The following is a 125,120-nucleotide window of genomic DNA, read 5'->3' on the forward strand; positions in this document are numbered from 1 at the left end:
ACTCTCTGGAAAATGTGAACTGTATTTATGTGGCTCTCATTGTTTCAACAGACCAAGAGGTATCCCACCTGCAGTGGGAGGGGCTGTGTTCTAGAATCACCCTGAGTGATGCCAACCCTTCCATGAATCCATGAAGTCCAGTTTCTTAAGTACAGAAGAAGACAGCTGGCCTTTGAAAGACAAGCCCACCAAACTACCAGAGTTGTGGTAGGTGAGGTCACTAAGGGGAGGCATACTTCAAGAATGCAGTTTAGTTTTTTTCTTTAGCAACTAGCAAATCCCTCTAGAGCATTCATTTTAAACTATGAGTTACAACCCATTAGTGGATCACAAAATCAATTCCATGGGTCTCAATCAACTTTTATTTCTTTAGTTAGAACACAATAGAATGGAAAACATCAGAATGCACTGCTCCCAACAAGGGTAAATACTGTTTGCTTAAACTTCTGTGTCAGTTAAGAGTGTGTGTGTGTGTGTGTAAGAGAGAGGTAAACCTATTTCTTACCTTGATCACCCTAGAGAACTAGAGCTTAGGGCTAGGGACACAACCATGCAGAAAGAGCAGGAGACAGACACTCTGAGTAGAGATGACGAGTTTTAATGACACACCCAACACTCACAATCACAGCTGGCTCTTCAGACAACTTGATCTTTGGGACAAGACTTTGTGCAGAGTCAAGTGATACACAGAAGCACATGAGCAACAGAGGCAACATTCTGGCTTCTAGTGAGGGGGCAAGGTATCTACGTGTCATGATCAAAGTACCTTTTTATTCTTCGTAAATTAAAACTTTAATATGCTCTGGCCTCCTAAGGGGCTCTAATCCCTGGCCCCCATTTCTTTACAAGGGACATTCTCTTCATGTGGGGCTGCCTCACCAGAGCAGCCTTCCAGCCCTCCGTAGTCTCTATCCATGACACGTATAGCTAGGCTTGCACAGGCAGGGAACACACGTGACAGGACTGCTTTGGTGGTGCTGGTTGGGGAGGTGTTTCTTCACTGGATTTTGGTGACTGCTTCATGAATGGAGGTGGCCACATAATCTAGATTTTTAGTAGTTAAGCCACACATGTTGATCCGACCACTTGGCAGCAGATAGATGTGCTTTTCGTTAACCAGATATTCAACCTGCTTGGCTGTTGAAAACCAAAAGAGATATAATGAGAGTAGTAGGAACCCTCTCAGCCATTGAGGGTCAAAGATTCCACAACAGTTTCAGGTTTCCTTCTTTCCCCCAACACAGAGAAGCAAAATAAAAGGAGCTATTTTGTCCAATTAAAACATAGGGAAGTATGCTGAATTGATTCTAGAAACCATTTATTAGCTAACTTTCTAACCCCCAGGAAGTTTAATACAGCTCCTCCTGATAGGAATTTTCACCTGGGACTACCTCCCGACCGAAGCTTGCGTGTTACATTCACCAGAACAACCTATTAAAACAACCCTCAGACTTAAGAACATCCCATTGATATGAAACGCTGGTATGAAGTGCTTCTTCTTCCTTAACCTGTATCCCAGCACACAGCAGCAAACTTCCTTTAACATTTCCTTTTCACAGCACATTGTACAGACCCCGTGCTAGAGGGACTGGGCAAATGCTGTGTGCATGAACCAACAGGCTGAAAAACTGGTAAGACGCTTGTGATCTGGCACTTCTCAGGTCCCCTGTACAAACACACAGGAGGGCTTTCCCGTATTTGTAGAAATGCTTGCGTAGGAAATAGGAAGGAACGGCCTATTCTTCCCTTGTGCCACAATCTCTAGAGATTTCTGGTTTATTGCAAAGCCAAGAGACAATTTTATTTGATTTTTCCCTAAATAAATAGCACCCTTAATTAGCACCATTAATTTGAGGGAATGGGATAATTGTTATGGACTGAATATTCATGTCCCTCCAAAACTCATATGTTGAAACCCTAACCCCTAATGTGATAGAATTAGGAGCTGGGGCCTCTGTCAGATAATGAGGTTTGGATGACGCCATGAGGGTAGAGTCCCTGTGTTGGCAGGAATGCCCTTAGAAGAGACAAGCTGGTGCAAACATGCATGCACACTCTCTCTCTTCCCTTCAGCCCCACACAGCAAGAAGGCGGCCATCTGCAAACTAGGAAGAGAGCCCCCACCATAACTGACCATGCTGGTGTCCCGATCTCAAGCTGCCTGGCCTCCAGCACTGTGAGAAATAAATAAATAGCCTATGCTATTCTGTTATAGCAGCCCCAATGAAGATAGTGATAAAATCATAATAATCACAGGAGTAAACACTATGTGCCAGGCAGTATTCTAAGCACCTTATATTAACTCAGTCAATCTTGATAACCTTACCATTCCCATTGTATAGATGGTACACAGGGAAGTTAAAAGACTTTCCCAAGGTCATATAGCTAGTCAGTGGTAGATCTGGGATGTTAAGGCAGGCCATGTAACTCCCGAGTCTGAGCTCTTAGCCAGGATGCTGAGTTGCCTCTATATGGAAATGGAAAATCTGGACCCTGTAGTCAGTGCTACTCTGGACCCCTGCAAACAAAGTGACCTTCAGAAGTAGCCTTGACCAGGGGCGCCTGGTCAGTTAAGTGTCTGATTTCAGCTCGGGTCATGATCTCACGGTTTGTGGGTTCAAGCCCTGCGTTGGGCTCTGTGCTGACAGCTCAGAGCCTGGAGCCTGGTTCAGATTCAGTGTCTCCCGTTCTCTGCCCCTTCCCCACTCGCACTCTGTCTCTCTCAAGAATAAACATTAAAAAAAAAAAAGAAGAAGTAGCCTTGACCAGCTTTAACTGTGTGAATTACAGTCACCCAAGGAGATAAAGACTAACCTCAACCACCCACAGAGCCACAGGCATACCACCACCTGTAAAGATGTAGTTATAGGGCTCCAACCTTGGGTTTTTTGTCTATTTATAAGATTTTATTTTTGAGTAATCTCTACATTCAATGTTGTGCTTAAACTCACAACCCCAAGATCAAGAGTTGCACTCTCTTGGGGCACCTGAGTGGCTCAGTCAATTGGGCATCTGACTTCAGTTCAAGTCATGATCTCACGGTTCATGAGTTCGAGCCCCACATCAGGCTCTCTGCTGACAGCTCAGAGCCTGGAGCCTGCTTCAGATTCTGTGTCTCCCTCTCTCTCTCTGCCCCTCCCCTACTCACACTCTGTCTCTCTCTCTCCTTCAAAAATAAATAAACATTAAAAAAAAAAACTTAAAAGAGGTGCACACTCGACCAACTGAGCCAGCCAGACACCCCAACCCTGTTTTCTTTTTTTTAAATAAAGATGAAACCTCTCCACTTTTGTCAGGAAAGGAAGCATCATAACTGAGAAACTAAAGTTATGAACTCTTTCCCTAGAAAAAAGCCAATACACACATACAAAATGTTTAAAATATCATTTCAGGGGCTTCAGGGATCTCTTAGAGTACACCACAAATGACAGGCTGCAATCCCGTTCTGATGGACAGAATATCATAAAGGAGGCACTGTGGCATGAGCCCTGTAGAACCCAGGTGGTGGTATATGTGGTTCACTGTCACAATTCCTCCAACTGTTCTGTTTTAAAAGTTTTCCTTAATGAAATGTTGGGAGGGGAAAAAAATGTTTTTAAACACAGTAAGTAGTGCCAAGTGCTAAAAATATGACTTACGTGTTATGAGCACCCGTCTATTCTCACTGTTTTCTAATTCATAATAAAACATATTTCCTACTCTGGAGAGTGGGGTAATATATACATCTTATGGGGAGACACAACCACCTTCTGAGCCTTTAGAATACTGCTACTAAATACCACTTCCATTATACCTAATATTTTTTAAAATTGCAAAGGATGATTTTACTAAGTGAACTAATGCCCCATTCCAGAATCAGGAGGACACCTATGGCTAACTAAGACATCCCTTTACTTTTTGGGTAGTCTCATTCTCCCCCAAAGTATTTCCGGGGGTCTACCATATACAGTACCATCTTTCTTGTTTATATTTCCTTTGGCTTTTTCTGAGCCCATTTCACACAGGCACTCTGAAGGCCCTGGTTTACAGTGCTTCCTAGCACCTCTGATGTTCCACTCACTACCCAAGTCAGGCATACAACTGTCCCCAGAGCCACTCAGACACAAGCTCCACACACAGTGGGCAGCCACATCTGTACCATATGACCCGTGGCTTGGCTGGCAGGGGTTCCGTAATCACATATTAAATGAATGAATCCTCTATCATCAGAAGGGACAGCCAATGGCTGATATGCCCTACTGACCGCTGACCAAGATCACACATGGCTGCCCGCTAGACTTCCAATCGGCTCTCAACTCCAGCTACCAACCTAAGTTCTTATTTGTGAAATGGAGAGAGAACTTTGTAACCTCTTTTTTGAGGGCAATGCTTGGAGACTAGGAAAGACTTGTTAAGAAATCAGGTCCCTGGGGCGCCTGGGTGGCTCAGTCGGTTAAGCGTCTGACTTCAGCTCAGGTCACGATCTCACGCTCCGTGAGTTCGAGCCCCGCGTCGGGCTCTGGGCTGATGGCTCAGAGCCTGGAGCCTGCTTCCGATTCTGTGTCTCCCTCTCTCTCTGCCCCTCCCCCATTCGTGCTCTGTCTCTCTCAGTCTCAAAAATAAATAAACATTAAAAAATAATAATAAAAAAAAAAAAAAAGAAATCAGGTCCCTGAATAATCATGTATGATATTTATACTTAGGATTAAAGAAAAACCAAAAGGTACCCAAGCATTTATGAGAGACCTTTCATAAAACAAGTCTCCAAGCTATAAATCCTGTTACTTCCCAACTTAGTTATGGCTCTGCAGATGAGTGGGACACACTGAGAAAACCTAACTTGTTCTGGCCCACAGTTTTATGGCTGACCAAATAGGTAAAGGGGCCAAACCCAACAATGAGAGGAGGGAGCATTCCAGGTAGCTGGGGGGACACTTACGGTTCAAGCCGGTGAAGCTGAACATTCCAATTTGCTCAGTGATGTGGTTCCAAGTTCCTGGAGTCTTGAGGGCTTCTAAGCGTGCCCTGAGTTCAGATCTCATGGTCAGAATCCGGTCAGCCATTGTCTTCACATTACCTGTCCTGAGTGGACAGCAGTATAAATATCAGTCCAGACAAGACAGATGGCACACAGAAACACATAAGTTTAAAAAATATAATTTAATCTATAAACTGCAGATGAGATCACGACCTGGCTATGACAGTACGTGGAGGCCTAGATGGGTAGATAAACCCACAGATAAAGACCACAGAGAGACTTACCAGGCAGAAGGAAATAACTGAGCTTCTGATGGGAATTTAGCACTAGTCATGGGTATAGTGGCTGTGATACCGCTCATGTTTTAACCCAGAACTCACCTAGGGACTGACCTAGACAGGCTAATGTATTTTATCAGGCCTAATTAAGTAGACTGTAGATAGCTACCACATAAAAATTGTTTCAAAATAAGGCAAAATATATGCAAACTAGATACAAATGAAGAGTCCCCAAGTTGTCCCACTAACTTGCAGTTGGATATTCTAGACTATCAGGAATTCCTTCCTGTGTTTCCCAACTTTTAGGGGGGAAGCCTGGGTGGTGGGAGAATGGAGAAAACGCCCCATTCACTGAGTGCTTCCTCCTATGTTCCTGGTTCTGTGTCATTCACATGTGTTGTATTACGCTCGTGTGAGCAGGTGCCAGCCTTATTCTACAGAAATATCTGCGACTCAAAGAGTTCAAAGTAATTTTGTCCTGCCTCTGCCAAAATAAAAGGAAGAGACGGTTAAATGTGATGGGACAATTACTGTCCTATGTTCCCACAACTCACCCATCAGGCTTTGCGCCCCTTACCATTCTTTAAAGAGCTCAGGGTTAGAGAGGGTACAGGCCACAATTCGCGCTCCCTGAGCAGGGGGATTGGACCAAGTAATTCGCACTATCTTCTCCATCTGGGAAAGGACCCGCAGGATGCTGTCAGGTTCTTTTGCAACCACGGTCAGATTGCCCACTCGCTCATCTAAAGGGAGGGATGAGAGTCAGCTTGGGAGCTGTGATGGGGGTGGGGTGGGGCGGGACAGGGCTGTAACTCAGGAGAGCACTCACTGTAGAGCCCGAAGTTCTTGGAAAAGGACTGAGCACAGAAGAGCTCAAATCCTTCAGACACAAAATAGCGAACAGCCCAGGCGTCTTTCTCAAGGTCTCCAGATGCAAAGCCCTGATAGGCTGAGTCAAAGAAGGGGAACAGAAACCGGCGCTGTGAGGAAGGAAAGTGAGTCAGGCCAGGAGATCCTTCTGGAACCAACCTCAGACACCAGCCTTCCTTCCCCAGCTGGTGCCTGCACAAAATTTCTAACACTACCCATTTCTCCTATCTCTCCCCTTTCTGCATTCAACCGCCACTTACATCTGTTCCTCTGTTCAGCTAAATACCAGTACGCAGTTGGATATTCTAGACTATCAAGCTAACAATAAGTCTAACAATTTCAGTAAACCTTATTCTTTTAAAGTACACTCTCCTAGAGTATCATGATGCTGCTTTGCCAAACAGGGCTTATTTGTGAGGCGTGGACGTAGTGTCCCATGTTGGTGGAGGATTCTTTCCTCAGAATTCCCGGTGTGATAAGCTTAGTCAGCTTGATCTCCCCGGGGGTCCCTGACAACCCCAGCCCTCGTCTACTGGGCACTGAAGACAAAGCAGACCGTGTAGTCCCTACTCTCACCCCTCCAACCTCCTCAAAGAACTCCCCACAACTGAACTTGCCCCTCCTACTATGCTTATTGTCTGAGAGGACACCACTTCTATGCTCCCAACTGTCCACGCCAGAGGCCAGGGTGCATCCTCCACTCCTACCCCAGCAGCTCATCCCTCACATCCAATCACATCCCGATTCCCATCACCCCCATCTCCTGGGGGCTTGAGAATCCTTTCAGGTCTGCCCCTGCCACTGACTTCATTCAGATCCCCAACAGCTCCCATCTGGATCATGACAACAGCCTCCTAACTGCTCTCTCAGCCTGACTAACCTTGCCTCCCTTGGATCCACTCCCTGCTATGTAGCCTGAAGACAACGCAAATCTGCTCACAACACAGCATGACATAAATGTTCTCCAGTGGCTCCCCACTGCCCTCCAAATAAAGTCCAATGGCTCAGCACAGGATCTTGCCCCCATTTACCTTTAACTCACTTGCAACCCCTTAGAACTCTTGCTGTACTGAGACTTATTCTCAGTTCCTTAAATGGGCCATGACTTCTACCTTGGGCTTTGACCACACTCCTCCCTCTGTAGGGAACATTCCTTCCCTGCCAGCCCCCACCTGTCCTCATCCTTCAAGTCTCAACATGGCTTCTTCTGCCACTACTGCCTTCCACACACACACACACACACACACACACACACACCCCAAAGTCTGGGCTACGTGCCTCTACATAACCCCATCAACACTGCTGTCCCACAGTATTTGGCTGTCTGCCCAAACAGGCTGTATGCTCTTTGAGAGCAGAGATGGTCTCTGCTGTGCTCACTATTATATCCTCCAGATGCCTGCTGCATAGCAGTTTCTCAATGAGTATTCTTTAAACACATTAATGAAGAATATATACCCTTTGAGATAGAAATTCCAATCTAGAAAGTCATCCCAAAGAAATAATAACAAGGAGTCTTATACACAACTGTTCAGAAGAACAAGAAACCTGAGATCTAAATGTCCATGAATTGATTTAATCAATCCCTAATGGCACGTAGCCATGCATGGAAAATGGCGCTATAAAACATTCCATGGCACATAAAGGAATCCAAATGAAAGACAAAGTATGTTACAAAACAGCATAAAGCAAATGACCCCATCTTTGTGAAATAAATATATTTACATGTGTAACATATTAACAATGGCTTTCTTTAGGTAATAGGATTTACAGTTAATATTTATCTTCTTCTTTGGGCTTTTCTCCATTTTCCAAACTCTTCTGTGAACAGATATTGCTTTTGAATACATAAAATAATAATACATACTATGTTTCAAGAGATGCTCTGGAAAGGCAGTTACCTTCATAACAGCGGCGATCTGCTTCCACTGCTCCGGAGTTGGGTCAGTCCCAGTTGGGTTGTGTGCACAGGCATGGAGGACAAAGATGGAGAACTCGGGGGCATTCTGAGGGGAAGGAAGCTATGTCAGCTGCCACACTAGCAGGAATATGGTGGGGGTGCTGTCAGAGTCAGTGGCACACTGGGCAAGGGGCAGCATATTTCTTCCTTATGTGCTAACTCAGAAACCACCATCTGGTTTGGGTAGGATGTTTCAGACTCTCTCCCTTATCAACTGATCCAAAGACCTTTCCCTGCTCCTCCTGACACCATGGGGGTCTGTTTACTTTTCATCTAATCGCCCACCTCCAGATCATTCAGGAAACCCTGGAGATCGAGTCCTCTCTTCGCTGCGTCCCAATAGTGATAGGACCGAATGTCTTTAAATCCAGCGGCAGAAAATACACCATTATGATTCTCTGTAAGCAAAGGGGTAAAAAGTTAAATGCTTTACAAATACAGAAGCTTAATTGGAAAGGACACAAGTCAGCTTCCAGGGCCCTCACAGGTTCAACATTCCCTGGGCAACATCAAGGTAAGGAGTTAAGAACAATGAGGGGCGTCTGGGGGCTCAGTCAGTTTAAGCCTCCCACTTTAGCTCAGGTCATGATCTCACGGTTTGTGGGTTCGAGCCCCCCGCATCGGGCTCTGTGCTGACAGCTCAGAGCCTGGAGCCTGCTTTGGATTCTGTGTCTCCCTTTCTCTCTGCCCCTCACCTGCTTGCACTTTTTCTCTCTCTCTCAAAAATAAACAAACATTGGGGCGCCTGAGTGGCGCAGTCGGTTAAGCGTCCGACTTCAGCCAGGTCACGATCTCGCGGTCCGTGAGTTCGAGCCCCGCGTCGGGCTCTGGGCTGATGGCTCAGAGCCTGGAGCCTGTTTCTGATTCTGTGTCTCCCTCTCTCTCTGCCCCTCCCCTGTTCATGCTCTGTCTCTCTCTGTCCCAAAAAAATAAATAAACGTTAAAAAAAAAAAAAATTTAAAAATAAACAAACATTAAAAAAAAGACTTAGAAAAATGATTGTAACCAAGAACAAGTTCAACTGGTCAGTCATGCTAAATTTATATCCTACACCACAATGGGACTTCCTGTGTCTACATTTTATACCTCCTCTGGGAAATTTCAACATATGCTAAAACACAAGTCTACCAAGAAACTTGAGAATGAGTATTGCTATTCTGAACTGGAGCATCAGGTTACTCATGTACTGCCATAATCCACTGCTCGAGCCATCCACAAATGTCAGTTGATCCAGGCTGGGTTACATCTTCTGCATAAGCGGTGACATTCATGAGGGTAATCCCCCCTGGGCTCCTCTGTTTCTCCTCTCACTACAGCTAAAGGACTCACCCCAGGTTGGTGAGGACACGTAGACGGGCGTGTCCTTGTTGTTTGTTCCATTGTACCATCGTGCTAGGAACTCAGCTCCGATTCGAAGTGCACCTGTCCCCCCCAAAGACTGGACACCTCCCACCTGAAAGAGAAGCAAGGTCACTGGTTGATAATAGTGAAGTCAGATGGTTATTAGGAAACAACGAGCACTTGTTATTAGTACCAAGGAGCACTTACTTTGTGCCTGCTCTGTGCTAAGCCCTTTAAATGTATTATCTTATCAAAACCTCACAACTATATTTGCCCATGTTTACAAATGAGGAAACTGAGGCTACGGGAAGTGAAGCACTTTGCTCGGTTACCAGCCTCTCAAGACAACTTTCCTTAACTTCCTTGCATCTTAAAATGACCCCACATGGGCAATAATAGAGTCCTATGTTGTCCCATTTACAAAATACCTTCACACACATTCTTGTTCAATCCTTGCACAACTCTATGAAGTAAGCTATAGATCCCCAACTCATACATGAGGAAATCGATGCAGAGAAGGGGTCTCCCAAAGGGCTGTGCGGCTGTGAGAGGCAGAGCTGGGAATGATTCCAGGCCTTCTTGCTTCAGATCTAGTCACCTGCCCTGCTTCTGCTGTTCTGCCTACATGCCTTCCGTTCCGCCCTCTCACAATTCTTAGTAGGCTTTGGCATGACTCAGTAGAGAAATGTCATAAATTGCTCAATGTGTCTAAAGGATTAAGGAGAAAGAAAAAGATCACCTGAGAAAATCTAAATAATCTAAATAAAAGGAAGGGCACAGCAATCTAACAACACTGGCAACCTCTGGGGAGGGGCCTGGGACGGGGGAATAGTGATCAAGGGGACTTTGTTTGGCCTAATGTGTAAGTGATTTTCTAAAAAAAGGAGAACATATTCATGTATTATTTGCAAAATTTTAAAATAATTTTTAAAATATATTTAGATGTCTGGGATTTGCTGTACAATAACTTACCTTTGGCACGGGGGTGGGAGGGTATACAAAATTGACCAAATACAGATCACTGTTGAAGCTCGGTGATGGATACATGGGGTTTTTTCATCACACTGCATTATCTATTTATGTAAATATCTGGAATTTTCCACAATAGAAAGGTTAAAAAAAATCTCCCTAGACAAAGTAGAAAAGCTCCTGAAATCTTCTTTAAAACAGTAACAAAACTTTGATGCTAAAAGATAACAAAGGAAAAAAAAACAGAAAAAAGGGAGACCAAACTCATTCATGAACACTGATACTCACTTTCCAGATAAACATTAATGAACAGCATGAACCCAACAGTACACTAAAAAACAACCCCTTTCTCAAGTGACAGTCATCCCATGAATGCAAGATTGTTAAGAGATATAAAATGTGTCATGCCACTAAGATACAGAAAACCCAAATGATCTTCATGACAGATAAGAAAATCATAGACATCCCTGATTTTGATGCTCAGTAAAACAGGAAATAATGGATACTTCTCGAAAGTAACAGGAAAAATTCATTCAGCCATGATGAATAAGTCAGCTTTTTGATGAACAATGAGTCATTAGCAGAAATCCTCTTTGAGCCAGGAACGAGGCAGTGATACCAATTATCACCACTTGTTATTATTCCCCAGTGTTCTATTTGTATTCAGAGGTCTCAGCATCTGTGAAAGAATACGGTCTGAAATGTGAAACAGAAGCCAAGCGGACGTTCAAGCAAACGAGGAAGTGAGCATGGTTGTGCGCTGTAGGAAAGCAAGGGCAGTGGACTGGGTGAAAACGGTCAGTGCCGGTCAGATGGGGCACACCAACTTCTCTGTTCTCCACAGTGATCCCCACTGAGCACCAGGCCCCTCCCATTACTTTATAAAGGTTTTGCGGGCTGCCTGGGTGGCTAAGTCGGTTAGACGGTTAGTCAGTGATGTTAAGCCATATGTGCGTTTATTTTTCATGGACTTGGCATGAGCTAAGTTGAATGTCAACTTTATTCATTATCTCACATTTCAAACACCTAGGCAATTCTGGAATGTTGACACTTTCTATACAGATGAGCAAGGCTTCCCTTGAACCTGGTTTTAAGTTATCACGGGTATGTGACGGGTGTACGTGGACATCAGTGAAAATGTTCTCAGGTGTGATTTTTTATTTCCTTTCTCTCCCACTCCAAGATGCAAATTCATTAACTAAAAGAAGTCAAAAAGCCAGTAGATTAGATTGAAAACATGTTCGGAAGAGATACATCCACTTCACTAACGTGACCTAATCCTTTTATGTAACACTGACATCAAATTCTCAAGAAATTATCATTCCCTAAAAACATACTGAATACTGGACGGCTTCAGTGAAACACAAACTGTATCAGCAGTTAAAAGAAAGAAATTGGGGGCAAACCAATAATGTATCAATTTGGTCATTCTGTGAACTGAATTTTGGCAAACTGTTCTAAAGTCCAGGGAAACCCTACATTTGGGATGAAGGAAACAAGTGCGAAGTTCAAAACGAACCAGGCAACCAACCCTGGCGGCTAAACTGGGGTGTCCAGAACTAGAAAAATCCAGTAACATGTGGTGTGAATGATGCCAGTAGGTAATCTGTGATCTTGATTTAGCTACCTGGCCTGAAGAAATCCCTGCCAGACTCGACAACATTTGTCTGAGATCACAGTTTGCTGATGTAATGAGGAGCAGGAAAGCTGAGCAGAAGCTGCTTGCAACCAAGGCCATGATGCATGAACCTGGGCACTGCTAGCAGTTCACACAGGTCTCTGGCACAGGGTGCTAAGCATGGGCAAACTGGATGAAGAAGACAACGGTGACAAGATAAGCCACAGTGAAAGCCTAAGCCTCCTAGAGGTGACAGTCAAAGCGAGAAACTGGGATAGCATCACATGGCCTACGAGCCCTCCTACCGATGGTGGCTTGGGAATTCCCAAAGCTGAAACATTACAGTGCTGGAGATGAAAACTGGACATACGGTACAAGGTCTGAAAATAGAAAGCAGTAAGAGGCAGTGACCAGTGTGGAAAATAGGTCTCCTCAAAATGGTTGATGGACCTGGTAACATTGAATCTTGAGAAGAAAAATCTAGGGCAAGACATGATTATTATTTGTTTTCTGGTTTACTCATTCACGCCTCATTTCCTTCCAAGTTCTGGCTGAAATGCCATTTCTATTTCTATCATGACCACCCCAGTGAAAACCAATTCTACCCCTACTCCCACCCTCAGCTCTCCTAATGTGCCTCTCCTACTTTCTTTTTACAACATTTATTTTCTTTTAACATACTCTATCATGTTCTTATTTATTATGTTTACAGTTCCTTCTCCCCACATAACAGTAAGCCAGGGCAGAATATTTTGGGTCTTTTGGTCACCGCTGTGCTCCAGCTTCTAGAACAGTGCCTACCCTTAATGGTGACCACTCATTTGTTGACTGAATGAATGAGGGAATTCAAACATCTGAGAATCTCTGATGTGTCAGACTGGGAGCTAAATGCTGAAAATTTACAAGATAAATTAGTAAGCCATCATCCCTGCCCTGAGGGAAGTCATGGTCTTGTGGGAGACAGACTTATAAAATTATACATTATAGTAAGCATAATAAGTACAATTATTCCTGAGCTGTGAACAAAGTCCTGTGATAACTCAGCTCTGCCCGAGAAAGCTAAGAACTCAGCATGGAAGTGACCCTTGGCCGGGCCTTGCAGGACTTACAGGTCTGTGGAATGGCAGGGACCCCAAGGGGAATGGGCGGGGGGGTGGGGTGTGGGGGGGCTGTGAGTCACTGGAGAACAGGATGAAATATGCCACATGCCAAGTTCAAAGTCTGGATTTGCCCTGTAGATAATGGAAGGGTGTGTGTGTGTGTTTGTGTGTGTGTGTGTGTGTGTGTGTGTATGGCAGGGAGCAGGTGACATGATTATCAGCTTTTTTGCTAAGGAAGATTATCCTAGCTGCACTGTGCAGAATGTAATAGGATGGGGAAGGGACTAGAGACAAGAGGCTATTATAAGAATCCAAATGAGAGAACAGTGGGCTGAACTTGGGGATGGTGAAGACGTCCAGGGAGAAAGGACAGACTCAGAGCTCAGAACCAGCCAGTACCTATGGTGATGCAGATGCCAAGAGAGCATCCCAAACCATCCTCCACACCCCTCAAAAAAAAAAAAAAGCCTTCAAATATTTATGGACTGCCATCTAAATTTGTTCTCTGATCAAAAACACAACACAGGATGAACCAGACAAAGAGGGAGGGCCATGTTCCACACGTCTTACAGAATGAAATCAAAACGGGAGCACTGGGCAGAGAAACAAGTATCCACCCGACACAGGTATTAAGTGTACAAGAAATGTGCAGTCTCAGAGGAAGAAGGTCCCCAACACAGAAACTCGGTTTTCCTTTGTCAAAAACAGAATTCCATCCATCTATCAACAGCGTCTCACAAGATAACCCCCAGCTGCCAAAGTCCTCCACTCTCAAACTTCATCAGGACTCTCCTCAACGTTCCAGTGTCAGTCACCAAAATCCACTCATGACTTGCCTGATCACTGACCTGAGTTCCAGGACGTTCACTCAGAGCCTCCCTGCCACCTGATACACAAAAGACTGTGCCTGTGTCCAACCCTCAATTTTCACCCTGCCATTCTGCATATGGAGGCAACTGGGTAACTGCAGGTAGAGAATAAATCAGATGATTCCAAGAATTGGTCCATTCCGTGCACAAAGGCTGCACTACAACACCGGCCCAGGGGAGCAGTAGGGCAGCTGGTTTAAACTGCACAATACCTAACTGGACTATTGCAAAAACCTGAGCCCTTCCCCATGCAGCCAGGTTTATCTTCTTCAAACACTCTGATTGGGTAACTTCTCTGTTCAAAGCTTCACATGATTTCCCCTGCCCAGGGTGCCAAATCAGCCTGCCCGATCTATGTGACATGTTCCCAGCTCCAATCAGGTAGGTGTCTCTACAACCTAGACCCACTTACCTCCTATCTCTGTCCCTGCATTCCTTCTACTCCAAAAAAAGGACCCCTCCTTTTTCCTTCCTCTCTACTTTGAGGTTCCCAACCCTGGTTGTACTTTGGAATCAGCTGGGGAGCTTTTAAAACTATGCCCAAGCAGGGAAGGGAGTTAGGGGTGGGTGGGACAGGGAGTGAAAGGGCAGGGAAGGGTGGTACCCTCTAAGATTCTGACTTAACTGGTCTGGACTGGGGTCCGCCCACCTATATGTATGTAAAATTCCCTAGGTGATGCTAACGTATAGCCAGTGTCCTGGCCTCATTCCCCAAAGTTCAGCTCACATCCCAATTCCATCCATACCACCATCCCTGTCCTCTGAGTCCCTACAACACCGAGAATCTCTACCAAACCACTTCCAGGCACATACAGCCTATTTCGCTATATCTGCTTCCAAATATGTTCTTCCATATATCTCCAGCTATACACAGAATACCTACTAGGAAGCACTTAAATGGGAGAAGATGAAGTCAAGGCTAGAAGGATTAAAGAACATTAGAACTGGCAGGAACTTCAGAAAGCATCTAGACTAGTGGCTCTTGAACTTTTGGGGACACAGGCTCCTTTTGAAAGTCCAATAAAAGCAGGGCGCCTGGCTGGCTCAGCTGGTCCACCAGCTGGTCCACCATCATGCCACTCTTGATCTTGGGGGTTGTGAGTTCAAGCCCCACATTGGGCATAGCATAGATATTCCTTAAAAACCTTAAAAAAAAAATCCAATAAAAGCTAAAACCTTCTCCTCGGAAATACACGTACACACAGAATTCTGCATAAAATTTCAGGGGGTCAGAGACCTCTTAAATGATCCCCTCTATGTAAGTGCTCCTGATGGGATCATGAACCACAAACTAGTCTTTCGTAACATGTAGATGAGATGCTGGGGTCAGAGGGGTAAATGACTTGCCCATGGCCAAAGGGGCAGATTTGGGTCCAGACCCATCATTTCATTAAATTCCCTGACTGCTTCAAACCCAGCAGCTAAAATCTGATCATCTATTGCATAAAACAAAACAATCAAAGAAGCCATGCTTGATATACAGCCATACTGTTTGCACTACCAGTCAGGAGACAGTTCAACAGACATAACACCTGACACTTTTAACCAAACTGAGTTTTCAACCTCCTCTCCCCTGCGTAGCATCTAAAGAAAATACGGTCTACCCCTAATGATACAGGTTTGAAATGCATGGGTCCACATATACCTGGATTTTTTAAAATAAATACAGTACCGTGTTGTAAATGCATTTTCTCTTCCTTATGATTTTTTTAAGTTTACTTATTTATTTTGAGAGAGAAAGAGAGAGCACAAGTGCATGTGCAAGTCGGGGAGGGGCAGAGAGAGACAGAGAATCCCAAGCAGGCTCTGCACTGTCAGCACAGAGCCGGACTCCAGGCTCAAGCTCACAAACTGTGAGACTGTGACCTCAGCCGAAGTCAGAGGCTTAACTGACTGAGCCACCCAGGTGCCCCCTTATGATTTTCTTAATAACATTTTCTTTTCTCTAGCTTACTTTGTTGTAAGAATACAGTATAGAATACATACAACATACATGAGTTGACTTTATGTTATCCATAAGGCTTCTAGTAGACCATTAAGTTTTGGGGGAGTCAAAAGTTATACAAGGATTTTCGACTCAGTGTGGCATGGAGTCAGCACCCTTAACCCCAACACTGTTCAAGGGTCAACTGTACACCCTCACCCAAAACTCACCCGCTTCTCCTGGAGAGCTGGGCTGTTATCCCCAAGGGCAAGGCGGGACGCACACGTCCGGAACTCCGCCAGGCCCAGGATCGGCAGGTACTCGTGGTTTAGGCTATTGTCGTTAGCGATCTTCTGCTCCACCTTCCTCACGACTGGCAAAACCCAGGGCTGGCAGTCATCTGTGCGATAAGCTGGAAGACAGGGAAGAGTTAGTAACAGAGGAGGAGTCAGGCTTCGTCCAAGAAAGAGCTAGCCCTGCAAACAGGGAGCACTCCACCATCTTTCAACCAAACAGAACTGCGAGGGAAATTAAAGTTCATTCGCTGACTGCCTGCCTGCTTTGGGCCAGCCACTGGGCTATATGCTGGGCAGGCAGGACAGACATAGTTCCTACCCTTATGGAAGTTAGAGCCCTTAAACGCATGACCTCTAAAAGACAGAATGCTGAAACACAACTGGGGCGTCAGAGAGCCTGACTGAGAGAAAGAGTGCACGTGAAAGCACTCTGCACCCTAAGCTACATCTTACAGATGCTGTGTCGATACGACTGGCGCGCTGAGGTCTGTATAGCCATGGGTCCCGAATCTCCCTCCTTCTGCATCTCCCCAAGAGATTTCCAGAAAGTGCAAGGTGCTACTTCACACGAATGCTGCACCTTCTAACATAAAATGTGGAGAGGGGCATGGCAGAAGGCCCACCTCCTCCTCTTGTCCTGTAAGAACAGAAACGGGACAAGTGGCAAGCCAATGACCCGGGGCTGAAGATTCCAGCAAATGGTTACACAATCACTCAGCAACCTATTTGATATTTGCACATGTTTTTGTCCTCTCTCCGCCAGGGCTGGCCATTTTCACTGTTCCTCCTACTTCATGTTTCACACGTTTATTGATCTAAATGTATCTATTTCATAATATTTACAGTCTTGCCTACAGAAAATTTCTAAGCACCTCTACACTAAAAGTATTTTTACTCCAGTTATCCTATCGCTGACTTTTTCCCCACTACTAACGTATGATTATTTTAGGATTATAGCTTTAGAGGGCAGCTGCTGTGGCTTGCACCCAAGCCAACAATCTGCGCAGATTCCTGACAGGGGTCATTTGACTTTGCTGGAATGTTTATGTCTCCAACAGACCCACGCTTTGGAAGTGATTTTGGAACTGAAAATTTTATTTTATTTTTTTAAATGTTTATTTTATTTATTTTGAGGGGGGAGGGGCAGAGAGAAAGAGAGAGAGAGAGAGAGAGAGAGAGAGAGAGGGAGAGAGAGAGAGAGAGAGAGAGAGAATCTCAAGCAGGCTCCACGCTCAGCACAGACCCCTACATGGTGCTCGATCGCACAACCATGAGATCATGACCTGAGCCAAAATCAAGAGTTGGACACTAAACCAACTGGTTTAGCCTGGAGCCACCCAGGCGCCCTGAAACTGAAATATTAAGAGTAATTCTGATTGTTTTATCTTGCTCATTTCTGTCCAACATTAATCCCTGACTTTTTTTTTAAAATCACTTTTTAGAAAGGTTATTGATATTATTTACCGAACAATACATGTTGACTGTAGAAATTTTCTAAAAACCCAGAAAGCAAATGATAAACATTATGATTAATATATAATCCTGGCACTCAGAGATAGAGTATGGACATTTTGGTGTACAACCCTCTTAAGCTTTATTTTACATTAGTATATTCTTTTATAAAACATGCTTCACACTGTATATAAAATTTTCAACATGCTTTTTTCCACTTAACAAATATGAGTAGTTTCACTGTCATTAACTATTCTTATAATAGGTAATATATTCACATGTCTCCAACCCATCCTTATCCTCCATCTACCTAGTTCCAACTCCTCACCCCCCAATAAATAACAGCTGCATTCTTTTGTATCCTTCCAGAATTTCCCTATAAAACTGCAAGCAAGTACAGCTTATGTTCCCCCTTTTTATATAAAAGGTAACATACAACATACTATACACTGTTTTGTTCCTTGCTTTTTCTACTTAAAGATCTTTTCTTTTTCTGTTTGTACACAAAATGTCTTTGTTCTTTTTTACAGCTGCATAACTGATGCATGTCCCATAATTTGTTTTGCCAGTGTCTTGCTGATGGACATTTGAGTTGTTTCCAATCTTTGGCTATTACAAAACAATACTTCAATGAACAACCTCATACATATGTCATCAAACATGTATGCAAATATATCTGTAGGATGCAAGTTGAAAATGGAAGAAGTGGATAAGAAGTATGTGTATCTGTAGTTTTGACAGATATACCCAAACTAGCCTCCACAGGGATTTTTATCAGTTAACACAGCCTCCACCAGAGTAAATTTTTGCCAGTGTAAGGATGCAAATGGTACCTCAGAGTAGTTTTAATTTGCATTTCTCTTATTATAAATGCAATTGGGCATTTTTCATATTTATGATCCATTTACAACACAATTTGTAACACAATGGCTAGACAACATTCCTTTCCATGATTGATTTATTAAATATTTGTGTTGCTTTTGATTCTTTGATATTATAAATACTGTGATAAATGTTCTTGTATCTTCACACATATTCATGAGTGTTCCCTTAGAAAAATGTTTCTAGGGGCGCCTGGGTGGCGCAGTCGGTTAAGCGTCCGACTTCAGCCAGGTCACGATCTCGCGGTCCGGGAGTTCGAGCCCCGCGTCAGGCTCTGGGCTGATGGCTCAGAGCCTGGAGCCTGTTTCCGATTCTGTGTCTCCCTCTCTTTCTGCCCCTCCCCCGTTCATGCTCTGTCTCTCTCTGTCCCAAAAATAAATAAACGTTGAAAAAAAAATTAAAAAAAAAAGAAAAATGTTTCTAGATGTAAAATTACAGGTCAAAAGCTATACAACAAATAAGTCAAGACTTTATAAGATCATTTTGATTTGGGGTTTGTCTTCTATCAACTAACTCTACCCTCTAGGAATGTGTCATTTGCAGATCTGATAAGCACATCAAACTGGTAATAAGAATGTAGACAGAGCTCAGACTGACACAGCCACTAACCAACCAATAGTCTCTGGGTAGGAGGCTGTAACACTGTCACAATGCTCACATACTATCCCCTGACCCACTAAATTCCCTCCAAACAAGTTAAAAAGCCTATTTTTATCAGGTGGGATTTGGTCTGGTTTTTTTTAATTCCTTTTTTTAAATGTTTATTTATTTTGAGAGGGAGAGAGAGAAAGAGTTCGAGTGAGCACGAGCGGGGTATGGGCAGAGAGACAGAGAGGGAGAGAGAATCCCAAGCAAGCTCCATGCTGTCAGCACAAAGCCCAGCAATGGGCTCAATCTTACAAATGGTGAGATCATGACCTGAGCCGAAATCAAGAGTCTGATGCTTAACTGACTGAGGCACCCAGGTGGTCTGGTTTTTTAATTTTTTTTAATGTTTATTTATTTTTGGAAGAGAGAGAGAGAGACAGAGCATGAATGGGGGAGGGGCAGAGAGAGAGGGAGACACAGAATCCGAAGCAGGCTCCAGGCTCTGAGCTGTCAGCACAGAGCCCAATGTGGAGCTCAAAGTCATGAACAGTGAGATTATGGTCTGAACCAAAGTCAGACGCTTAACCACTGAGCCACCCAGGTGCCCCTGGTTTTTTAAAGAGATGTCAAAATAACCACTTTTAAGTTAAGAGTTGTCCCTGAAGGGAATCACGCTATCTATAATCACAATGCTACCATTGTCCATCTTATTCTTGGAATTCTTCTTTTGGAATTAGAGAAATCTCATTATTTTGAATATCCTCAATTGGTGCCAAATCTTTGTCCTTTGAAAGCAAATCTGATTGCTGGAAATGATACTTGTAGCAACAGCAAACACATCTTTCACTACACACACAGAAGGGATGCTATTTAGATGTACAAGAGTGTGGGTATTCATAGAAAAACTAGTTCTATTATGCTTCACATCTGTGTTGGGATGCTATATATCTATTACATAACGATGCCATATATATTACATTTATGATAACAATGTTATTTGTAAACCACATATTATAAATAAAATGGGGAGGGGGGTGCCTGGCTGGCTCAGTCAGTGGAGCATGTGATTCTTGATCTCAGAGTTGTGAGTTCAAGCCCCATGTTGAGTGTAGAGATTACTTAAAAATAAAATCCTTTAAAAAATAACAGTTAAATAAATAAATAAATAAAATAGGAAGATGAAAAGTTGCAGTACTGCTGTTCTTACCCATACTGCATATTCTGTACTACTCTAAAAAATCCTATACATGACTGGAGGCACGGAGGCATCTATATTGGGACAAAAGAGAAACTGGCCAACTGATACCTCCCCTTCCTTCTTCACCACCCAGTTTCTCCCAGGTTCAGTTCCAGATTTATTTCCAATGCCTTGCCTAACTGTCCTAATGAAGCAGAACAGCAGACTGCTCTTGTGATTAGAGCAATGAAGTCAAACATGATTAACAACTATGATTCCTGCTTTCCAGGGGATTTTTATTCCTATTTGGAGCCAGGAGTTTCTCACTCATTCTTTCATTCGCTCATTCATTACTCATTACTGAATCTACCAAGAACAAGGCACTGGCTACAAGTAGCTACACAGAAATAGGTAGGATACTGTTTGCCCTCAAGGAAACAGAACATGGAGCCCTTAATTCTCCTGTAAGGAGTCAGGAAAGATTTCACAGAGAATGAAGTCTGAAAGTTGAATACAAGTTTAAAAGGTAGACAAGGAAAGGGCATTCTAGTGTAGAGGCAGAGAAGTTTTCCCTTCCACCCTTTTCGGTTCTTTGGCTGGTCTAATAATTAAATTGACATAAGACAGGTTAACAGGAGAAAAAAGTTTAATAACCTGTACCTCCTGTATACATGGGAGTTACTTGGTTTTCCCTGTATATCCAGGAAAACTGAGTAACTCCCCAAAATGGCCAAAACCATCACATTAAATATCACCTTCAGCTAGAGACAAAAAGGGTGGGGAGTCAGTTATGGAAGATGATCATTAAAACACAGTGAACAAGAGTAAGATTGTTACGCAGACTTCAGCCCAGCCCTCTCCACTGGTAAGTTTCTAGATATTTAGAGTCATCTGAGAGGCACTCTTACAAATGGATATTTCCCCTATAAATGTCTCTTACTAAAGGGCAACTACTACATGGTTTTCAGAGCTTCTCCTCTATCTGCAGTTTCTTAAAAATAACCAGCTTAAGCCATACTTCAGTGTGGCAAATTTTGTTCCCCTTCACCAGACTGCGGGAACACCTGTGCAGGGTCCAAGAGGCCTGGAGACCTGAGGTTTCTGAGGACGTGCATTTTCATGGTTCGAATATAAGATCCAAGGAGGAATAGCAAGGAGGGGCTAAAAAAGTCTTTGGAGTCTCTTCTGAGTCTCTCCTAAGGAACGTCGTTTCAATGGGGAAACCACTGGAAGCATTTAAACAGGGTGATGTTGACAGCTGTACATCAAGGATCTTTTGAGTGACACTGTAGAAAATAAACTGGAAAGGAGAACACAGGCAGACAGTTAAATCAGGAGGCTACTGCAATAATCCAGAAAGGGAAAAATGACATCTTGAATGAAGGTAGTGATGGCAAGGATAAAGAAAAGAGGAGACAGTCATAAGATTTATGAGACAGATAGATAATACAGAACCCAGTGACCAAATAAACTAACATGGGTTCAAGGGAAGGATGGCAAATGACTCAAAAGTCTCTCTAGTCTGGATAAAGACTGGTGGTGATGGGGGGCAGGGAGGGTCAACCAAGATATAAAGCATAAGCAGAAATGAAAAAAAGAAAAGATTGGGGGCGCCTGGGTGGCACAGTCAGTTAAGCGTCCGACTTCAGCCAGGTCACGATCTCGCGGTCCGTGAGTTCAAGCCCCGCGTCAGGGTCTGGGCTGATGGCTCAGAGCCTGGAGCCTGTTTCCGATTCTGTGTCTCCCTCTCTCTGCCCCTCCCCCACTCATGCTCTGTCTCTCTCTGTCCCAAAAATAAATAAATGTTGAAAAAAAAAATTAAAAAAAAAAAAAAAAAAGAAAAGATTGAAGGGAAGGTAAAAATGACCAGTTGTGTTCCAAACATGCTGAATTTGGTGTGTCTAGCAAACTGTATTAAGTATGGGTCTGGCATTCAGGGAAGAGGTTCTGGATAGAAAGAAAGACTTCACAATTAATAGACATCGATGGTACCTGAGCCATAGTAATAACAAGGACTTACTGAATGCTTAGTACACACAAGGCACTGTCCTAAATGCTTCACCTTTTTTTTTTTTTTTTAACCCCTGTTTAATTCCTATAAACAACTCACAAAACAGATGTTATGATCTGGAAACTGACACCAGAAAAGTTGAATAATTTGTCCAAGATCAAAGAATTGTAAGAGCTAGGCTGTCATACTATATTACGCTCATGGATCCATGTACTTTTTTTAAGGACAAGAGATGTCTAGGGAAAGCCCGAAGCAAGCAGGCCCCAGAGCACTGTGTGAGGGGCCTCTGCCAGCAGGCTTCCCAGCCCCAGGCACCCCTCTTTTAGAGGAGGCACCCAAGTTTCAGGGCAGTGCAGCAGTGTTGCTTTCCAGAAGAAAGGAAGAACATGGAGAATGCAATGATCAGACCGCCCCCCTCCTCTCCTCTGAACATCCCCACTTCCCTCACCCACCGCTACCCAAGAGCCCGGGCACATATGCACACCTCTTAAAGCCCTTCTCCATCTAGGCTCCTGGGAAGAGGGCCAGTGAGTACTCAGAAACACCTAATACAGCACATCTATCCAATTGTTTTATGTGAAGATGCTAGAAATCCACATTAAAAACAGCAACAGACCTTAAAATAAGAGCAGTTTATCTGGAACAAAAGGAATCTAAGTTTATGCGATAAACAGACTGAAGCCTATGAAGAAATGTCTTGCTTCAGCTACATCGGGATGGACCTGTGTCTCTTGTGCCCTTAAAGCCACTTGTCTGAAACTTTGACAAGCACTAAAATGATCAACTCAGAGCATATCATACTTACATGTGATGCTCTGCTTTAACTAAAAGGAAATTATGGAAACAGCAAGAAGAATATCTCTGGAGAAACTATCAGCAAGTAGGAACTAGGTAGTAAAATTATAGTTGTAGTTTATTTTAAACACATCCAACATCACTAGAACTTGAGCTGCTTAATTCCCACTGAGCTTTATCTTAACATGGGGGTGGGCGCCGGGAGAAAGAAGCTTCCCCAAAGTCAGTGATTAATTACATTTCCTTCACAAAAGATATACTTGGTGATGTGTATAACTACAGACAGGACATTCAAAAGATGAAGGAGACCCTCACCTGAACCCCTGCCATCCACACACACAAAAAAACAAAACAACAACAACAAAAACTGGTCCAGGTGATCATAAAAAGAAAAATAATATTTATATCACGCTTTTCACTTATATATCACATTTCATACATAATTATTCATTTCATCCTCAGTCAACTGATGAGGCCAGTAACATCATTATCTTACATATAATATGTTAGTGAATCTTAGAGTACAATTTTAGAGAGAGGTCATTCCATCCCTGCTCCTCATTTAACAGACTGAGTCCTAGGATGTTTAACTAGCCCTCCCAAGGTCACGTCACTCAACTGCAGGGCTGACCTGTATGCAAAGCACCTGCCACTACAGTGCACTGGCAGCCTCTGGACCACCTGAAGGACCCAAAATAGAGGACAGTTCCCTTACCGATGGCCATATGACTTGGGGCAAACTGCTTCATCCATCTCAGCTTCAACTTCCTTATGTCTAAAACAACCCTCAGAGTCGTTGTAAGCATTAAATGCAGGGGCGCCTGGGTGGCTCAGTCGGTTAAGCTTCCGACTCTTGATCAAGAGTTTTAGCCCCGCATCAGGCTCTGCTCTGACAGTGCAGAGCCTGCTTGGGATTCTCTCTCTCTGTGTCTCTGCCCCTCCCCAACTTGAGCATGCTCTCTCGCTCTCTCTCAAAAATAAATAAATAAACTTTTAAAAAAGATTAAATGCATAAATCAGTTGTTCATGGTAAGGAGGTAAAGTTCCTGGGTTCCTGGAAACCATGAAAAAGGCACTGTCACAGGTGAAGTGACCACCTGAACTACAAACCATACTTCTGAGCCAATCATTTCTGGCCTGGGCTGGCAGGGCACTTTTTCTCTGCATGAGCAGTTTATTTCTTAAGGGATGTCAGAAATGATCTCATTTTGCAGTTCTTAAGCTGAAAAATTTATTCAACATCTTCTATGCAACCTAAGAGCTGCCAAAACAACAATAATAGTAACAAAAGTAACAGAAATGCCAAAACGACTAATACTTACATAACTCCTACTTATTTGCCAGCCACTATTCTAAGTACTTTAAATGTATTTAACGCTCACAAAAATTCTGTAAGATAGTTTAAAGGTAACTGAGTCAAGAAATTTTAAAAGATGTATTTAAATCAACATCAACGTATATATCTGGCCCTAAATAAGTACTTGGAGGTTTTAAATTGGATTTAAATTAAGAGCTTGAATACTGCCCGATTCCAATTCAATTCAAGGCATTCTTTCAATATTTCTCCCACTCAGCTGCCTGTTGAAAACATCACTTTCTCTCCATGAGTTAAACTACATACTATTTACTTTTTAAAAAATGCTTTATTACGGAAAATTTCAAACATATACAGAAGTTGGAAGAATAATATGATGGATGTTCCATTTACCCATTACCTAGCTTCAACAAATCATACTTTTTAATGGCTTTTTTCTCACTCCTCTCCCATGCTCCTTGGTAAAGACTTTTTTTTTAACAGGTCCTATGTACACTCACTGTGGGAAGCCTGATTCTGAACCTCCTTCTCGCCACCCTTGATTTTCTCTTTCCAAAATTTGTAGTCCTCTAAGTGTGTTCCTTAGCACAGAACATCATACTCATTTTCTTCAACGTGGCTGGCCTTTGTATGTGGTCGAGTGTCTGTGGGGCTTCAAACGTTCAAATGACAGTGACAGAAACAACAAATTCACCAAAGGTTGGAGTTATTCTAAGGCACTCCGGTCTAAACCCTTTTCTTGCAGAAGGGGAAACTGAGGCCCATGTTCTGAGCTGTCAAAGGTCCAAGAAATACAAACAAGAAATGAGGACAAGAATGTGGGAAAAGCGAGCTCCTACCTCCACACTCTTTCCACTCCTTCCCACCATCTCTACCCATTCCTACCACATCTGTGAAGGCCAGAATATTCTTCCCAGATCCTCCCAGGCAGCATTAACCTGTCTCAGAAGTATTCTAAATTTCTATTATATCACATCTTGACTTTAACATCCTTGAGGCCAAAACCAACCCTCAGTCTCCTCTCCTCGCCCCCACAAGGCTTGGTAAAGTACTGACAGTTACCTGGTAGTCACTCAAATATTTATTGACCCAGACCAGAGCTCCCTAAGGCTTAGAGTTCTCCCTCATCCATTCCCCAGCAGCCAGAACTTCGAGCCTATCAGGCTTCCTAGCTTCCTCCCTCTCCTTCCAATCTCTGGGCGCCCCATTTACTAACAGGCGAAAGGATGCGGTATAAAGAACATAGAATGAGGAATCGTAAAAACTGGGTTTGTGTCCTGGCTGCTAGACCTGTACTGTGGACCTTGGGCACATCTCCTTTTCCCAGAGACTCCATATGCTCATCTGTAAAACGGGCAGGTTGAAAAAGCTTCGTAGATCTTGCCTTCTCTCCGGGGCTCCCCCCTGAGGCCATGCTGGGCCTCAGCCTGTCCCACTCCCCGCGGCGCGGATTAGGTCCGCTCCACTCCCCAGGATGCTCCTACTCCCTAAGCACAGCATCTTTACCTCCCACTCCCAGGTTGACCTTGCGGGGGTCCGGATCCTCCCGGAAATCGGCAGTGAGCTTAAAGACAAGGACGGGCTGAGCCTGCGGAACCTCGGCGAACACAGAAGGAGGCGCCATTGCAGAAGAACTGGAGACAACAGAGAGCTTCCAGTCTACTTTCCAGAGCCACCGGTCCGGTCTAGCCCGGGCGACTGGAGGAGACTTTCACCTTCACCCAGCCGGCAGGGGCGGGCCCGCGGCCTCCAATGGCCTAGCTGCGTCCGGAACTTGGCAACGCGGTGAACCAATCGCGAGCTTCTGACGCAGCAGGGACGGGAGGGAGGGTATGCTATTAGCCAATCCGAGAAAAGAATCTTATCGGAGGCCAGTGATGATGCAACCAATGCACTGCACGCCAGCTAAGATGGGGGCGGGGGCTAGGGTTGATTGGCAGAGCGGACTCCTATGGTTGAGGACGATATTCCTTGGGTCTCCGGTGCTGAGGGGAGGAGCCGAGCGGCCTAGGTGCGCTGGAAGTGGCCTCCATGACCTTCGAGGGCCAAGAGAGGAGCTAGGAGGCCGGCGGGAGTCCCGGAGGACCGGCCTTCCAGTCTCCATGAAGCAAGCGTTCTCGCTGCCAGGCCCGACAGCGTTCGCGTACCTGACCGCGGCTGGCAGCCAAATCCCCGGCGTCTGCGCTCGGGAACGAGAGTCCTTGGCCAGGACGTGCAGCTCCGGAGCCCTCGCGGGCGACCTTGACCATCCAGGTCGGCTGTTCCCCCTGAGGGAAATGTGGGTGGGCCTCCTGCCTGAGTGTCAGGCAAGGGACAGCCTGCTAAAAGTGGAGGAGTGACCAGGAATTCCCTTCGCAGCTCTTTTTTGAGGTTTTGGCTCCCCTTTCCTTACAGAGGAGGCCTGGCCTTCAAGGTCCTTCAGGATCTGGGCACAGCGTCCCTCTCCAGCTTTCCTCCCACGCACGCGCTCAACCAGATCCCGCTGTCAGCAGCTGGCTGGTACCCCAGCTGCCTGTTCTTTTAGTCGGGCTGTACCTCCCCACCTCCCGTCTTCACCTGGTGATCTTCAAGACCCAAAGTAAATGCCTCCTTCATAAAGACTTTCCTTAATCCTCATTCTGGTCAAAATCCGTCTCTCATTTCCTGTGCTTCTGTACCTTGTTGACAATATTACCATTTCAGAAAATGCCCTAGTTAAGAACCTAGCTCTAGAGCCAGACCACATAGGTTTAGATTCTGACTCTGTCATTTACTGACTTGGGCAGGTTTAGGCAAGTTACTTAACCTCTCTGTTCCTGCTCTGTAAAGTGGAGATAATAGTATTGTCCTCAGGGTTGTTGTGGGAATTATATGAGTTAATACATATAAAGTGTTTGGCTGCATATAGGAAGTACTCCCTAAATGTTAGCTATTGTTGTCATTGCACATCTGCCCGTGTGTCATTGCCACACCCCGTGTAGATGGTAAGCTTCTTTGGGCTAGAGATCATACTCTATATAGTATCTTCCAGTTTTTTGCACTTAGTAAGTGTTCAATAAATGGTGGAAGGAAGAATCCATTCCCTTGGTATTACAGAAGAAAACAATACCTCAGCCTCTGTTCACTGGATAATACGACAAATCTCAAAATGAATTTTCCATTCAAAGTAATGAACACAAGCCAAGAAATCTCTGTGCAACACCAGCCAACCTTTGTATCGCCTGCTTTTTTCCAGAAGCTTTGCCTCTGCTTTTAAAGGTAAACTGCCCGTAGTGTTTCATTAACAATGCTTCCCTCTAAGATTCCAAGTTCAACACCAAAGGTGAAATGACAATGAACTTTTAGTGGTGCCAAAAGCAGAGGCAAAGGACAACTGCCAAGACCGGTGTCCTATAGCCGAACCTCCGCAGAGTTTGAAAAGCATGAGTTTCACAGCATTGGCCAACAATATCATGGCCATTTCTTACGTCATTCCCTGGAGAAAAAAAACAACCCATGGCCACCTAAACATCAACTTAGCTAAGTCCAAATAAATATTTATTGGTAATCTAAGCAGCTCCATAACCAAGTCAACGCTTATAGGGGCAAAGAAAGTGGCATATGCAGTTTTTCTTCATGTCTTCGTAATATCTGTTCCAAATTTTGGAAAGGAGCAAACAGTTAACTGGTGTAGCAAAGAGGGGAACTACATATTATGTGGGATCCAAGTCTCAAACTTTTTCCTTGGCCATCTTAGGTTCTTTTAGATTATGTTCAGTATCCTTCTGTCTTGAGTCCTGCAGGCTACCCCTCTACACAAAGTGCCAATCTTGAAATAAACAAAATGCTTTCCAGGCCATTGCTAATTTTAACACTTTGACTTGGAATTGAGCAACACTGCCTCCCTGCTGAATGGATAGATCAAGCAAAAGACTCTAGAGGCGAACATTGCCCAGACAAGCAGGCAGCCAGGTAAAGAGAGTGTCCAGGGAGAAGGCAATCGGGTCAAAAGAAAGAAGGACTAGTATTCTTCCTGCCTTATGAGTTTGCTATGACGTCTATTCAAGCATCCTCACTACCATCTTCCTCCTGGATGCTTTCCTTTTCCTTTTTTTCTTCAAAAGAATTGGGAGGGAGGAACTTGGAACCCACACATCTGGGTTCCAATTATTCATCTGGAATAAATTTCTTTAGAATATACCGTCTGAGAAATCTGAAGCCTTCAGGGCTGAGCAGCGTGCCCATAGCGTAATAGACAGGCCAGGCTGGGTCAGCCATGGCCACTCCATGAACCTCTAAGCAAATCCGCACTTGCTTGTTGTACTCAATCTTGCCCTGATCCCCAGGAGGTCTAAACTTAGGAACAAATCAGATAAGGGAGGAGTTTTTCACACTTTGGACTTCAAGTGCAAAGTGCTTTGGAATAGTTACATTTAGGTGTATGCTGTTACTAAGGGTAGGATATTATTTAGAAGCTGACTTGTGTGCTGAACAAGCATTTCTTTAAGAGCCAAAGCTGCAAGAGGAGATCTGTTCAAGTATCGTTGTGTGGCAGGGACACCTGGGTGGCTCTCCACTAAGCGTCCAACTTCGGCTCAGGTCATGATCTCATGGTTTGTGAGCTCGATCACAGCATCAGGCTCTGCACTGGCAGTGTGGAGTCTGCTTGGGATTCTCTTTCCCTTTCTCTCTTTGCCCCTCCCCATCTTGTGCGCTCGCGTTCTCTCTCTCTCTCTCTCTCTCTCTCTGTCTCTGTCTCTCTCTCTCTCAAAATAAATAAACTTGAAAAAAAGCCACTGTGTGGCTAAATAGTGAGCAATAAGATAAGCTTAGAGACCCTAAGGCTGTGCTGTTCTCTCACTGTATTGAGTTCACTGTTGTTAAGGAAAGTGATTGCTTATCAACCTCTTCCTTCAAATTAGCTGGCTTGTTTCCTGGGCATGACTTAGTGGAACTATCATCTACTTTTGCTTCTCATCCCTCATTTCTCTCCTCCCTCCCATATGTATGACTCGTCTCCCCACCAGCATACAAGGATTGGACCAAGTGAAGTTCTGTTGTTGCTTCCTAATTCATAGAAGGGTATGTCCAGTAAGGCCCGAGGGTCTAATATTAGCATCTGAACCAGGCACCTCCATGAGCAGAACTTTTTTTAAAGCTGCCGAGATTTGTATAACAGAGATATCAATAGGGTGACAACTATTGATGATTTTATCCACTTGGTGAACATAATTAAGTTCCAGGCCACAATGTAGAAATTGTTGTGCTATATAGTTTTTGTACTTAAGAAGCAGTATAGCATATGGTTAAAAACATGGCCTCTGGAACTAGATTTCCTCTGTATGCCTCAGTTTCCTCATTTGTAACTGGAGATAATAATAGTTCTACCTCACAAGGTGAAGATTAGATGATTTAATGTAATTAAATGGATTTAAAACACTGACATGTGCAAGACACTCAGTAAGTACTGAGTATGTTCGCTCTCACCATCATCATCGTCACAGATGTTGTTTACAAGCACTTGTCTTTGAGATTTGAATGAGGAGCTGCATAGTAGAACAATGCATAGGCTTTGCACCCACAATCAAAATCTAATTTTGCCTCTTAATAGTTTTGAAACTTGGGAGTAAATCTCTTAACATAGCTGAGTGTAAATTGGGACAAAAAGATTTTTGCTTAGTGTTGAAACACACACACTTTTAACACAGTTGTAGAAGTTGTTGTTGTTGTTGTTGTTGTTGTTGTTGTTGTTATATAGTTATACTTTGGTCCCTGTGTAGCTGTAGGGTAATGGTTAGGCTAACTCTGAAATCTCTCTGCCCTGGCCTCTTGCAGGCATACACTCTGAAATTTTTTAAAGATGGAAAAGAAAGCAGAGAACACAAGTTTTTAAATATTTAGAGTCCTCCAAAAAGTCTCTGTAGATATCTGTAAAATCTCAAAGCAACTTAAAGGTAACAAGACAGCATACTTAATATTTAATTAAAATATAACAATGTTAATAATAACTCTTTGTGTTTCCATATTATATCTTTCTGAAGAATACAAAGTGTCTTAGAAACACTATTCCACTATTCCCTCTACATTTCAAGGTGACTATTGTCTCCTGTCAAAAAAACACAAAGGAAATGGATAGACTTAGCAAAAAGCAAATGAAGACACTTCAAATAACAGAAGAGTGGGAAGACTGTAGACCTTAAGTCATAAGAAAATTTCCTCTTCTTGTCCTGTTTCTCCCTAAATGCATGACAAATACAGCCTCTTACTTCTAGAGAAGGTCTTAAGCTTCCCTCTCCCTAACCCCTCACCCAGGTTGGGATATCCTTTTTTTAAATTTTTTGTTTTTTAGCATTTATTCATTTTTGAAAGAGAGAGAGCATGAGCAGGGGAGGGGCAAAGAGAGAGCGGGAGACACAGGATACGAAGCAGGCTCCAGACTCTGAGCTGTCAGCACAGAGCCCGACGCAGGGCTTGAACCCACAAGACCAAGAGATCATGACCTGAGCTGAAGTTGGATGCCCAACCGACTGAGCCACCCAGGAGCCCCTCCTTTTCTTTTTTAAATTGGGTCGTGTTCAAACGTCCTATGCTTGATACAAGATGAAGGTAGATGAAGAGATAATGAAGGAAACATTAAATGGGATTTCCAAGAGCATATTTCTTTTTAAACAATTCCTAAAGAGATAGTCAAAAGCAGTGTAATGTACTGTCCTAATCTATTCCACACAGCTAGTGTGAGGTATATAGAAGCGTATTGCTGACATTGCAACATCCAGCAGTAGAGGGCAGCACTGCCCTTCTTTTGCAAAAGGCTGAGTGCTCATAAGAAGGAAAATAAAAGACACTCTTGACTACAGTGTCTGTGTGTTTACTTTTACCTAATACTTGAGAGGAAAAAAAAATTAGAGTCTTTTTCTTATTGTTTAGGTGCTTAGGTAGAAAGAACGTCAGAGCCTGTATTGCCTTGAAGTAACTGGTGAAAAACATAGAGTATGCTCAGGATATGGGTTCTGCCTAGGAAAGATAAACAGTAGCTTGACCCTGTGCAATCAGATAGGGTTATTGTATGAACAGACCTAATTCTCCTGCACTTTCTGGATAGAAATCAATCTACTGAACTAGCAGGATGTGGTTTTAAAAATTGTGTGTAACTCATATGGGCTTAGCCCTGATAACTGCTTTTGAATCCTAATTCACTGACTTTATTCTGCTGTCTGAGTTAGCTTTCCTCTCTGTCACACTTGGATCAGATCAGACCTACCTCAGTTATACCACTTGTATTATGACCTTAAAGAATGATGTCAGACATGATGGTAAGGAATGTCTTTCATGAGACTGTAGCTGTCTAAGGGACTATGTATATCTGGCGGGGAAACTGAAAGCTTGTATGCTGGTCCTCATTCTATTGGACTATGATTTGAGTTTCTCTATCCTGTAAGTAGCAAGAAAAAAAAAACTTATTTTGTACTAAAAGTTACTTCACGCTCCTTGGCAGGATGACAGAGGAGAGAATAATCTTTAATTTCAGCAAATATATAACGATAGTGTCCATAGCACATTTAGATTCTGCTCTAACCCTCAAAACGTTTTTGGCAGCAAATCTTCAGTGCCAATTTAAATAAATTCTGCCAGGAGTAAGAGCTGGAAGACGGGGTCTAGTTCCCAGCTCCCTGTGTGAACTTGGAAAAATTATAACCTCTGAGCCTTTGTTTCCTCATCTGTTAAACAGAGATAATGTCTTCTAGATCTAGCAGTAAAAGGGTCAATTTAGAAAGTACATATTAAAGCCCTTTGAAAGGCATTTAAGTACCTAACGAATATTTCTATAACTGTAGCCCAAAGAGATTCCTGCCTTTTCTAAAAATAAGACTGTGTGTCTTTTCTCCTCATGTGGTATCATTATATTACCTGAGATGGTTCATCTTCTTGGGTACTTAACTTTCTCCTCCAACTCAATTGCTTGTTAGTTCCTTGAGAACTGAAACTATCAACTATACTTCCTGGTATCCTCTATAAGAATATATTTAGTACATAATAGGTACTCAAATAAGTGTTGGTTGATGAAAAAAACTAAAAGGCAGAATTGACTTTTTATTTAATTGTGGTAAAAAGGGGGGCGCCTGGGTGGCGCAGTCGGTTAAGCGTCCGACTTCAGCCAGGTCACGATGTCGCGGTCCGTGAGTTCGAGCCCCGCATCAGGCTCTGGGCTGATGGCTCAGAGCCTGGAGCCTGTTTCTGATTCTGTGTCTCCCTCTCTCTCTGTCCCTCCCCCGTTCATGCTCTGTCTCTCTCTGTCCCAAAAATAAATAAAAAAAAAAAAAGAAAAAACATAACATTTACTCTCTCAACCATTTTTAAATGTATGTATAGTACAATGGTGTTAACTGTTTGCACATTGTTGAGCAACAGATTTCTCGAACTTTTTCATCCAGAATTCTTCAAAACTATCTTCCACATCTCATGGTGTCCAAAGTGCTTCTTTATTGATTGACTGGACAAAAACAGGAAACTGATATAGGACTATGGCCCTGTGGCTAGGGATGTATGGAACAAGGAAAGCAAAAGATGTCCACTCTTTTGAATCTTTCCTGCCCTCATAGAGATTCTGTCCTAGTGGCTCTCTAGCCCACAGATGAGTCATTTTCTATAAACTTGGGAACATATGCCAGAAAGGACAGTGCCTCTATAAAGTGCATTCATGAGTCATTTGCATCTAACATATAATTAAACATTTATATGAAGGAAACTATTACATTAAAATATAAACGCTTGCCAATTGATTTTCAGGATCTTCTATTAATTACTGAAAATAAAGTACTATTTTAAATCATTAATGGTATCACAGTAGCATTTTTATTTAGCTAGTATGGGTGAGGACTGGCATATTGAGGGAAACTGTCCTCCCCAAAGACCCTGCTTTGGCTATAAATATGTGTGCTTCTAGGACTCTTTCAGGGTAGCATGTGCTTTTAGAAACTGCATCTTTTCAAGCACAGAGCTTCATCATAAGTAACTGTTAATTATCTTGTCACATTCATTTAAGATAGAAAAAATTTGGCTTTTTCTTTTGCACCAAGTGAAAACAAAAATAAACTCTAGATGGATTTAAGATTTAAATATTTTAGGGATGCCTGGGTGGATCAGTCAGCTAAGCGTCCAACTTTGGCTCAGGTCATGATCTCACGGTTCATGGGTTCTGCATCATGCTCTGTGCTGACAGCTCAGAGCCTGGAGCCTGTTTCAGATTCAGAGCTCACACTCTGTCTCTGTCTCTGTCTCTGTCTCTGTCTCTCTCAAAAATAAACATTAAAATTTTTTTTAAAAAAGATTTAAATATTTTAAACTACTAGCAAAATATGGAAACTAAAGGAGATTTTTATTTTTTTAAGTTTATTTTTGCGAGAGAGACAGAGCGAGTGGGGTAGGGGCAGAGAGAGAGAGAATCCCAAGCAGGCTCTGTGCTGACAGCAAGGAGCCCAACGCAGGTCTCAAACCCACGACTGTGAGACCGTGACCTGAGATGAAACCAAGAGTTGGACGCTTAACTGATTGAGCCACCCAAGTGCCCCAGAAAATAAAGGAGATTTTTAAAAACAGAATTAGAGTAGAAGAGACTTTCCCAATCATGACACAATCTCAGAAGCCATAAAGAAAAACAAAACTGACTTTGTATGGTGATGGACACCATAAACAGAAATATGATGACTTGGAAAAAATATTTGGAGCGTGCTTATCAGTCATATCTATTATATGCTCAGAGCTTCATTGTACCAATAGAAAAATGAATTAAGGATATAAAAAAGGAATCAAGAAAGAATAAATACAAATGGCAAACAAACATAACCCAAATCATCCTTATTATTAAATTGAAACCATACCAATTTACCCATTTTTGTCCACCAGACTGACAAAAATTTTTACATATTGATAAATGACATTGTTGAGAGTACAGGAGAGAAGGCACTTTCATGCACTATTGGTAAGGATGTTGATTCATGAAAGTTTTTCTCAGAGTGCATTTTGGCAATATTGGTGAAAATTAAAATAGGCATACCATTTTACCAAGCAATTTCTTCTCTAGGGATCTATCCTAAAGACACTTATACAAGTTTGACAAGATAGGTAGGTACAGAGGTGTATACAGCTGTGCATTGCAGTGTTGCTTTAATAGGAAAATAGTGGACAGTGACACTTTCCAACAAATGTATCATTTTATAATGTAAAAAATCAAGTTTTTATTGAAAAAAATAACATATTTGAAAGAGATTTCACAAGAATACAGAGACGTTAATGGAGTCAGAATGTATTATGCTAAGCGAAATAAGTCAATCACAGAGACAAATATATGATTTCACGCATGTGGAATTTGAGAAACAAAACCTGAACATATGGGAAGAGGAAGGAAAAAGAGAAGAACGAGAAACAAATCACAAGAGACTCTTAACCAAAGAGAACAAACTGTGGGTTGACAGAGGGAGGTAAGTGGGAGATGGCTAATGGGTATTAAGGAGGGTACTTGTGACGAGCACTGGGTGTTGTATATAAGTCATGAGACACTGAATTCTACTTCTGAAACCATTTCACTCTATGTTATCTAGCTAAAGTATAAAAATAAATGAATTTTTTAATGTTTATTGAATGAATGTTTTTAATGTTTATTTATTCTTGAGAGAGAGAGACAGAGCATGAGCAGGGGAGGGGCAGAGTGAGAGAGGGACACAGAATCCAAAGCTCACGCTCTCTCTCTCCTTCAGAAATAAAGCTCACGAGCTGTGAGATCATGACCTGAGCTGAAGTCGGATGCTTAGCCAACTGAGCCACCCAGGTACCCCTAAATAAATTATTTTTTTAAAAAAGATAGTCTCTAACAATAAATAAGTAGAACCAGAAAAAAATAGTTCTCCAAAGCACGATAGATATAGTCAGTTAAAACTTCAGAAGTTATGAGAAACTACTTTTTTTTTTTTAATTTTTTTTTCAACGTTTATTTATTTTTGGGACAGAGAGAGACAGAGCATGAACGGGGGAGGGGCAGAGAGAGAGGGAGACACAGAATCGGAAACAGGCTCCAGGCTCTGAGCCATCAGCCCAGAGCCTGACGCGGGGCTCGAACTCACGGACCGCGAGATCGTGACCTGGCTGAAGTCGGACGCTTAACCGACTGCGCCACCCAGGCGCCCCGAGAAACTACTTTTAATAAAGAATAATGTGGTGGTTTAGAGCTAACCTGGAAATCAAGAGAACTATTAAAAATCACTTGTTGATAAAATAGTGATTTTTAAAAATGTAAATCCCAGACTCTATATCCCAGGATGTAAATAAAACAGTTCCCGACAATAAATATTGGCTGAATGAATGAATGAGAATAATACTTCCATGAGGGTTGTCATAAGACTTGATGCAAGATTGCCTAAGGATTAGTGCTTGATACATAACAAGTGTTTAGTAGGTACTAGTTCACTACTTTCCTGGAGGCCAGTTTGAGCTTCATACCTGCCTGCCACATTACAGGGGGTTGTTTATTTAAAACCGTGCATATAGTGCTTACTATATGCCAGGTACTGTCCTAAGTGCTTTACAAACACTAACACTAACAAACACTAACAAATTGCAGTAACAGCTGAAGTAGCTAGTCTTATTATCCCACTTAACAGGTGAGGCAATTGAAGCAAAAAGCAATTGAGCAATTTGCCCAAGCTAGCACAGCTAGACAATGGTGGGGATGTGAATACAGACAGTCTAGCTTCAGGGCCCCTGCTCCACTGTGCCATGTTGCCAGTCACGTGATAAAAATTTATCCAATGAAAGAATTAATGAGATGTTATGCTTATTAGAAATTACATTGTGCTTTTATTCTAGAGAATATGTTATGTTAAATCATACCTGAAAATTAATCCTGCAGTATCCCTTTGAGGTACAGCATATTTTTTAAATGTTTAAAATGTATTACTGGGGCACCTGGGTGACTCAGTTGGTTAGGCATCTGATTCTTGATTTTGACTCAGGTCATGATCTCATGGTTGGTGAGATTGAGCCCTGCATTGGGCTCTGCGCTGACAGCATGGAACCCACTTGGGATTCTCTCTCTCCCTCTCTATCTCTGCCCCTCCCCCACTAGCTCTCACATGTGCTCCCTCTCTCTCTCTCTCTCTCTCTTTCTCTCAAAACAAATAAAACTAAGATAAAATTTAATTTAATTTAATTTAAAAATGTATTACTAGTTCTTGAATTGTGTTTTAAAAGACCACAGGCAGTACTTGTTCCTTCGATGAAGTCACTATATTTGTTTTCTGACATCATAAACTTTCCATACAACAGTTCCAAGTTCTAAACAGAAAGACATCTGCTCTAGAAATGGAAGAGGCATAAGGGCTTACAGAGAAGAATTACATAACAAGATCAAAACTATTTAGAGGGGAAAGATTGTGGGAGTTTTAATCTTCCATGTGGCTAACGCAATGGACCTATAGACTTTGAGAGTTTTGGTTTTTTTTAGTTTTAACCTTAATTTAACTTCAAATCATAACATAATACTACCTTTTCTTTTTCCTGATTTATTCATTCATGCATTTAATTCATTCAATTAATAATTATTGACCATCTACTATCCGCCAGGCATTGCACTAGGTGTTAAGGATAACATGGTGAACAAAAAGGCTAAGTCCTTGTCCTCATGGCTTCTCTAATCTGATGGAGAAGACACATAATAACACTGCATAAATGAAATTATGAACATCACAGCCTTGGTAAGTGCTATGTAGCTTTGTGGAAAAGGGACATGAAAGTATATAATAGGGGGAATGAATGTAGTTGAGGCTGATTCTTCCCCTCTCAGAACATTCCCTCCAGCATGGATAGAATCCGTCTTCTAATTCCTGCCCCAGCAGCACCTCTTAGATCCTACAACTTGCACATATTAAGCTTACATTTCTGGAATCCATTTAGGCAGCCAATGTATTCAAGAAAAAATGGCCCATTAAAAATAATATCTTCATTATTTTCTCATTGTTTCTAGTTCTTTTTTTCCAAAAGACAAAAACACCAAAACATCAATTGAAAAATCTAATTTCCATTAGTAACATATATATATATGTGTATACACACACACACACACACACATACACACACGTTTTAATTTAAAGATCTAATTGGTTTTATTAAATGATTTACGAATGTGCCCCTGTTTAGGGCTTGGGATTCTAGGATGTAGGAGAAGGGATCCTTTGCCCTCCATCCTTGCCCATCCTGCATTCCTTCTCCTTACACTCTTTTCTTTGTTGTGTCATGTGTTCATTGTTTTGATGACACCCCATGTCTGCTATTGGATTGGGTTCCCCATTGTATTCAGCTCATTACCTTTTATCTAGGTGTTTACTAATCAGAGTGTGGTCCTGGACCAATGGCATCAGCATCACCTAGCTAGATGCTTTTAGAAATGCAAAATCTCAGCTCCCCACCCCCAGGCCTACTAAGTCAGTATTTGCACATTGAGAAGATCCTCAGATTTTTTTCTGAGCACATTAAAATTGAGGAGCATCATTTTACCCCCATCAGCTTCCAGGAATGTAAAATGGACAAGGTCATTCCTGCCCAGCCCACCTTGCTCACAGCTTTGAATTGAAGATGCTCTGAGATTTAAAACAATAATAACAAAAGGCATTTTCAGGAGATAAAAATGCAATACAACTATTAAACATCAGATTTAATATTATTTATTTTCACCTAGAAACTTGATTTACTAAAGCTGTTTTCAGAGGTAAACAAAGATTACTCCTATTTGACTGACTCTGTTTCTGTAATAATTGGTTGTTCTATCTTAAAATACCCTAGAGTGGGGGCGCCTGGGTGGTGCAGTCGGTTAAGCGTCCGACTTCAGCCAGGTCACGATCTCGCGGTCCGTGAGTTCCAGCCCCGCGTCGGGCTCTGGGCTGATGGCTCAGAGCCTGGAGCCTGTTTCCGATTCTCTGTCTCCCTCTCTCAGAGGAAGACAGGAAGAATTCTTTCATCCTTACCGCACGTGAGAATTTTCAGATTTTTTTCTGAAAATCTAAATCCCGAGTCCTACTCCCAAAGATTCTGATTCAGTGGGTCTAGAGTGCCGCTTGGGCTTATGTAATTTGTTTTAAATGTTTATTTATTTTTGAGGGGGGGAGGGGCAGAGAGAGAGGGAGGTGGAGGACCCAAAGCAGGCTCTGAGCTGACAGCAGAGAGCCCAATGTGGGGCTCAAACCCACGAACTGTGAGATCATGACCTGAGCCGAAGTCAGACACTTAGCCAGATGAGCCACCCAGGTGCCCTAACTTTTTAAAGTTCCCTAGGTAAATCTAATGTACTGGTAGGGTTAAGAATCATTGATGGAAATAAGAGATGAGGAGAGTTAGATATAGGGTATAATAAACACATGTAAAAATAGCTGTAGTTCTGTTTTCAGGAATCCATTCTACCAGAATATGTATACAAAGATGTATGTGCACAAAGGCTCATTGCGGCATTATTTGTAAGAGCAAACATGTTGGAAACAATTTTAGTGTCCGCCAATTAGTGAATGATCACATAAGCAGGGCACATCCATATAATGCAATACTGTGCCAACGAATAAAGCAAATGAGGAAGACTTATATCTACTGCCATGAGAATATCTCCAAGGTATGTATTGTTAAATTCTTTAAAGTTACCTAACAATATGTGATATATGATCTCATTTATCTGAAAAGATAAGTGTGCATATATACATCCGTGGGTATGTAAATGTTTAGAAAGATCACTGAGGGATACTTACCAAACTGTTGACAGTGGCTACCTCTGGGAAGAAGAATGGGCGGGTAAGGGGCTTTTCACTGTGTAAGCTTCCAAATATTTTACAAGAATGTATCCATGCGCTACTTGTGTAAGTATTCAAAATACATTCCAGGGCTGCTGGCTGTCATACCATTTGTAATCCTGGATAAGAGACTATTTAAACTAATTATTATTTTAATATTATAATCTTGAATGCATAATTTTATAATAAATATTATAGTGGCTGACAAAAATAAAACATATCTATAATACCTACACAAAACAAAAACTGCTAGGGCACCTGGCATTTTTGTTATTCAACCTGTCACTTCTCGACTCCGGGATTACTGGAATTATGTTGTTCTGACTTCTCTAGATACCATCCAATCCAATGATATACTTGGCATTGACACTAACAACCTCTCTAGTTCCTTGGATAACTCACCCATGTAAGTAGATCCTACTTCTAGAAGAGTCTCTATATTAGCACTATGTAAATTCTCCCTTGTCCAGCTCTAGAAGTCACTAAGCACAGAAGGGCCCTACAACTGAGCCTTGCTGAGAGCCAGTTCTCCTCCATTTTAGGTAATTGCAAAAAGCATGTCGATTAAGCCTTTGTAGGAGGGATGTGCATCCTGTCTAGGGAAAAGTTCTCAAGAATCGGCTGGGATAGCTCTTCCTCTTTGAAATGGTGAGTAAGCACTGGAAGTGTATAGTGAGAGAAATTACTTATGAATCTGTCCCTCTCAGCCCCAGGCCACTTTCTCTGAGAAAGACTCAAGGATCTTACCCTAATAGCATTGGAATAAAGTCAGTGCAGAGGCAGACTGACACAGAGCAAGGCTTCCAGCCCACAGGGGGGCCCTGCTGACAGCTCGTTAGAAACTGTCTCTCTCCTGAACCCCCTTTCATTTCTTCAAGTTACAAATCCTGACAGACTTTGATGGGAAAAGCAAGGTGGTAAGATCCCCTGTGGCAAGCAAGTCCGTGCTCATCTATCTGTGTTTGACAGATAAGGAGAGTAGATGTCATCTACAAAACGTTTTGCTCACCTGAGCCAAGTGAGCCAGGACGGCCGTGCCGCCCTTTGCAGGGCCCTCCCTCAAGAGAGATCCAGACAAGACCCACCGACCACAACTGAGATTTCTCTCAAAATAAAATCATTGTAACCAGACAGCTCCTGGAAACCGAATGCCCACTCTAGTCCTCAGAAAAGTGCATAACACTTAATAACTCCAAGGAAGTTATGCTTTGATTAGCAAAAACCTTTTCCGAGTTACACCCTCCTCTTGGTCTTTGAGGGCTGGTGACCAGTTAAGATCTGAAAAGTCTGTCTGAGATTCTGAGCAGAGTGTCTGGGCCTCCAACTTTGCCAAATTACTGGGAAAGGGAGTGTGATAAAAGGAAACGAAACGCCACTGTGCTCCAGACTTCAGAGATTGAACACGCTGGTATCTCAAGGTCTCTTCAACCGTCTGTCAGTGGCTCTCCCACTTTAACATGCCTTGGAAAAATCTGTGACGTTCATTTAAAATACAGATCTTGATTCAGTAGGTCTGGAGTGAGTGGGTCCAAGGAATCTGCATTTTAAGAAACTCTCTAGGTGATTCTGGAGGCAGGTGATCCTGGGGCCCCACTTTGAGAAGCACTGCTGCTCCCTGTTGCTACCTGCACCAGCACCTCCAGCAAGGGCTCCTAACGGTGTTCCCAGCACTTTTTGGGGGGAGTTCCTCTCCGCCTTGGCCAACAGGCCCAGAGCCGGTTCTCAGCAGCTGTTTCAATTGGAAGTGGAGCCAGCTGTCTCCAGGATTCTTCTTCAGGTAACAGTAGTCCTCAGAGGCCACTCCCTGCAGAGAGACATCTCCCAGAGACCAGCCATTCAGAGCCCCTAGAAGGCAACTCCCAACAAAGACTTGAAACAAAGAGCCCCCTGCTCTTATGCCACAAGGCATAAGGGTTGATTTTAACCAGTTGATTTTTATTAGATCACAGGTTCTTAAACTTCAGCGTGCATCAGAATTACCAGGGCAGCTTGGTTCAAGTCCATGGACCCAGGCTCCATCCCAGAACCACCCACAGGATAGAGCTGATTGATCAGTAGTTTAACGAGCTACCAGTAGATGCAGATACTCACCAGAGTTTGAGAACCATCATTTAGAACAAAGGCCTCGTAAAACTCCAACCATTGTACTGCAAAACTTGAGATCCGAAACATTATTACCACTGAACACAATTGGTTTTCCTTCCTCACTCTCTTAATGTCCCTAATAATTTTCTATCCAAGAAGTCAAATACTTTCCTAGAGGAAAAGAGCTGCTAGACATTCTGACTTGCTAAGTGCCAATATGCTGCGGTTTGAGAAAATCTATACTCAAAAATCTAAACTTTGAAAACTAATTAGAGACTATTTTTATCATTACAAAAAATATAGTAATAATAACTTTTATTAAGTCTAAACTTTTAAAACTAATTAGAGACTATTTTTATCATTACAAAAAATATAATAATAATAACTTTTATTAAGTTCTTATTATGTGCCACGTACTGCTCTAAGTATTTCTTTTTTTTTTTTTTCAACGTTTATTTATTTTTGGGACAGAGAGAGACAGAGCATGAACGGGGGAGGGGCAGAGAGAGAGGGAGACACAGAATCGGAAACAGGCTCCAGGCTCTGAGCCATCAGCCCAGAGCCTGACGCGGGGCTCGAACTCACGGAGTGCGAGATCGTGACCTGGCTGAAGTCGGACGCTTAACCGACTGCGCCACCCAGGTGCCCCTTTTTTTAAATTTTTTTAATGTTTGTTTATTTTTGAGAGGCAGAGACAGAGACAGAGCATCAGCAGGGGAGGAGCAGAGAGAGAGGGAGACACAGAATCCGAAGCAAGGTCCAGGCTCTGAGCTGTTAGCACAGAGCCCAATGTGGGGCTCGAACTCATGAACTGTGAGATAGTGACCTGAGCTAAAGTTGGATGCTCAACCAACAAAGCCACACAGGTGCCCCACACCTAAGCATTTTAGATGGAGTGACAGATGAGGAAACTGAGACACACACAAACTAATTTACTTGCCAAACATTGCAAAACTGTTAAGCGGTAGGGCTATGTTTGAATCCAGAGACCAATTCTCAACCATTATTTCACCTTGCTGATATTATCATAGCAATCATAACAGTGCTTTATTCAACAAGTATCTATCATAATGCTATTGAGTGCCAGGATTGAGGGTTATATATTCTAAGTATACAGTGACAAACAAGACAAACACAGCCCTTGCTTTCACTGTGTGCATGATCTGTTGAACAATCTGAATGTGTCAACAAGTTATTCAGTGCAGCATGAGGAGTGCGGTACCAGGAAATCACTGGGTTGGGTGATAAGACACAGCCTAGACCAGGAGGATTAAGGAGGGTTTCTCGCAAAAAGTGAGGCATGAGTGAAGATCTAAAGAATGATGAATTAGCCAAGAGAAGAAGAGAGAGGAGAGCTGGGGCTGAGGAGACAGTAGTTATAAAGGCCCAGGGTTAAGAGAACACATACTATGGTGAGTCTAGGAAATGAAAAGTGATTGGTACAATTGGAGCAGGGAGGGAAGAGGGCAATGTGTGAACAGTGAGACTGGAGAGAGAAACCAGAACTAGATTTTGAGGTGCCATGTAAAGCACGTTATAGGATGTTAGTGTGTGGGAAATGGAGATCCATTGAAAGGTGTCAGTCAGAGCACATAGCTGAAGGGTGAGGTGTGGCCTGATTTGTTGATGTGCATGTCACAGGGAGATACTATCACCCAGGGAAGGGGGAAGACCAGGGCCTTGGGACCACCAACATTCCAGGGCTGGAAAGAGGAGGAAGAGCCCCCAGAAGAGACTCAGGAGATGTAAGAGGAAGACAATGAGAGGTGACTCAATTTACCCAAGATCACAAAGCTAGTAAGTGGCAAACTCAGAATTCAAAATGTCTCTATCTTTCTAAAGCCATGTTCTTGACCCCTACATCTCTTAAATATTGTTTTCCCTTACTACCTAAAATTATGGTTGATATAAAAACTTTATTTAGGGGCACCTGGGTGGCTCAGTCAGTTGAGAGTACAACTCGATTTCAGCTGAGGTCATGATCTCACAGTAGTGGGATGGAGCCTCTCTGGGTGCAGAGCCTGCTTGCGATTCTCTCTCTCCCTCTCTCTCTGCCTCTCCCCCACTCGCACTCTCGTGCTCTCTCTCTCTCAAAAAAGAAATCCTAAAAAAATTTTATTTATACATATTTTTCCAGTAGCTCATTCATTTAAAAACAAAACAAAACAAAACAAAACAAAACAAAAACTTGTCAAGGAATCAGTTCGGTGGATCCTTGAATTGCATTCAGGAAGCAAACTCATGAAACAGGCTTCTAGCTGCCCCCTCATCTCTCTGCTGTGTGCCCCGCCGTATCTCTGGCTTGGATATGCTTTTGTTCTGCTTAAGAATGTCTTCTAGGGCATAGCCATGTACAGTCTGTGGGCAAATGCTTAGGTTTTCTCTTCAGAGGTCCTTCCATGTGCTATCAGGGCACCGGTACAAATCCAGGAACCACTCTGAGTATCTATAATTCTCCAGGGGGCAAACCAAACATAGTAATAATCTAGTTCTCTACAACATGTGTGTCTTCTCCAAAAGACAGATTAATGAAAACTCTGGCTGCTTTTGTTAACTGTTTATTATTTTACTAAAGCAATAGATGCTCATGCTAAGAAAACTATATATATATATATATATATATAATGTACAAGAGCTCAGAAGTTATAAAAATCCTTTTTTAAGGAAAGAATTTAAAAGATATTTTAATGGTGTCACTTAATTTAACAAACATTCTTCTGTGTCTATTACATGCAAAACATGGTACTAACCACTGGGATAGGCCAGGGGCACAAGGAAAGCTAAATAACACAATTCAATATGGCAGTGGAAGGAAGAGCTTCATCTGTGGGTCATGTATAATATCTTTTTTTTTTTTTTTTTTAGCTTAACAAAAAAATTTTATTGGCTCATGTAACTGGACAATTAATTGGAATGCTGGCTTTAGACATGCTTCAGCTCAAGGAGTATGGTCTCAGGGCTTAGGCTTTCTCTTCATCTTAACACTGCTTTTCTTTCTGTTGGCTTTGCTCTGGGGCAGGCTTTCCTCACATGGCATCCCTAGGTTTGTTTCATCTTCATAATTAACAATCCTAGAGAAGAGAGCTGGTACCTTCCCCCACCCACACACACTTCCACCTAGATCAGTCCTGGGGTCATGCTCAAGTCTTTGGTTCAGTCCTGTTCTGTTGCATTTTCAGGGGTTCTTATGAATTTTGGATATTAAACCCTTTACGGAAATATTTTCCCCCTTTCTCTTTATTTGTTTTTTCTTAATTTACATAAAAGTTATCATATAGTATTCAGGAGTAGATTCCTTAATGCCCCTTACCCATTTAGCCCATCCCCCCTCCCACAACCCCTCCAGTAACCCTTTGTTCTCCATATTTAAGAGTCTCTTATGTTTTGTCCCCCTCCCTGTTTTTATATGATTTTTGCTTCCTTTCCCTTATGTTCATCTGTTTTGTCTCAAAGTCCTCATATGAGTGGAGTCATATGATATTTGTCTTTCTCTGACTAATTTCACTTAGCATAATACCTGCCCTCTAGTTTCATCCACATAGTTGCAAATGGCAAGATTTCATTCTTTTTGATTGACAACTAATACTCTGTTGTATATATATATACCACATCTTCTTAATCCATTTATCCATCAATGGACATTTGGGCTCTTTCCATACTTTGGCTATTGTTGATAGTGCTGCTATACACACTGGGACACACGTGCCCCTTCAAAACAGCATACCTGTATCCCTTGGATAAATACCTAGTAGTGCAATTACTGGGTTATAGGGTTTTTCTATGTTTAGTTTTTGGAGGAACCTCCATACTGTTTTCCAGAGTGGCTGCACCAGTTTGCAGTCCCACCAGCAGTGCAAAAGAGATCCTCTTTCTCCACATCCTCACCAACATCTGTCGTTGCCTGAGTCGTTAACGTTAGCCATTCTGACAGGTGTAAGGTGGTATCTTATTGTGGTTTTGATTTGTGTTTCCCTGATGATGAGTGATGTTGAGCATTTTTTCATGGCCATCTGGATTCTTCGTTGGAGAAGTGTCTATTCATGTCTTTTGCCCATTTATTCATTGGATTCTTTGTGTTTTGGTTGTTGAGTTCAATAAGTTCTTTATAGATTTTGGATACTAACCCTTTATCTGATATGTCGTTTGCAAATATCTTCTCCTATTCCATTGGTTTCCTCTTAGTTTTGCTGATTGTTTCCTTCGCTGTGCAGAAGCTTTTTATTTTGATGAGGTCCCAATAGTTCATTTTTGCTTTTGTGTCGATTGCCTCTGGAGACGTGTTGAGTAAGAAGTTGCGGGGGCCGAGGTAAAAGAGGTTTTTGCCTGCTTTCTCCTCTAGGATTTTGATGGCTTCGTGTCTTACATTTAGGTCTTTCATCCATTTTGAGTTTCTTTTTGTGTATGGTGTAAGAAAGTGGTCCAGGTTCATTCTGCTGCATGTCACTGTCCAGTTCTCCCAGCATCACTTGCTGAAAAGACTGTCTTTATTCCATTGGATATTCTTTCCTGCTTTGTCAAAGATTAGTTGGTCATATGTTTGTGGGTCCATTTCTGGGTTCTCTATTCTGTTCCATTGATCTGAGTGTCTGGTTTTGTGCTAGTACCATACAGTCATGATGATTACAGTTTGTAATGCAGCTTAAAATCTGAGATTGTGATCCCTCCAGCTTTGGTTTTCTTTTTCAATATTGTTTTGGGTGTTTGGGGTCTTTTCTGGTTCTATACAAATTTTAGGAGTGTTTGTTCTCTGTGAAGAATGCTAGTGTTATTTTGATAGGTATTGCATTGAATATGTAGATTGCTTTGGGTAGTATTGACATTTTAGCAATATTTATTTTTCCTATCCAGGAGCATGGAATCTTTTTCCATTTTTTTTTTTTTGTGTGTGTGTGTGTGTCTTCTTCCATTTCTTTCATAAGCTTTCTATAGTTTTCAGTGTATAGATTTTTCACCTCTTTGGTTAGATTTATTCCTAGGTATTTTATGGTTTTTGGTGCAATTGTAAATGGGATCGATTCCTTGATTCCTCTTTCTGTTACTTCATTATTGGTGTATAGGAATGCAATCGATTTCTGTGCATTGATTTTATATCCTGCGACTTTGCTGAATTCATGGATCAGTTCTAGAAGTTTTTTGGTGGAATTTTTTGGGGTTTCCATATAGACTATCACGTCATCTGTGAAGAGTGAAAGTTTGACCTCCTCCTGGCTGATTTGGATGCCTTTTATTTCTTTGTGTTGTCTGATTGCTGAGGCTAAGATTTCCAACACGATGTTGAATAACAGTGGTGAGAGTGAATATCCCTGTCTTGTTTCCCCTTAGGGGGAAAGCTCTCAGTTTTTTCCCATTGAGGATGATATTAGCGTTGGGTCTTTCATATATGGCTTTTATGATCTTGAGGTATGATCCTTCTATCCCTACTTTCTTGAGGGTTTTTTATCAGGAAAGGGTGCTGTATTTTGTCAAATGCTTTCTCTGCATCTATTGAGAGGATCATGTGGTTCTTGTCCTTTTATTGATGTGATGAATCACATTTTGCAGATACTGAACCAGCCCTGCATCCCAGGTATAAATCCCAGTTGGTCCTGGTGAATAATTTTTTTAATGCATTATTGGATCCAGTTGGCTAATATCTTGTTGAGGATTTTTGCTTCTATGTTCATTAGGGAAATTGGTCTATAGTTCTCCTTTTTAGTGGGGTTTTGGAATCAAGGTAATGCTGGCTTCATAGAAAGAGTTTGGAACAGCTTCAAGAGAATTTCTATTTTTGAAACAGCTTCAAGAGAATAGGTGTTAACTCTTCTTTAAATGTTTGATAGAATTCCTCTGGAAAGCCATTTGGCCCTGGACTCTTGTTTTGGGGGAGATTTTTGATTACTACTATGTTGCCTGTAGAGTTAGAGTTTCTAGTGGTGTTCTCTGGTCCTTTCTTGTCTTTGTTGCTTTTTTTTTCTTCATCTTTTCTCCCCTCAGAGACTCCCCCTTAGAATTTCTTGCAGGGTTGGTTTAGTAGTCATGAACTCCTTTAATTTTTGTTTGTCTAGGAAACTTTTTATCTCTCCTTCTATTTTGAGTGACAGCCTTGCTGGATAAAGAATTCCTGGCTGCATATTTTTCTGATTCAGCACATGGAATATATCCTGCCACTCCTTTCTGGCCTGACAAGTTTCTGTGGATAGGTCTGCAGCAAACCTGACCTGTCTTCCCTTGTAGGTTAAGGACTTTTTTCCCTTGATGCTTTCATGATTCTTTCCTTGCCTGAGTGTTTTGTGAATTTGACTATGATATGCCTTGTTGATGGTCAGTTTTTGTTGAATCTAATGGGAGTCCTCTGTGCTTCCTGTATTTTTATGTCTGTGTCTTCCCCCAGGTTAGGAAAGTTTTCCCCTATGATTTGCTCACATAACACTTCTACCCCTTTTCCTCTGTCTTCATCTTCTGGGACCCCTATGATTCTGATATTGTTCCTTTTTAATGAGTCACTGATTTCTCTAATTCTTAAATCGTGATCTTTTGCCTTAGTCTCCCTCTTGTTTTCTGCTTCATTATTCTCCACAAGTTTCTCCCCTATATTGCTGAATCACTGCTCTGCCTCATCCATTCTTGCTGCCGTGGCATCATTTCAAAATTGCAGCTCAGTTATAGCATTTTTTATTTCATCCTGACTAGATTTTACTTCTTTTATCTCCATAGAAAGGGATTCTAATCTATTTTCAACCCCAACTAGTATTCCTATTATCATGACTCTAAATTCTGGTTCAGACATCTTGCTCGTATCTGTGTTGGTTAACTCCGTGGCTGTCATTTCTTCCTGCTCTTTCTTTTGGGGTGAATTCCTTCATTTCGCCATTTTGAAGGAAGAAAAGGAATGAATAAAGTAAAAAAAATTTTAAATTAAAAAATTAAAAACAACACACACACACACAAAATTCAAATAAATGACGTTAGATCCTAGGTGTGCTTTGGTCTGGTTGTTGAAAGGAGCTTGATAGATTAGAGAAAAAAGGAAAAAAGAAAAAGAAAAAAAAGGAAAACATTTGAAAATTTTAAAAAATGAATACAGTGAAATAGAATAATATGAAATGTTGGAAGTAAAATAGAGTGTGAAAGATTTACAAGAAAGTAAAAAATATAGTAGAAAAAAATTAAAGAAAAATATTTTTGGGAGAGAGCCAAAGCATAAGAGACTCTTAAAAACTGAGAACAAACCAAGGGTTGATGGGGGGTGGGAAGGAGGGGAGGGTGGGTGATGGGTATTGAAGAGGGCATCTTTTGGGATGAGCACTGGGTGTTGTATGGAAACCAATTTGACAATACATTTCATATATTAAAAAAAAGAAAAATATTTTTAATAAAAATTGAAAATAAAAATGATTTTTTTCTCTTTCTGTGCTTAAGAAAAAGAAAAGAAATGAAATGAAAAAAAAGAGAGAAAATTGAATAGATGGACCAGCGAACAGACTGAAATACGATTGAAATTACATTGTTTTCCCGGAGAAGTCAAACTGTGAAGCACTTTATAGTCCACAAACTAAGCAGGCAGAGAGAGTTGTGGTGTTCATGAAGAGCGAGGTTGACCCAGTTGGGCGCAGCTTAGTGTGATGATTCCATTCTCCACTAGATGGCGCTGCTTATCTTACTGGGGTGGTTTTGTTGTCGCGCTTGTAGGTGTCTATGCGCATGCGCCCGAGGGATGAAAATGGCGACACCCAGCTACCCAGTTTCTAGTATCTCTGTCCTCCCCGATCGGTGATCATACACCTGTCTTTTGTCTCCCGCTTCCAGTCACGCCCCACTTTTACACTCTCCGCGACCAAGCCATCAGGTTGCCAGGCAGCACCTCCCTCCTGAGTTTTATCTCAGATGCGGCTGTGTTTCCCGACCCCTTACTTCTGAGGGACCGTGGCTTTGAAACACTCAGACCTTCTGGGGGAGGGTCTCCGAGCAAAGGCCAGGTGCAGGCTGCACTCAGGAACATTTACGGGACCATGCTGCTGCCGACGCCCAGAGACTAAGGCTGGGTGCCAGCCCACCCCAGAAAAAGTTCATGCGATTGTGTAGCAGCAGCGTTTCAGGAATTATGGAAAATCACAACACACATCTGGCACCAGTCTTCACCCTTAACGACCTTCTTCCAGCACCAGCGAATGAGGCCATTCTCTGGGGTCTGCTGGGACCGGGTGGCCACACAGCTTCTACCAAATGTCCTTCCAGCAGGGGAACCTTGTCTCCCATGTGGCCCAAAGACCTCCGGACTTCACTCTGCTCCTGGGGATTCACCCTTCTCACCAGAGCACTGCCAGGTATTGAGCCGTGGTGTTTCAGACTCTGCACTCCCCCTGTTTATAGAGTCTTCATGGAATTTAAACCCTCTGCTTTCTCTTTTCTCCCTTTTTTGTTCAGTCCCTGCGGCTGTTTCCACTTTTCCACTTTCCCTCCAGCTGCTTTTGGGGGGTGATTTTCCCATACTCTCCCCTCCGTCTCCGTCCTCTGTCCGCAAGCAAAAACAGCTTCCTGCCCTCCGCCGCTTCTCTCTTCGTCAGTTCACCTCTCCTTGCCGCATACCTGCTGAGTTCTATGGTTCAGGTTGTGCAGATTGTTGTGTTAATCCTCAAATCAGTTTTCTAGGTGTGCAGGATGGTTTAGTGTTAATCTGGCTGTATTTCACGGACATGAGATGCAAAAAAGACTTCCATGCTGTTCTGCCATCTTTGCCCCTCCCCAGAAGTTATAAAAATTCTTAAATTCCCCTGCCTGTCTCTCTCCTCCACTCCATTGCCTATAACCCCATCCCCAGAAATACCATTGTTAACAGTTTGGTATATATTTCTATGTGCATTTTTCTACACATATATAAACATAGTTCTTAAATGAAAAGGATCATATTATCTGCATTGTTCTGAGATCTGCTTCTTAAAGCAAGTAGTAGTGGCCATCTCTTCATGTCAGTGTATGTAGCTTCACCTACTTTTACTCCTCCCACATGCCGGCCCACCATATGAAGATGCCACTGTTTCTTTGCAGTCCTCCATTGATGGCCATTTGTATTGTTTCAGTAGGGGGCAGTTTGGCGCTTTTATTCTATAGAACATGAGGGCCCCAAAGAATGTTGTTTGGCCTCAGCTTTGGATTGAGCATTTTTCTGAGTTTGCTATTGTTTGCCCTTATGTTTCCTCCCTTTTTGAGCTTGGTGGATGCTTCTCTCCTGCTGTTCCCTCTAATCCGACAACTACTCCATGTAAGGTATGTTTGTTGCTTTAAGGATCTCCTTACAGAGTCTAGGACTCTTTGGAGGAGGTAGGTTCAGCAAATAAACTATTGTTCTAATTTTACATTCTTATTCTAGAGGAATTTAGAGACACTGGAAGTTCTCTTGTTATCTGGGAATCAGCTTTAAAACCTCCTTGTGTTTTAACTGTGCTTTGCATTTCCCTTTAAAGAGCACTCTAGACAGAGATGAACTGAATATATTTAAATTGAAGGTATATCCTATAACTTCAAAGAGCTTATGTCTCCTACAGTCTGTTGGGAGGCAAAATTAGCTGGGAAACAATTAGAGACCAGTTGAGTGTTAATTATGTGTTACAAGCCCCTGGGCACCAGAAGTTCAGGGAAGACAGAGCTGGGGCAGTTTTCTGCTTTCAAGGGAAAAGCACTTGAGCTGGATTAGGAGGCAGGAGGTGACATTCAGAGAAGTCTAGGCAAGTGGAAGGCTTTTCAAGTACCTGGTAACTTTTCATACCTTTTTTTTTTAATCTTTTTTTTTAGTTTTTGTTTAGGATTTGCCTACCCACATGAGAACATTAGCTTGATGAGGGCAGGGACCGTGCCTTGTTCATTATTGAACACCCGGTTCCTGCAACAGTGCCTAGCACATAGTGGCTGGCCAAGGGGTACAGGAACAAATGAATGAAAGAGCAAATGGCCATAGCGTGTGTGCAGAACCATAAGAAAACTGGCCTATTTGGAAAGAAGGATGTCTCCTTGAGGACTGGGGGGCTCTCCAACAGATGAGCAGAGGAGCACCTACAAGGGCCTGCAGGAGATTCAAACCATGTGGTGAGTGAACCTAGCTGAACAACGTATGGAAGCCACTGACAACTGCAAAGTAGACCCTGTAGAGATTGCGATAGGGGACTTGAATTTGAAATTAAACTACAGCACAGACAAATAAAATTGTGCTCCACTGTGCTTGGTCAACCAACAGTTATACTTAAAAAAGAAAAAGGAGGGTCGCCTGGGTGGTTCAGTTGGTTAAGCATCCGACTCTTGATTTCAGCTCTGGCCATGATCTCACGTTTCATGGGATTGAGCACCATGTTGGATTCTGTGCTGACAGCACAGAGCATGCTTGGAATTCTCTCTCCTGTCTCTCTGCCCCTCTTCCCACTCACACATGCGTTCGCTCTCTCTCTCTCTCTCTCTCTCTCTCTCAAAATAAATAAATAAACATTTTTAAAAAAAGAAAAAAGTGGGCGCCTGGGTGGCGCAGTCGGTTAAGCGTCCGACTTCAGCCAGGTCACGATCTCGCGGTCCGTGAGTTCGAGCCCCGCGTCAGGCTCTGGGCTGATGGCTCGGAGCCTGGAGCCTGTTTCTGATTCTGTGTCTCCCTCTCTCTCTGCCCCTCCCCCGTTCATGCTCTGTCTCTCTCTGTCCCAAAAATAAATAAACGTTGAAAAAAAAAAAAAAAAAGATTTGTTCAGTCTTTGTTAAGAACCCAGTAAAATGTCAATGTGATCACAATACTTTTATTAATACTTACTTTTTAAGCAAATATGCTCATCTCATATTGAACCAGTTATTGGCCAAAACATGTTTTGCTTTGTTGTTGTTGTTGTTTTTACATAAACTATTGTTTTCTAGGTCTTTCCATCTCATACTTTTACAGTTGATTATTGGACCTAAATGCAGTGCGTCACATTCTTGGCACATCCTATCTTATTGATTTTAGACCATCTTTCACCTTATGGAATTCACTTTAAACCTTGATCCTATCATCAATCACAGTTATTCCTCTTAGCTGGGTGTAATCCATACAGTGATCTGCAATCCCCCAAGGATTTGGATGCCTCACCATAATTTGGAGAGCTCAAAGTGGCCAGGAAGCGTTTATGGGCTGACACACCATCAGCCAAGTGTAAGAAAGAAATGATGAGGGTGGAGTTGGGAAGGAGTAACTGCTGGAATTCCAGACTGAAGGCACATCAGCCCCTCCCGTTTAAGCAACCCAGAAAGGTTTCTTCTAGGAACCAGCATTTAGAAGTAAAAGGGGGGGAAATAGTTTGACATGTTTTGAAGCCGGCAGAATTTGAAGCCAAATTTTGGGGGTGAGAAAAGGATGAGCCCCTCACTCCCTGGTGGGCAGATGTCAACTTGACTTAGAATCGGGCTGTTTTGAATATTCTTCGCCTCTAGCTCTCAGGAATAGATCCTCAGGTGCCTGGGTGGCTCAGTGGGTTAAGGCTCAATTTCAGCTGGGGTCATGATCTCATGGTTCATGGGTTTGAACCCCAAGTCGGGCTCTGTGCTGACAGCTCAGAGCCTGGACCCTGCTTTGGATTCTGTGTCTCCCCCGCTCTCTCATGCGTGCTCTCTCTCCCTCTCTCTCTCTCAAAAATAAATAAACATTAAAAACATTTTTTAATAAAAAAAATAGACCCCACTTTGGTGTCGTAGGACGTTTCTCCCCACTTAGCCACCAGGTTTTTCACTAGAATTCTGAATCGCTGAGTCTCCTATGTACCTCTCCCTGCACTCTGCCTCTGCTGTAAAAATCAATTACAATTGGCTTATAGCTCCAGTTATGGGTACATGTTCCATCTGCTCCTAGCCTGCACACCCTCCCACTGCACCACTGCCCACTCCTCCGCCTCCCCCACTGAACCCCCTCCCCATTAACGCTATCTTCCCAAGCAGCTCAGGAACACAGATGTTTTCACCCCTCGCTCCAGCACAAGGGTATTTTCCCAGTGTCTCTGTGTGTATGCTCCAGGCACCGTCTCTCTGGGGAGGGAGAGAGTAAATGTTTTCATTCCAAACCCTCAGGGTCAGGTCTTGTTTGTCTAAACTGTGTTTGTTGCTGTAATTATCAGATTAGCTGATCTCTGGCAGCAAGTTGGGGGCCAGGGGAGGGGGAGTATTAACCCTTTGTAGGATGGTTGCTGTGCTCCATCCTGGGAATCCCTTCAGGGGCAGCTGTCATTTCTCTTCTAACCTGGAAGATTTGGCTAGAATTCTTTTTGCCAGCCTAATAAGCCTCAGTAATAGTCTCTGAGTTAGTCCAGTCATCCAATGGGCTCCACTGCTTGGATCCAAAAGGCATTTAGCAGAGACACGGGGTTGAAAGGACATCTCTCCCGGGATCTGCTGGGAAAAAAGAAAGGGAGCTTAAGGAGGATCTGGATAAGTAACTCAACAAAGGGTATGGGTATCTCTCAGTCCCAATAAGGAAGCCAGGAGTGTGCACTGTATGGCTTCAGCTTGTCCACCTACCACCACTCCCTTAGCATAAATGCAGTGAGACTATCCAGCCCCATTTAGGCTTGTTTGGGATTTTCTGTTGTTCAAAAAAATATCAAGATCATTTTTCACCACTGCTATTTAAACGACAACAACAAAAACAACAACAGCAACAACAACAACAACAACAACTCAGTTGTCTCACCTTGTTCAGCCATTCCCAAGCCTTTGTCATAAGACTCAAAAGGCTGGTCATGTCAAGGTTTTCTCATCTGCCCTCGCCTCCCACCCTCAGCACCACTGAACTTCTCTCTTGTCTCCAAAGATGCCATAAGCACAGAGATTGCTCTCTCCTCTCAACTCCAGGAGGAACAACTTCTTTGCATTTTCATTATCTATTTTACAAATGAATAAATCTTATCTCTTCAAACGGAGTGTATCCTTGAGTCCCACATGTTGGTCACCTGGTAAAGGACCTAAACATATAAATAGCTTAGTAAATACCTGTTGATAGCATTTTTCTAAATGTTTTTGCCATTTCTCACCCCTCAGTTCCTTTCTGTTTTGTGTTTGATTTTTTTTTTTGTTAGTTTGATTGTTTATTTCTGGAATGGTCCTCCAATTTTTACTCGTCAACTTAGTTTCCCCTCTTCACTCCAAACACACACACACAAACAGGGAAGCTAACATTTACGGAGTGTCTGTATACCTAGCACTATGCAAACTTATTCCATGTGCTTTCCAAATATCTTGTTTGACACTCAGGTTGGCTTGTGAGAGAAGTGCTATTACATAGAAGGAAGTCTAAGTTCAAAGGACTAAATCACACACACACACACACACTTCCACAACTGTAAGTGGTAGAATGAAGATTCAGTCCCAGGTATGTGTGACCCTAAAATGCACACAAACCCCATATTTCTAGCTAGGAAGTGGAGAAAAGTTCGTACAACTAAGGAAAACACACTTTTGTCCAAAACCTAACTAAAAACCAACCAATCTCTCAAGTACTTTTTCCCAACAAATATAACTATAATTATATCTATATTAAAAATAAAAGAAGGGGTGCCTAGATGACTCGGTTGAGTGTCCAACTCTTGACTTCAGCTCAGATCATGATCCCAGGGTCGTGGGATCAAACCCCAGCTCGGGCTCCACGCTGAATGTGTAGCCTGCTTAAGATTCTCTCTTTTCCTCTGCTCCTCTCCCCCAATTGCATTCTATCTCTAAAAGTAATAATAATAATAAAAAATAAAAGTAAATAATAAAAAACAAGAGAAACTTAAACCCAACAAACATTCTGAATAATATTCTGTACAATAAAATAGTTTAGGAATTACCTTAGCATTAGTTATACATTGAATTTGATTTATCTGTCCATGTCCATACTGTTTATAAAGTTGTCAACATTTGAAGGCAAGTATGATTTTAAAATATTCTATGTAGCCCACACACCGATGCACCAAACTCATATTGAGAAAAAGGCAACTGCTGACATAGAATATTCCTGTGTTCTGAGAGGACAAAATCTTTCCTCTCTCTGAATATTGCCAGACCTAGTTCCAAATGTGGATTGGAAACAGATAGAGCTTCTTGGGAAGAAATGTTCACAGTCAGAGTTGGGCAGGAGTTTCATACTGTGCTCCTGGGTTGTACCAGAAGCAAAATTTAGGTGGATTTCCATCAAAGCAAACAGGGAGGCAGCTTGCTTTTCTCCCTCCAGAGAGATGTTCTGTTCAACATGTAACCAGAAAAGATACTATCCATCTCCTTTTCTACCCAAAGGTCTCCTCTCCATGACACCTGCTGTCATTGCCATTTCTCACCCCTCAGTTCCTTTCTGTTTCTTATATCCTTTACTACAGGCCACCAAAGGAAAAAGATCCAACAGATCTTGAATTAGTCAACCAAACTATGTTTGGCAATTGTTCTGATAAGAGTCAATGGCAATGAAGTTGAAATGATTGTTTTGTTCCAAAACCAGAAATCTGACTTTAACCTGGAGAGAAACTCACTTGGCTACATTAGAAAAGTTTTTAAGTATACTGGGAAATGAAAGGACAGATGATACAAGTGCTGAAAGGAGATTCAAAGAAGAGCTTATTTTAAAAGATAAGAAGGTAGGAAAAATAGAAGGGTGATTTTGGCACCTTTATGGCTGAGTACTAGCCACAGGTAAAGCAGAATGAGGCAGAGTATTCCAGAAAAAGAATCTCAGGTTCCCTAAATACCTTCCTTGATCCTGGCTGTAAATAGTGAGCTTGTTATTAAAACGCTTGAGGTCCCATTCTACCACTATAGCTGGGTGACCTAAGGTAAGGCAGATAACCTCTCTGGAATTTATCAGCAAAGCTGGGGATTGGACCAGATGACATTTAGGTTCCTTCTCTTGTTGATGTGTCATTATATTCAAACCCCTTTAGGGAAGGAAATAGGAAAGTTATTTAGAGAAATCATATTTTCTTGATTTAATATACACAAATGGCTAGAATAATGCCTTGTGCCTAGTAAGTCTACAGAAGTGTTAGACATTATTATGCCTGATGATGAGGCTGACGAGGATGGATCCCTGCACGACAAACACATTTTTATCTCTACATCTGTAAATTTAAGGAAGACAAACAATCCAGTATTCTGATAATTTTAGAGCCCTTTCTCTTGCAAAGAACTTGATTGGAGGGGAATGACCTGTAGCTGCTGAGAATTGAGAATAACTGTCATTCATGGACGGATAGTTTGCTAAGCAAACCACCACCATGACCAAACATGAGAATGTTTTCTTTGAAAATTCAGCTTTCTTGGGGCGCCTGGGTGGCGCAGTCGGTTAAGCGTCCGACTTCAGCCAGGTCACGATCTCGCGGTCCGTGAGTTCGAGCCCCGCGTCAGGCTCTGGGCTGATGGCTCAGAGCCTGGAGCCTGTTTCCGATTCTGTGTCTCCCTCTCTCTCTGCCCCTCCCCCGTTCATGCTCTGTCTCTCTCTGTCCCAAAAATAAAATAAACGTTGAAAAAAAATTAAAAAAAAAAAAAAGAAAATTCAGCTTTCTTACTTGGCCATGAAATGGACTGGGCTGCCTTGGGAAATAGTGAGTGTCCCCTTCCCTGGATTCAGGGATGCAGACATCAGGGGACAGGGTAGACTACATTGACTTTGAAGGAACTTTCTGCCAAAGTCTCCATAATTCCAAAGCAAAGTCTACCAAATATTACAAAGTGTCCCAATGCCTGTAGGCTGCAGAGTAGCTGAGGCTGGGTTTCCACCAGAATATCTCATCCCATAAAAGCATAACATCAGTGGCATAACATTGGCTGGAACATCTTGCATCTTAAACAGTGAAGCTGTGTCTTCTAAGCCTTTAGTTGAAATGTAATTCATGGAGAGCAGTACTGAGCAATATCCTAGCTCATTCTCTCTTTTTAATGCTGAGACTGAGAATTAAAAACACCCAAGGAATAACAGAGCTGCACAATAAGAGAAGGGCCAGAACCCAGAGCTCTGGATTTTTCCTAGATCTTCCTCTCCATGAAGGGATGGAGTTACCTTGGGCTGAGGATGAATAAAAACTCATATGTGGCGTTAGAGCAAGATGGATGGCAAGTAAGACAGAAAAGGAAATAAGCAACCAGAACAGAGGGGCAAAAGGGCAGGAGATAGAGAGTTGGAGAGGCAGAGGGAGAGAAAATAAGGAAGTGAAGGGACTTTTCTAAAAAAAAAAAAGTTTATGCTCAGAATAAAAGAGATGTAGAGAGACATTTCAAAAGGAAAAAGATTGCAAAGAAAGATGGAAAGATGCATCAAGTACTAAGAAATTTAAGTGGGAGAGGATAGGGAGAAGAGACCTCCTGTCTACTCCCCGAGGATCTCGGCCTATCCAGCATGACACCAATCAGTTGTTAACATTGTAATTAGGAGCAAAGCTTCTGTCCAGCCACTTTATATCCTTTACCCCTGCTTCTCTCTGGAGGGCTCCCTCCCTCCTTCCACTTCTCTCCATTTCCTTCTTGACATCACTGTTATCACTCTTTGTTGACTGTGAGGTGGTTGGTCTGGAGAACCTTCAATGCCTTCCAACCCTCTGAGTCAAAAACTATTTTTGCTTTCATATTTCTTTCTTCTTTCTATCTATGCTATCTCCTTTATTGGGATCTGGGGTTCAGGGAATAAAGTGAAGACAAGCAATGGGAGTGGGGAAACCTCACATGACAGCTTAACTGTATGGCTATTCCTCAGCCATCTATTTTTTTTCTGGTTGAAAAAACCCTGGAAGAGTTGATTCCAGAGAGCTTGCTTGTTATCAGGTATTAGTCACCACTAGAGGCAGAAGCCCTGTTTCAGGAAAGCTAAATGTTATTTTATTAGCAACAATAACAATGATCAACTAAGTAATTTAATAGTACTTAAAGATAAAACCATAGAACCTGCCCTGGCGGGGCTCACAAACCAAAAGTGATAGCCCTAGGTCTCTCCAGTGCAATAATAATCATCACTGCCTGGTATGGAGCACCAAGGTGCTGGGGACAATGCTGAGCTTGTGACATTCATCAAGTTCTTTAATCCTCGTAACATCCCAGTGAGGCAGATACTGTTGTCATCCCCACTTTATGGATGAGGAAGTAGAAGCCTAAAGATTAAGTGATTCACCAAGATTCTTCAACCTGTGACAGATTGGGATTCAAATATGCTTGGAGGCACTTTACTAGACTTCCTCCGAGAGTCCCCTTTCTGCAACAACCAGAATCCATTTAGTGACTCAAGATTGGCTGCAAGAGTGAGGTCTCCAGATTCATCTCACTTCTATTTCAACACTTATTTCAAGGATTCATGCTTGAGAGCCACTCCCAAGCGCCCTTTCTTCCTGTGTCACCTGTGATCTAACCTGCTTCAACCTGTCTGTTCCCTCACCTGTCTGAACCTGCAGATGCCCACACTGAGGGATCTGTGGCCCAGGTTCCTCTCTCTCTTCCCCCGTCTCCACCAATCCACCCACAACCCTAACTACATCAAGCCTTTCTAGCTATGGTGGTGTTACCCCCAACTAACTGCACATGCCTCTGACCTTTGAGGTTCCTATTTGCTGCCTGTCCTCTTCATAAATCTAATGAATGATTGAATCAAGGAACATAAACCTCCTTCAAGACATGAGATTCTGGGGCACCTGGGTGGCTCAGTTGGTTAAGTGGCCAACTTCAGCTCAGGTCATTATCTCATGGTTTGTGAGTTCAAGCCCCATGTTGGGATCTGTGCTGACAGCTCAGAGCCTGCAGTCTGCTTCAGATTCTGTGCCTCCCTCTCTCTCTGCCCCTTCTCCATTCACACTCTGTCTCTCTCTTTCTGTCTCAAAAATAATAAACAGTTAAAAAAAATTAAAAATAAGTTAATGAAAAATATTTAAAAGACACAAAGTCCTGCTCTCTAGAATCTTGTCCTTCAATCCAAGGCATGGTGTCTTTTTTATAAGTACTTTCTGCCCATAGCAGCAATCCAATAAAAACCTTCACCTGGGGTCTGTGCTAATTTGGAATTTAAAATCACTAGCTTTGAGAGATTATACAAAGCATTCATGTAACCAGGATTTGGGGATAGAAGAGGACATAAATATTCTTATATAACAACTATTAATACAGTTATTATAAGTCACATTATCAGTTTTTACTTTCTCTAACACTTTTTTTTAGCTCAGTTTGAGGATTACAATTGCCTGAAGACTATAAAGTAATATTAATATTAAATATTATAATTCAGACTTTTATTTTTTTAGACCAACTTTCCCCATGCCTCCAATCCTCTGCCCCCTCCCCACCTGCCCCACTTCCTCCAGGCATCCCCAATGGTATAACCTATATGAATAGGGCCAGGTATCCTATGAATACTCTGTAAATATTAACCAACTGACTGTCTAAATGAATTAATCTATTTGCTTCTGATATAAATGCTTTTTCTGTCTCTCAAATTCAAATCATTTCCTCTCCTTTCACTAACATGGGCATTCATGCATTCAATTCAAACAGCTATTTACTTAGGGCTGTTAAGGACTCCACAACTGCGCAGCTTGGTAATGGTGCAAGACAGTATGAGAACAAGTCCTCATACTAGGGCCACCGCGATAGGGAAATGGAAAGAATGTGAGCCCTGACCACAGCAGACCTGCGTTCAAAGGCTGCCTCATCGGTGCAGTTGGAGTACTGACACCTAATGCATAGGGTCATTGATAAAAGTGAACACTTTGGGATGTTGTTGAGTGCTGTGTGCATTTACCTCTTCAATCCTCTCAGATACCCAACATAAGAGGGAAATGGGACACAGAGGGGTGGGATGATTTGCCCAGCCTGAGATCTCACCACTAGTGGTGGATGCTGCTGGAATCTGAACACACTCTTAACTCTTCCTTGCAACTCCTTGTTTGTGGGCATGCCTTCACATCCCATGCTCTTCTCACACTAATGCTCAATATGTTAGTTTCCTTTACCAGCTCCCCTCCAAGAGAGGACAGTAGGTTCCAGGTATCATGTCACTTTGATGTTGGAGAGATGTGAGGGTTCTGGCTCTAGGAGCAATGGTCCATTTGGCCCCCAGACCCACTGTTGGCCCAGGAAGGATGAAGGAGTCAAAATTTGGCTTCTTTCCCCTTGAGGAGATCTGGAGGGCAGATGGGGAATAGAGCTGCAGCCAGATCAATCCTCAGCCACTCTGGAAGGACTGCAGTTCAATTATGAAAAAGATCCCCCTTTTGTCTTTCCTGGTTGCAATTTGATTTGGTTTCATCTTACATTCACAGTAAATGTGCCTTTCCTTTGACATGTTCTCTCCTTGTTTCTGCTCAAAACAGGGAAGATGGGAATTTGTCTCCACCCAGGCTGGCTCAAGGAGAGGATCGAAGTGTCCATTGGGTTAGGTGTGGTGATGGCTGCTGGAGAATTGGGGTGAGAGCAAGACCTGGGCAGCTGGACAGGGGAGACAGAAGGGGTGAGTCCGAAAGCTCTGATGACCCATCTCTACAGCAGAGGACTCTACTGCCAGCTCTCACTAGCAGGCTTTTTCAATCCCCACAAAGGGATTCGGTGCTCCAAGGGGTCGGAAATAGAGATATCCTAATGCCTTGGAGTAGAAGGAAAAGACAGGGTGCAGGCAGTGTAGTACAGAAAGAAAGACATTACAAAGCTTTGGAGCCAAAGACACCACCTGAGAGATTTGAATAAGTTACCTAACCCCCTCTGAGTGTCCACGTGTATAATGGTGGTGATATACAGACCTCTTAGGGAAGCTGGGCAACCCAGTGAAATTATGTTCATAAAGGGCCTGGCAGAGGAAGTAACCCTTGAGAAAGCACCCGGGGAGGGGGGCATGGAACATTCAGGCTACAGCCCCAATAAGTGGTAGAATTTGGCTTTTGCTAAATCCTACCCAAAATGTGGTTAGGCTAAAATTAACTAAAGTTAGTTTATTTGGGAAAGAAAAAGGAAAAAAAGCTGCAAAAGAACTCCACTGTCACGGAGGGTAAAAATGGAAAGGCACATTTTAGGGAAAAAAAAGAAAAACATTGTAAATCTAGAAAGAAATATAGAGTACCTCAATAGAAAGTCTAAATTTAACCATTAAAAAAAAAAAAAAAAAAAAAAAAAGTCCAGATGCCTGAGGTGGGAAAAAATTTTGCTGGCCATTAAAGTAAGATGTTTATAATGGAAATAGAAAAGAGGCTATTAAAGAATGATGGTGGACGCCTGGGTGGCTCAGTCAGTTAAGCGCCCAACTTCACCTCAGGTCATGATCTCACGGTTCATGGGTTCAAGCCCTGTGTCGGGCTCTGTGTTGACAGCTCAGAGCCTGCAGCCTGCTTTGGATCCTGTGTCTCCCTCTCTCTGCCCCTCCCCCGCTCATACTCTGTGTGTGTCTCTCTCAAAAATAAACATTAAAAAAAAAAAAAAAGAATGATGGTGACAGTAAGGTAAAAGAAAGCGAAGCCCACATATGACTCCTGACTTTTTTTTTAACTGTGGCAAAATACATATAACATAAAACTTGCCACCTTAACCATTTTTAAGTATACAGTTCAGCAGTAGTTATTGTTGTGAAACTGTTACCACCACCCATCTCCAAACCTCTTCCATCTTGCAAAACTGAAACTCTGTCCCCACTAAGCAGTAGCTCCCCATCTGTCTTCCTCCAGCCTCTGACAACCACTGTTATACTTTCTGTCTCTATGAATGTGACCACTCCAGATACCTCATAGGTGGAATCGCACAGTATTTTTCCTTTTGTGACTGGCTTATTATTACACTTAGTATAATGAATTCCCAACATACATATATTTATTTTATTATATTATTATATTAATGATATATAAATATCTATATTCATATATATATTTTCATATATATATATATATATATATATTCTGAAATCATTTGCAAAGTGATTGAAATAAAAACTCAGATCCTAGAAAGCTGATATGATATGATGCCAATTTCTATGTGGAAGAAATATAAATGTGGCTCTTCCCAGACCTGGAGAAAGGAGTGGATGCAAATGAAGTGTGAACCCAGTGAAACCCCAAATGCAGTCTTCAGGACCAGAGATCTCCATCCCTTTCTTGAATTCTTTTGTGTTGCCACAAGATAAGAGTCCAGAGGGGTGTTGACCTTAATATTCATAGCCTTTCCCTTCATGTTTTCTGTAGGGTCCATCCCGTTATTACCCTTCCCAGGATCTTCACTCTAGCTCATAATAAACAGGCAGATAGTCAGTTAGACAGATCATACTTACTTAGAACTTGCCATGTACCAGCTACAGTCAACAGTTTAAGTGGAGAGTTGTTAAGAGGAACTTGTAGTGGACACCATAGTCACCTCCCAGATTGGCTCCTTTCTCTCCTAGATTTTGAAGCAGCTGTGGAATTCAGAATCTTCCTTCAGCTCTTGGAGTGAACTTTGGTTTAAGTGAATCAGTAAAGTCCATCACACTGGCCACAGTGACTGGTTTGGGAATCAGTCCATACCATAATTCTGGTTAATGAGACGTGTTCACAGAGGTGAACCAGGAAACCCAAAGTTTCAGACATCCCACATTGAGAGAATAAACAGTGTTAGTATGAAGGCAACGCTATGGACATCAAAGTCCTTGATGATATGGTTCACCTAATTCTGGATCTGTATCATCTAATCCTGGGGCTCACCCTAATTTCCCTCCAGTTATCTGGGCCAACAAATGCCTTTTATTGTTTAAGCCTCTTGAGTTGGGTCTTCTATTATTTACAATTGAAATCATCCTAACTGATTACTATAGACTGAATTGTGTTCCCTCCAAATTCATTTATTGAATCCCTAACCCCAATGTGATGGTATTTGAAGATGAGGTCTTTGGGAGGAAATTAGGTTCAGACAAGTCCGTGAGAGCAGAGCCTCCATGATGAAATTAGTGTGCTTATAAGAAGATACAGCAGAGAGCCTTTCTCTCTCTCTCCCCTGTAAGGACATAGCAGGAAGGCAGCTGTCTGTAATCCAGGGATAGAGCCTCACCAGAGCCTGACCATGGCAGCCCCAGGCCTCTGAGATGAATTACAAGCAAGCTACCTTTGGGGGTCTCTGAGAATGGCAACATCACTTACGTAAATAAAAATGACAAGAACAAGAAGGAGGAGGGAAGAAGAGGTGAGACGTAGTGTGGTGAAGGATAATCCATTTCCCTTGTTACCACCAGAAGGGAACAGTGAAAGCATCATCAGAAGTCTGGGAAAGGGCCACAATGGGTCACATAGAGCCAATAGCTTCAAAATCTTGTATTTTTATCATAAAAAGTTTGAAAATTCTGTGTTCTACTTCATAATGTGTTTTTACACTTTTTATATCAAGATGTGAGAAAATCTTGAGAAGTGCCATTTCATCCCAAATCTTTGAAATAATCGCCCGGCCCTACCCTGCCTATCCTGGCCCATTATACCCCAATGTGAGTAACACAAATGCATCAGAAAGAGCGTTGACCTCGAAATGTTCAAATCTGAGTTCTTTTTCCAATTCCATCCTTTCCTAACCATGTGACTTTGCAAAACCACTCACCTTCTTTAATCTTCTCTTGCCTCATGAATAAAAAGAGAACATGACATCTTTTCGGCATTTCTCACAGGGCTGGCAAGCTCCAAGGAATTAATGTGAGAGAAAGGACTTGGGAAACCAGGAAACTCTGATTGCCATGGCCCTGCAGGGTGATACCAGTATTATTCCAAGACCATTTTGGAAGTTTCCCCAGCCTAGACTAACCCATTCTTGAATTAACCTTTCCTGTTTATTTCCATACCTGTTTATCCAATGCTTGCACCTATGTTAGGAAGAGGAGTACAGACAGCAAAAAGAATGATAAAGCGCTATTTATAATCAGCTGCCAATGGGGATAAAAGTCATCTTATTCTCTGTGACTTGGCATGCCTTAGTTCCCCCCATTTCTACATCTTCCACCCTTATTATGGAATCTCAAGTATCCCTGTTCAGAGGAATTCTGAGCCTGTATCCCCTGCACTTGCCTTATGAACAAATCACCTAAGACATGGGGTAGAGCAGGAAAGACAAGCTGGTTTCATCTTCAGCACCAGCTCTGATTCACTGGTTGCTTGAAACACTGTATTAAGAAGTAACAACAACAACAACAACAACAACAACAACAACAACAACAACAAAGTCATTCAATGGGAAAGTTTGTAGAGATGGATTAGAGATGCCTGCGACAGGCACAGAAAGTGAGAACAGGAACACATGTGCTGTCACTGGCCACCCCTGGTTTAAAGGCCTAAGATGAGTCAACTCTTAAGTATGCACCAAATATTGAAAGCTGGAAGGTTTCCAGAAAAATCTCAAATGCAAGGATTTTCACCCTTGGGGTCTTAGATTGGTGGGGTATTTATAAAATCAGTAATAATGGCTTATGTCTTATTTTTAATAGTATGAAGGGCCAACTCCTTGCCTCTGATGGGGTTGACTAGGTTAACTAAATGTCAAGTTTCTTTTCTTTTGGATAGAATAGTATCAACTGTATTCACTGACCCTAGGTGTATCACACTAGTCACTGTAACTTACATTTTTGAAATTACAGAAATTTTTGGAGTATCATTGGCCAACCAGACAGTCCAGCATGGAACTCATGAATAACTGTGGAATTGGATAGAGCAAAGACCTAAGATAAATGACTGGCTTCAAAGAACAATCCTAAAAAAAAAAAAAAAAAAAAAAAAAAAAAAAAAAAAAAAAAAAAAAAGTCACAGTGATTAAGAGGTTGGGAATCACTGTTCTAATGAAATCTGATGTTAAATTTACTGAGAACTCTAGAGGCTTTCAATTTGGATGACTCTATGAGTTTATTTCAAAATGCCTACTTCTATCTTAGCATGTGTTACGTGAGATTTTTTTTTTAATAGCAAATAGCTTTCATTAAATAAGTAAATATCTTTTTGTTGGGGAATTCTAAAGGATTCAGCACTGTGTACATGCACTGCACTTAAGCTTTTAGGAATTTATTTTACCACTTTGGTACTTTCAGTTTGTTTGAAAGCAGGCTCTCTTGGGTGAAAGGCTCAGCTGGCATTTAAAAGCTGTCAGTTTCTTTAGGCAACTAGACTTCCTGGCTGAGTAGAGAATGTTTGTTTAGTTTTGGTCACATCCTATTGTGCTACAAGAAGCTACACGACATCAATAAGAGAAGTAGTAATTTTTGGATTTTCTTATTCTATGTATTCTTTTTTTTCCTAGGTTTTTTTAGGAGCCACTATTTATTTCTATATTCTGAGTTTCCCTTGCTAATGAATTCTTGCATTTTAAGTACCAACCATTGTGGGGCGCCTGGGTGCGCAGTCGGTTAGGCGTCCGACTTCAGCCAGGTCACGATCTTGCGGTCCGTGAGTTCGAGCCCCGCGTCGGGCTCTGGGCTGATGGCTCAGAGCCTGGAGCCTGTTTCCGATTCTCTGTCTCCCTCTCTCTCTGACCCTCCCCCGTTCATGCTCTGTCTCTCCCTGTCCCAAAAATAAATAAACGTTGAAAAAAAAATTAAAAAAAAAAAAGTACCAACCATTGAACAAGGGGCTGCAAGATGGGTAACAATGCCAGAGAGAACCCTCCATAGAGAGTGACACGCTGGGGGCTAAGGTGGCCTGAACAGGAGTTGAGCATGGAGGAGATTACAGGCCCCTGGGTCTCTCCTAAAAGCAGTGGGATGTGGTTCTAGTCCTAGGGGGCCTCTCTACTGGTACTTCCTGTTCCACTCTTTCTTTTCCTCATTCTCTCAAATTTTCCCCTTCTCTCTCTACATCCTGTTCTCCTTTCCTTTCCCCTTTGTGTTTCTGTTCTGTCCCTTTTTTCTCATTTTCCTTCCATTCTCCTGCTTCCTCGTTTTCTTCATTGTCTCTTCCCCCATCCCCTCTTTCTTGTCCCATCTCCCATTCTCTGCCCTTTGTGTGAAAACTATTTTCCACTTACAGCATCAGTCTGTGGTTCCTAAAGGATGTTCCACCAAGTGCTAGATTCATGAGATGTACTGTGGAAAATAAAAAAGATGCAAGGTGGGTCTGGATCTGTGCTTAAATAAGCTCAGGAACCAGGAACCATTGTATACAACCACCCCTCCACGCTTGGAGCTTCCGCATCCCTCATTAGCATTTTACAGGAGAAATCCTGCTATGAAAAAATAGGTCTAGCCTGATTTATACCAACGTTCCCCAAACCTCCTTGACCTCAGTGTCTTTTCCCTCCAAATAAATGAAATTCATTGAGAATACATTTTGGGAATCCTCTCATGGTAGAGCCTCTTGTCTTGACTCACCCTGGAACTTCAGAGAACTGACTTCATCCAGTATTGCTTGATGTTAAAGAGTCTTCTCACCTGTCTAAGCCTTCCTCAAGGCCATCACAGCCAGTCCTTTTCTGTCTGTCCCCTTCACTGCCCAACATTGCAGCCACCCACCAGGACTCACCTCCTAGACTTAAAAAGTTCCATACCGTTCACCTCTCATGTTAAATATTTAAGGTTGATCAGTTTTTGTATTTTGGTTTCTTTGCCTAACAAATTGTCAAAGATTGTTTTTAAAGAATAATATGCAGGGGTACCTTGGTGGCCCAGTCGGTTAAGCATCTGACTTCAGCTCAGGTCATGATCTCTTGGTTTGTGAGCTCAAGCCCCAGGTTGGGCTCTGTGCTGACAGCTCAGAGCATGGAACCTGCTTTGGATTCTGTGTCTCCCTTTCTTTCTGCCTCTCCCCTGCTCGCACTCTGTCTCTCTCTCTCCCTCTCTCAAAAATAAATAAACATTTAAAAAAAAGAAGAAGAATATGCAGCATGGCAACAAGCAGGGGAAGGTTTGGAGTTCCTGCTAGTGGCACTGTAAGTTGGTATAATCATTCCAGAGGGGAAATTTGACAGTATGTACCCAAAGTCTCAAAATGCTACTTTGAGGACTTTATCCTAAGAAAATAATTAAGGATGTAAGCAAAGATTTAGGCAAGGATTTGTTTACTGGAGTTTGTTTGTATTGCAAAAACTTGGAAACAAGCTTAATATACAACAGCGGGAGTCTGGTTGAGCATCCTGTGGCATATGCAAACGGTGGGGCGTTGTACAGTCCTTACAAGTAGAGTTTTAGGGGACTATGAAATAGAAGCCCCAAATTTATTGTGTGTAAAAATTACACACACACACACACACACACACACACACACACACACACACACACATAATGTGAGCCCATTTTTTGTGAAATCAACATTCATGAGTGGGATATATACATATAAAAATGTAAGAGTATTCACCAAAATTTAGCAGTAATTATCTCTTCGTGGATAGTGGGATTTCAGCAGCTTCTTATTGATCTGTGCCTTCTGATTTTTATATAAAGAACATGTGCTTTCTGTTTATTGGAAGGAAACAGTAAGTGAGAAAAATGAACAAAAATAGTTGGTGATCCTATGCAAGCTTTGCTATAATTTAAAGTCCCAGCTGACTCCAAATAGGGTCCTGTCAACACCAACTGGGTCTTTTCTGTCTCCTGGGGTGGGGGGAAAGGCTCCATGAAGAAGGTCAAAGACAATGTCAACCTTCTTTCTGCTCTCTGAGGAAATCTGGATACAAGAGCCGGTTTCTATGTTGTGTGATGCTGCAACTTACAGGGAAAAAAAAAAAGATCAACACATCCCACCATCTATTTATTTAATATTAAAAATAATATTTCACTGAGTTTGGCTGGCGTCAGCTTGAGCAGTTACTCATACAGGAATTCAAACAAAAGCAGCATTGGCCCTAAGCCAGTGGGCTGGTGCTGGGTGGTCCATGTCCGTTCTTAGCTCGGAGGAGCTCCTAGTAGCTTTCAGACCTGCTTCGGGTTGGGAAGATGATGTATTCATTTATTTATTAGAAATGTTTTAACAGGAAATGCTAATAGTTTGTGTTTAGGGAGAATCGCCCAGGACAGCTGGAGGCACCCAGCAGACATGGCAGGGAAGGAGACTGCTGCTTTTAGTCTTGGAGTCAGATCAGAGCTATTGTAAGAGTCTACACTGCAGCCCAGCACACCAAATTAGCCCAAAAGATCCTGGTTGCTTTGCTTTAGGACAGAAGAGGAAGGAGCAGAGCCATTCTTTCAGATGCCCTGTTTCCCTTCTCTATTGCCATTTGTTTCCTAGAAACCCAAAGATGTGTTTTTGATGTGGCTGTGAACACAGATGTTGGCTCTACTGGGAATGAACAGGCCTTGTGTACATAAGCCCCCAGGTGGGAGTGTGTGAGCTGAGGTGTAAGAAAGCACATGTGTAACTCAAGCCCACTTTTAGTGTGGCTGTGGACTGGTGGAGTCATGTGTGAGTTCAGGGGTTATATGTGCACATCCTTTCTGTGTATGAGGATGGGTGAAAGACAAGTGTTTGCAGGGTATCTCAGGCGTGTCCTCAAACTCCAGAGTGCATTCCAACGTTGGATCACATTCATGGGGACTTCTGAAGCGCCCAGAGAGAAAAGGAGAGGGGAGTATAAATCAAGCTCAAATATATGTGTAGGAGAGGAATATGAGCAGGTTTGAGTCTTTTTAAAAATCTCTTCCCGCTGTTTTGGAAGAGTGTAGAACTTTACTCATGGGGGAAGGGCGTGATTACAGAGCCGTGAGGAACAGGGTCCAATGTGTAACCCAGTCTAGCCCGACAAAAAGGCTGTTCCTGTGTTTCCAGATAACAAAGGAGGTGAAGCCTGACCCTGGAAACCAGTCAAGATTCCCAGAGATAAACCCTCGGGCGGCAAGAACACTGTCAATGAAAAGAAACTGACCTTTTGCCTTCTGGAGTCACAGAATTCCCACAAATGCTATGGCCTCATCAGCTCTGGCAGGCTCACCACCACAGCCCCAGACTTTGACGCCAATTCATAAACAGCACAGAGGGTGCTGCTGGGAGCTCTGAGGAGGGGGCTGTACTAGAAGTCAGGCAGCTCCACCTCCAGCACCTCAGAAAAGAGCATGTCCCCTACTTAGATTTTCTTCTGGAGGTTTATCTTCCCTCCAGGCTCACAAAACGATGAGAGAGCTCCTTAAAGGGTTTTCCTCTGCCCTGCGTGGTCTGGTCTGCAGAAGGTACCTCAGGTGAGTCTTTTACCTGACAGAACTATAGGTGTTCTCAGTCTGAACTGAGAGCCTTCCTAAGGAATGCACAGTTGTGGAACAAGGGACAGAAAGTCTCAGGACAGGGGCAGTAGAGGACTGGAGCTGAAAGTGACGAGGAGACAGGAGAGAACATGAGGGAGATGAGTTTGTGTCTATGACAATAAGAGGAAAGCACGAGGTTGGAAATTAAGTTTCTTGTTTAAGGTCACAAAATTAATCTCTTTTAGCCTCAGGTTCCTCAGAAAAATGGGAATATTAGAGTTTCTGGTTTTTAAATCCAATAAAACAGGATTTTATTCCTGTATAACTGCTTTCCTGCCCAACCTTAAAATGCATCAAGCATCACATAAGCCTCTAGAACAATGGTTTTCCATGTTGGCTGCCCAGGAACTGTTTGGGAAGCTGCCGACAATGTTAGTGCACGAATCTCACCTCCAGAGAGTCTGATGGAATTGGTCCGGGTGAGGCCCAGGGTTTCTCCGGGTTTCTCTCTCCTTTTCTGAATCCTCTTGCCAACTCCTACCCTGACTGACCTGTGTTTCCTAAAGTTCTGTTTTTTGTTCTCATCTTTCTCTTTATTTCCTCTATATATCCCTTCTCATTCACTTTTACTTCTTTAACTATCACATTTGGGGGGATGATGCCCAAATCTAAGTCCGTGATCTTTCTTTTCTTTCTTTTTCTATCTCCACCTGGAGCGATGTTGAAGCTCCAGTACGTGCCCAGTTCTAAACTCAAAATGTTGCCCCAGTGCTATTTCATCCCTTGGCTTCCCCATTTCTGTGATGATATGCCCTTCACTGTCCTACCACCAAGGCTGGAAACTTTAGTGTTCTCTTTGTGTGATGATTTTTTAAATGTATTGACACAAGAATGTTAATACATAACTTCTCTGCCCTGCCTCTCTACCATCTACCCATGAAGAGAATATTGTCTTTGATGGCTTTGCTAAGCCTTCCCTGTAAGGAGAGTTCTGCCTTTCTCAGGATGGCCCCTAGGCCTCATGACTCAAAATTGGGAGAGTGGATCAACAGAGACAAGACAGAAGGAAAGGACGAGGAGAATAGAAGACAGAGTCTCATGAGCTGACACTGTTGAGTGTTTCAGGACAGGAGAAATGGAAAGTGAAGGGTTAAGAGAATGAGACACTCCAGAGCTAATGAAATGTAAGAATTACTGAGAAGACAAAAGTGATGTTTAAGAATTGTTCTTAAAGCTTATGAATGGTATGCTTTTTAATGTTCTCGGAGAATGGCAAGCAAAATTCTTGGTTAGTTTTAAAACAATTTTGTTTGCTAGGCTTTTTTCAGATGATAGTTGCTTTGAGACTGGGTCATGTGGATGTCCAGCTTGTACCTGGGTTATACATGACACCCCCTTCCTCCCCACTTGTCATATCTAAACGGTTGCCAAACCTTGTAAATTTTTTCCCTTCTAGGCTTACCACTCTTCAACTGCCCAGCAACACCATACATGCCAGCTTGACTTCCTCATATCTCAAACATTTTTTCCTTTGGACTTTAGCTCATTCTGTTTCCTGCACCCAGAATCACTGCCCATTCCCATTGTTTTAAGTTCTTTCCATGCTTCAAAGCCCAGCTCAGATTCTACCTTCTCAAGGAGACCTTCCCTCTCAATGCTCCATAGTCTACATTCCTTCCTGCTCTTGCATACATCATTCTGAAACGAACAATAATAATGATGATGATACCAACAGCTAACATTATACTGAGCTTATTATATGCACACACCATTGTAAATGCTTTGCACATATGATTTCATTTAATTCTTACAAAAACCCTATGAGATAGTACAGTAGGAACTGAGACAGGATGGGTAAGTGACTTTTCCCACTTTAAAAAGCTATCATTGACTCAGATAGGATCTGAATCCCTGCAGTCTGCATCATTGCTATAGAGCACTGACACTTTAACACTTCAGTACATGCCTGAAATGTCCTTGTCATTCCTCTATGTCTACAGGCATAGACGTTTTCATTTGTTACTACTTTGCATTTTGCACCTCCCCCCATTCAACACTGTCAGATGAGTGTTTGTGCTTCACTATCGTCAGATTTACATAGTTACTTAGCAATTCCCACTGGCATCCAAATAGAAGACATCAGCATGTGCATGATCAAGACTTTGACTTACAGAGATCCACTTTAGGTTGAAGTCTTAAGGGACACTTAATCTAAGAGCAGGGAGCCTATGTTTATAAATCTTACCTTTGAGTTTCATCTTCTTCCTCATAATGTCTTTGACGTGTCAGCTGTAAAGCAAACCACAGAATGGCCATACTTGAGTGAGGCAAAGATTTAATGCTGCTGCTCTAGTTCAAGTGGCTGTACCTAGAACTACAGTTGTGTTTTGCCAGTCATTGTGAAGTACACACACAGTGATTTAGTGCAGCTTGGTTTATATTCAGAGGCAGCTCTATTCTAACATCTTGGAGTGAGCAATGGGATTGCTATGAGAGCGGAGGGCAATTCACTTGGTCAGGAATCGTTTTCAGGTGAAGAAAACGAAAGTTTTAGTTGAGAAATACAAAAATCAATTCTTTTTAATTATTTTAAACATATAAAGAACTTTCAGAATAAAAGCTTTCTTTGAAACTTAAATACAGACATCCCATTCCGGAAGTCCCAAGATAGAGGACTGGTTTCCCCCATCTGAAACAACCAAAAAAGTTGACAGAATAGCTGAAATGCAGTTTGAAAGGCACCATATATTAAATGAGAGGATAGTGATCCCTGAAAGATGCGAAACAAATGAAGTAAGCACCACAGTTGCCTCAGCTTACTGCCTTAAGGGAGTTTCCAGGTCCCAGTGCAAAGAGGGGGACCCAGGCAGAGCCAGGCAAACTCAGTGACTTGAGATTACAAAGCTAAGAGTCTGAGGAGATCAAGGCTGCTAGCAGAGTATAAGAAAGGAGAGAATGGCAGACAGAGAGAAAGTACTGGAGGTTTGCAGAGGGTTCCCACTTGAGGATTCAGATGAGGACTGACCAGCACATACATGTAAGGAAAATATCTGAGGCCAGAGAAAGAACCATCCAAAAAGATTACAGGTAACTGATTGGCACTCACACAGGGGTGGGAATAGGATCTGTCCTCACCAGATGGACTTGAAAACCTCAAGATTCATGTATGGCTGGGGGGCAGGGGTGGCTGGGGGGTAGGCATAGAGTATCTAGAAGGGTATTGCCTCAGTAGTAAGGATTAATTAGTCCTAGACTGAACACTGCTCCAGTCCTGATTAACAAATCTTTAAAACAAGACCCAAAGGATCAAACTATTTCCAAGTGATTTAACCAAACCTTAGAACAAAGATCCAGAATATTTATAGGAATACAGAAATATTCATCACTCAACAAAATAAAATTCAAATGCCTAGAATCCAATAAAAATTACTAGCCATGCAAAAAAAGCAGGAAAGTACAATCCACGGTGAGAAGATGAAACAATCAATTAAAACTGATACAAAACAGATATAGATGTTAGATTTAGCAGAGAAGGATATTAAAACAGTTATAACTGTGTTACCCATGTTTCAAAAATTAAATAAAGACATGAAAGATATATTTATTAAAAAAACCAAGTATCATTTGTTTTATTTTTAGTTATATGCTTATAAAGAACATGTTTTTAATTTTTTTCGATGTGTATTTATTTTTGAGAGACAGATACAGAGCGTGAGTGGGGGAAGGGCAGAGAGAGAGGGGAAACACACAATCCGAAGCAAGCTCCAGGCTCCCAGCTGTCAGCACAGAGCCTGACACGGAGCTCGAACCCACAAACTGTGAAATCATGACCTGAGCCAAAGTCAGATGCTTAACTGACTGAGCCACCCAGGCGCCCCAGAACATGTTTTTAAAATAGACTACAGGGATGAACAATATTTTACTTTTTCCAAAAATATTTTGGCATTATGTTAATAGACTCCTTGTTTATTATCTTTTTGCTTTATAATCTATTTTGTGTTTTGCTGTGGATTTTTTATTGTGGTAAAAAATGCATAACATAAAATTTACTATGTTAACAATTTCTAAGTGTACAGTTCAGCAGTGTTAAATATATTCACATTGTTTTAGAACCAAGATCCAGAACTTTTTCATCTTGCAAAACTAAAACTCTATACTGATTAAACAACAATTCCCCATTTCTCCCTCCCTCCTGTTCCTGGCAACCACTATTCTACTTTATGTTTCTTTAAATCTGACTACTCAAGATACCTCATATAAGTGAAACCAAATAGTATTTGTCTCTTTGTGATTTATTTTACTTAGCATAAGGTCTACAAGTTTCATCCATGTTGTAGCATGTGTCAAAATTTCCTTCCTTTTTAAGGTTGAATAATATTCCACTTATGTATTTACTACATTTTGTTTATCCATTCATCCATTGATAGACACGTGGGTTTCTTCCACCTCTTGGCTATTATGAATAGTGCTGCCATGAACATGGGTGTGCAAACATCTCTTTGAGGTCCTGCTCTCAATTCTTTTGGATATATACCCAAAAGTGCAATTGCTATATCACATGCTAAATCTATTTTTAAATTTTTGAAGAACTTTCTTACTATTTTCCCTAGTGGTTGCACCATTTTACGTTCCCACCAAGAGCACATAAGTGTTTCAGTTTCTCCAGATCTTTACCAACACTTATTTCCTAGTGTTGCATTTTTATAATATGTATCCCAATGGGTATGAGGTGATATTTCATTGTGGTTTTGATTCACAATGATTAATGGTGGTGGGCATTTTTCATATGCTTATTGGCTATTTGTATATCATCTCTGGAGAAATGTTCATTTAAATCCTTTGAACACTCTTTGATTGGGTTATTTAGTTCTTTGTTGTTGAGTTGTAGGAGGAACATATATTTTGAAAAGAAAAAGATCCAAATCACATTTGTAGACATGTAAACAGCAATGTGTGAGATGAAAAAATACACTATATGAGCTTAATGGCATGTTAGACATGAGAAAAAGATTAGGGACCTTGAAGATACAGCAATAGAACTATACAAAATACAACAGAAAGAAATATGGTAATTAAAAAAAATACAGAGGGGCACCTGGGTGGCTTAGTCGGTTAAGCGTCCAACTTTGGTTCAGGTCATGATTTTGCAGTTCGTGAGTTTGAGTCCTGGGTCAAGCTCTCTGCTGACAGCTCGGAGCCTGAAGCCTGCTTCAGATTCTGTGTCTCCCTCTCTCTCTGCCCCTCCCCTGCTCATACTCTCTCTCTCTTTGTCTCAAAAATAAACATTCAAAAAAAATTTTTTATATAAAAAAAACAGGGTGCCTGGGTGGCTCAGTCAAGCATCTGCCTTCGGGTCATGATCTCACAGTTCATGAGTTGGAGCCCTGCATCGGGCTCTGTGGTGACAGCCCAGAGCCTGGAGCCTGTTTCAGATTCTGTCTCTCTCTCTTTCTCTCTCTCTCCCTCTCTCTCTCTGCCCCTCCCCCACTTGCACTCTGTCTCTGCCTCTCTCAAAAACAAATAAACATTAAAAAACATTTTTTTAAAAAAGTAGCAGTGATCTCTGGAACAACTTCAAGGAGTCTAAAATACATGTCATTAGAATTGTCTAAGGAAAGGAGAGAGGGAGAGATGAAAATATATTTAATAAATAATGGCAAAAAAAAAATCCAAACATTAGGAAAACTTATGGATCCAAGAAGCTCAGTGAACTCTTAGCACAAGACACATGAAAAACTACACCAAGGCACATCATAAACAAATTGCTCAAAAGCAATGATGAAGAGAATATATTATAAGTAGCCAGAAAAAGAGAAAAAGGACACTGCTGTGCAGAGGAACAAAGACGGGTCAACAGTAGATTTCTCTTTGGAAATAATGTAAACAAAGAGACAATGGAGCAACATCATTAAAGTATTAAAAAATACTGTCAACCAAGAATTTCATCTCTGGTGAAAATATCCTTCTAAAATAAAAGCTGAAAGAATCGCCAGCAGATCCATACTAAGAGAATTATTAAAGAAAGTCCTTCAGATAGAGGAAAAATGATAACAGATGGAAGTACAGGTCTATACAATGTAATAAAGAAAGCTGAAAATGGTTAACTCGTGGCTAATTATATAAATTTTCTTTTTATTATTTAAGACTTTTTGAAAGCTAATTAATTGAATTTCTAAACAAAAATAATAATATAGTACAGGTTTATAACATACATAAAATTAAATATATGGCAACAATAGCACAAAGGTTAGGTGGGGAGAAATGAAAGTATACTATTGTAAGGATCTTATACCATTTGTGAAGTGGTACAATATCATTTTAAGGTACATTTTGATGTATTAGAGATGTATATTGTAAACCCTAAAGCAAATGCTAAACTAAAACATAATTATAGGTAATGAGTCAACAAAGACAAAATAGAGTCATTTAAAAATTTACTTAATCCCAAAGAAGGTGGAAAAAAAGGAAAGAGGTACAAAGAGCAGATGAAACAAATAGAAAACACATAGCAAGATGGTAGACTTAAACTTAACCATGTAAATAACAACAGTCTAAATAGCTCAATTAAGAATCAGAGATTGTTAGACTGGATATTTTTAAAGCAAGACCCAATTATATGTTCTATAAAAAATGCAGTTCAAAACTAAAGCTACAAATAGATTAAAAATAAAAAGATAGGAAAAGATACACCATACTAACACTTAGCAAAAGAAATCTGGACTGGTTATGTTAATTTAAGATAGGATAGATTTCAGAGCAAAGAACATTACTGGATAAAAGTGTCGAGTCATCAAAAGAATATAACAAGCCTAAATATTGATATACCTAATAACAGAGCTTCAAAACGTATGAAGCAAAAACGGATAGAACTGTAAGAAGAAATGGACAAACCTAAATTATAATTTGACATTTAAGTACTCCTTTCTCACCATTGATTTTATCAATTCTATCAAAAGTAGAAAGAAAATCAGGATAGAGAAGAGTTAAACAGTGTTATCAATCAACTTGACCTAATTGACATTTGTAGAACATTCCACCCAACAGCAGCAGAACCCACATTCTTGTCATGTGTAAATAGAGCATTCACCAAAATAAATCATATACTTAGTTACAAACCAGTCTAAATAAATTCAAAAGAACTCAAATTATACAAAGTATATTCTCTGACCACAATGAATTATGATATAAATAAAAACCAAAAGATCTCTGGAAAATCCCCAAGTATTTAGAAATTAAATGACAACTTGTAAATAACCCATGAATCAAAGGAGAAATCAAAACGGGTATTAAAAAATATTTTTAACTGGAAGAAAATGAAAACTTAGTTTGAAAAAGTTGCTTCTAAAATTCATTTGGAAATACAAAGAAATGAAGAAGAACAAAAGAAGTGGGAGGACTGACATTATTTTATTGTAAAGCTACAGTAATTAAGACAATGAGAGTAAAACAATTAGACCAATGAAACGGAATACAGTCCAGACATAGACCCACACATTTATAGACAACTGATTTTCAACAAAGGGAAGGCAATTCAGTAGATTGTCTTTTCAACATAGGATCATGAAAAAATAAAATATCTACATATAAAAAATGAATTATAGATTTAAATGTAAGGCCTAAAACCATAACATTTCTAGAAGAAAACCTAGGAGAAAATCTTTGTGACCCTGGGTTAGGTAAAGATGTCTTAGACACAACCCCAAAAACACATTCCATTAAAAAATACATTGATAAATTGGACATCATCAAAACTGAAAACTTCTACTCTTTGAAAGACATTGCTGAGAGAATGAAAAGACAATCCATGGATGATTGGAAGGAAATACTTATAAATTACATATATGATAAAGGACTTATATCCAGAATAAAGAACTCTCAAAACTTAATAAGAAAAGTACTCATTGATAAGCAATTAACCCACCCAATAAGGAAAAAGCAAAAGAGTACGTATGGATGGCAATAAGTATATGGAAATATGGTGAACTTTATTAATCATTAAGGAAATGCAAATTAAAATCACAACAAAATACCACCATGCACCTATCAGAATGGCTAAAGTTAAAATACAGACCATACCAAGGGCTGGTGAAGATGTGGAGGAACTAGAACTCTCATCCACTGTTGGTAGAAGTGTAAAATCGTCCAACAACTACCGAAAATAGTTTGGCAGTTTCTTAAAAATTGCACATATAATTCACATGATCTAGCAATTCCACTCCAAAGTATTTACCCAAAAGAAGAGAAAAAATATGTATCTGTACAAAGATTCATACATGAATGGTCATAACAACCTTATTTGTAAGCAGCCAAAAAGTTGTCTCTGAGCCAGCAGCATGAACATCACCAGGAACTTGTTAGAAATGAAAATTCTCCTACCCTACCCTAGACCTACCGAATGAAGTGGTTTATGGGTTTACCAGTTTCCCTTTGGACTGTGAGTTGTCCCTACAATCTGAGATTAGAAAGCAGTTGGGTAATTCTGAAGCAGACTAAAGTGTGAGAACCACAAGTCCCACCACAACTCCTTTCCCAGATGATGCTGGTATACCACACTTTGAGAACAACTACTTCCAAACAATGGTTCTCAAACTTGAATGAGCGTATGCTCACTGGGGGAACTTGCGTAACTACAGATTCTCATTCAGTAGGTTTGGGAGTGTTGGGGCTTGAGATTGTGCATTTCTAATAAGCTTCCGGGTGGTACTGATTCTGGGAATTATGGTGAAGACCATTCTTGGAAACATCCTTATGTTTTTTATTCATTTTTGAAAGAGAGAGCATGAGTGGGGGAGGGGCAGAGAGATGGGGAAAGAGGATCCAAAGCAGGCTCTACCCTGACAGCAGTGAGCCCAATGTGGGGCTCGAACTGACAAACTGTGAGATCATGCTAAGCCAAAGTCAGATGCTCAACGAACTGAGCCACTCAGGTGCCCCAGAAACATCCTAACTTCTTAAAAGCAGAGCAAATTAGCTACCTCAGTTCTCCCAGAGAAAATCCATCGAGTGATAAGATGGAATCTTCTGCTCTAATACTTAAACAGTTTTGCAAAGAAACTAAAGCTCTTCCCTCTCCAGCAGAAAGAGACTCTTTTCTGGAATGTTCCCTTATTCTCTTGTAGCCTAGATTCCTACACTCCTTTAGAGCCTAGCCCAGAGGTTTCCAACATTAGATTCTTCTATGGAGCTTTAAAAAAATACTGATGCTTGGGCCCCACTTGAAAGACTCTGTTTTAATTAGTCTGATGTGGGGTATAGGTATCAGTATTTTTAAAGCTCTCTGGTGATCTTTCTGTGAACCAGAGCTTAGAATCTCAGACTAGCCTCATGTGTACTCCCAGATGGCCCCTGCCCCCTCTAATATCCATTCAACAAATATTGATAAGCCATCTTCTATTTCCCATACTCTGTGATAATGTGCTGGGGATACAGAGATGAGTAAGCCAGGTCCCTGTTCTCATGAAGCTCATATTCTAGCAGAAGAGTCAGAGAAGCCTATATACATTTTCATTACATAGGATAACTGCTACAACAGAGATATTCCTTTAAGTAAATAGGTATTTATTGAGAATTTAGAAGTTTTAGGCACCAGGAATGTTACAATAAGCAAGACAGACACAATCCCAACTTCATGATATTCATGTTCAATGAAAACCCCAAATCACAAGGGACACAGAAAAGGGGTCCCTAATCCAAATTGAGAATGATCAGAAAAGTTCCCCCAAAGGTCCTGAAGCTTCCACTGCATTTTAAAACCTTATATCATTCAGGCCCAAGAAGAAGGGAGAGTACTCAAGGCAGAAAAAGCCACAGGGCAAAGGCATGGAGGTATGAAGGACCATGGCACATTCAGAGAACTGGCAATCCCAGGCCAAGGGGCTTCCCATAGCCCAACCCATGGCATTTGTCTAACAGCTTCTCCCTGGCCTCCACCTCCATGCTTAAGGCAGCCTTTCCCCCTTACACTTAATAACACTCTTCATTGTTCAGTAAGACATGCACAATTTTCTTCCAGTCCGTTCTGTCAACTCAGAACTCCACAATTCTGCCACTCCTTACCAGAGAGTTGGAAGAGCTCTTCAGGTGAAGAACCCTCCTCCTCTCTTCTTCAAGACCCAAGACCACTGTCCAGACACACCCGATTTCACTTTTCTGCTACCACCAGGTGGAGCCCTTACATTCCATTCTTCTGCTATTGTCAGACACACCCATTTTAGATTCCCAACTAATTTCCTCTTCACTGAATTTCCTCCCCACAACCCCAGGACTGGAAGTGTAATCATCTTTAATCTGAGGAAGAGGATCACAGGAAGCGTGCTCAATACACAAACCAAGTTGAGCTGTTCGGTTTGCGCCTTTCCCTTAATTCAGGCGACTCAGGGGTTCATTCTTAGCTCTCCCCTTGCTTCACCAGCTTCCGTTAAAGTCCATTGTGCTCCTACCTAAAAGACTTCCCCCTACGTGAGTTGGGTGTTCCCCATCCCCTGGTGAAGATTTCTTTCCACCCAGACAGTGCGTGCACAAAGAATTGTCCTCTGGGTAATTTGACATCCGGATATGAAAGAGGGTACGTTTTTTAGGAAAAAAGTCAAGATCCAACTTGCCAGCCCCCATTCCTACTCTCTGACTAAGGCGGATGCTGAGATGCAACCTGCTCACTCCTTCATGGAATAACCATGATAACCTGTTTAACCATCACAACAATTGTGGCAATTATACCCCCAACCATCTCCCCTCACCACCCAGGTCCTCTCCATTCTTCCAGTCATGCTTAACACCTAGGCTGGAAAGTAAGACCCCAATAGAAAGGTAGGGAGGACTTGTTATCAACATTCCTGAGATCAGGAGCCATGCCTAAGCCATATTGGTGTCCCACATAGCACCTAGTACAGTGCCTTAACTAATCCAGGCAGATTATAACAGACACAGATATAGCAAAAAATGTCTGATAAATTCCAGTCTATTTGGAGAATGGAAGCTATACCAGGACAAGGCCAATCACAGGACTTACCCAAAAGTCCACAGAGATATTCACTACTTCTCTCTTTATTTCTGCTTACTATATATGGGTTTAGAAGATGGTTCAATTGCTCTGTGAGACAACATTTATTGAGCATATACTGTCTACTGTTGCTGTGATACTATGGATGTAAATTCTCATACATAGGACTTATCCTTCCAATGACATAAATAACATTTCTAATGAGCTCTTCCTTAGCATGATTGTCCACTTGGAGATCACCACAACTGCCCTGTAGTTAAAGATTAAAGATTGTTTTTTTTTTTTTTTTTTTTTTTTTTGCTACTTCTGTTGTGATGTAGAGTCTGATTCCTATTTCCTCAAATCTGGCTGGCCTGAGTGACTTGCTTGACCAATAGAATGATATGGAAGTGATATTCTGGGACTTTCAAGATTAAATCTTAAGAACCCTTGCAACTCCCATGGGCACTTGGGTGGTTCAGTCGGTTAAGCATCTGACTCTTGATTTCAGCTCAGGCATGATCCCAGGGTGGTGAGGTTGAGCCCCGCATCGGACTCCACACAAAGCATCAAGCCTTCCTGATATTCTCTCTCCCTCTGCCCCTCTCCCCTACTCAAGATCTCTCTCTCTCTCTCAAATAAAAAAAAAAAATTTTTTTTTAAAAGAAGCCTTGCAACTTCCACCCAGACCTCTTGGAACAATTGCTCTGGAACTAGCCAGACATCATATAAAAATCTGATTACCCTGAGACTGCCTTGTGCTAAAAAGTTGGAGCTACCCACTTGGAGTGACCATGTGTAGAAAGAGATGCCTTACAAACCCAGCTTCACATAAGTGAAGAAACCTTCAGATGGCTCTAGCCTCAGCTGCCATTTGATGGCAACTAAAAGAATCCATATGAGAACTACCAACGGAACTCATTGATAATAATAAATTATTTGTTCTTAGATGCTACATCAAGGACAACTATGGTTAAGTGAGATATTATCATTGGGGGAAGCTGGGTGAAGGGTACACAGGAATTCTTTGCACAATTTTGCAATTTTGAGTCCTAAAGTATTATTTTTTAAGTTGTTAAAAACTAAAACGCTAGTCCACATGATCTGGAAAAGGTCAATTTCAAAAGAACTAAAGACAGCCGAAGGTTTTCTCTGAGCCATGTCCCAGATGCTGATAATACTAGCACTGGCTATAGCCAACAGGTGTGTGTAACTACATCCCTAAGTATATTTGCTGGCTTTAAAAGCTCAGGAGAAGGCTCTGACCACCACCCCCACCCTCCCAATGCCTCCCAGTGACTCAGCCTCACTCCTAGTGCCTCACTCATCACATTTGGCTCTCCTACCAGGGTAACACCCAGTTCTTCCTTTTGTCTAGTGAGGAAAGAGACTGCTTTAGCTCTTCATTTTTCAAAGACTGACATAACGATATGAACAGGCATGAAATGTCACTCAGCCAAAGGACAGAGATTTTCTCTGCTAGTGTTTTTTAAAGACCTCTTTTCTTTGGTTCAAAAAAAAAATCTTATACAAACAAGTGAAATCATGTCCTCATTCTGCCATGCTTTAGAGATATCCCCCCATCTCTAGCTCTTCAGGGAGAACACGCCCCTCACAGATGGCATCTCTGAAGAAGAAACCCCAGCCCCACTCCCCAGAGACAGATCCCATCACAGATGAAATATGGAAAGAGAACTTCCACTTCTGGTGCTTTGTAGACTCATGGCTCATGAAAAGTGGAAGCAGTCATTTTGGGTTGGGAGCAATTGGACTATAGGAAGAAAGATTTATATTTGACAAGATCAATAGAATAATCTACAAATAGTTACTAGAGTGCCTAACTTTTCTCAACTCTGAGCCAGGTACCTTTGGGGTATAGAAGTGTGAGAGAGAGGCAAAAGATTGTAGTGGAAAAGCTTTGGACTTCCAGAATCTGAGCAGACATTCCAGTTTTGCCACTTGCAGTATGGTCTTGGGATGGTTTTTCATTCTCTCTGAAGGGTCAAGAAAGTTCTCCTTACCAACCTCAGGGGCTGGTGAAAATCACAAGTTAGTGCAGTGCTTTGTCAACCACTGGGCCAGTGAGGGCTATTATTATCCCATGCCATTGTGTACTAGGAGGTCAGAGAAGGAAGAGGGAACTGGGCAGGAGCTGTCAGGGAGGACTTTGATGGAGGACATTGGTCTAAAGTGGACCTTGGAGGAAGGAAAGGATTGGGAAGCAGAAAAGGCATTCCTCCCTAGGGGAACTGAGGGAGGGATTTGTATCCTGTGGGGGAGGGATGAAAGTAAGGAAACTTGACTTAACCTGTGAGAGGGGTTTTAATTGAGGAACCATATGGAAAATAAGGTAAAGGAGATAAGGGAGCCTCTGATTATGAAGAATCTAGAAAAACAAAGAGATAAGAAACGGTAAAGAAATGAGGTGAAGGATGCTCACCAGCTTCTTACCTGCATGTACCACAGAATATATCCAATACTTCAGTATTCTGAAATATTTACTGCTCTGATCTATACTGCAAAACCTCCATAGTGAACTATGTCGGACAGTGATAATTATGGCAATAATGATAATATAATCAAACAGTGACATTGATGGATGCTATATGTAGGGAAGAGATACTTTAAAATTTATTTTTTAAGCTCTCAAAATCAAAATGACGTTGATCTAGTTGGACGTCTTCTAAAAGATGCAACAATACAGCTTCCTAATTAGAAAGTTCTAGGAAAGCAAAACCTGTACTTCTCTTTTCTTTCATACACTGACCTACTCCAGTATTAAATTGGCACACTGAGAAGAAAAGGCAGCACATGTCACTACACATCCTTCACCAAGATTCTATGGGGTTAGAATCCCACAATTCCAGTCTGTCATATTCCCTGACTGTGGGCATCTTGCAACTATTTGTAGATGGAGGTATCCTAAGGTAGTAAATAAATATCATGAATCATGAAGAGATCTCTCCCCCCACATCTCTCTCTCATTCTCTCTCTCTCTCTCTCTCTCTCTCTCTCTCTCTCTCGGTACAGTTGTTCCTAATGTTTCTTTGGCATCTTACTGCTTAGTACTTTTGGGGATCCCCTTTTATCCTAAGCTTTAACCTAAGCTTTTTCCTCATATAGAGGAAATAATTAGATAGAGGAGCCTGATTGAATGCTAGAGAAATACAGGGCATGCCGCTTGAAAGAGTAAATTCAGCCATATTATTTATTAGTGGATACCTTGGGACTTGAAGTCTAAGACCGTCTTGCTGTGTTTTGTTTTTTTATTCCTGTTACCTAGCAAATAAGTGTTTGTTGAATGAATAAATGAGGACATTTAATAAAATCTAATGGTAATAGTAACAATGTTTAATGAAAATAAAAAGAGTGATGAACTTTTGGAATCAATGCAAAAAGCAAATGAAAATGATCGGTGAGGAAATCTTGTGCACCCAGTGTAAGTATAATCACATCATCATCAGGAGCAAGCGTACATTAACTTCCCACCATGCAAAAATAACTATGCTATCTTCTTAGTCTAGAGAGCAAAGAATAGCCATAATTCCTGTCCTGAGGGAGCTTACAAATTAATGGAGAAAACAATACATGAGCTTACTCAATAGAAATATTTGAAAACAGTTATCTACAGACTGGCGTGAGAAAGATGGCATGTCAGAAATTATGCTGGCAGGTTGGAGACTAGGTAGGGCTACTCAGGAAAATGAAATTCCTTATCATCAACTACCAATCATTGGGACTGATTCTCCCTGATCTTGGGAAGAAGAAGTTAAGACTGAAAATTAGTTTGCAATTGAGAAGAAATGAAGTTGAAGATGAAGTGAAAATGAAGATCAATAATGAGGGTGGAGGCTAAGAAGGAAGTAGAAGCTGAGACTGAGGAATGACTAGGGCGTAGTCACCTCTACCTTCTGGGATCTTTTTATAAAAGGGATGGTGAATGGATTTCCTTCTAGTACTTGAGTGCATTGAGCATATCACTCATCCTGTGATAAAAAAACTTTGTCCCCTCCCCCCGACCTAATCTACAACCCCCCATATTCTATGACCTTGAATGTGGTAATACACATAAAACATCTCTCGCAATGCCTGGCACATAGTAGGTACTCAGAAAATTGTGGCTGCCTTCCTCATATATTTGTCTAATGAATGCTTTTATGATAGCTCTACAGGTTTTCTTTTTTTGTCTTTGTTAATTGTCCATGACTGTTGGTCCTTGTTCCAACTCTGCTGATGATTCACCATATGACCTTAGGCAAATCTCATGTTCTCTCTGAGCAATAAAATGGGGATAATGTCTGCCCAATATATCCCCAGGCTGGTTAGGAGGATAGTGCATGTGAAAGTACCATGAAATGCATCAAGTGCCCAGCAAATCTAAGGTATTAGGACTAAGCCCTATTTGTATCACTCCCTAAAATAGTATGTCCATCACCCAGAGGTTGAGGTAAGGCTGGAGAAGACTGAGTTACTTAGGTGAACTAATTATTGCACACACACTCTGGGATGATTTCATCAGCTCTGTGGTGCTTCCATGGGGGAGATTTGCACACCAAGGATGTTTTTAACAGATCCCTTTAAATAAAATTTAAGTAAAATTAACCTGCAGTTACAATTTGAAGTTACAAAAGCAGAGGGAATCAAATGGTTCACAAGTATTTATCAAGTAATCACAGACACCATTGTAAATACTCATATTATTGTAAAAATGAACATAACCTCTCACTTCCAGGAGTTTGGAGGTGATCCCAAGTTGGTATAAAAGACAAGGCCACCAGTTATTAGCGCACATGCACACAGACACCTATAGTCAGAGACAGAAAAGGTCATGCTTATTTTCAGTTTGAAAACTGATTCAAGACCTCAGGAAAATATTCTGTCAAATACCTCAAGGGGCTGGGGGAATAGACTGCGATAGACATAGAATTCAGTTTCTGTTCTTTACTCCCAAGCATGCTGAGAAAAAATTAATGGAGTTGATTTTTCCATGGGATAGTTACAGTCTGTTCATTTTGTTTTGTTTAACACCTTTATGCCACAAATTCATAGGGAATGGATACCAGCAACTCAGGTCCTTTCTGTTGGTTCTCATAAAAGTGAGCATCTCTCGGTGGGGCAGATTGGTACTTCACTGAACCCAGGTACCTTCCTCTTTGGCTTCCTTCTCTTTCTGAGCATTTTCCTTCACACGCTTCAGGAAGCTATCTCAGCACATGGAGTGCTTAATATGCTCAGCACATACATTAATTGTCTTGGCAAGAATCATGCCCTTAATTTGTTTGTTTATGATGATGCCAACAGCAAGCTGGGTAACACTGTAGGCTCTTCCAGTTTTGTCATGGTAACATTTGTGGGACAAGTGCCCATTCCCTAGATGTTGACAATATCACCTTTCTTGTAGATTCCCACGTATGTGACCCAAGAAACAACTCCATGCTTCCTTAAAAGCCTTAAGAACATATCATTGGTTCCTATCCTCTTTCCCTTTGTGTTGGTCATTGTGGCAAATTACTGGAAGATGGTGGTTCTGGCCAAAAAAAAAAAAAAAAAAAAAAAAAAAAGCAGATAAGGTTTCTACTTAGCTCATATGGTGAAAAAAATCACATATGATTAAAAAACTATGCTTGAAAAGTCCTTAAATCAGCCATCAGGTAGAACAGCTGTGCCCGTACTACACGCTTCTCTAAAGACATAGTTGGCCTCACCGGTTGAGGTATCTTTAAACCCCAGGATCACACTCACTGCACCACAGTGCTCACCTTATGACAGGCACCTGGCAAATGAGACCACAGGCTCCAAGAGCAGACTCACCGCCCTGGCCTCACTTCCTCCAGGGCAGAATCATCCACACCAGCTAGCTGTTGCATTTTCAGTCCCAGCCCTCTACTCGGGCAGATCCCATCTGCCTCTTTGCAGACAGGCAAGCCTGTTTCCAAAAAATCCCTTTGTAAAAAATTGACATTATGGACATAGAGTCTACAAACAATAAAATACATCCATCTTAAGTACACAGTTTGATGAACTTGACAAATGTATACACTTATGTGACCACTGCCATATTACAAGGATAGAACACTGCCATCACCCCAGAAAGCTCTGTCGTGCCCTTTGTAGTGAATCCCCACCGCTGACACTAGGCAACTATTGATACACTTCTCCTTTCTACAATTTTCTAGAATTTCCTATAAATGGAATCATACAATATGTACTCTTCTTGAAAATGACCCATTTAAACAAGAGTTTAAGTCTTTCATTGAAATATAATAATTGGGGCACTCCTGGGTGGCTCAGTTGGTTGAGCATCCAACTTTGGCTCAGGTCATGATCTCACACATCAAGTGAGCTTGAGCCCTGCATCAGGTGAGCTCAGGCCCTGCTCTAGGCTCCACACTCTCTCTCCCTCTCTCTCATCCTCTCATCCTCTTTCTCTCTCTCTGCACTTTGGGGGATTCTCTCTCTCTCTCTCTCTCTCTCTCTCTCTCTCTCTCTCTCTCCCCTGTTCACTCGCACTCTCTCATTCTCAAAAATAAACACATTAGATTAAAATTAAAAAATAAAAGAAATACAATAATTGCTATAGGTGGTGAAGCCTTTGAATGTAACTTAAAGGGAAAAGGAACAAAGTCTGGAAATAAATGAGGGAATCTGTTCTATAAATATGGGCTGAATCCTTTAAGATATGGAATCAACTAATAATTAAATTCAGGGGACCTCAATAAGACCAACTTCAGAAGAAGGATGGTTTGGGATGGACTTTGGGGAAGATGAAGACAGATGAAAAACATTTGGAAAGATGTGGAGGAAGAAAGGAGGTAAAGTAGAAAATGCCTGGAAATCAGTGTCAGACCTTATTTTCAGTCCTGATTTTGTCACTAAGAAGCCACACGACTTTAGGCAGTCCAAGTGCCCACTCCATTATCCTGATGTCCTTGTCTGTATAATAAAGGCATCAGACTACAGACATGATTTCTGAGTAGCTACATTATTCGATGTAAGTTTCATGAAGGCAGGGACTTTGTCTTTTACTGCGGTGACCCCAGCACCTAGCAAAATACTAGAACTTGATAAATATTTTTTGAATGAATGAATAATCTCAGGTCTTTTCTAGTCTGACATCCTACCACTTTGGGCAGAATCGCCTGATACAGTGTTTGTTCCTCAGCCCCTGCCAGCCCCTGATAGCAACTGGGTCCCAGTCTTGGCCCAAACTACCTCTTTGCCACACAACCCATGTACATGCAAAACCTAAAGATTAATCCTGCCCATCCATTAAAAGCCATGGGAAGACAAACACTTCCCATTTACTCAAAGGGGAAAATGGCCTCCAGCCTCTCAAGAGAGCCAATGGTAGAGGACAAAATGAGGAAAGATCTGACCCTACAATTTCTAGCAGTAAAATTCTTGACTTATGGGTCTTCTAATGGAGTACACTTAGTGGACAAATGAGGCTGAAAGGTCAGGTGTGAGACCTTCCAGAGTTAAGATGATTGTAAGCATAGTTTTCTTTGGCTTAACAGCTTTCATTCTAAGAGTTCAGTGGCCTCTGTCACAGGGCAAACTGCCTTATCCCAAAGGTTGTAAACTCAAGTGCCTTCAGCGACTGGATGATTACTCGCTGAAGGGGGCTGGGACTGTGCCAATACAGAATGTGAGAAGTAAGAGTGGTGACCTGTACAGGGCATGCTCAAACTTAAAAAAAAAAAAAAAAAAATTCCAATTCAATTTTTTATATGTTGTTTGGCAAAAATATTTCTTCCAGTAGGCACCTGGGTGGTTCAGTCAGTTAAGCACTGGATTCTTGACACTGTTCAGATCATGATCTCACAGTTTGTGAGTTCGAGCCCCATGTCGAGCTCCATGCTGATAGTGAGGAGCCTGCTTGGGATTCTCTCTCTCCTCTCTCTCTGCCTCTCCCCGGCTCGCTCTCTCTCTCTCTCTCTCTCTCTCTCTCTCAAAATAAATAAACTTTAAAAAGTATTTATTTATTTTGAAAGAGACAAAGACAGCGCCAGCACGGAGGGACAGAGAGAGAGGGAGAGAGAGAATCCCAAACAGGATCTGTGCTGCCAGCACAGAGCCAGATGTGGGGCTCGAACCCACGAAACTGTGAGATCATGACCTGAGCCGAAACCAAGAGTCAGATGCTCAACCAACTGAGCTACCCAGGTCCCCCTCAAAATAAATAAATAAACATTTAAAAAAAGACTTTAAAAAATATATTGCTTCCACAATTAGGCCTCTGGGTTGCCAATTTGCAGTCCAGGTGTTACCTCATGATTATACTCATAATAGAGTTGAATGAACACTTCTTGAAGTACTAAACTGTAGTGATAGACCCGAATTTTATTGGGCTGAAAAATATGATGGACTGAGTCCCTTTTATCATCTCTTCTCTCCACCTTGCTTCCCAGTAAAGTGCCTGTTCCAATGTTGGCTCTTTATTCATTTCCACACTTTCAGCCTGGCTGTCTTGAAGCAAACCTGGCTTCAGTGGGTTCAAACCCCTCCAGCTCTCATCTGCCATGCTCTCTCACATCCTCCCTCCCTCCTCAGCAGGGCAGAAGCTGGGCCATTTTATTCTCCATTCCTTCATCCCTTCCATGATTCTTGACCCCAGCATCCCATCTCTCTCTTCTGTAACGTTCCAAGTTCATGCTTCTCTTTCTACTAGAAAAACTACCCAGTAGACCTATTCACATAGATATTAATGACTCAGTATCTTACTCCTCTAAGAATGTTTAATTTCAAAGGGGGCATTGGGGCAATATCAAATGCAAAGGAATATGCCCAGGCAATAAAGAAAAAAAAACCTAATATTTGGCCAGTTGACCTTCCAGGTGACCCTCAGATCACATTACCACTTTCACCTCAACAGTGGAGTAAAGACCATGAAGAGTCAAGTAAACCTTCTGTGAGGAAGTATGAAGAACAAAGCTGAATTTGCAGAAGGTTTAGTAGCTCTTTGCTTAGGTTCACATTCCTGTTTTGCTTCTAATACTAGAAGATCTTGGGCAAATTACTTAACCTATCTATGCCTCAGTTTCCCCATCTCTAAGATGGCGATAATAACAGCACCTACCTCATAGGTTGCTGTGAGAGTTAAAAGAGTTAATACATCCAAAGTCCAAGAAAGCTTGTACATATTAAGAATCCAATGACCATTAGCTATTATTGTCTGCAAATTGGGAGCAGTACATACTTTATAGATTTGGAGAATTAGAAGGGTACCTGCATTAAGACGGGTAACATCATACTTAGCACACAGTAAATGCTCCATAAATTCCTATGGTTGTTACAAGTTGTGATAGGCTGAATTACGGCCATCAAAAATATCCAGGGCCTAATCTCTGAAACCTGTGAATGTTACTTTATATGACAAAAGAGACTTTGTAGGATCTTGAAATGGGGAGATTATTCTGGATTATCCATATGGGCCTTCAATGTAATCACAAGTGTCCTGTAAGAACCCAATTCAAAAATGAGGAAAGGACTTGAATAGACATTTTCCCAAAGAAGATATTTATTTTTTTTTTAATTTTTTTTTCTTCCAACGTTTATTTATTTTTGGGACAGAGAGAGACAGAGCATGAACGGGCGAGGGGCAGAGAGAGAGGGAGACACAGAATCGGAAACAGGCTCCAGGCTCCGAGCCATCAGCCCAGAGCCCGACGCGGGGCTCGAACTCACCGACCGCGAGATCGCGACCTGGCTGAAGTCGGACGCCCAACCGACTGCGCCACCCAGGCGCCCCCAAAGAAGATATTTAAATGGCCCATAAGCACCTTGCTCAATAGCATTGATTATTTATGGAAATGCAAATCAAAACTGCGGCAGTGAGATACCACCTCACTCACACCCATCAAAACAATAGAAAGAAACAAGTGTTGGCAAGGATGTGGGAAAAAGGAATCTCTTGTACACTGTTGGTGAGAATGTAAAATGGTATAGCTGCTATGGAAAACAGTCTGATTGTTCCTCAAAAAAAATAAGAACAGAGGGGTGCCTGGGTGGCTCAGTTGGTTAAGTGATCGATCCTTGCTTTCGGCTCAGGTCATGATCTCGGAATCGTGGGATCTGCGCTCGCCATGGATCCTGCTTATGATTCTCTCCCTCTTCCTCCGCCTGTCCCCTGCTTGCGTGTGTACTCTCTCTCATTCAAAAATAAAATAATTAATTAATTAATTAATTAATTAAATTAAGTAAAATAGCATCACCATATGATCCAAGCCCACTTCTAGATATATACTCAAAAGAACTGAAAGCAGAGTGTCAAAGAGATACCTGCACACCCATGTTCACAGCAGCGTCATTCACAGTAACTAAAACATGGAAGCAACCCAAGTGTCCATTGACAGATGAATGGATAAGCCAAATGTGGTTTACACATACAATGGAATATTATTCAGCCTTTAAAGGAAGGAAATTTTGACACATACTATAACACGGATGAACCTTGAGGACATTACGCTGAGTGAAATAAGCCAGTCACAGAACGATAAATACCGTATGATTCTCCTTCCATAAGATACTTGGAGTAGTTGGATTCATACAGACAGAAAGTAGAATGGTGGTTGCCAGAGGCTGGGAGAAGCAGGAAATGGAGAGTTCGTGTTTAATGAGTATGGAGTTTTATGAGATGAAAAGAGATATAGAGATGGATGGTGGTGATGGTTTCACAGCATTATAAATGTATTTAATACCACTGAACTCTACACTTAAAAATGATTAAGATGGCAAACTATATTATGTGTATTTTACCACAATAAAAAAAATGAGGGGAAAAAAGGAGGCAGAGGGAGATTTGACCACGGAGCAAAGGCAAAGGCAAGCAGATGGAGAGAGAGAGAAGATGCCACACCTGCTGGCTTTGAGGATGGAGAAAGGGGCTGCAAGCCAAGAAATGCCTCCCACCCAGCACCAGAGCTGCAAGAGACAAGGACTGGGTTATCCTCTGGGGCCTCCAGAAGGCACCAGCCCTCCTGGAATTTTGGTTTTAGCTCCATAAGACTCAGTTCAGACTTCTGGTTTCCAGAAATCTAAAAGAATACATTTCTATTGTTTAAAGCCACTAACTTTGTAGTTTGTTAAGTAGCTATAGGAAATTAATACAGAATGCTTATTTTATCCTGAGTCTTTTTTATAGCCTAGCATGATCTTCAGGGAAGTCAGAGGGATACAAATCCATAGAGGTAAACAGAAATATTAGCACTCTTTGAGGGAAACTCATTCTCATACCTCTCTTGACCATTGGGGGTATCCCATTAAACTTTCTTTTGCCCTGGGTTTGGAAGGAGGGAAAGGAGCTGATAATCTATTTGTAGCAGTATGAGAGTCAACAGCCAAAATTATCATTTTTGTAGTTAAGAAAAAAACAATAGAGTTTGTTACTTCTTTTTTAAATGCATCAGCAGGGCCAGTAGAGAAGGTCTGGAAAATGACAGCTAAGATTAGCTTCCAACCTCCCCACTGAGACCTTGAGTGGCTGTCAGCTCTGCAGGGAACAGCAGCAAACCCTCACGCAAATGGCCTATAAAAAAGGCCTTGTCAGAGGCACCTTGACCTGCCAGGGTTTCTGTGGTACTCGGATTCCCAGTGGCCCTCCCAGGGTTATGCTCCCTCGCATGATGTATTTCCCCTGCCTTTTTTAGAGCTGCATTATGCTTGCTCCAGGAAACAGCCTCTTCCTTCTCATAAACACAGCCTTGGGTTCCTGACCAAGCACCCTGCCACTCCACAGCTCCTTGTCCATCCATCACACTTTGCTGTCACCCTGGCCGCGATTGTGGAGAACTGGTCTAATTCCAGAGGTGAGCCCAGGGTGGGGAGAAGGAAGGGGAAAGCCCTGGGAGCAGCTAAGGGTCACACACACCCCAGTTCCAGCCTGTTGATGACTTCCCTGGAAGCTGACTAGCCGGCACAGTGAGCAAGCCTTTCCGATGACACAGTGGGTATGATGGAAAATTCTTGATAAGGTCACCACCAGAGCCTGGCTTGGCGTCTCTACTCCCTCAGCTGTGTGTGCAGTGCCCAGGCATAGGACAAAACAGAAACCTTGTGGAGAGACGGGGGAGACACAGTGGAAAGCCCTGGCTCCTTGTCAAGTGGAAATGGCTAAGCGTGGGATTTGAAGGGTCAACATGCCCCCCCCCTTCCCGCCAAATATATGCTCCATTGGCTCTGGCAGTGTGTGTGGAATTCCCACCAAGGGCTTAAAAAGTGCTTACATTTATTAAGTGCTTACTATCTGCCAGACCGTATTCTCAGTGCCTCATTTCATTTCACCACCACCCTTCAAGTGGGTACCATTATTGCCTCGTTTTACAGGGGAAATCAGGGCTCAGAAATGTTAAGTAAGTTGCCAAATGTCACAGAGCTGGTAAGTCATGGAACTGAGATTCAAGCCGGTATAGCCCAGTGTCCACACTTTCCAACATTATGCCATCCTGCGCTTCAGGGGCAGTTAAACATTGAAGTCAGGACTTCTCCCTACCATGGTTTCACCCCTGGAGTTGGGCCAGTTCTCTGCAATCACAGCCAAGGGCATTGAGGGTACCCCTAGAGTGCTGAAAATGTTCTATATCAGGATGTAGATAGTGGCTACCCAGGCACATCCTGCACAAAAATTCATTAAGCTGTATACCTGTATGCACTGTCCTATGTGAATGTCATACCTTATTTAAACACACACACACATTATCTTTCCTCTCTCTCCTATCTCTTCTCTTTCTCTTCTTTCCCTCTCTTCTCCCTCTCCCTATTTCCCTCTCTCACTCCCTCCCTCTCATTATTACCAGGACTATGGTAGTATAAATATTTTGAAGCATACAAACTATGTAGGACATAGGGGGTGAGGGGCAAAGAACTTTGTTTTATAACCTCTTGCCAGTACTTTTATTTAGGAGGAAGGTAGTTTAAATGAACAATGATAGCAGATTTGAATGTAATATGTACTTGCAAGAGAACAGAAGCTGGGACTTGGCACTGGAGGGAGACAGAAAGGAGTGTCCCATTACTTTGTCCTGGTTTGAGCCAGTGACCCCTTATGTATCCAGAGGAGCATAAGGTGATGGAGTGATACATGTTTATTTTATCCATACTTCAACCCATTCACAACCCTTTAACCTGATGCTTCCTTTCCCTAAACTACTCAACTCAGTAATGAACGCTCAGCTCTCAACACATCCTATGACCTTTCTCAGTTCTCATCCTCCTCCACCATCCTATAACCTTTGATCTGTTCATAAGCCCTGCATTCCTTGGTGGGACTCCTCATCAGACTTTGGTGATATTACACCATCTCGCTATCATTCTCTTCTTTGATGCTTCTTCTCTGTCTCCTTCATTTGTTGTTGGTTTTCTCCTTCCTTCTCCTGATGACCCTATATTTGACCTCATCCTTGGCACTCTCCTCTTCTCACTCTCCACTGTCTCTATCCATCTCCTGCCATGACCTCTACCTACCATTATCTCTACTTCAGTGATTCCTAACTTTACAGGCTAATAGTTTCCTTTCCTGACCTGCAACCTTGAATCTCCAAATGACCACTCAGCACCTTTATCTAGATGTTTTCCAAAGGTAATATGTCAAAGTCAACGGTACTGTCATCCTTTCTCCAAAATCAACTCCAAGCACAAATTCTTCCTTTCATCCAAGCTCAAGCCTTGGCATCTTCTCTTATGCCTCTTCCTCTTTCCCAGCATCCAGTAAATCCCCAAAACCATTTAGCTGTCCCTTTGCAAAATCTCCCCAAACTGCTTCCTCCCCTAAGAACCTCATGCGTTTGCCCCCCACTCCAGATGGAACAGGGAGAAACTGATCTTTGGAAAGGTGGTTCTTTCCCAAAATATCTTCCTCCAGAGCCCAGAATCCCACACTACCGACTCATCACTGTGTGTAAAGCCATCACTCCTCTTAGGGTCCTTTTTTAAGATACAAAACTCCTGGGGGGGAGAACATTTGATTTTGAAGTAAAAAGATGAGTTTGAATTCCTGTGCAGTAGTGTGTAGCCTCTAGCAAGTTCTCAACTTCATGGAACCTTGGTTTTATGGTCTGTGAAATAAGAATATTAAGGTTTTCCCTAGGTACTTTGCAGAGAATGTTGCCTTGAGAAAAAATCTTACATGCTTTTCATTATTTATTGTTTCTTTTTAGGTTCCCAGCCACTTTGTGTGAATGGTTTTGTAGAATCCCTAGAAAAAGGATAAAAGTGCTGGGTACCTCAGGACAATGAGCTTGCTTGTGTCTACCATTTTGCTTCAGGGAAGCCCTATAATTCTGTTGTGTAGAGTATAGATAAATAATGTAACATCACGTAATTACACATATAACATCACATAATTATTTATATATATATGTATGTATGTGTGTGTGTATATATATGTATATATATATATATATATATATATATATATATATATACACATACACACACACACACACACAAACATATAAAACCACCTAGAATAATAACAGATTAAGAAGAGAACTGAGGAAAAATGGTTTTACTAAAATCTAGAAAAACGAGGGTCCCTGGGTGTCTCAGTTGGTTGAACCATCGACTCTTGATTTTGGCTCAGGTCATGATCTCATGGTTCATGGGATCAAGCCCCATGTCAGGCTCTGTACTGACAGCGCAGAGCCTGTTTGGGATTCTCTCTTTCCCTCTCTATCTGTCCCTCCCCTGCACACACACACTCTCTCTCAAAGTAAGTAAACACTTTTTAAAAATCAGAAAAACAGGGGCGCCTGGGTGGCGCAGTCGGTTAAGCGTCCGACTTCAGCCAGGTCACGATCTCGCGGTCCGTGAGTTCGAGCCCCACGTCGGGCTCTGGGCTGATGGCTCAGAGCCTGGACCCTGTTTCTGATTCTGTGTCTCCCTCTCTCTATGCCCCTCCCCCGTTCATGCTCTGTCTCTCTCTGTCCCAAAAAAATAAATAAACGTTAAAAAAAAAAAAATCAGAAAAACATATATAGGGTAAAATTTCATAATGGCCAAGAAGTATGTTTAAATACTTAGCAAAGAAAAAGAAACAAATGGAGTGAAATGGGAAAATGTTAATAATTTGTAAATCTAGGCAGTGTGTATGTGTATGTTCATTATGATATTCTACTTTTACATGTTTCAAATTTTTATTAAAAAGTGTTAATGTGTTGGGGCACCCAGGAGGCTCAGTTGGTTAAGTGTCCGACTTCAGCTCAGGTCATGATCTCATGGTTAGTGAGTTCGAGCCCCACATCGGGCTCTGTGCTGTCAGCATGGAGCCTGGAGCCTGCTTCGGATTCTGTGTCTCCCTGTCTCTCTACCCCTCCCCTACTCACACTCTGTCTCTGTCTCTGTCTCTCTCTCAAAAATAAACATTTAAAAATTTTTTAATTGTTAATGCATTAAAGACAGAGAAGGAAGTAATAATACAGAAAGAGTTCATCATATGATACTAACTTTAAAAAGTGAGTTAAAGGGGTGCCTGGGTGGCGCAGTCGGTTGGGCGTCCGACTTCAGCCAGGTCACGATCTCGCGGTCCGTGAGTTCGAGCCCCGTGTCGGGCTCTGGGCTGATGGCTCAGAGCCTGGAGCCTGTTTCCGATTCTGTGTCTCCCTCTCTCTCTGCCCCTCCCCCGTTCATGCTCTGTCTCTCTCTCTGTCCCAAAAATAAATAAACGTTGAAAAAAAAAATTTAAAAAAAAAAAAAAGTGAGTTAAGAAACAGAGTGTATGTTACCATATTTATTCCAAAAAAAAAAGAAAAAGAAGAAGATAAAGGAGTATAAATTATAACATTGGCAGTAAATCTCCCCCAAGATTGTAGCTTGGTTGTTGCTGGGTGAGATTATGATTATTTCTTTTAGTTGTCTAATTTTGTTTTTCCGTACTTTGCAAATTGTATTTAGCGATCATTTATTCTTTGTATAATTATACTGTGGAAAATGTTATTTAAAAATAAACAAATAAAGGGGCACCTGGGTGGCTCAGTCAGTTGTGTCCACCTCTTGATTTAGGCGTAGGTCATGATCTCCCAGTTCATGGGATCAAGCCCCACATGGAGCTCTACACTGACAGCACAGACCCTGGTTGAGATTCTCTCTCCCCCTCTCTCTCTGCCCTTCCCCCACTTGCACGAGTGTGCTCTCTCTCAAAAATAAATAAATAAACATTTTTAAAAAATAAAAAATAATTGGGGAACTGGCTGGCTCAGATAGTAGAGCATGTGACTCTTGATCTCAGTATTGTGAGTTCGAGCCCCATGCTGGGCATAGCATTTACTTTAAAAAAGAAAAAATAATGAAAGAAAGAAAGAAAGAAAGAAAGAAAGAAAGAAAGAAAGAAAGCCGGCCTATTAGATGAACACATATTTCAGAGATTGAGACCAACTCGTACTGGTGAAGCTGTGAAAAAAAGGGCACTTTCTCTTTTTAAGAGCTGTATTGAGGTACTATTGATATGCAAAAAACTGGACATGTTTAATGCATACAACTTGATGAATTTAGACATATGCATACACCCATGAAATCATCACCACAAAGAACTAGACATATCCATTACTTCTAAAAGTTTGCTTGTGTCTGCATGTGCACATGCATGTGTGTGTGTATGTCTGTCAACGATACTTAATATGAGATCTACACTCTTAACAAATTTTTAAGTGCACAATACAATATTGTTAACTATAGGTGCTATGTAGTACAGAAGATCTCTAGAACTTTTTCATCTTGCTTAAATTAAGCTTTATACGAGTCGAACAAAAACTCCCCATTTCCCCTCTCCTCCAACCCTGGTAACCACCATTCTATTCTCTGCTTCTATGAGTTTGACTGTTTTAGGCACCTCATGTAAGTAGAATCATGCAGTATTTGTCCTTCTATGACTGGCTTATTTCACTTAACATAATGTCCTCCAGGTATACCCATATGGTCGCAAATGGCAGGGTTTTCTTTTCTTTTCTTTTTTTTTTTTTTTTTTAAGGTTGAATAACATTCCATTGTATGTATATACTATATTATCTTTATCCATTCGTAACTGCTGATAGACATTTGGGATGTTTCCATATTTTGGCTGTTGCGAATAACGCAAAATAGGCATTTTCATATATTTGGTTAGAGTTATTTTTACCTTTTTAATGCATAATTTGGCAATTAAAATTCTAAATGTTTATAGCCTATTTTAGAAAATTAAAAAAAAAACAGAAATTTAAAAGAAGAGTGAGGAAAAGACCAGCAAATAAAACCTTCAAAAGAAAAAGTAGAGATGAAATACTCCTCCTAAATAATGAGTTGACAGAAAGCACTATGGTTTATTCACACAATGGAATACTATGTTAAACTGTAGAATGCTACCACCTGTGCAACAGGCAAAAAGGAAGAAAAAGAATGTGTATGTACACAAAATACTTCTGAAAGATACTTTTTTTTTGAAAGATACATTTTAAAAGCATGTAGCACTGGTTGCTGCTAGACAAGGACACTAGGAGCTGGGGCACACTGCAAAAGAAGAGACTCCTACATCTTGAAATTTGAAAAACATGAATTTAATACCCATTCATAATATAATGAAACAGAGAGAGAGGGAGAGAGGGAGAGAGAGAGAATGTGGCATCAAGTCAGTACATTACCAGGTAAAGGAAATTATTAAAGAAAGAACAACCACAATAACATCAAAAGTAATTTTAGAAGCTTCTGATTCCTATTTTTTACTATGATTTTACCAATGGAGGCTACTGGGAATAACAACACTCTGTACTGACTTACTGTATGGCATGGGTTTTAATGATGGGTTTGGAAATTGGGGTTCTAGCTTTGAATTGTCCCTGGTGAGGCAACAGGAGGTAAGATGTTCCTCCACCATTTTTTCTTGTAATCGCACTATCATCTGCTCCTCCAGGACCAAGTCCTTCCCAAATGTTCAGAACTTTACCGCAGAGGCAAAACCTAATGAGGCAACTTGTGTACAGCTTGCTTTGATGCCCTGATCACCTCTGAAATCCCTCAAGATCCAGACTTCTGGGAGTTCTCTCTTCCCCTGGGAGATGTGTGCTCAAGGATCCAAGCTATCCATGCATTAGGTCAAGCAAACATGGCTCAGAGAATGTTTGCTGGATCAAATACAGGGTGACTGGCTCAGCACATGTCAGGCTTGAATGAGTTCTAAAGTGACTTCCAACTTTGACCTTCTGCTGTTATGGTAATCTGGGAGTCTCTTCATTACACCCAGGTGATTGAAGAGTTAGCTGAACATTTAGGATGTAGATAATATTAATTTTAATTGATTTTTTTGCATCCTCTTTTCATGTCTGACTCCTTTCTGAAATGAAAATTAGATGTCAAATACAGAATTTAACCTCCCACCATAGTACTACCTTTGTTTGTGCTTTAGTTTTTTGTTTTTTGTTTTTTTTTTACCTCCCAATTGGAAGAGTAGGGACAGATAACAGAATCAAGAAAACTGAATCCCAAGCTAGCAGTGGGGGAAGATGAGAACCAATCCAGTTTATAACACAGAATCCCTCAAAATCTCAGAACGGGCAGCATTAGGTAGGACACTGGAAGATTCTTCCCTGAGAATTTGACCAGCCCAAGAGGAAATACCTCAAGATTTTTACACAGGACCTCTGTAACAGAGAGCTCACCCAGATCACTGCGATGGTGAAGCTCACTGTCCAAAACTCCACTCCTGTCAGAAGCTCTGATCAGCATCTTAGGTGCCCATTCCTAATCACCACCATTTAAGCATGACCAGACATCTGAGGAAAGCCATTGTTGTGAAATGCAAAGACCAAAACATAAACCAAAGAGCCAAACAAACAAACCTAAAGCAGAAAAAAAAAATGTAACTTGGTAGAAACAGCAGTTATGCAGACAGAAGAAAACACAACAAAACAAGATTATCAATATTACCTTCAGAGAAATAAGAAAATAGATTGCAATCATGAAATAAGAATGGATGTGTGTTTCAATAAAGAATATTCAGAGGACAAAATTAAAAGGAACTCTTGAGAATTAAAAGCATAAATAAAAGCAATGATGAAAAGCCAAGCTATTTCAAGAAAATTCACAGAAATGTAAACTGGTGCAGCCACTCAGGAAAACAGTGTGGAGTTCCTCAAAAAATTAAAAATAGAATTACCCTACAACCCAGCAACAGTGCTACTAGGAATTCATCCAAAGGGTACAGGAGTGCTGATCATAGGGGCACCCGTACCCCAATGTCTGTATCAGTGCTATCAACAATAGGCAAATCATGGAAAAAGCCCAAATGTCCATCAACTGATGAAAAGATAAAGATGTGGTGTGTATATATATATATATATATATATATATATATATATGATGGAATACTACTTGGCAATGAAAAAGAATGAGATCTTGCCATTTGCAACAATGTGAATGGAACTGGAGAGTCTTATACTAAGTGAAATAAGTCAGTCATAGCAAGACAGATATCATATGTTTTCACTCATATATGGAATTTGAGAAACTTAACAGAGGACCATGGGGCAAAGGAAAGGAAAAAATAGTTACAGAGAGGGAGGCAAACCATAAAAGACTCTTAAATACAGATAACAAACTGAGGATTGATGGGAGTGGGGGGGAAATGGGTTATGGGAATTGAGGATGGCACTTGTTGGGATGAGCACTGGGTGTTGAATGTAAGTGAGGAATCATGGGAATCTACTCCTGAAGCCAAGAGCACACTCTATGGTAGCTAACTTGACAATAAATTACATATATAAAAAAAGTCCCAGAAAGTTGAGCAAAAAGTCAGAGATTAAAAAGAGGAATGAAAAGAAAAATAAAATAGAGGATCAATCCGAAAGTCTCAATATTCAAATAATATAAGAGGAAAAAATGGAGAAGATAATAATCAATAAAATAATCCAAGAAAATTTCCAAAACCAAAGGACACAAATTGATATACTTAAAGGGTCTACCAACTGCTTAACACAATAGATGAAGACAGACCCACATTAGGCACATTATTATGGAATTTCACAACACTGGGTGAAAAGAAAAGTTTCTACAAGGTTCCAGAGAGAAAATACAGGTGACTGAGATGAGAACTTCTCAACACTAACAAGGAAATTAGAAGACAATGAAGCATTGTTTTCCAAATTCTGAAGAAAAAATATTTTCCAAAAAGAATTCTAGTTTCAGATAGAAACTAGTTTCAGATAGAAACAGTTTGAGCAATGAATCAAATATGAATGTAAGAGTCATTTTAAGATACTCAATGTCTTAAATTGTTGACTTCCTTCCTTGTACCCTTTTTTCAAAAGCTCTTGGAAGCAGGGCTCCTACAAAATAAAGCAGTAACATGGTATAAAGTAAACCAGTAAGTCAACCTAGGACAGGGGTGAATGGAATGTCTAAGAGGTCCCCAATTGTTGGGGATCCCAAGAGAACGGTTTTCCCCCAATGAAGAGGGAATCCTAGTTCAGGCTGAGCAATGAGATCCAAGGACCAGACATTCTTAGCACAGGCATCGCCAGGATTTCCTCTGCCGTTATATCATCTTTTTAACCTGAGGAGAGAGTACCCAAGTAATCCTGGTCCAGATTCTGCACTGGTCATGTGTGGATCAAATCCTAGTTCTCTCTTCCATGCTAGCCAAACGCGCCAACAGAAGACATTTGTTTCACCCCATGGACATCTTCTGGGATCCAGAGCATTAGAAAGAAACTGTTGGTGCTTAGAAGCAAAACATACAGAGCATGTTTATCTACTGGACATCCTCTCCCTATCTCATACTACAGCCCTTAGATTCCCTGGTTCCAGAGCCCTTAGAGTTCAGGACTCCTTTGTGGTCTTGCCCACTGACTTCTTCCAGGTGGTTCAGGTAAACTTTTAAGAGAGCTATAGGAGGGGGCACATGGGTGATTCAGTCAGTTAAGCATCCAACTCTGGCTCAGGTGATGATCTCAGGGTTCATGAGTTTGAGCCCTACATTGAGTCCTGCACTGTGCGTACGTGCTCATTCTCTCTCTCTCTCTCTCTCTCTCTCTCTCTCTCTCTCTCTCAAAAATAAGAAAGCCATAGGAGGACTATGACCCAGAGACTGTTCACCTTCCCTCCTGGGAGCCTTCATAAATAGTGGCAACGTTGTCCTTTTCTCACACAGCTAGATTTGTTAGACACTTGGTTTTTCCCCCAAATTAAGCAATATTGTGTTTAGGGATACACACATAGGTTGAATAACTCTAAGGAAATAGTTAATACTATCCAAGGGGAAAGGAAGGTATACATTTGGGGATGAGCACACAGGAGACTTTGTGACACCTATAATTTTTTTCGTGGTGAGCTCATAAATTTTTATATTATTGTTATTAATAAATGTGTGTTTTGCACACTCCTTTCTGGGTACTTAGTACACATACACACTAATAACTATATAGAAGGGGAGGGAAAATCCATAATTCCAACACCTAGATTCAATAAATATTAACATTTTTAAGTATTTCCCATCATCTTTTTTTCTGTGCATTTTAAATCATTGAGATCATTTTGTGAATATATTTTTGATACACGCCTTTTTTGAGAGGCTGTATAATACAAGCATCTTATGTTATTAAGTTCCTTGTGTATTTATCACTTTAGGAACTATTATAAGAGTATATCGAAACTCTGCCCTGTTTCAAAAACCATAGCTCTTGGGAATGACATGCTCGTAATCTTTGCGCTGGTGAAAGCTTGTACCCTGAAAGCTTGTACCCTGAAAATGTTGGCAGGATAACCCAGACTGTCCTCCTACCACCAAATCACCTCGTCAAAACCCACCTTCTTCAAGGCCCTGCTCAAATCTCTCCACCCTCCAGGGAAACCTCCTTCTTTAACCTTCCAGGCTACCTGTTATCTATTCTACCTCTTTCTGTAACTATCTGTGTTCATTTCTTCTCTCTCTTTGTACACTATAACTTATTGGGACAGAGGCATGCCTCCAGAGAGCCTGGAAAATATTAAGGGCTCCATAAATAATAAGTGAATAAACTTGAAAGACTATTTTTTTATTCTTTGCGTTAATATCCTGCATTACCGATAGGATTCGTCTATATAATTAAGTCACTTATGGGCTTTTCACCCAAATTGAAGGTTCTCAAATGGAAACACATTCTGTTTACCCATAATTGCCACATTCAGAAATTGTGAACATGACCACCCCCACTGTCCCTAATATTAAATTTGCTATTTGCTTTGAGGGCTGGATTAAGGAATGTTCGAGCTCTAAAGGCAACAATTCATGTTTATTGAAAGCCTGGTATGTGCCAGGCACACCAGCCTAAGTGTTTTGTATACAGTTTTGCAATTTAATTCTCACAGCAACACCATGAGATAAAAGCTATTCGGTTTCCTCATTTTACACCTGAAGAAACTGAGTCCCTTGTACAAGGTCCACTAGGTTGTACATTGGAGGAATTAGGACTCCAACCCAGACTTCACACTCCTCACTTCTGGGCAAAGCTGTCTCCTCAGAAATAAAAGTATAAAATCTAAATCTTGCTCTCCAACTCTCAATTCCATATTTTAAAGTGAGTTCTCCATCAAATGGCTAACACTTGTGAACATACCTTTATATTGATTGATAAAAAGAACAGTAGACAACGTTTAAAAGAGAAATAAGAAGGAAATCCACAATCTTACCACCTAACAAATACTATCATTTTGGAGTACTCTTTTCAGCCTTTTTTCCATATATGTACCTCTAAAAAGGGGGGGGGGGATCCTCAGACAGTTGCATATAGGCTTTTAAGCAGAGGAGTCTGTTTAATGGTAAAGACAAGAGTGGCACCAAAGACAAACATCAGCTCTCCTGCAGCTTTGCCTGGGGTTCATCTTGTATCACATGGAAACCTGGAAATATGACATAGATAAAGCATAATTAACAAGGAGTTGATTTCCTGCACACTCAAAGGTAGCCCGCATGTAGCACAGTACTCCTGAAGGAGAAGAGGGGTAGAAGCACTGGCTTGTGCTTTGAGTATCATGTGTTATGTCTACAGCTGCTGAATGTGTAGCAAAAGTAAACTATGATCTACTAGAAAATGTTGAATGTTAGATCATTCTTAATTCTTTGAGAAATTTGTTTTGAGTAGGGTTGACACACAATGTTATATTAATTTCAGGTGATTAGATCACAACACAGTGATTCAACTTCAGTATATGTTATGCTATGCTCAGGACACATGTCACCATACAACACTATTACAATAGCATTGACTATATTCCCTTTGCTACACCTTTTATTTCCATGACTTATTCATTCCATAACTGGAAGCCTGTATCTCCCACTCTCCTCACTCGTTTTGCCCATACCTCACCCCCCTCTTCCCTCTAGCAATCATCAGTTTGTTCTCTGTATTTATAGGTTTGATTCTGCTTTTTGTTTATTTGTTTATTTTGTTTTTTTATGTTCCACATATGAGTGAAATTATATGGCATTTGTCTTTCTTAGTATGACTTATTTCACTTAGCATAATACCCTCTAGATTCATTCATGTTGTCACAAATGGAATGATCTCATCCTTTTATATGACTGCATAATATTCCTGTGTGTGTGTGTGTGTGTGTGTGTGTGTGTGTGACATCTTTTTATGTGCATTTGTCTACTGATAGACACTTAGGTTGCTCCCATATCTCGGCTATTGTAAATAATGCTGTAATAAACATAGGGGTGCATATATCTGTGTGAATTAGTGTTTTTGTTCTCTTGGAGTAAATACCCAGTAGTGGAATTATTGGATTCTACAATATTTACATTTTTAATTTTTTGAGGAACCTCCATACTATTTTCCACAATGGTTGTACCAGTTTACATTCTTGACCAAAAGTGCACAAGGGTTCTTTTTTTCTTCACATCCTCACCTCATCAACACTTGTTATGTCTTGTCTTTTTGATGCATTCTTAATGCTTCATCTTTCAGTTATTGGAAGTCCATTTTTCTGTAAAAGACGCCAGGCAAATGTTTCTTGCCCCCCTCTTTCTCCCCTCCCCCACCCCCTGCACCTGCTCTCTCTCTCTCTCTCCCTCCCTCTCTGATAGGCAGACTAATGGTCTGTAAAGATGCCCACACCCTAATCCTTGGAGCCTGCGAATATGTTACTTCACATGGCAACTTTGCACTGTGATTAAGGGTACATACCTTGATATGGGGAGATTGTCTTGGATTATCCAGGTGAACCCAGCCTAATCACATGAAACCTTAATAGGAGTGAGACCTTACCAAGTGTGGTCAGAGTGAGACTTGACTAAGGAAGAAGGGTCAGGAGAGAACCGGTGAGGTGGCAGCTGAGGAGGACATAACCTGTCATTGCTGGCTTTGAAGATGGAGGAAAGAGGCTATTAGCCAATAAATGGGGGTAGCCTCTAGAATCTGGAAAAGACAAGGAAATAGATTCTCCCCCTGAACGTCTAGAAGAGCTAACACTGATGTTAGCCTGGGGGAGACCCATGTCAAATTTCTAATCTATAGAACTGTAAGGTAATACATTTGTGTTGTTTTAAATCCTTAAGTTTGTGGTAATTTGTTACAGAAACAATAGAAGATGAATTCAATTTTCCCTCTGCCGTCTCTCCCTCTTCCTCTTTTTCCCTCTGTTAATTGTGTCCTAATTGACTAGTGTGTGTGACTACATTATGCTTGATTCGGCAGGCCTTTGTATATCCTTGAATTCCTCAAAGACCACCCTTCCTGGCACAGTCACTACAGCAACTTTCCTGCGCTTCAACCTCTAGATTCTCAAGTGCACTCATCTCAAAAAGAAAGTCAGTAAAGACACAGCAACTCTAGGTGTTACTCTTTGTACTGGATAAAAGGATTGATGACAGAAAATTTGTCTGTCTTATTTATTGCTGAATGTCCAGCATCTAGAGCAGCATTAGTACACAGGAGTAACTCAATAAACATTTCTTGCTTGACTGCTTGATTGATGAATTTAATTTAGAAACTTGTATCTTTTTCCCAAGCCATGTGCAGGAACCATTTGCTACTACTGACTCTCTGAGTATCATCATGACCCATCTTCCTCCAGGGGGAGGGGTGAATGCAATGGGCCAACTAGGGTGAAACTGAGGTTGAAATTGACCCAGAAGTAGCTCTGCTTGGTCAATGAGGACTTTGTGTAAGTATAGCTGATGCTGTGCCTGATGACAGATATACACAGCTTCCTTAATCATTCATTCAACCAAAGTTAAGAGTCTACTGTTTGCAGTACTCTGCTACATTCTAAGGACACAAAGATAAATAGGACACAGTCACTGTCATCTCAGTGCTAACAACCTGGGAATGGCTGTTGACTGCTTTACAATATGATGGATACTCTTTTTTTTTTTTTTTTTTTTTTTTTTTTTTTAGATTTTATTTTTGAGTAATCTCTACACCCAACATGGGGCTCAAACTCACAACCCTGAAATCAAGGGTCACACATTCCACCAACTGAGCCAGCCAGCCGTCCCTGATGGATACTCTTTCACACACAATGATCTCATTTAACTCTTAGAAGAATGATCCAGAGAAATGGGTATTATGAGCCTCATTTAATGGATGAGGAAACTCAGCCTGCAAAGTTAGATAACTTCTACAAATGGCAAGTAAGTGGTCCATGCCAGGCTTGGAATCCAGGTCTGTCTGGCTCCAAAAGCATATAATAAACTATTCACATTGTAGAGTGGCTTACAGTTTACAAAGCACCTTTAGCATACATTATCTGACTACTTCCAACAAGTTTCTGAAATAGGTATTGTTCTACTCATTTAGCAGAGAAAACTCATATTCAACTTATTTGCCCAAGTCAGAAATTTTCTAAGTGACAGAACAGAACTGAACCCAAATCTTCTGACTCTAGACCCTATTCCCTTTCCACTCTTTCCTGTTTTTATTAAACTCTAAATTCTGCATACAGACCCACCTGCTATCTATGAGAGTGTGATGTGAGACCCTGATGAAGACATGTGTGAGAATACAGAGTGAGGCAAACAGTACTGTTACTGTTGAAGCTCAGGCCAGGTGAAAATTGGTTAGGTAGAGTTGTGTTCACTCTTGCACTGTCTGTTATAATCACTTGCTTGATCTGGGGCCAGCAATGTTGTAACTATCCTCAAGTGTCATGTTTGGGTATATCTCGCACATTTTTTACATTCAGAACCACTTGGTTCAACATTTTGACATTATACCGGTGCTTATCAAACCTCATGGTCTAACTAGTCACCTTTTACAATAGAAAATACAGGTCCCCAACCAATCACTATACTGCAAGCTTTTCCTCCCTTCCAGTAAGACCTCTTTTGTCTCTGGTGGTTGCAGACCTGGGTCAAAAGAGGTTTGCTGCTTTTCAGGGTTACTTAAGATTGGTGGTGATAAGAGCAGGTGTCTGTGAAAATCTCTTAAGGATAGTAGTCATCTATTTACTCATTTATGTATCTTTTATAGTTACCTGGGACCAGGCCTGGTCTGTAGCATTCATTGAGTGAGTGAATGAATGAAACCTCCAAATATGCTAACGTGGTAAGACACTGTAAAGGAGCTCAGAACTCACGAGCACTGGAAGCAAAAAGGAAGCCAGTGAAGAGAGCTGATGGAAAAGTTTATATAGGGCCACAGGGATGTGGTTTGCCGCTGACCATGTGTTGTGCCCTGAACTCAACACCAGCAGTTGTGAGGACTAAACTTGGCCTTTCAGTAGAGTGGACTGATAGACCTACTTCTGCCACTAGCAATGTGGCCTTTGGCAAGTTTCTATTCTGATGTGGAATACAGGGGACCATTTAATATCTGGATTTTTTCCCATAGCCTCTGCCATCACGTTGGAACCCTTCACCAAAATGTCCTATTCCAGCTTCTTTCCCTGGTGTCTTCCTGTGCCCCAGCTTGCTGTACCCCCTAAGTTGATGAGCACCACCTCAAAGTTGTCTCCATGGAAGAGCTTCCACCCAGAATCCCCACTTTGCTGTCCCACCCCTCATCATGGGACCTTCCTCTCACCATCCGAGCAGCCAACCAAAGTGAGGCCCTGATGCAGCTCTTCTCATACTTTGCATGAAAACAGTCCTCTGATTATTAAGTTTAAAACACATTTTTCTGGGTCTACCCAGATCTCAGGAGGGGCCCCAGAATTTTCTAACACCCCTAGAAGATTCTGTTGCAGGTGATCCAAAGACCACTTCTTGAGATTAAGTGGTCTAAACTTTGACCCTAGACCAGTGGTTCTTACCCTGGCAGTTTATTGATTCCCAAGGGACCTGAGGATTGCACTCAGGAGATCCACGAACTTGAAGGGGGAAAAATACATCTTTATGTTTTATTAGTTCTTTTTTTAATGTTAATTTATTTTTGAAAGAGAGAGATAGACACAGAGACAGAGAGCGAGCAGGCGAGGGACAGAGAGAGAGGGAGACACAGAACCTGAAGCAGGCTCCAGGTTCTGAGCCATCAGCACAGAGTCCCATGCAGGGCTCGAACTCACAAACTGCAAGATCATGACCTGAGCCAAAGTCAGACGCTTAACCGACTGAGCCACCCAGGCACCCCTATGTTTTATTAGCTCTAACTGTAATTTAGCATTCCCTTTACTTTTGAATGTAGGCAACAAACTCAGTAGTATTAGTAGTACCTGTGACTTTGTCACTAATAGAAATCCTTAATATTGTCCGCACGTTACTGCTGCTGCAGACCTTGAAGGCAATTTGTATTTATCACAACTTTGAAATTATGGTTGTTTTAGACCTGCCACTAGCTTTTGTTATTTAATCAATTAATAAGGAAGCACAGGGGTGACTGGGTGGCTTAACTGGTTAAGCAGTTAAGCGTCAGACTATTGATTTTGGCTCAGGTCATGATCTCAGGGTTGTGAGATCCAGCACCACATGAGGTTCCGCACTGGGAGGGGAGCCTGTTTGAAATTCTCTCTCCCTCTCTCTCTCTCTCTCTCTGCCCCTCCTCTGCTTGCTCTCTTTCTCTCTCTCTCTCTCAAAAAAAAATGCACATATAATACTATACCACTAGTTTTTTAATTAATTCATTTATTTTGAGAGAGACAGAGAGAGAGAGAGCACCAGCAGGGGAGGGGCAGACAGAGAGGGAGAGATAGAATACCAAGTGGGTTCTGTACTATCAGTGCAGAGCCCGACATGGGGCTCAGTGTCACAAACCATGAGATCATGACCTGAGCTGAAATCAAGAGTCCGTCACTTAACCAACTGAGCTATCCAGGTGCCCAATATACCACCATTAAAAAATATATATTCTGATAACTGTAATTTAATATTATAGTGTGTATTTCATTTTATGCATTTAAAATATTATTCTGGGGGGGGGGGTCTCATAGGCTTCACCAGACCAACTTTTGTCAAAGTTGTCAAAGAGGTCCTTGGCACAGAAAAAGAAATGGTTAAAAGCTCCTTTAGATAGAGCTAGTTATGCCAAAGACCAAAAACAATTTCTGGCACCTTCTGCTCCCTGCTTTTCCTCATTGCCCTTTCTTCCCAAAAGCCAACTCATTAGCCAGGTGGAGGATCTCACAAGAATTACTGAGCTGCCTCCCGGCATGGACTGTGTCCTGAAAATGACCTTGGCAAAGATTAGGAGAGTCTGGGTTCTACTGAAGCTTCCCTTGGCCTGGAGAATTTGTCCCTTTGTTTTCTCAATCAACCAGAGCTACCTCTCCTAGTTCAAAGTCCTGTTTTGTCAGTATAAATATTGACCTGAGTGGGTAAGAAAATCATAATCATACCCTCGATGAACAGAAACTTCCTGGAACAGGTTACTAGACAGTCATCAGAAAGAGAAACTGAGGCAGACAGCAAGGACTGTCTACTCTGCTGTGTGCCAGCACCATCATCCTTACTTGATTTCCTATACAGACTGGCCCAAGAGTGAATAAGGAGGGCATTCCCTTTTGGAAAGAGAAGCAAAAGCAAGACCATACAAACTGGCAAAATGACTGCCAGGTGACAGGGTGTTTGGGCAGTGCCCACCAGTTATAAGTCTCCTATGCTTTATAGACTCCTAAGTAGCTGGTGAAAGCACTATCCGGTTTACAAATGAGAAAGGAGCCTGAAACACAAGCATCCTGGCCCCTGGCACCATCCACACTGGTTGCTCTCTAGGAGCTCCTGGGGAGCTTCGGAGTTTATCCATACATCCACAGCCAGAAAGGAATCAGCATTCCTGGGTTTGTGACTTACAGGAAATTAATGACTGGGTTAGACACGTCCTGGGGACTCCCTATCCTTGAACTCCTAACACCCAGGGAGGGATTCCTAGGTTAGGGGAATGCCCTACCTTCTGGCTTTGTCCAAGACTGGGATTTCTTAGGAGGTTGGGGTGCCAATCAGCGACCATAAATCTTGGAGAACCTTTACCGTTTTACAAGGGAGTTCGCGGGGGCTGCTCTTCTCCCTCTCACAGTCTATTTACAACGCCAAAACCTCCGTGTTAATGGACCTGGGATAATGGTGTTTACTTTACCGCGATAAAGCGCTCAGCTCCCTGGGGGAGCGGCTGTAAAATGTCCTGGAGGTAGAGGTGAAGGGGGGCGCCATAAAAGCGGGCGCTGGAAGGGGACGAGGCACCGGCTTCTTTTCCAGGCGGGCCCTCGCCCTCCACCCCTAGGCCCGGCTGAGCAGCCCAGGCCTCGAGGGTGAGGACGGTTCCCACATAAATCACCAGCGCCAGAGTCTCGGGAAAAGGCGCATTTTTCATTGCTGGCTGCAGGGCAACTCCCGACAGCGAACGAGAAACAGAAGTTCTCTTTAGATAAACCGTTTACCGGAGCGCGCGTCCTGGCAGCGCGGCCCACAGAGCACAGGGCAACGGGGTCCTGGCGCTGCGCCCCCACCAGCGGAGTACCTTGCAGAGGCCCCCAAGAAACCCAGATCCTCCGGGCGGAGGAGAAAAAAGTGAGAGCCAAGCGAGAAGGCAAAGGAGAACGTCAGGGTCTGCGGAGACCGTCTGGGGAGACTGGAGAAGCAGCGCACCCGAAGACGCTAAGGAGTCCAAAGACCTGAGAGGCCAACTCGTCATTTACCCAGATCTGTGTGACCTGAGCTCCAAGAATCTTCAGTTATAAAACGTATATAAAAAGTACTACCTTCGTAGTCTATGTTCACTGTTAAGAAATTAGATCAAAAGCAATTTGTAAAGCCTGTAAAGCCAAAATTATCAAATGGCCATGGGCGGGCCTGGGGGATTTTGAGAAGCCCCTGAAATGGCCGCACGAGCCTAGGAGCATTCTCCCAAGGAGAGGGTCCATGGCTTACATCAGGTCCCAAACAGGTGCTCCAACCCCAAAGTGTTGAGAACTAGCGCACTAGTTCTGTGGCTGGATTGAATGTTAGGGTTCTAACTCCCACACTAGCTGTGAGGCCTTGCCCAAATTACCTAAACTGCCTGTTTCCTCCTCTGTAAAATGAGATCATAATTCCCAGGATTGTTGGGGACGGTACAAATCCTTGGCATGGTGTCTGACGCATAGTAAACGCTAACTAAATGCTAGATATTTTTACACGTCGGCCCTAGTCCTGTAGCAAAGACATTTGGCTCTAAAGCCAGGAACTCCAGGCTTAGTCTTTTCAAGCTGAAGGTTGCCAGATCCCCCAAACCTTCACTGGCCCTGGGCCCCGGAGCATGCGCCTTGCCCGCTTTGCGATGGCGAACTTTCCACTGCGCTTGGTGGGTGCGCAGGCCTCGGTTTGCCCCCCAGAGTGTTCATTAGGCATGGGGGTGCGCACCTAGGACTCAGTTTGGGGAGCTGTGCGCTTGCTGGGCGGCCCCCTTTGAAGGCAGCTCTAACCCTGCCGGCCGCCAGGCGCCCAGGGCTCAGCCATAATCCGGATTTGGAGGCCAGAGCACTAAGCTGGCTGCCACCGACAGGAGGGAATCAAAGCGGCCGCCGTCCTGGTAGCTCCAAGTCTTGTTTACTTGTTGACGTGTGCGCACCCAAGCAGGACGACCTCGAGTTTTGAGTAGCCTTGAAAGAAGAGAGGTCCCCCCGCCCCCAACACACACAACCCAGGAGCAGGCACCTCCAGCCTCCACCTCACCGGAGGCCGAAGCTTCCTATCGCTAGCAGACACGTTTCCTTCCCTCCTAAGGTCAGAGGTCGAGCCCCGGAGAGGCCTGGTGCCTCTTCCCTCGAGGCCCACCCCGCGCGGCGGCCCGGAGCGCCTTTCCAGCCTCGCCTTCTTACCCCCCTCCCGGCTCGGCTCGCCATCCATTAGTGTAATCCGCTGTCCAAACACTGCGGCCGGGACGGCCAGACGTTGGTGTAAACAGACCCGGGGGGACAATTCTAACGATATAAATAAAATAACCATTAATAGCGAAAATTGTTCGATGAGCAGGAGGCGGAACACCCGGGACTCCAGTCTCGCTCGGGTTTGTGTACACAGCGTGGACACCACGCATCTGTCAGGTAAACCGGAGGTCCTTGTCCCCGCTGAAATCTAAATCCAGCGCAGGTGAGGTCCCCGCAGGCGCGTCAAGGGCCACCCGGCTCCTGACACGCACAGGCCTGGACATGCACGCGGCTCGGGACAAGACGCTCACGCCCAGAACGCCATGTCGCCAGGGGCTCGAGTTAACGTCACCGCCTGAGCCCGGCCCCAAACACAGCGCGAAGGGAGTCAACCCGGCTCTTCGCCAAAACTTCGCGCGCCTAAGTGTCCAGCCCCCGGGTGCCACCAGGCTCCCCACCTTGCCCCATCGAGACCTCGGTGCGCTCAGGGGCGCAGAGCTCACACTTAGAAACAGGAAAAATCAACCTCCACTAGTCCCGGGGTCAATAAAAACTAACATTTAGTGAGCTGTGCACCGCGCTAAGTGCTTCACAAAGGCGATCTCTAATCCTCTATGAGGTAGGTACTTCTAGTACTCCCAGGTCTACAAACCAGGAAAGCAGGGCTCAGCATTAATGAGTTCACCCAGGGACAGAGTGGAGACAGGATTTGAACCCACCACTCTCCGCCAGGAAGCGCACGGTGCACACCCGAAGTGCAGGCACTGGCTCAGATTAGGACGTGCCTGGCTCCAGCGAGTCCCTGGCCCCACCGGGCTGTGGTGATTTTCCAGTGGGAAGTTCCTACTTCTGTGGAGGGCGTGGGCAAAGTGGCCTGGGATGTCGGGACAAAGAAGGAGGGGAGACGCCTAGAGAAGCCCTTGGCCTGTTCTGGGAGCCCAGGAGCTGGTGGTTCAAAGCGCTCCCAGGGGCCTCAGCGGCCCTGCTCTGGCTTCGGAGCTGCAGACACTGGACGCCTGGGCCAAGCCAGGAGGAGCTGCTCCCAGACCCACGTTGTGGGGGAAGATCTGCTCAAGGGAAGTTCTCCTTGAGGTCAGGTGGCCATGGAGTCCAGGTTCCTGGAGTTGGGCTGGAGTAAGGCGTTCTCTCCAGCCCACCCAGGCCTTGGAGACTTGCCATGGCATCTAGCACACAGGCCTGGAAGTCTCGCATCCACCTCTTACTTGCTCTGTGACCTTGGACAAGTCATTTCATTTTTGTGGGCCTCAATATCCATGACTCTAAAATGAGGGGGAGAAAGCAATAATGTCTATACCATGGGGATCTCGTAACAATAGGGAAGAGATGATGCATGTGGAATGCTTTGTTCACCAGCAGAAGGTTTATTATCATGATTAATATTAACTTCATGGCATGTGCCCAGAAGGCAGAACAGAGGGCAGGCAGGCCCTCTTCTTTGTGAAGAGAAAGCGAAAAAGGACAGAGATGGGGAGAAAGGAAGCAGCTATGAGGGCATGCTGATAGGGAGAAGAGGAGAGGGGGCTACACGAAGCTCAGCCCTACCGCCAAGGCATGTTTATCTTCAAGGCAGCTTCAAGGAAATCCCAGAGCCTGTGGACTACTGCCTAGGCCTTGGAAAATTTGCGGTGGGGATGAGCTATCCAGCACCCGGCAGGAATTCACAAAATGCTCAGCCTGGTAACACTGGGGCTGGCCAGGGAAGGGAGAGGAACAAAGACAGAGAGCTCAGTGTGGAAGGCAAGGAACCTAACCTTGGGCGAGTTAGTCCCTTACCTTCTCCAAAGCCTCAGTTTCCTCCTCTATATAGGGGTTACATTACTAGGGCTCTAGATAAAACCTGTTGCAGGAAGCAGAAACAATAACAACGGTGGACACTGAGAAGAGTTTACAATAGGCCTGGTACCATTCTCCGATCTTCATACCCAGGACTCTCCCAAGCCCACCAAGGCAGCTTGCCCACAGTCTGACTGTTTCTGTTTGAGTTGGTGAGTGGGGAGGCTCTTGGTCACTGAGCCTTATGGTGTGCTTGTAGGAAAGCCCTGAATGGTAGGCAGTGTTATCCACATGCCCGATGGGAGGATTATTGTTGTGACTGTTATCAGCAGTATTATTTCTATGATTACCGCTGCTCCTTCCCAATCCTGAGAGGCAGTAATCATTAACTCCTCTTTACAGAAAAGGAAACAGGCTCAGAGAGGATAAGGGATTTGCCTGAAGTCACACAGCAGATCTGCGACAGAGCGAAGAGATTAGAAACCATGCGATTTCGAAGACCAGATGTTCTCCCACACCAGAAGAGAAAAGGAGAGGCGTGCAGGGCAGTGGGCTGAGGCAGGGTAGGAGAGGGACACCCACCCCCCACTGGGGTAGGTCCAGGGCAGCTGATTTATCTACATTCCAGCGTGGACACCAATTGGCCAGATCTTTATCTAAACATGATAACAATGACATGAGTCTTTGGGGATTTGTTTACTGTTGCTAAAAAATGATGCATTTGTGGGAGCGGGAAGCTCAGGCTGGGTGTGGGATTTGTTTGCTGTGGCTCCAGAGGGTGGGGAGTGGGTAGGGGGAAAGCCAAGAAGAGGCTGTTGGTGCTTCCGAGAGTATATCCTAAAACTCCAATGATTAAGAGAACTGGTCTCCTTGTTTGGGGACAAAAAACCACACACACACACACACACACACACACACACACACTTTGATAGTTTAATAATGCTCTCCCCCCCCCCCAACACACACACCCCAAGTAAGGAAAAGGAGTGCCTGGGAGTCCAACTCCCTGATCTCTGCTCAGTGGAGGAGAGGTTCAGAGCTTCCCTCCTTGAGTTTAACAACCACCCCTTGAATCCACCTTCACAACATTTACTACGTCCCTCTCTAAGCTCAGAGGTCTGTAAGCACTTTCCTTCCATCATTTCTTTAATCCTACAGCAGGCTTATAAAGTCCAAACCACTTTTGTGGGTGAGAAAGCTGCCACCTACCGAGGCTGAGGGACAGCTCAAGGTTACACAAGACTACAAAAGTGGCGGAACTGGGCTCCAAACCTCTGCTGGACTCTAGGGTCACTGCTTTGGCTCAAGAGAGAGGAGGTGTGATCCTGATTTAGAGAAAGCCACATCTCCCCCCATGCCCCAAACCCAGCCTCCTCCACTCTGTGGTCTCTCCCTGCGGAAGAAGGTGTCATACCTGCTACCTCTTACACTTGCATGCTTGTGACATTTGCGTGCATCCATTCACATTCACACTTACTGGATTACTGGTTGTGAGTGCTGTGAACATTCATCTGTGCCCACATCTGTGCTCACTCAGTGCAGGGGTGGGGGGCACAAACATACACCAGGCCACTCATCTACTATCCTAATGGGGGAGGAGCATGTAAAGTTTTTAAAAGTCTAAATTACGGAATAATTTCAATGTGGTTTTATTACTTTCAAGAACACACACAGTGATTACAACCCTAGTAATAAAACCTATCCCCTCTTCTCTGACTGCAGCTTAAATAGGTCCCTGTGGGACCACTTTGTACTAGACTAATTGTAATGATCCCATAAATTGCCTGTATGGAAATAGTGCATCTCATAGTCATGGAAGCTGGTTTTATTCTTGGACCATATAAACATTTCTCTCCAAACCTCATGTCACTACCAGCAATCGCATTATTGTGAGGAAAAAAGGAGGGAGAGGGATTCAGAATGAGTGTTGGCCCAGCCCCCGTTTTGACCACACTCTCTGAAAGAGCAGAGCCCTAATGTGGAGTCTACACTTATGGGCACAGTCCTGAAAGCCTTCTTCCCCATGCCTTTGCACATGTGCACGCACTGATGTGTTCACACAGGAAAGCACCTTCCTTTTCATTCAAGGAGAAAGAGAAGTCCATAGAAACGTATATATCAGGCCTGTGTCCATCTGTTGGAAACCCGTATTTATCAGAGTGATACAACTGTCATCAACCTCAGAAACATGGTGGTTGCAGATGGAACGGGAAAGGGTAGAGGTCGCTGGCTGCCTTCCATGCAGCATGGGAGCCTGACTCACAGGGGAGAGGGCCCCAGACCCCGTCACCTCTCTGGAGGCCAGTGACTCAGTGGCCCCACTGGCCCCGTACCCAGTAGCTGGGGGAGGGTAAGAGAGTATAGGTGGGCCTAGAACAGCTACAGAATGCTCAGTCCTTGCAACTGCTGGCTAGGTTGAGCCAGGATCCTACTCTCTTCTCCCAGATTTGGCCCCTGCATTTTAAGGCAGTCCCTGAAACACTTCCCAGCTGGGGTGATCTCAAGGCCCCTAATCTAAAGTGGGGCTGGCAGGAAAGAAACAGAAAGAAAGATCAGTTCAGCTGGATCTTGCTCATGTGGGGTGGGGGAGGGGGTAGTCCTGATCTGGGAGCCCCCATCTGTGCTCTCAAGGGATGCCTGGGGCCCAGGCCTTATGGTCGCCTTCAGCTCTGCTGTGATCCTCTCCAGACTGCCACAATAGTAGGAAACGGAGGCTCCGCAGGATCTGCCTGGAGCGGGGATTTCCACAGGGAGGGTGGCCAAGCCTGCCACCTGGAGCCCCACACACCCACCAGGGCCCTCAGCAGAGATTGCTGGGGGCTGGGGGACTGGGGGGTGGGAGAGGTCCTACAAGCTGAAGCAGGGTGCAGAGTAGTGTCCCTATCACAAACTCCAAAGTGCTTGGGCATCATTAGGAGCAGCTCCTGAGATAAGAGTAGTACAGGATAGAATGGGGGAGACGGTCCGGGACTCAGAAGTGAGGCCGTGATCCACTGGTTTAACTCCGCCCTATGCAGCATCAAACACCTGCAGGGGCCAGGACAAAAATGCAGGAGAGCTTCTGAGTGGAGAGGGGGGCCAGGGTGTGGTGAGATAAGATAAGGGGGAAAGGAAGAGAGAGTGAAAAAATAAGGAAGAATGGAACAGGTAGGGAGGAGTGGAGACCCAGTGAGAAAGGAGGCCCATGACAGGAGGAGGTGAGGGAGAAAGGGGGAGTGAGGAAAGGAAGGGGTGGAGATGTAGATGGGCCCAGTGCAAGAGGAAGGAGGAGAAAGGGGAAAGGAGTGGCTGCAAGGGGTAAGAGGCTGCCAGGGAAGTTCTGGGGTCCCAGACTCGGAGGCTCTGCCAAGACTGGATGCCGGGAGCCAAGAGAGGTAAGAAGGTAATTCTCTCCCATTGGCGGGAGTGCTGAGAGCTTGAGAGGAATTCCAGAACCTTTGGCAAGTTCAAGGACGGAGGCCCAGCGTATGTCTCCCGCGGACCTGCTCGGTCCGGGCTCTTGGCCGGCGGCTGGGGAGCAGCGCGCCAGGGACAGAGCCCAGCACTCCCGGCCCCGTCCGGCGCGGACACAGTGCGCCCACTTGGCGACGTGGCGCCCGCGCTGGCAAGGCGGAGTCAGGCCTGGCAGCCTTACATTCCCCGCAGCCTCGGTGCCGCCCAAATCTTGACCTCCGACCTGACACACCGGCGTCTCTAAGGGCGAGACTGCGAAACCCAGAGACCCAGAGATGTGGACTTGGGCCTGGCTCCTCAGGCGAGTCAAGCCTTCCGTCCATGTGGCTGTACGCCCTCGCGCACCTCGGTCCTTTCCAGGTCGGGTCCTTGATCCGTTCCGAGCAAGGCCAGCTGCCCAACCCCCAACATCCCTGCAGAGTCAGACAAGCTGAGACTGTCGCCAGAGTAGTGGGAATTGGTGGGTACCCCCAGAGCTTCAGGAAACCAAGGGCAGGTGGGCGGCTAGGCCAGCAGACCCGGATGCCCACTGACGGAGCAAAGGTTCCCCCTGGATCTTGGCCATTGCTCTCCCCGTGCGGACCAAAGACCAGGAACGCCAGGCTGGACGCGGCGAGGGCAGGATAAGACGCTACTGAAGCGACAAGACTGTGGCAAACTTTTCTTTCCAAAAGAAAAACGTCTTTTTCGTTCTCAAACGGTTTGAAGTTATTCGCTTCAACGTGACCCCCAGTGAGACTTGGGAAAAGATTTCTACGTTCTAGGAAGCCGGAGTCCCGTGGCTTGTGGTTGAGAGCAGATAGGGTTGGAAAGATCGCGCTAGAAAGAGTTAGGAAGAACCTCTGCTTCTTGGAACGTGATAACCACATTCCACCCCCCCCCCCCAGCCCTTCCACACTCAGTGCTCAGAGATCCGCACGAGCAGGCAGGCGCTCTGGTTTAACAGAATTAATCTGCCAAAGACTGCAGCCGCTCTTCTGAAGTTAGATTATATTTTAAAAGGTCTATAGACATTGCAATTTCGCTAAAGGAAGCTAAACTCACACACACACACTCTCTCTCTCTCTCTCTCTCTCTCTCACAAATAATAAAACGTGAGGAATGCCTCCAGAATTCCAATTTAATCCCCAAGTTAAAATTGCTCACTGCACTTCCAAATAGCACACGCAAATAGCATAAATAAATGTCTGTATAGGCACCCTTTATGTAGGTATTTTGTTTTTTAAAATATTGAATTTTCATTCAACAAAGTTGGCTTTTTTCCTTGTGTTTTATCAGCAGAACAGAACCACTATTGTTGACAAAAGCTGTATTTACATTGTATTTACATTATTTAAAAACTTTTTGGAGTGGGGCAGATACACATAAGATAGATGTGGAAGGTCCTCTCCCGGAGAAATCGAAACTCACATCCTCAGTAAGGGCCGGCAATTTACGAAGAACTACTTGGATTATTGAACTTGGACTGATTTTCTCCCAGGGAAGGGAAGCGGTGGGTTGCTTGGAAAACTCCATTCCAAACACAATCTGGGGAAATCTGGCATTTATACAAACACATGAGAAAAAAAAAAAAAAAACTAAAATGCTCAAAACTCCATTTTAAAATCTTACAAAATTACAGAAACTTGGGGGAAATTCCTCTCAAGGGATTAGATCAGTTTAATGCTTTCTGGGACTCACCTATGTAGGTGGCATTTCTTTAAAAGTGGAAAAAGTATTTACTCTTCTCACAAAACACGAGTGCCTCTAGATTGCTCAAAAAAAGAAAGAAAGAAAAGGATAGCTTTCTAACATCCTTCAGCTAAAAATCAAACCAAAACACATACTTACATGCCACCATCAACAACGAAAACAAAATAACAGGAATATATTTAGTGCTACAGGAAAAGAAGAAATGCCTTTCTTCTTTTTCTTTCTTTCTTTCTTTCTTTCTTTCTTTCTTTCTTTCTTTCCTTCTTTCGTTCATAAGTCAAGGAAAATGAAATTTCTGGGAAAGCAGTAAAAAACGAAACAGTAAATTTAAAAAAACCTACCTGAAATGTTATATAGTTTTGACTAGCTGTGTACATCATGGGATTGTTTCTCATGCTTTAATAGAGCTTCTGACTGTGGTGCTACATTTAGAGTAGAAAGCCGTGATAACTTTAAACTTTTTTGTGACTGTGGTTACATTAAATGGTTATTTGAATAGCTGAAAGGAAATAACATAAGCAGTGGCATATATAATTAAAATGATTGGTTATCTGCCTGTATTTCTATGTATATTAATTAAGCAATTTTTGTGTAGAGAATAGTAACTTATGGGAACACTTTACAGTTTCAAAGCATCATCACATTTTAATTTGATAATATATTTATTGTGATGGCTAGCATATGGCTTTTCTCCAGAAAACGAATAATATTATACATCGTTTATGCGTCTATACAGCTCTTCCCCTTCATTGAATTTGCCATCATTTTACTATGATCTTTGATCATATATGGGAGGAGGGAGATTTTCATAAATGTGTAATGTGACAAAAGCCGAGGGTAAGTAGGCAGACACAGTCGATTAAAACAACATCAAATGTGTCCTTGGTTGCAGCTATATTTACTTTATCTGACAGTAATTAGCTAAACTGACTGGAATGAAAACCTATTACTACTGGAGCACAACTCCAGGATTTCAAAGATCCTCTTTTCAGACCAGAGAACGCAAATGCCCCAGAATGCGATCGTAACTAAACACCCTCGTTGGACCCAGATTCCACATTCTGATAAGTAACTCCCAAGAACCCACCGCTGCGGTAATGTAACTTAGTGTAACTACTGCCCTGGCGTTTTCTTCCAGGACACCAGCTCAAAGCGGCCGGCTCACGCGCTCACGGTCACCCAGGCTGCCTAGACAGGATTGGCCTGGTGGGGATCCCTGGTACGTAGCTCAGCTGCAGGGGAACCAGACCGACCAAAGGGAGCCTGGACAACCAGGAGAGCAGAACTGGAAACGTCCTAAACGCAAGCCGAGGTTTAAGGCCAAAACCAGCTCTAGGTAGCGGGTAGAAGTCTTCCTCCTGCCAGCTAGATCAAGCCCTGAGTCAGATTAGAGAGGAGAAGAGAAAGGGGGGACAGGGCACCGAAACCACTCGCTAGGCCCCTTCCCCTGGGCTGCCCACGCTCTGGATCCTCACCCACCTCCAGCCGGGCAGAACTGAACTATGTCCCTGGGCGGCCGGGACAGGAACAAAGCGGTCAGAAGCTGCAGGAGAGAACCACTCAGGCCTAGCACAAGGGCACCTGGCCGGAGAGGGGTGGCAGTGGCTTTGGGGGAGAGCCGACCGCGTGGGCCTGCAAGTGGGGAGGAGACAGCCTTCTTCGTGCTCAGTGAGGGGGCAACCAGGTGGCCTCCGGGCAGCAGCAGCGGGCGTATGGACTTGTTCCCAGCACCCCCCGGCCATGGGTTCTAAGATGGGGGTTCTTAGGAATGGACTTAGGGAAGGCTTAAGAACGAAGTGCTGCAGAGAAGCAAGAGAAGGTAGGAAGGAGAAATGCAACGGGTAGCTTCCTTTTTCTTTCTTTCTTTCTTTCTTTCTTTCTTTCTTTCTTTCTTTCTTTCTTTCTTTCTTTCTCTTTCTTTCTTTTCCTGACTCAAAATCACTCAAACAAAACAAAACCAACGCTCAAAGAGGCGGAAAAATTTGGGAACCAGAAATGTCGGAGATGGTCTAGCTCCGGGGAATGGGAGTGGAGGAGTGGGGCTGGAGCGCAGCTTCCTTCTTTTAGGCTTGACTGCCAACGCGACGCACACCCTCAAGGACCCCCACCCCACAGTGCCGCGCACTCACCCCCACCTCTCTCTCTTGATCTTTGCGCCCGAGCGGTTGCGATCCGCAGCAATACCAGGTGCATTCTTCTCCCTGCAGCCCCTGGCCTGGTTTGGAGAAGCCGGCCCCGCCTGGGACGTCAATAGTCTCAATTCTGAGAAGAGAGGCACCGGCAAGGCTCTTCCCACAGAGGGTCTCCCCCACGACCCGCGGGCCGCCGCCACCCTAAGTACTCCCGGGTGCACGTGGCCCGCGCCGCATCCCAGCTCTCCGGGCGGCCCCAGGGGCTGACTCCCCGCACCATTTCCGCTGGCTGCCGAACAGCCCCGCCTCTCTCCCCTCCCGCCTTTCTCTTCTTGGCCTTGGGCACCCACAACTCCCAACGCAGCGGGACCCGCAGGACACCTCTCCACGGCTCGCCCCAACTCTAGCCGTGTGTGCCGCGCCCGGGGGCGTTGTCCACAGTCCCTGAACCTTCCACCCGCCCCTTCCAGCTGAGACCGGTCTCCCACCATCTTAGCGGAGAAAAAAAAAAAAAAAATGCTTGGGGCGGCCAGGGCCGGATATGGGGCGCCTCGGTTGGGCTGGAACCGGTCTCTGTTTTTTCCAAGGCCAGTGCTGAGCCAGGTCTTTCTGTGGGCCTCACAGTAGCTCCCGCTGCTCCTCACTGGGCGAGGCGTGGTGGCTGGGGAGCGCCTATTGTGCAGAAGATGATCCCCACCGGCGCGGAGTTTCCAGACCTTCAGGGGACCCCACAGATTCGCCCAGAAAACAACCAGGGCCACACGAGGGCGCCAGAAGGCGTATGGGTTGGAGAAATTAGAAAGCCGCCTCCGAGGGTAAGGGCCTAGATCCAAGTTCCCGGTTTGAATATGCAGAAAAGAAGGCCTCCATGGCTGGGTCACAGATACTGCTCTCAAGATCGTAAGAAGCCACCCAGTGTGTGCAGCAATCCAGCCACGCCATCACCAATGCAGTCAACAAACACTGCTTGATCTCTGATGCAGAATAGTGGTAGTTGAGGTGTACCGAGCACTTAATATGTGTGGGGCCCTGCACTAAACTCCTGGCATGTTTTGTCTTTTATCCCTGGCAACAACCTCTGAATAAGTATTACTACCTCCTCTTTGTAGGCAGACACTGAGGCTTAGAAACGCCCAAGGCCACTGACTACGTCAGGATTGGAACCAAGAGCGGTCAGACAACCAAGTTTACTAACAACTCCATCCTCCTGTCTCTCACATACCTGCTTCGCGCGGCAGCTGCAAGGGCTACAAGGGCAAATACAACGGAGACCTTTCCTTCGGGGGCTCATAGTTTACCCAGGGCCACCAGGCCGGCAATATATACTACTGGGTGAGAGGTGATAAGTGACACGAACGTCCTTTACTAACACGCGCTGCGAGTTCAGATGCGGGAGGGATGACTTCCGGCTAGGCGATCAGGGAGCGCTTCCTCGGAGAGATAGTATTTGAGCAGAGCCTTGGAGAACAGCTTTCCATTCATGGAAACAAGGGCAAGGAAGACGTTCCAAGTGGAGGGAACAGCTTAAGCAAAGTCAACAAGTCGGGAACAGACACGTTGTCCATCCATAGATATACAAAACAATCCGTCTTCTTGGGAATCCTGTGGCCGGTATTTATGGGCCAGGAAGTTTTCTTGCCCCATAGCAGCTGGGAAAAGCCACGCTCCTGGGCCATTCTTCCTGGCAGTTGGCTCATGGACAGGAAGCCTCCCAGAACTGGCCCCGGCCGGGAAGGTACAGCCAGGCGGGGCGGGAATCGGTAGTTCGGGCACCCGGGGCATTGCAGCCTTACCCACAACGACTTGGACTTCACGACTCTATACTAGTCCTTTATTTCTGGTAGCGCCACAGCACCCCACACAGTGGATGCGGGGGGCGTGGTCCACATGAGCCGGAGCCAATGCGGAGGGAGGCCGAGGCGAGGGCCCCGCCCCCGACGTGACGCACGACCCCCGGACACAGGCTTCGCAGCCCCGGCTCCAGTCCCTGCAGTGGCTGTAACAAAACCCAGACCCCCAGGTCCGGGCCAATGGAGGCGATTTAGACTGGAGCGGGACCGCGTCTGTCAAAAACCCGACTCGGCAGCAGCGGCAGAGTCCAGAAGGAGAGCTGGAGCCGCTGCACTACTTCCCCGCCCCCGCCGGGATTTATTGAGTATTTGGACTGGACAATTAAGTGGCCCTGATGATGTTACCAAGCCCGGTCACCTCCACCCCTTTCTCAGTCAAAGACATTTTGAATCTGGAGCAGCAGCAGCAACAGCACTTCCACGGCGCGCACTTGCAGGCGGACTTGGAGCACCACTTCCACTCCGCACCGTGCATGCTGGCCGCCACCGAGGGGACTCAATTTTCTGACGGAGGGGAAGAAGACGAGGAAGAAGAGGGCGACAAACTGTCCTATTTGAACTCACTAGCCACAGCCGATGGCCACGGGGGCTCGGGGCTCTGTCCCCAGAGCTACGTCCACACAGTCCTGCGAGACTCGTGTAGCGGGCCTAAGGAACATGAAGAGGAGCCCGAGGTCGTGAGGGACCGGAGCCAAAGTGAGTAGAGGGGGAAAGAAAAGCCCCCGCACATCTGGAGCAATGGCGGAGCGCCCGCAAACAGCCCACAAACCTGGTCAGCAGTGCTTCCCGCCCCTTTAACCTTTGGCTGGGGTCATGCCTCGCCCTGGTCAACGACAGCTCCGCAAAGCGCAGGTGCCTGCGAGCGAGCCGGGTCAGAGGGAGAAGGACGAGGTGACCCCGACAACTACGCCTCCCGCCTCCCGGAGAGGAGAGGCGATGCAAGCCCCCAAGGGAAGGAAGGGAAAGTAATTGCTGCCCTGAGGCCGATAAGCAACACGGGTACAGTAGTCAGGATCCGGCAGCTAGAGAGACAGCTTGAGCCTCTTCCTCTTTTCCCCCTAGCATGAGACGAGTTCTTTGAGGCCGGGACAGAGGTCCCCTCTTCTCCAAAAAAGATGATCCAAGCAGGTTGTGTTGGCAGGGCGCAGGAACTTTGGTAGAGACCAGCCAAGTGATTTCCTCACTTCTCTGCTTGGAGTTCAGTGTCCTGGACCCCAAGGCACCGGGCAGAGAGGGAAGGGACAGTCCGGGCGAGTGCGTGGGAACCCAGTCCATTCCCGTGTGCAGTATGTTCACACGGGAGAGCTTTTTGAAAATTCATAATGTTATGCTTTGTGTCCCAGCCTGTGGGGCTGCAGGCTGAGTGAAAAACGCGCCGAACGTAGTCCTAGATCCCAGCTGCTCACATCGGATGGGAGGTGAATTGGGTAGGGAAGACAGGATAACTGAATATAGCTTCCAAGGAAGTGTTTGCTTCTGAGGGGAGAGAATCAAAGAACGTCTTTCCCAAGAGGAGGTCTGATGTGGCAGCAGCCAAGGCCTATACTCCTGACAGTTCCCCTGGGCCTAAAATCCACATAATACGGTCTAAATCAGTTAATCAAATTTCTTTTTTTCTCTCAAAGGTAACACACTCATCGTCACGCATTTAGCCGGGGGCATGTTGTCTTTTAAAAGCAAAAAAAAAAAAAAAGTTCCTAGGCAATACAGGAGCGTTACACTCAAGCATTTTCTAACAGAAAGATTTTTCACGCAACTCACACCAGCCCCCAAATACCAACATGCTTCACACCTTTGACTATCCTTAACATAGTGGAAGTCTAACAAGCTTGCAAATACTCTATAGTTATGATATAGTTGCAAGCTTTCATCCTGAAAACAGTCATTAGCACGCCGAGCCGCATGTTTAATACAGAGTAATCTCTTCCTCGCTGATGCTCAAATTCTAAATAAAGGCGAACTACCCCTCCCCATGGAACGTGCCTCCACCCTCTAAGGGCGTTCTGAGGGTGCTTGGGATGTCGCGGGGTCCCATGGCGCCAGCAGCCAGAAACTTTCCAGAAAGTCCAGGCATTTACTACCGCATGCTCCGCGCTGCCGCCCAAAGGGCCACAGTGTGCTGGGATAGGAACCGCGGTTAGGCTGGGAACTGCTAAGGGACGCTCTTGTTTTGCTTCTTCCGCAGAAAGCTGCCAGCTGAAGAAGCCTCTGGAGGCGGCCGGGGATTGTAAGGCGGCGGAGGAGAGCGAGAGACCCAAGCCACGCAGCCGCCGGAAGCCCCGGGTCCTCTTCTCGCAAGCCCAGGTCTTCGAGCTGGAACGCAGGTTCAAGCAGCAGAGGTACTTGTCGGCGCCCGAGCGCGAGCACCTCGCCAGCAGCTTGAAGCTCACGTCCACGCAGGTGAAGATCTGGTTCCAGAACCGCAGGTACAAGTGCAAGAGACAGCGGCAGGACAAGTCTCTGGAGCTGGGCGCGCACGCACCCCCGCCGCCACCGCGCCGCGTGGCAGTGCCTGTGCTGGTGCGGGACGGCAAGCCGTGCGTCACGCCGGGCGCGCAAGCCTATGGCGCGCCCTACAGCGTGGGTGCGGGCGCCTACTCCTACAACAGCTTCCCCGCCTATGGCTATGGGAACTCGGCCGCCGCCGCCGCCGCCGCCGCTGCCGCCGCCGCCGCCGCGGCGGCCTAC

At 43.1% G+C, this 125,120-nt stretch overlaps 2 protein-coding genes across 2 annotated transcripts; both read right to left on the reverse strand.

Moving 5' to 3' along the window:
• Positions 1–348: 348 nt before the first annotated feature.
• On the reverse strand, positions 349–26,137 carry GOT1 (glutamic-oxaloacetic transaminase 1). The gene is made up of 9 exons (XM_040486121.1): positions 25,909–26,137; positions 16,117–16,298; positions 9,395–9,518; positions 8,351–8,463; positions 8,007–8,111; positions 6,065–6,215; positions 5,813–5,978; positions 4,919–5,061; positions 349–1,137 (listed from the first exon to the last, which is right to left on the reverse strand). The coding sequence occupies exons 1-9, from the start codon at positions 26,024–26,026 to the stop codon at positions 998–1,000; spliced, it is 1,242 nt and encodes a 413-aa protein (XP_040342055.1). The 5' UTR covers positions 26,027–26,137; the 3' UTR covers positions 349–997.
• A 26,707-nt stretch (positions 26,138–52,844) lies between these two features.
• Positions 52,845–121,510, reverse strand: LOC121037095 (collagen alpha-2(I) chain-like). Its single transcript, XM_040486122.1, has 3 exons — positions 120,580–121,510; positions 71,564–71,607; positions 52,845–53,633 (listed from the first exon to the last, which is right to left on the reverse strand). The coding sequence occupies exons 1-2, from the start codon at positions 121,071–121,073 to the stop codon at positions 71,604–71,606; spliced, it is 498 nt and encodes a 165-aa protein (XP_040342056.1). The 5' UTR covers positions 121,074–121,510; the 3' UTR covers positions 52,845–53,633; positions 71,564–71,603.
• Positions 121,511–125,120: the final 3,610 nt, after the last annotated feature.

This window comes from Herpailurus yagouaroundi, unplaced genomic scaffold, assembly GCF_014898765.1.
Source record: "Herpailurus yagouaroundi ecotype Mexico unplaced genomic scaffold, PumYag 163, whole genome shotgun sequence".
In the NCBI taxonomy this organism is placed as follows: Eukaryota; Metazoa; Chordata; class Mammalia; order Carnivora; family Felidae; genus Herpailurus; species Herpailurus yagouaroundi.

Coding starts and splice junctions, on each gene's coding strand:
- LOC121037095 (XM_040486122.1), bottom strand. CDS start 121,073: ATGGTGGGAGACCGGTCTCAGCTGGAAGGGGCGGGTGGAAGGTTCAGG.
- GOT1 (XM_040486121.1), bottom strand. CDS start 26,026: ATGGCGCCTCCTTCTGTGTTCGCCGAGGTTCCGCAGGCTCAGCCCGTC. Junction 5,062..5,812: donor CCTGAGCTCTTTAAAGAATG/GTAAGGGGCGCA, acceptor CTGTCCACTCAG/GACAGGTAATGTGAAGACAA. Junction 1,138..4,918: donor CAGCTTCACCGGCTTGAACC/GTAAGTGTCCCC, acceptor GGTTTTCAACAG/CCAAGCAGGTTGAATATCTG.